Genomic DNA, 111,598 nt, shown 5'->3' with positions numbered 1-111,598 from the left:
TCGTGACGACGAGCGTTGTACCGCAGCGAGTCGATGAATTGTTGCTTATGAATTCGTTCGACTGCAAGCTTACGAGCTGCGTCTGCCAGTCTGATAAATTCGTTCATTTTGACACTAATCTGGTGGCTGTCTGGTAGAAGTATGGCATCCAGCATAGTAGTGAAGCATCCAGCCCTGCCGTGAAGCAACCGGAATGGTGTGAATCCAGTTGTTTCTTGCACAGCAGTGTTGTAAGCGAACGTGACGTAAGGGAGGATGTCATCCCAGTTTTCGTGGTCTTGGTCAACGTACATGGATAGCATGTCGACGATCGCCTTGTTTAGTCGCTCTGTAAGGCCATTGCTTTGCGGGTGGTATGCAGCAGTTTTTCGATGTACTGTGCCGCTAAGCTGCATGACGTCTTGTATCATCCGGGCGGTAAAAGCTGTGCCACGATCAGTTATGACAATCGCTGGTGCTCCATGTCAGAGGACGATGTTCTTCATAAAGAAGTGGGCCATCTCAATCGCGGTGCCACGTTGTAATGCCTTCGTTTCGCAGTAGTGCGTCATGTAATCAGTAGTGACCACGATCCAGCGGTTGCCGTCACGAGACTTGGGAAAAGGTCCGAGCAGATATAATGCCAATATTGACAGACAATAATGCAAAGGAATGTATAGGAGAAGTTATTATAACCACGTTTAAATTCACATATAAACCCAATAAAGTGGCTGGGGGGATAGCCACCGTGATAGCTCAGTGGTAGAGCATCGAACGCGGTATTAGAAGGTCGTAGGTTCGATTCCTGCTCACGGCAAGTTATTTCTTCACCCACTTTTCTGTCTTCTTATTTACATTATATTGGTTCTAATAACTTCCCCTATACATTCCTTGGCATTATTGTCTGTTATATCTCTTTATTATTGTGTCAAAACGCGGAAAAACGAGCCCTTAGGTATGCATTTCTTTCCCTTATTCATTAACGAGGGTCTCGTACTGGCAGAATCGGTGCCATTAGGTTGTATACGAGGGGCTATTGGTCAGCTGCCGGCTCGTAATAAGTTCACGTGCTAAGTGACACCATACAGGCTCATAAAAAGAGTGTGCCAAACTCGCCACCATAGCTACAGGTGGCGCTGACTGACACTCCCACGTTTAAACTCACATATAAGCCCAATAAAGTGGCTGGGGGGATAGCGCCGTGATAGCTCAGTGGTAGAGGATCGAATGCGTTATTCGATGGTCGTAGGTTCAATTCCTGCTCACGGCAAGTTATTTTTTCACCCACTTTTCTTTCTTCGTAATTACATTACATTAGTTCTAATAACTTCCCCTATACATTCCTTGGCATAATTGTCTGTGGAATCACACACACACACACACACATACATACATACATATATATATATATATGTGTGTGTGTGTGTGTGTGTGTGTGTGTGTGTGTGTGTGTGTGTGTGCGTGTGTGTGTGTGTGTGACGCTAGATGCCGGAGACGTGGCCTGGCTAATACGCCATGTTTATTCCATCTCACTTCTTCCTCATCCACCTCTATTACCATGGCTTCATACGTCACATGATTCCCCCTCCCCCGAAAGAAGCATGAGTTACGAACAAGAAAACGTAAACAAGGAGAGGTTGAGAAGTCACAATTGTCAAAATTCACAATTGGTTTCATGGCCCAGTGGTGTTCCGTACACTCACAAAACTTCAAAAAACAGTGTGGCAGTCCGGTAAATGGGGGAGTTTTGGTGGGCGAGACTGGCTGTGGCGTTCTGGAGAAGGTAACCACGTCTTGTAAAACTGCACTGACCATGACACGACTTGAGCAGCTGCGAGGAACGAACAAGGTTAGAAGTCCTTGTAGCAATTGAAGGTCGAATGTCTGTGTAGCGGCTGAGACAGAATTAGTGCTTCCCGCCTGTGTGTACAAGAATTGAAGTTCAACTAACTATGTCTATGTTCGTGCGTTGTACAAATGATAACGTTCAGTCTCTTTCGTAGTTTTCTGTGGCATTGGATCCGTTGATCGGATCGTGGGCGATGTTTGGATATCTGGCTCCGTCTTGATCTCTGCTGGAGAGAAACTTGTGTGATGTTTCTTTTCGGAAAAATGTCTTGAACCTGACGTGTCCTTTCTCTCGAGGGACATATCTTGAATTCGTCGACGCTTCTCTTGAGTCTTTTGCAAATGGCTTTCCTTGGGCTGCGCGCGGTCTTTTGATGACTGTGGTTGTCCATGTCGGATAGTATGTCGCTTAACCTGGTTGATTTTCTTGTGCTGGTCTTGCTGGTGTTGCGAAAAATGCTGAGCTGGCAGCCCTACTGGAAAAGTGGAATGTTTTTGTTTTTTTGGCAACTTGACGTAGTGCTCACTTGGTAGCTGTTGCGATGCTTTTCATGCAGTGAAGTTGGAAGAACAGACTTGACTGTAGGAATATCACTGGCACCTGCGGCACCGTTCATTACGGAGGCTTCTGGCACCCGGCACCCTGTGAGAGAGAGTTGGTGCTTCCGAGCCTTGTGTGTGTGAATTTTCAGGTGGCTGCGCACTGTACGGTGACACCGCAACAGGTGTGATTTGGTCAGATTTCAGTTCTGAATACCCGTCTTTGCATGCAATTAACGAGCTGAGCTGTTCTGATGAATCAATCTACATAGAAGCCGCAGGGCATGGTTGAGTATCCTCTGAGTTCCGCAGCTCTATACCGACCGTAGTGGGCGTGTGAGGCGTGAGGTGAGCGTTGTGCGCTACGAAAGAGCGAAGCGATGGAAAACCAGGAGGTGCACCAAGTGTGCGAGATGGAAAGTAAGCTGATCCAATGTGTGGAGACTTATTTTCACTCTTCGAGTTGTCATGGCGTTGTTCGGCATTTTCCCTATGCGTCAGCTGGTCTACCATGAACAAGGCGTCCTTGTGACACGAATAGTGACCGTTAGGAGCCTTTGAAGAGCTGCGTCACAGAAAACCAGGTGGTAGACCATGCATGCGAGGCGACGCATGAAGGGCATTAGTAGGGTACGTGAGCGAAGTCTCGTGTCATTTGTTGGTGCGACGACTTTGAAAATGCCGACTTTCGTGCAGAAGGGAGGCGCGCTGGATGATTGAGTTTTTCCCGAAAAACGCATGGTCGCCTGTCAGTGAACACACGTTCCACTTTGTGTTGTGACAGTGTTCGATTCATGCTGGGCCTTCGTAAACTTGAAGACTGCTTGTGAAATTGACAACTGAGTGCGATTGCGTATTGATGGCTGGTTATAAGCGAGTCTTCTTCATATAGTCGTCATGATATTCTTGAAATCGGATGGACATTTCTTTAATCTTTTCCCAGGACTCGTCATTTTGCAATATGTGGGTGAGGTAGAATTTGAAAGCTTCACCGGAGACGCAGTCGGTAAAGTTGATGACCATCTCCCATTCCGACCAGGATGCAGCGGTGGCATGGAGCTCGAATAGGTTGAACCAGTCCTGTACGGGTCCGTCGTCCGCTGATCCGGTGCCACCTGGGGATGTCAAAGTCATCTGATGGTGCTGTCATAATGCTTATCATGGTGTATGCACTTGTGTGGTCCACGTTCGGCCACTGCGTCTTGCTGAGGTGTTCGATGATGATGGCCGGTTGATAAAGTGGCTGCCAGGTCTTCGTTGACTCGTGTGACGCTAGATGCGGGAGACGTGATTTGGCTCATACACCATGTTTATTCCATTTCACTTCTTCTTCTTCATCCACCTGTACTACTATGGCTTCATACGTCATATATATATATGTGTGTGTGTGTGTGTGTGTGTGTGTGTGTGTGTGTGTGTGTGTGTGTGTGTGTGTGTGTGTGCGTGCGTGCGTGTGTGTGTGCGTGTGTGTGTGTGTGTGTGTGTGTGTGCGTGCGTGCGTGCGTGCGTGCGTGCGAGCGTGCGTGCGTGCGTGCGTGCGTGTGTGTGTGTGTGTGTGTGTGTGTGTGTGTGTGTGCGTGCGTGCGTGCGTGCGTGTGTGTGTGTGTGTGTGTGTGCGTGTGTGTGTGTGTGTGTGTGTGTGTGTGTGTGTGTGTGTGTGTGTGTGTGTGTGTGTGTGTGCGCGCGCGCGCGATAGCTGTAATGGTGTACTTCACCTTTGCATGCAAAGATCCAAAGAAAGATAAGTGGTGCAAATTAATCTGAATCTCACCTTTTGCAGCATGCCACGATTCTAGTGTGGTGGTTTTCATTCTGATGTGTGCACAACAGAGATGTGTTGTCGCCCTTTGCAATTGCCTATGCCATTGTTAAATGTTCTTCTGTATTTCAATTGGTTTCCTCTTACAGTTGCACAAAACCAGATGTGTTTTTCACATATATATAATATTTGTATTGTGTTTTTGCGGTGACCGCCTTTCAGTGAGCAAAACGAGCTTTGTGTGGCCAATCATGTGTACTACCTCTAATATGGAAGGGTCATCTTTGTACGTTTTGTTAATGGTACAAGTATTCTGCCTTTGTGCCACTCTTAGTAGGCTTCTTAAATTTAGTGCGGAATTTGCTGCTGCTAGCGCCCATTCTCTAGAGCCACATTACTTACTGCCTCTTCACCTTTTGTCAAAGAACATAATTTTGTACATTATATTCTGGAGTTTCACTTTCAAAAACTATAATGAACTATGCACCATAATAAAGGGTTTTATATTAACTTTTACCCCCTGGGTAGTACGATATGTTTCTGGGGCCAGAAGGCCCCAGAAATGTTTCAGGGTGGCGCCGTCAAAGCATTTCCGGTGCGCATGAGCAAATGGCGCCCGTGAAAAAGTCCATTGCATGCATGTAGCGGCAAAATAGCAATTCATAGATGCGTTTGCTTAAAGGAAATCTAATTTAACAGGTGACCTCCAAAGAAACATGAGGACATTGGGGCGCCAGTCGAAGACATGGAATGGGCACGATCCTACTGAATATGACATTCCCTAGGGGCGTGTCATGTACTGTTTTGTTACATCACAGCTTCTTTATCTCTAGTTTGTAGTACCTGCCATACTTGTCGATACATATTTCTTCAATGTTTCATTCCAGTTTAGTCGTAACTTAAACATGTATGTATGCAACGTCTAGTCACGGTGACCAATGTACGTGTTTTTTGTGCTAATTGCATAAATAAAAAGGTGTGTATGCAATACACTTGACTCAGTATTTTTCTAGCACAATCGGAAGTTTAGTATTATATCTTGCCATCTGTAAAATTTCATGTTATTTATTTATCTATTTATTTATTTATGAATACTGCAACCCTAACACGGTGTTTTGGCAGGGTGGATATACATTTGATAGATTTACAAATCGGCAAACAAATAAATATAAAACAGGTAAGGCATTTACACACTTTCAGAACGAAAAAAAAAGAACAGTGGTTTGTAATAAACCTGCATAAGAACATATAGAGAAATGAGCTCTACATTCAAGATGATCACAAGTGGAGAATGGTGACAGTGATTGAAATAAACAACAGGAGCTCATGTCATAGAAATTAGACACTCGCTGCTGGAGCTGCGCAGCAAAAAGGTTCAAGGATGACTGGGAAACAACTTTGTTACTAAGGTTATTCCATTCGGTAATTGTCCTAGGAAAAAACGAATACTTGAATGTGTTATTACGGGTGGAAAATGGGGTTATTGTAAAGGCATGCCTCTGCCTTGTGGTATATCCTAAGGACAAATGAAGTATATGTGATAAGTCTTACTTAAGATAACCTTTAACTAACTGAAAGAAAAATTTCAATCTCAATACTTTATTTCTTTGTGTAGGTGTTGGGAAGTTAGCTTTTGCTAATAAACATGTCATTGAAGTACGGCCAAAACTGTTATAAATAAACTTAACAGCTCTCTTGAATTTTTTTCCATTTCGCTGATATTTTTTCTGGTGTAAGGGTACCAAATTACGGATGCATAATCTAAAGTACGTTGACCAATTGCATTAAATGCAACAAGGCGAACGGCGGGAGTGGAGTGCTCAAGAGCTCGTCTAAGATAAAATAATTTGTAATTGCACGAGCTTATTACAGTGTTAATATGTCTCGTCCAGTTAAGGTACGTCATTCGAAATCCAAAGACCAAGGTACTTGTAGTGTTGTACCTCCTGCAAAAAAACATTATTGGCTGAATATGCAAAATGAAGAGTGTTACGTTTGTGAGGAATTTTTATGAAAACGGTCTTTTTAAAATAACTGACATCTGCCATTTATCGCACCAACGAATGACCTTTTGAAATGCATCGTTTAAATGAATTTGATCAGTATGGTTTTCTATTTCCGAGTACAGGATGCAATCATCCGCATATAACTTAACTTTTACAGGTATATCATCTTATATATCATTTATAAACAATAAAACGAGGAGGGGTCCGAGCACAGAGCCTTGGGGAACACCCAAGTCAACCGGTACTGTACGAGAACAATGGTCATTGAAAAAGACGTACTGTTTTCGATTCGAAAGATAACCGGAAATCCAATTTAGAAGCTGAGTATTCTTAAGAATGAAATCCAATTTGAAGAGTAATTTATTGTGAGAGACCATATTGAAAGCTTTAGCGAAATCCATAAAAATTACATCTACCTGTTTTCCGGAATTTATAGATAGTGCGAAATCATGAACTGTAGTTACCAGCTGAGTACAAGTAGAAAATCCTTTCCTGAATCCGTGTTGTGAACCTGACAAAATATTGTGCTTATCTAGGAATTCTGAAATATGCTTATGTATTATATGCTCAAGTAGTTTACAGGAAGTTGAAATTAATGAGATCGGCCGATAGTTAATAACAGAAAGGAGATTTCCACTTTTATGTAGGGGCTTGACTTTAGCAGTTACCCAGTCATCCAGAACTTGACCATCTTTCAGAGATTTAGAAAGTTCGATTCCCGGCTGCGGCTGCTGCATTTCCGATGGAGGCGGAAATGTTGTAGGCCCGTGTGCTCAGATTTGGGCGCACGTTAAAGAACCCCAGGTGGTCAAAATTTCCGGAGCCCTCCACTACGGCGTCTCTCATAATCATATGGTGGTTTTGGGACGTTAAACCCCACAAATCAATCAATCAGAGATTTAGAAAAAAGAATTGTTAGGTACTTTGAAACCCATTGTGCATAGCGTTTTAAGAACTCATTCGGTACTCCATCAGGACCTAAAGATTTTTTAACATCAAGCTTCAAAAGTAAATTAAAAACTCCCTCTTCACTTATCACAATATCCGATAGGGGTGGGCCTGCCATATCAAGTGTTTCCAGGTCTCCATTATCCTTCGTAAAAACAGACTTAAAATGATCATTGAAAGCATTAGAAATAACAGAGGAATCACTAGTTTCCACACCGTCAATTTTAAAAACATCAGTAGTCACAGGATTAGGCGAAATTAAACTCCAGAACCTCTCGGGAGACGAAGACATGAGACTCGGGAGTTGTTGGCCATAATAGCGTTCCTTGTCAGACAATACATTTGCTTTTAGTTGAGAAGCCAGTTAAGAAATTCTTTGTTGGAGGATACCTACGTCTTTAGAGTACCGTCTCTGATTTTTTATACGTTTGAGCCGTCTTCGCAACTGCAACGTTTCCCGAGAAATCCAGGGGTTCTTTCCTTTCCATTTTTTTACAATGCCTGGAACAACTCTTTCAATACACACATTTATAAGGTCCTTGAAACGCTTCCACATATGATGAATATCAGCAGTGCAACTCGAAAAAGAATCAAATTCAAATGATAGTAAGTCCAATATTGAAGTATCATCTGCACGTGAAAAGTTTGAGAACGAGACCCTCTTGCAATTTTTCTTTAAAACAACATCAGAAAGCGTAAGTATCACAGCCTGATGATCAGATATTCCAGGGAAAACAGAGCAGCTAGCTTGAGCAGAGATTGAGCAGAGATTGAGCCACTAATGAAAAATAGATCTAGAATTGAACAAGAGTTTGCCTGTGTTCGAGTGAATTCATCAACGGCTTGCATCAAGTCAAAAGAAAACGCTATATCGATCATTCTTTCACCAATTTTATAGTTAGATTGTTGCAAAGAGAAACATGGCCAGTTAACATGCGGCAAATTAAAATCTCCAGCTAGAATTATCCGATCCTCAGGCTTCACATGCACGACAAGGTAATTTTGTAATTCATCCAGAACATCCATGGAGGAATTGGGTGGACGATAAGTAGCCCCAATAACATACCTGGTCTTTCCGTAATACGCTTTGCAAAATATGCCCTCGACAATATGTATGTCACGCATTTTTGTAATTTGCAATGACTGTCTAAACAGGATCGCCACCCTACCGCCTCTACTCCGACGGTCATTCCGGTACACACGGTAGCCCCAAGGAACAAATTCACTATCAAGTATGTTATCGTGCAACCATGTTTCGGTTAGGATAGCAGTATGGGGACTTTAGGCCAGGAGGGTTCCTTCTAATTCTGTGGTTTTGCTAATAATACTTCTACAGTTTAAATTTAGTATTTTCAGCGACTGAAGACTGCACATGCTCCGTCATTTTCCATTCTTCCTTAGCTTAACACGTGCATTTTTCGCTACATTCCAACTAAACAAGTTCCCCTCCACACTCAGTCGATTGTAGAGAAGCTTTACTTTAGCACCGTTATCTCTCTCTTTTTCCGAACTTTTCCACAGATTTCTGCGTGCCTCACGAACCCTGTATGAAAAATCCTCAGAAAAGGACAATACCGAGCCTTTTAGCTTGTGCGTAACTTTCAAAACATACATCTTCTCACGATAATCAATAAACTGTAGAATAACTGGTCTGTCTTTGTTTTCAATTATGCGGCCAAGCCTGTGGCATCTTTCAACAGTAATTGCCCTTATACTTAGTTTATTCTCGAGGATTTCATTGACGCTATCCTGGAGTGTCTGAGGTGTTTCCCTAGGAAGTTCTTTTAGGCCATAAATGATTAAGTTATTTCTACGGCTCCGATTTTCAAAATCATCAACTTTGTCTTCAAGGGATGTTGGATTTTGTTGCATTTGAGTCATAGAATCTTCAATTTCTTTCACTTGTTTAGGCAATGAAGAAAATTTATTCATGTGACGCTCAATGGCATCAACTTGTTCTGCCAGCGTGCCAAATTTCTCTGCTAAATCTTTCTGATTGGCCTGTACTTTGTCAATAGCTGCTTTCATTGTTTTTTGGCCAGCGAGTAGCTCAGATAGCATTTCCTTTTCCGTAAGAGGACCAGGATTAGCTTCAACGTCGCCGCAAACCAACAGATCAAGAGGTATAGGTGCAACACAAGCAAAAAGAAGCTTTAGACACAGTGGGCAAGGCAGCAGCAGCAGGAAACGGTTATCATTACGATAACATGGAGCACGAAAGTACCAACTAACCTGTATCGCAAGGCAAAGCAGATTACTGAGCATGCTGCCTTCTCTGCTGCTGACAAGCCCACTGCCGTGGGCTTGTCAGCAGCAGAGAAGGCAGGGCCTGTACACAAAGATTCGAGATACCTTACATCGTCAGAAAGCGTGGAATGAGCCTGCCCGTAGATTTAAAGGCTCCGAAGTGATCACGGGAACCGACGTCACTCGGCGATGATTCCACGTGGATGCTATGATGAAAGGGGGCGTTGCTTCCTCGATCCGGCAGCGGTCGTCCACGGGTGATGAAAACCAGCTCTCGTTAGGCCAGCCAGACGAGATGACGTCATCGTTCCGAGCCAGCCCCGGGAAGACGGTGCACACCGTAGGACATTCACCAAGAAGAAGTACTTGTTGCAATTTCAAAAGTTCAAATCGTGCAGAAGTTTTTCTATGCTTTGAGATTAGTTCTTTTCAAAAATGCACTTTGGTAAAAAATGTGTGTGTGCTTTAGTCTAATGTTAATAATTTCAGCGCATGACCAGACATAGATCACCTACAAATTAAGCCTATTAGATATGTCGGGTTTAACGTCCCAAAACCACTATATGATTATGAGAGACGCCGTAGTGGAGGGCTCCGGAAATTTCGACCACCTCGGGTTCTTTAACGTGCACCCAAATTTGAGCACACGGGCCTACAACATTTCCGCCTCCATCGGAAATGCAGCCGCCGCAGCCGGGATACGAACCCGCGACCTGCGGGTCAGCAGCCGAACAAATTAAGCCTATTAAAGCAGCACTTGATCTTTTGTTACCCGTTACCCATCTGTTTAATACCTGCTTATCTACAAGAGTTTTCCCAGAAAGAATAAAGCATGCGAGAGTTAGTGTCTTATACAAATCTGGTGACCGAAATATCTTTTCTAACTATCGTCCGATCTCTATACTTCCTGTTATATTTAAAGGGCTAGAGAAAATCATATATCAACGTGTCGAGTAGACACTAGGGGGCACCGATTCAAGCGGTCGTGTAAACATCGGCTCCTGCTTGTTCACCTTTTTTTTCTGTGAAAGTTAGCCATGTGTTTGATGCCTTTTGCTCCAGTTGACGCCTGAAGTCTTTAGGACCACGTGGAAACAATTTTGTCACGGTGGGTGGATCTTTTGAAGATTTTTGAAGGACTATCTTGCTCGACCACGCTATGGGTGTCTAGGCCTGGGGTTAGGCTGAGCTAAGCCTAACGCTAGGCTAGTGCGTTTGAGCTATCAAGATGGCTATGCAAGTCACTGTGCAAGGGGAGGACATTTCTCCCGAAGAGTTCCAGTGTTCTGGATGGACAACGGCGCTTTCTAAGCGTAAGTCAACTAAAGCACACGCGGCGGGCGCTGAAGTTCAAGGCCCACCATACGGCAAGAACGCTGGCACCCAATCTCCCGACAACGTGAAGAAACGCCTCGCTAACGCGTCAAGGCTGCCTCATCTACCAAGGGAGCATTTTCGAATCACTGTTAGGCCTCGGGGAGGCCTGAACGTTAAGAATACCAGTAACGCCTGGATTCCTCAAGCCCTCACGACAGCGGCGCGTCTCTCCGCTGCGGATATTACAGAAGACATCATTTGTCCTAACGCTATGCAGAACATTGTTGTGATTAGTACGCCATCGCAAGCCAACGCCAAGGCATATGCAAGTCTAGAGGCCATCACCGTTAATAACGCAAGATACGAGGTTAGCTCTTACATTGCTGCGTCCGACAACACATGCAAGGGCATCATCAGAAACATCGATATGGAAATTGACGACGAAGAACTCAGAAGGCTTCTTATTCAGCCGAGGAATCCCACTGTTCTCGAAGTGGGGCGAATCAAGAGCTCTACCACAGTCATTATCCTCTTCGAAGGACTTCGAGTCCCTAATACGTCATGTGTTGTCCCAGCATAGTCAAGTGCACCCTCTACCGATGGCAGACGGATGTCTGCTATACCTGTGGTAGACTCGGCCACAGAGCCGACGTGTGCCCCACTCCAGGAAATGTTATCTGTCGAGGTTGCGGAATGACCTCCCCTGGCGACCAGCACGTTTGCTCACCGAAGTGCGCCTTCTGTGGAGGGCCTCATCCAACGGCCGACAGAACCTGTACACAAAGATTCGAGATACCTTACATCGTCAGAAAGCGCAGAAGAGAGAGACGTGACTTTGACAAGGACTTCCCACCGATACATCACCTGTCCGAACCAGCCAACAAGTCCAGGTCCCAGTCCAGGAGCTCGAGGGGGCGCTCCAGATACAGGAGCGGTCCCCGATCCACATGCCGTTCCCAGTCCCGGAGCTGTTCCCGATACCGGGGACCGGCCGTCAGCATTCAGGTGCCTGCTGCCACAGCGACCGAGTGGGCTGACCGCGTCGAAGGATCCCAGAAACAGGTAACGGGGGCATACTGCCAGAGCAGAACAATGATAAAATTATTCAGCTGGAAAGGGAGAACACTGCACTAAAGGAGGCGATCGCGCTACTTAGAGTCGAGATAGTTGCACTTAAGAATGCTAATAACGCTAAAAGTGAGGCTCCACAACCTCCTCGGGTCACTAAACTCGAAACGCCTTTTGAAACGCCTATGGAAACGCCCATGGAAACACCTATGGAAACGGCCATTAAAACACCCGTAGAAAAACCCGCTGAGACGCCCGTCGAAACACCCATGAAAGTGCAGTGTACTGTTCGTCCAGCCAAAAAGAGGGCTTTGACGAGGCCCGCGTTTGATGAGGAACTGCTTAGTTTTAAAACAGAGATCCGAGACATGTTCCAGTCGCTTAGCCAAACAGTCGCATTGGTTCATGTTAAGGTCGATACCTTGGCGGACAAGTTCAGCGCACTGGATGCCAAGGTCAGTACGTTGGACGCTAACTTCTGTGCGTTGAATGCTAAAGTCAACGCGCTCGAACGCAGGCACTTATCTTTCGTGTCTAACTATGGCACGTCCGCCTAAAGAGTTCAGGATTTGGCAGTGGAACTGCTGGGGGTTTACCCGCAAGAAGGCCGTTCTTCAGCAGTTCATTCGTTCTCACTCTGAAAAGCCGCACGTCATTTTGCTTCAGGAGACGCTTTCGGATTCTGTCATTCTGCCAGATTAAACATCTCACGCTCTTTATGGAGACGGACGAAGGGGCATTTGCACGCTCGTATCGAAGGGATACACCTATATCTCGCATGATCTTTCTATGAACAGTAGTAAAGTGGAACACTCATTGGTCGAAATTATTCCGGGGGGTCATTTAAAAAGTAGCGTTTTCATCCTGCATATTTATAGTTCACCAAGTTACTCGAAACAAAGGTTTGCGGCGCTCTTAAGTAGGGCGGCCGCCAGGGCCGGTATCTCCCCGCTTGTGGTGGCGGGTGATTTCAACGCTCCTCATCAGGGTTGAGGTTATCTGCGGTCATCCCGTAAAGGCGAGGATTTGGGACAAGCAGCGGCGAACTTGAACCTCACCCTGGCCACGGACCCAGCATTTACGACCAGGATGGGTAACTCCTGCACGAGGGACACCCCGCCGGATCTTACCTTTGTTAAAAATGTTGAATCTGCTACTTGGCACAACTTGCACGTGGATCTGGGTAGTGACCATAATGTCTTAGCTACCCATATCAGTGCAAAGGGCAAACAAGTAAGAGGGTTTAGTTTCACAGATTGGGATTACTTCCGGCATATTAGAAAAGAACGCGCGCAAGCTGAAGACTCAACCCACAGCCTGGATCAATGGGCCAAACAGCTCAAGGGAGACGTTGGTAAGGCGACAAAAAAGATACACACAGATTTGGAAACCGATAGTATGGACAGCCGCCTAGTGCACCTCCTAGAGACCAAGAAATCGTTACTGAATAGGCGGAAGGGGCAGAGGCTCAATCGTCGGCTCCACAAGAAAATTGCAGAACTTAACCGAACCATCGAGGACCATTGCCAGACCCTCTCTAGGCAGCAGGGATGAGGTGTGCGATTCTGTTGGTGGCTAAATGAGAATAGGAGGGAAATGGAATTTGCTAAAGCACCTATTGCACGAGTCGAATTCCAAGAGTAATCAAAGGCAAGCATTTGCTAAACTGATACATGCCGCAAGACAGTCTGATTCTGAGGACGCTATACTGGATGGTTTGGCTCACAGATATTTACCGATTGGCTCCTCGAGCTGTTCAGACTATCCGCCTTACACTGGACCCCCTTGCAATGAGCTCGGAGAGCCCTTTACCACCAGCGACGTTTAGGAAGTTCTTCAAACCCGTAATGGACGATCGGCTGCGGGGCCGGATGGCATCTCGAACAAGGCCCTCAGGAACCTGGAAGACAAATCCATCAATTTCCTTACCGATGAGATAAATCGCATATGGAGAGAAGGTTCTGTCCCAGACTCTTGGAAAATGGCATCGGTTGTCTTCATTTCCAAGCCGGGGCGACCTCCAGGTTTAGGCAATCTAAGGCCCATATCGCTAACGTCCTGTGTCGGCAAGGTGGCGGAGCACGTCATTTACAACCATGTCTCTAAGTACATCGAGAAGAAAGATCTTTTTCCTTACAACATGGTTGGGTTTCGTCCGTCTTTGTCCACACAGGACACAATGAAGCTGCTCAAACATCAAATTATAGACGTGAACATAAGGGACGTAAGAGGCATCCTGGGTCTTGACTTGGAAAAAGCGTTGGACAACATCTCTCACGCGCACATCTTAAGCTCCATTTCAGACCTTGGACTAGGCGAAGCCTTCCACAGATACGTCAGCTCCTTTCTCGAAACCAGGAAGGCCACGCTCAATATCGGAGCCCTCAAGTCCTCTCCCATAGCACAGGGCGCTAAAAGCACGCCGCAAGGAGTTGTGATATCTCCGCTTCCCTTTAACATCGCTATATGCAAGTTGTCTACACTGCTATCCAACGTGAAGGGCACCAACCATACGCTTTACGCTGATGATATCACCATCTGGTGTCCCGGAGGTAGCGAAGGGGAAGTCGAGACTGCACTCCAGGAAGCTATCGATCAGACAGAGCTCTTCCTTGCTGGCACAGGGCTGAGGTGCTCCTCGAGTAAATCGGAGCTGCTTCTATACAGGCCCAATAGAAAAGGAGCCCGTCCAAAAAACTGGAAGCCTTTATTAGAGGTAGACATTGTACTTACCAGAAGTGGCGCCCCCATTCCGAGAGTGGACGCTATTAGAGTGCTGGGCATGATTATAGAGTCGCACGGGTACAACGGACAAACCATCGCTAAGATTTCAACCAAGATCGAGAACATGATCAGGTTGATTAATAGGGTTTCGAACAGAAGGGGGATGGAGGCGGAAATGTTGTAGGCCCGTGTACTCAGATTTGGGTGCACGTTAAAGAACCCCAGGTGGTCAAAATTTCCGGCGCCCTCCACTACGGCGTCTCTCATAATCATATGGTGGTTTTGGGACGTTAAACCCCACAAATCTAATCGAACAGAAGGGGGGGGGGACTCAGAGAAGACAATCTACTGAGGCTCTTTCATTTATTCCTCATGAGCCACATAACATACGTCGCTGCCATGCACTCTTCCTATGGATTCGAAAAGAAGAAGCTGGAAACTCTAATCAGAAAAAGCGTAAAGAGGGTGTTGGGCATCCCCGTGCGAACAAGCACTGAACGGCTTATGCAGCTAGGAGTTCATAACACCTTAGATGAGATCATTGAAGCCCAAGAGACGACACAGCTAATGGGCCTGTCGTCTACGCCGGCTGGTAGGAAAATTCTGTCCGTCCTAGGCCTCAGTCCAGCGCTCGTAGAAGATCACCGTATCCAATTACTAGATTAACAGCGTACTGCCATCCAGGTCTCTCCGTTTCCGCGAAACGTCCATCCTCAGCACAACGTAGGAAGGCACCGGGCTGAATATCAGGAACGATCCTCATTCAGTTTGTTTTATCAATGCCACTCAGTACGGTCGCTCAGCTAGGTTTTATGTTATTTCCGTCAATCATATGGGCTCTATTATCAATATTGCGTCAGTTAGGGACTCTACTCCTTCAAGAGCCGAACAGTTGGCTGTAGCCCTTGCCCTTTTGGATGACAGTAGATCGCAAATCTTCACCGACTCAAGGCCAGCGCTCAAGGCTTTCGCCTCTCGTTCTGTCTGTACTGATGTATTTAAACTACTTGAAAATAAGACACTTTCTCCACATACCATTACCTGGTTTCCTGCACATCTCGAACCCCTACTGGACTCTCAAGTAAACTTGAATGACACTGCTCACTCCCGGGCGCGCGCACTAACCCTCCACGCTGGGGAGGACGTAGGTCCGCAGGTTGGCAGTGAGATGTTCAGGGACGCTTTACCTACATTCAATGAAGTGGCTAAACACTACCAGTTGAGTAGGCGGCCATTTGCTCCACCACACAAGTTGTCTAGACCTCAAGCCATCACGTTTAGAATGCTCCAGACCAGGTCCTATCCAAGCCTATTTTTCCTCAGCATATTCTCCACAGAGGCTTTTGACTCTACCTGTCCTGATTGTGGTGAGGTTAGTGACTTAGCACATATGCTCTGGCAGTGCCCCTCGTTACGGGGCCCAAGTCGGCTCACAGAAGAAGATTGGGACTCTGCCTTACGAAGTTCAGAGTTGCTACCACAACTACGGGCTGTCCAGAGAGCCCACGACGCGGTGGTGAGGCTAGGCCTCCCCGTTCCTACGTGGGAGCGGCCCGCGACGTTGCTCTGAAAGAGCAGCGTTTCTCAGGACCCAATAAAGATCTTTGCCTGTCTGTCTATCAACGTGTCATGTCTTTTTGTGAAAAGTACTCTAAATATTATTATCACCGCACCAATTCGGCTTCCGACGGGGCATGTCCACGGAACTGGCTCTCCTCACATAAAAACAACTAATACTTAACTCATTTGAAAAAAACTTAACACTGGGTGTTTTTATTGACTAATCCAAAGCATTCGACAGAATCAACCAGGAAATACTCTATGCAAAGTTGCGTCATTATGGTTTTCGCGGAACCCAACTTTACTTTCTGAAATCGTGTTTATCACAAAGAAAGCAATCTGTAGATATAAATGACAGCCAATCCTCATACTAACCATAACGTAATGTGTACCTCAGGGCAGCATATTAGGGCCCCTACTGCTTAATATTTATATAAACGACATAACAAGTGTCAACAAATGCGGACTTTATAATTTATGCAGATGACACTAGTATATTTTTTCATGGTATTAATTTGGGTAAGCTTGCAGACACAGCCAACAACATTCTTAACATCTTCATATGGAGTACTGCAAATTATTTAATGATCAACACAAAAAAATCCAAAGCTGTGGTATTCGCACCGGTTCAGAAGGCTGTCTGTCGTGGTTTGGATATACACCTAGGGCCCGAAAAAGTTGGGGTTGTCAAAGACGTTTCATCATTAGGAGTAATTTTAATGAAAATCTTAATTGGGACGAACACATTAATAAAGTAACTAGAAATATAGCTAGGACGTGTGGTACACTCTCTAAACTACAACAGATGCTTTCAGCAAACATTAAACATTTACTACATAGTACGTTGTTTTCATCTCACATAAACTATTGTAGTCTAGTGTGGGCAGATACATCTAAAGAAAATCGGAACAAAATATTTTTACTGCAGAAAAAAGCGATTCGTCATATTGCAAACGAACCATACGACGCACGTACAAGTGATTTATACAGAGAATATAACATTTTACCGATCGATCACATACACAGCTTTAACCTTATTATGAAATACAAACAAAGCTTGCTATCAAACAACGCTTGTTTTCTTAAACTGTGTAACCTCAGGAAAACTACACAATCCCATTATGACATTCGGAAAAGGCCTTTCTGGTTCGTTCTTTATTCGCGAACTAATCATGGTTTGTGAAGACTTGTACACTACTCCTGCTTGTTTTAACACATTTGAAAATAAAAACATCGTCATATTTAATATACATACAAAAACAACTTAAGAAGCTTCTCATCCAGAATGGCGGCGTGTAGTTTAGCTTCTTCTAATTGTCCGGCTAAAATACTATACGTAAAAAAAAACACCCTATAATAGTGCTGGTGTGTAACATGGCATCCCATGATGTTTGCTTTCTTCGCCAGTGTTTCCCTTGTACATCAAAACTCGTGCTTTTCGCATAACCATTGTTGTAAACGTTTTATAATTATATTGTAATTCTTTGTTAGCCATTTAGCAACGTGTACATTGTTTCATGATTGACCGTACGCTGTTTTCTTGTTTTATTTGTGTTTCTCTCTTTGTGGTTTGCTTCCTTTACATAAACCTGAAACTGATGTAATTTGATGCCCTTCCTTCTTTATTTCCTAATATCTTGAAGTATGAAAATCGTCGTCAAATTGCTTTCTCATGTTTGTGCTCTGCAGATTTGTAATGCCAAGTGGAAAGGGGTAGGAGCATCGTCAAGCTGCTAACATAGCAGCTTTTTGCTCTTATCCTTGCGTTTTCTTTCCGCAACTCTGTGAAGAAAATGCTCAATAAAACTGAAACTAATTAATTTAGCATCTGAAAGCGCAGGAAAACTTATTCATGCCTCGAACTTCTTACATTTCAACTTCAGAGAGTAAAGAAAAAGACTACAGAAGACGGCTCTTAGATGACACCCTGAATAAAAGACGCCCCTTAATCTCCCACTCACGTGCACAACGTGTCTTTCGTGACTTGTTTGGGACTTGTAAGGGAATAACCTGGGTTCAGGCTGCAAGAGATGTCCACTGCTGTTCTTTTGGAAATGCAATGGATATCCGATATCCAGTTAGGAGTGTCCTGTGAATGTCCCTAGCATGTCATTGTTGTCACTGGGTAATTTGTAAGCTCTTTCCGATTCAGAAGACAGGCGTCAGAATAGAAAAGGAACTGTTTGATTAAGCAACCTCGCGCGGCGCAACGAGTCTCCCCATAGAGCAAGTACCATGCGCACTGAAGTCACATAGGACAAGATAGGGTTCGGGAAGTTCATCTATCAAGGACTGGAATTCATGCAGTTGGAAATGTGGCGGTGGTGACGAGTTTGTTGAGAACCACCACTCGAAGAGCCACTGCCTCAAGAGACTTGTGGAGTTTTGAACGTTTACACATTATCCCTTGCTAAACTATAACAGCTACACCTCCGAATGATGCCATGGCGTTATTGCGGTCCTTGCGGAAAATAATGTAACTGCATAGAAGGTTGGTATGTTCAGATTTGAAGTGTTTACTGTACACACAGCACTTTCAGTCAGTGTATACAAGTTCTTGCACATCGTCGAGGTTGGTAAGATGGCCTGTGACATTGCATTGTATAATTTGTGTTCATATTGGTAGGACAGTAGTGCTGTGTGTACGAGAATGAAGTGACCGTTTAGTGGCGAATTTCATTGGGAGAGCAGGAGCAATTAAAAGCACGCGTAAAGTGCTTTCTTCAGAGCCGGCGCGTTTCAGTGGTCGTACAGGTACAAGAGCAGTTATCCATCGGTAGAGCGAGAGTGCTTTTACTGCGCCGAGAGCAGCCAGGGGCAGTTTGCAGTGCACTCGCCTGAAAAGCGAAGTAGGCGCAGTAGAAGTCACGTGGTCCTTGAAGGTCACAGCCTCCAAATTTTGCTTCTGCCGACGAGCGCGGCGGCAATGGCAACCACGTGTAATTTGACACCGCGAGGCACCCGAACACCGCTATTTCGTACGGATGGCTACGATGAGAGCTGGACGTTTGCCGAATGAGTCATTGCACAAGCATACTAGGTATTGGGAAAATGTGACCGACACATTTCACGCGTACTTTGCTGCTGCCCCACAAAGAATATGCCGGGGCTTGGAATGTGTCACCTTCTCACCTGCCCTTCGGGAGCGCCGCGCATTCCAGTGGCCCGCCCTGCCATCTACTCTTGTCCTATTGCTGAAATTCGCCAGAAGCGGGAAGTTGTAGCTCAAGTAGCAAGGCCGTCGTTAAGCCCTCATATTTGTTTCTGGTTTTCTTAGAGCCCTCTAGGAAGCCACGCCGCACTTCCGGCACCTGAGGTACCGTGTGGTGTCCGTTGCGCCATGTGAGCAACTGGATGCCCGCGTAAGCAAGCTGCTGCTACATTTTTACAACTTCGCCTGGGTCTGTGGCTTGGTAGGTGCAACAGACTTGGCTGCTTCTATAACGGGGGCAGCCACCACGCCCGATGGCCCGGTTGGAGTCTGCCTAGGTAGCGGCGGAGGGTTATGCCAAACAACCTCCATACCCCGTCAGTATGTGATATGTCGCTACGCACCAAACGCCTGCTTATGTAGAAGCCCCTACGGGTGGTGGTCGGTCCATCCTGATGTCCTTGTGTACTATTAATTACAACTTTCTGTTTCGGTATAACATGATAATATGCAGCTCCTTAAAAGCTTTCTTTACCAGAATATAGATGCTTATGTCAATAAAAGAAGCCTTAAACCTCATTATCGGAGAAGACAAAAAGAAGACCACGTAGACTACACTGCAGATCAGTCCTTTAATTAACACCACATGTATGATGCCAAGCATGAAAATGCCATTGGAAGGCATTTTGCATCCAATGCATGCAGTGTTCAATGAAGAATTGAATGGAGTTTGAAAAAAAAAAAACACGATGGTACCGATGAAAAAAAGACACTAGTCACAGATGTGGTGGGTGCGGTGGTTATGGTGATGTGGTGGTTGTCCTTGATGTCTAATCTTCACCCTAAACAAAGGATTGGAGAAAAGCTGACATTAGTAGCACGCAGTAAGAGTACACTTCAAACAGAACTGCTCATTAAAGGCACAGAGTCACCAGCCAGCCAACATTTGTTTTTAACGAGCAGAATTCTATGAAACTTCCACACTTACAGGCATAAGATCGAGCTCTGAAATTAACTGCAATGAACAGGCACTCAAACATTTCACAATGACTGCACATGCATTCCAGAGCCAATTGTGTGCTAATGCATCACATACCAGTGAACATGCAGCATAACAGACCTTGGCCACATTATATCCCCACCCCAATGGCTACTGAGTTTTTGCTTGGTCACTTGCACTTCAACATGACAGACTGCCATCACAACTCTCATATGAGCTCATTGCACACTGCACTGCCTGTTTACACCACACGATGAGGCAAAAGGACCAAGATTTCCATCAACGACACCATTGAAGGGATGCAGCACTGTGCTCCTTAAAGGCTCAAATCACAGTAAAACTAAGATATCTGAAATGTGTTAAGTTTTTGCCGCTGGTTACTCTGTGCCCCCTATAGACAAACGTGACCACTCGGACACACTACAGAGCGGCAAACACACAGACCTAACCCATAGTTTACTTTCCACACACACACACACACACACACCAGCCACAAGAAAGGAAACCGCAAAGAAAGCTGTGTTAACAAGGAAATCTTACATGCACCTTGCCGTCCAAGCAGCGGAGACTGGGCCCTTCAATAATAAAACTGTAAAGATTAAAGTTATGGAGAGTCAACCATGTCAGGCACAGGCAGGCTTCATTGCACTGGCAGTGTCCACATCAGTTTCACTGTGGATCTACTGCATTCATTGAATGGACTCCAAACAGGACATGATTCCTAAAAAAGTTTCTTCATCAGTCATATTTCATTCAAAGCACTTAGCACTGAACCTGTGACAAGTGGCGAACAGTGCTGAAGTAATGTGCAGGTTGCATTGGCCCACATTTCAATGGAATGGTACTTTACCACTTGCACTGGCCTTTCTCCAAAGAACATTGACTCTCCATAACTTTACTGACAAAGTTATGGAGAGTCAACCATGTCAGGCACAGGCAGGCTTCATTGCACTGGCAGTGTCCACATCAGTTTACTGTGGATCTACTGCATTCATTGAATGGACTCCAAACAGGACATGATTCTTAAAAAAGTTTCTTCATCAGTCATATTTCATTCAAAGCACTTAGCACTGAACCTGTGACAAGTGGCGAACAGTGCTGAAGTAATGTGCAGTTTGCATTGGCCCACATTTCAATGGAATGGTATTTTACCACTTGCACTGGCCTTTCTCCAAAGAACATTGACATCTAGAGTTAACCCATATAGCACAGGTGAAAACGTTTGCTCCGCAGAGCATTAGTCAGCCATGTAAATCCCTAGTGAGAAACTCGAGGTAAAAAAAAAAGTAGAAGCAGGGTACAAATAGAAGGCTGGAGAAGAGTAAGAAGCTGTAGAACCCACATGCTTTCACGTTACACAAGCAGAAAACAAGTACACACACAGTTTGTACACAAACAATCAGTGCGATATAGAGAAGTATGCTAATGCAGGACAAACAGGATGCAAAAAAAAAGCCACAAAAAGACCAATGATACACACAAAAGCATTTAAACAAAGAGCAAAGCCAGAGTAAACCACTTTTCTATACGCTAACCAAAAAAGGAAAACATGGAATACATTATAGCACATGCAATACAAGGGTGTTGCAAAGTCTGTTCAAAACTAACTGAAACAAGAAAGGAAACAAAGGCACTAAACCACAGCTAGAAAGTGTCAAATCAATACCGGCATGCACTTGATAACCTTGTGTGGTCAAGTCACTTGAACAATGCTAAGTGTGTGCAAGTATTGCAAAACAAAACAGGCTAAGCTCAATTTTTACTTTGCTGTCAGCTGATATCGACAGGAAATTCTTCATCCACTTAAATTTCCACAAACTGACAGTTGCATGCAACTGTGGCAGCCGAGAATCTTGTGACACTTTACTAGCAGTGAAAGTGATATTCACACAGGCAATGCAAAGGAGCATACGCATTAAAGGTGCCGGAAGGATGCAGTGAAGCAAAGTTAAAAAAATACATTTCAGGTATGGTTCCTGAACTGAGGCAGCATTAGGTTAAAGTCAGGCTGGCTTTCGCATGTCAAATATCTGCATGCCTTGACACTACGAGGCCAAGGCAAAGGAGCTGGTGCTAAGATGACCTGATCATATGAAAGCCTCTTATATGGCTACAGAAGCATGTTTCATGAAAGATTTTCTTTTCTTTATAACTAATGCAGTGGTGGTCCTACCTGTTCTAACATTTGAAGCGATTTCTGGAGGACATTAAAGCAGACAAAATGCAGTTAGAGATGACTTGGAACAGTTAAATATCAAGTCTAAATGCTCCTCCCTACATTTCCGTTCACTTTGCAAATATGAATGACAAGCTCATTTCTGTACTTTCATCATCATCTTTTCGTTAATCAGTCATCTTTTCGTTAATCTGAAAACAAAAATGCTGCTTTACGTAAATGCTGACTGCACCACTTTTACAGATCCCTCTCCACCCATACCCATTACAATGGCCTCTACAAAGGCAGTATGAGGTCTGTGGGTGCCGAGAACAAATGACATGATCGATAATTTTACATTACAGTTTACAATTTAGGCACACTTTTGCATTATACTCTGGATTTAACTAGGCTACTTCATGTCACACTGCACTTCTACAGTGGGAAGCCTATGCGGTAACAGAACTCCCAACTGCTCTGTCGGGATTGCTGGCACATGTGTCCTCACTGAGCCTGCTAGCAAGTGTAGTGTACCAGCATTACATGCTGGTAAACTACACTTGTTGACTGCTCAAACAAGCATATCTAATAACCTCATGCAGAGCCATGGACATTGAACATTTGCTTTTCCTATACATAAGCGCAAACTTTTGCAAGTTCAAATTTTCATTTGCATGGAGACACTGTTTACAGTATGCAGTGAAGTCAGTATGGCCAGCATGTGCTACATAGCAATACGGATATTGTGGCTTGGAAAAAAAAAATAACTTCTGTAGATACGATTGCCAATGCCTTGCCAAATGCTACAAGCTCCCAGACTAAAAGCAACATGCTACTATTCACTAACAAATACAACATGCAATTTTTTGCGAAGCTGATAATGAGAAGCACACTGGCACACAGAGGAACAAGGAAGGGGGGGGGGGGGGATAAGTTTTGCAGAATACGAAAAAGGTTGAAGCTATGGGTTCGAGTAAGCATATGTTGGACAAAATACTCTGCTACAGCTTAAACAAATGAACACTGCCAAAGTTGGTGCTGACTGTCAAAATACAATTTTTATTAGTACAATGTGTAGTTTTCACATTCCAGGCACCATTTTGGGAGTCATACTTTACCTAGAGAAAGTTGCAAAGTAAATAACATTAGAATGATTTGGAAAGAGCACCGAGTGCAAGAAAACAACATGTTGTAAGCACATTTAAACAAAAGTTGAGGTATGCCGAATATTTGAGACTGAAATCCCAGTTTGACGAAAGCTCATTGGAAAATGTTGAACACCCCACAACTTCCATTCCTGTAGATTTAGAAGATCCATTCTTTTTTTGCATTCTGTACTCATTCCAGGTTAGTTTGATGTACTTTACTACTTTCTCAGTTTTGTCATACAAAGGCTCCCAAAAAGTACATGACATGATTGAAATTTTAAAAACTACATATTGCACACAAAAATAACTGAACACCTGAAATCTGTGCTTGAATATAAATTAACTCTACAAGCTCATCTCAATCGATAAAGACTTTAAAAAAATTTCCAGGACCCATGTACCCCTTAATTTGCTGATCTGTTTGTTGATCTAGCCTAAATGTTAACCAAGCTTGACAAAAGTTTCCATGCCTCATTATAACTGAATTACTCTTGGGGCTTTTCATCGAAAAATCGTGAATGGTTATATTTGTGCAGCAACCAGTGGTGGTCCAGCCAGTTCATAATTTGGAGCAATTTTTGGAGCAGGAGAAAGTACTTTGATGCAGGCTTGAAGCAGCCAGAACAGGATTTATATATCACTTAGAGCAGAACATGCCTAATTTTCTATGTATGTTTTTTTAGTTTGCTTGCTGGAAATGATGTGATGTAAACAAGACTGCAATGGCTAACATCCAGAGTGAAGCCAATCAGGTTCTCAGCACAGAAGAGTCCCATTCTGGCTTCACTGCACAGCACAAACATGCAACAAAGTGAAGCTTTAGTGACTAAGTAAGCATAGCACATATGGTTTCTGTGAATGACAGGTGTCACAAGGCTATCAAAAAAATATCCTGGCTAGAAACAGAGCTGTCTAAAAATTAAAGATGATTTTAAAAAAGCTAGAAAATTAGAATTTTCTGTTGGTAATTGCCTGCATAGCTAGTGCATCCTATAACCTCCACAGCCTACTCTGGATGTTTCATTGTTCTGACAAATACATTTTGGGTGAGCACTTTCAGTTTTCCAAATATTAAAAAAAAAAGTCTTCCAAATAAAACTGGCACCAAGAAAACTGGTATGAAAGCGGCAGGGGCAATAATCAAAGTGGTAAGAGGTCAAGGGGCGCTCTTTTTCAAGGCAGCCTTGAAGAAGTCTGCTTGTCAAAACGGTGGCACACCTCGTGCTACTCACATTATGATGTGTAGCAAACTCCAGATAACAGAGGACAACCCACTTTTCATGTGAAGAGTGCCACTGATAATTTGGGGAGGTCAACGAATGAATGCCTTTCCTCCACTACAATCAACCCTCCCTCCCTCTCACATCAGACGCAGATTTTTAGACTGGGTCCTGCAAAGTAGTTTTAGGCTTTGCTGAGAAAGTGCTGAGAACTAGTACCCCTGTCACACAACCAACATGGAACTCCGTTTAATTAGGTACTTGTCTTTTTGTCAAGGAATATGCAATTGATGTCACACGGCTTCGATTTTACTAAGAAAGGTAACAGCTTTTGGAAAATGGAGTTCGGTAATGACCATTTGGGCTCGACATAGCTACTGCTACGAAGAAAATCGTAACCAACAAAATCACCATGGTAATCTAGATTATAGATACTATAATTATGTTTGGTGTAGCATTATACACCATGTAGTGAAAGTTTCAATTCTATTTTTGAGGGCACCAGCATCTGTACCTTCTACACCCGAAGCTTTACGAAGTCGCCATCAGGAAGTGTTGCATCGTTTGTCTATAGAAGTGTGAGACGCACAGACTTAAGGCTGGTGGACACCGGCGACTAGCAGCGGTCGCACGACCATTTGCGACTGGCGACCAAAAAGCGGCTGATGTTCACACCGGCAGAGGCTGCATGCGAGCGATTGGAAGTTGCAATAGCGCCGAGTCACGTTCGGATCTCGTTATCAGTGAGAACTCTGAAGACCAGCACCGATCAGCTGATCGCCGCCAGCCGAGTGAGCGGAGCAATGCGAGCGTGCCGCATTTCTCGTTTTTATCTGTTTTCGCTAGCGCAATGAAAAAACAAGCAAGAATTGAGCATCGCTGATTGGTTCCAGCAGCTTTGCGACCGCAGTCGCGCGACTGATAAAGCAATCGGGAAGTGACTAGCCAAAGCAGTCGCTTGGCACCAGTCTGGGACCGTTCGCGACCAGTCGCAAATGGTCGCACAACTGCTGCTAGTCGCTGGTGTGCACCAGCCTTTACTTTCACACACTTTTTTGCTTTAGTTTTTTTGTGTGTGAGCAACCAAAAGAAAGACTCATGTACGTTGGCTTAAAGGCCTCCACATTAAGAAACATTAGAAGTTTTGACAAGTGCGGCAGTGTCATTCCTGCCCCATGCTACTTCCGTCAGAAGCTTGAACTAAGCCAGAAAGAATGGCCCCAACTACATTATGGTAAAGCTTCATTAGGGGGTCGAATGCTGAGCAGAGCTAAATGCAGTTCGGTGGTTGTCGTATGACAAGGGTATATGGAGACATGTGGTCTGCCAGTTTTGCATTGCAGTTAGGACTTAACGTCACAATGCAGCACAATTAGGTAGTCCATGAGCAGCAAAAAAATGAGCAGCCGGGGAGCTTTGTTTCTGGTAGACATATAGAAAAATGTTGTGCAGCCCAGTTGAATCTTAGTGTGACGACGTCATTTAAAAAAACGCACGGTGCCGATAGTTGTTGCCGCTCGGTCGTGGTAGCTACATTACTTTATGCGAAGTATCTCTCGAACGTATATATATAGTTTTCAATGTGTTATCGCCAGTTCGCTAACAAATAAGAGACCACTGACGGCATGCCAAACTTTCAACAACACGCACACATTGAGTCACAAAAACTTTGATTGGGCTGAATACAAAAAGCGCATCGCGCAAATGGAGAGTAGAGGGCATCGGCCACATTAATAAAAAGCTGCAGTTGCTTTGTTGCATTAACAGTTGAATGCCGTTTAAATAGGTGGGCCATTGAACTTTGGCGAGAAGTTGTACTCGAATGTGCACAACAAGGGACAGGAATATAGAATTGTAGCAAGATCGCACAAATGACGCAGTTGGACCACCACTGAGCAACACAATACTTACTCTCTTCTACAAAAAAATGCCAAGCATTGTTAAATGCTCATTCTTACTACAGTGAAACCTCATTAATAAGCACATGCTCCGGATGCAGCATAACCAAGCACTAAACAATAATATGCATTAACCACCAAGCACATAATTTCATCTCCTAAGATGTGCATTTGCTGCCAACAATAAACACATGCCAAAGCAAATGTTGCCTGAAGTAGCCACTACAAAGCCGTTTCATTCTTTCTGCCGAGGGGCAGAAAACACCCTTGCATGACTATCCCATAGCACGTGGCAACGATGCAAAGGAGCATTTTGAAGCTAATATGGCGCCTGGGAGGGACAGTGACACAGACAGTAATGCCTTCCCGCAACACGTGTGTCTGTATCGCAATTTGCAGCTAACGTGTGTCTGTATCGCAATCTGCAGCTAAACGAAAACAGACATTTTCATTGATACAAACACAGTACAACTGCGTCGAGCCAATTTTTTTTTTTTTCACAAGTTATGCGAAAGGAGTCACCTATACAGCTCACATGTGGCTGCTGGGTCACTTGCTCTACCACACATGCTCATTAGGCCAGGAAGTACTCTTCGTACAGACTCCGCTCCAGACTATGCACAGATGCGCTTTGTAGCTTGTTCGGTTAAAAGCGATAATCTTGCAAGCAATGGACACTCCATGATGCGGTCCTGGCAGCAGACAGGGGCGTGTTCATGTTGCCTAATAAAGCATGTATAGTAGAACGACGATAATACGACTTCCAGGGACTACGCAAAACTGTCGTATAATCCGGGCGTCTTATTTAAAAACTAAGATTGTAGCCAGTGACACTCAGCCTTGCACGAAAAATGAGTACAGACTGCCTGAAAAAACCCACAGCATGACATTGTGCCTCTGCAAGGAAGATAGACTAATATTCTTGACAGTGGCAGCCTTACATAGTTGAAGGAAGTGGGAGCGAATGTTTATTACCAATCTTAAAAAAATTAATGAATAAAATGCAACGTGCATCTTTCAACCAATAAATAAAGTCCAAAAATTACCTGCTCGTGAAAACGGAACCGGGACGCTAACAGCCTGCTTCAGAAGAGTCAGACACTCATCGCTATCACATAATGGCCACACACCACGAGTTTGCATAGGATGCCTTCGTGTGCATTATAATTTGTTGGCTTGTGAAGTGCATCTGGTAGTGCCCCACTAATATTTCATAATAGGAGCGGGACACCACCAGGGTTGACGTCAAGTGAAAGCAATTTTGGATGGTAAAAAAAGCATATTGTAATATTGACAAGTTAAGTAGAACAGTGAAATTCGTTGACGTCAAGTGAAAGTAATTTTGGATGGTAAAAACAGCATATTGTAATATTGACAAGTTAAGTAGAACAGTGAAATTCTATGGCACAAATGTTATTGTGGTACGTACTAATCGGCAGGCATAGGACAAGTTATTACATCTTACACGGTCAGTGAATCAGTTGACCTTCAAGACTAAGTTTGGGACCAGATGCAACTATATTTTAACTGTTAGTACATTTAAAGTATGTACGTAATAATGAGGTTTGACTGTACACACAGAAAGGGGCAATGAGTGAGTTACTAACTGTATGTTTCGTTTTTTTTTACTAATGTACAGTCACCAGAAAATTAAATTCCTGTTCCTATGCTGATTTAACACACACACCAAGCACACACATGCACATAGAGTAGCACTCATATTGAGGGGAAAAAAAAGGAATCAGAAGGCAGGCAGGCGCTCCAGCCAACTATCACTCACCCCCCCAAAACGTCCCCCGCGGCCTCCCCGGCCCCGGCCGCCGCCGCCTCCACGGCCTCCAAAGCGTCCTCCACCCCCTCGTCCACCACGGCCACCAAAATCTCCTCGGCCTCCGCCAAACTTGCCCCCTCCACGGCCCCCACCCCCACCACGACCCCAACTGCCGCCACTGTTGCCCCAGCCCCCACGGCCACCGCCGCCACCCCAGCTGTTATTGCCCCAGCCGCCGCCTCCGCCGCCGCCGCCTCGTCCACGGTTAAAGGAACTTCCACCTCGTCCTCCCCGGGAGTTGCCACCTCTAGACTGATTTCCACCCCTAAAGCCACCACCTGCAAAATTACAGAATGCAATGAAATCAGAATTTGTGCAAGCACAACAATGAAATACTAGTCACCACTTGGAGAATAATAAATAATTTAAACACTTGACACAGGGATTAGGCATCTCATTCAGTGCGTCTGCTCTACAAAATATTGCATGCAAAGACATGGGGTTCCGATGTAACAAATGTACACTTTTGGCATATGTGCAATTAGACTCAATTGATTTCATTGGCCAAAACTGCACTGGTTGAAAGAAGGAGGAGCCCACCTATGCCATTGCAAAAGGATGAGGAAGAGCATCAATGAAATCGGGATCATGAATTCTGGAGTGAGAGCTTTGAGTCTGCATTAAATACAAGGCAGAATTTTTATATGGATACTGACTTGGCTTGTGTGTATAGTAAATTTTAGGTTTGAAGGGGATAAGATTTCGTTGAATTTCAAATCAAATTCAAATAGTATATATTGCATATTACAAAAAAAAATTAACATTTGTCGTGACCAGACTACCCTGCACAACACTCTTCTAAAATCGAGATGAAGAATGCGGGAAGTTACATACGGCTTATGTCTATTCACTCGTTCAGAATTTATATTCATTTAGAAGTGAATCTCATTACTCTAATATTCATTCAAACATGTGAGGTACTCAAAGATTTGCACAAGCCTGCATTGCAGCAGTATTGGTGCAAAATTTATGTGCTCAATAGCTATGAGAAAGTATAGGGAAAAAATTTACCTTGTCCAAACTTTTTTACAAGGCTGAAGCGAATGGTGCTGCCATCAATGGTGTGGCATGCAGGGTTCTGTACTGCATTGAGCAGGTCCTCTGAGGAGTCAAAATGCAACCGTGCAAACCTAAATGCAATGAAACAAAAGCAGGTGAAAATATCAGAAAATATTGCAAATGGCTCAGGTTTGAGTTTTGACTTCTATAAGGCACAACAAATCTTAATGTGAAAGAAATGCTATACAGTCGATACTGAATATATTGAACTCTAAGGAGATCGCGACATAGTTCAATATACTGATAATTCGTGAAATAGTTAAAATACCGATAATTCGAAATAGAAAAGACTATGCGTACTTATAAAGGGGCAATAATGTCAAATAACAATTTACATCAGAGTGAAAGCTCAATGTGTGGCATCTTAAATGACAAAATTATCAACAGCAGTGCCCTACTTACCGAGAAATTAAGGTAAAAGCACACGAATATATGCACCGCAGTAGGACACTCAAAATGCAACCAATTACGTCAGATGGACTGCCTACAATTTTTAGGCTCAGTGCTAAGGGTCAGCTGAAATTCTCAGAAAGAGGCATCGTAAGCAACATGACCTTTACTGACCGCAGGCCCAAGCTCGACTGCCAAAGTGGCAGTTCCCCGTGCGCATGTCAGCTAATGCGCTCGCGCACCCGAAACCCAGGGAGATACCCACACTACCCCTCCCCCTCGACGAGTGGTGGCTCATTTTTCAAAGTCGAGGAGGTCGTCAACAGGCCACCTCCTCGACACAGACAGGCACAGACAAGCCACCCTGTGCCAAGAGGTCTCTGCGGGCGCAAGTTGGGATTGGCTGCTCTGGCACCGCATTTAGTTTTTTATTCAATCAATTGGTGACTGATGATCCTCGAATAAGCTCGTCGTCATCATGGCTCCTTGACCTAATCTTTGTAAGCAGTACGCTACACGGCCGCCCTGTGTCTACAGAAAGCGGCATTTCAGATCACAAATCGGTCATCTTATTGTGCCCCCTACCAACAGCACGACACTACAAAAAAACTACTGCCCATTTTTGTTAAAGATTATGCGTGCGCAGACGACCCTGTCGTGTTTGGGTTTCTGGAGACAAACTGTGTCGTTCAATAAAATTACAGATGTGAATGAACTATGGTGATGTTTTAAATGCATCGTGTTTTTTTTTCCAAGATGATTGTGTCCCTCAAAAGAATGTATCAGCCGTGAATACCCTCGAGTTACTCGGGAAATAATACACATGAAAAAATAAAGCGTCGACAGGAAGAGGTATAAACGCACAAACATAAAATCTCGATTTTTCAACAGAAGATCGCATTTGCTAGTCGCGCTTTCACGTCACCTCAGCGTCATTCATCAAACACATCCCTCAAAAATTACGGGGCTACTTTGATAACAAACGTGAAACTATTTAAATAACAATTGCATTATTTTTGAACCAGGAGGTATTGCTAATGAACTAGAAAATTTTTCAATCAGTTTTCACGATATATCCATATGCAACATGCCGCTAGAACGACATGTGTTTGAATCTCCCGTTCTGGAATTGGCAATAAGCGAAGAAGGTATCTTTTCTCTTCTAAAAAGACTGGATATGAAGAAATCGCCTGGGCTCGACAATATTAAAAATTCGTTTCTAAACCAATATGCCGTATGGTTAGCTAAATACTTGCATAAAATATTTATGACTTCTCTTGAAACAGCGATGTTACCAGACTACAGACGACTAGCGTAGCGCTAACATAGTTCCAATACACAAATCTGGTTCGAAATTTGAATTAAACTATCGTCCAGTATGATTAAGGAATGCTTGTTGCAAGTTAATGGAACATATAATCTTCGAAGCCATAATACTCAATTAAAAAACAACCAACTACTGTACAGTTGACAACATGAGTTTAGATCAGGCCTTTCGATGGTAACAAAACTCACTGAACTATATAAAAGATGAAATTACTAATGCAATAAACGACTTTTTTTTAGATTTTTCCAAGCGTTCGACGTTCCGCTTCAACATCTGCTTACAAGACTATTAGTATTTGGTATAGACCGTAAAATAATTTCTTGGATCTCCAGTCTTCAGACAAATCAAACACAAAGCGTGTTCTTTGAAAAACATGCTTCCCACTAACTTCAGGTCTACTCAGGTGTCCCGCAGAAGCCAGTTCTTGTCCAATTATACTATGTACAGTCGAGCCCGCTTACAACGAACCTGAGCGTGTCGCGGCATTCGTTCCGTGTATCCCGAAGTTCGTAGTAAATGAAACACAGCTTTTAAAAAAGTTGCGAGTGAAAACACAAACTTTTTTTTGCCCCAAAAAGTCCGCGATGCACGTGTTTCAAAGAGCAGAAGCGATAAGGGCGGTCACGAGTTCATTTAAAACAGCAGGGTGATCGTTCGCCAAGGCCTGCGGCATAAGCTGCATGAGGCACTGGCTGCAAAGTTTCGTCGTTCTCGCAATCCGGTTCTTCCAAATCGCTCTCGCCACGTACTTAATTCACAATGCCCCAATCCGTGCACGGTTCCGCAGTGTCGGCATCATCATCAGCCATAATTAAACCATCGCAACACATGTCCCACCCGCTCTCCCAGGTCGGAGTTGACGCGTGGCCACAAATCGCCGCCGCAGTTCGGAAGCTTCAGGCTCGGCACCGGGCCTGACGTCGACGAAGTCGGCCTCGTGAAAACAGTTACGCGCGCATGTAGTCGTCACCGCCGCCCACGAAATATTCATCTCCACAGCTGAATACAGGGATTCCCGAAACGGCAAGTTGGCTGCCAGGTGGTCAACAGCTATGAGCAAGCGCTCCGCAACGCGGCACCTAACGCGCTGATTACGCTCAAGCCAAGCGGTCACACTTTAGACGTTATGTTGAGCAGCATGAGAAAGCGTGCTAGTCCTCCCGTCGACCATCATGACCACACACGCACAACCAAGAGCGAGCAAGACGTGCAGACACGACACACATCCCAGAGCGCATGGAACAGCTCCAGGCCCGTTTCCAGTCAGAATACGAAACTAATTCGAGGCAGCGTGGCGGGCGCCGCCGAGCGGCGGAGACGGGCGAAGGGGTTGTGATCAATCAAGAGAGGTGAGCAGACTTGCTAGAGAAGAGCAAGGAGCTGCGATGAAGAGGGGGGAGGATGCGGCGGAAGGGCGACCTTGAAACCAAAACACACGGGAAGGAGGCAGGTTGGGTAGCTTGCTTGAAAGGTCCACGAAACTTGCACGTAGAAAAACTTGGAAAGAGTGCAGCCGCCTGAGCCGGTGCGCGCGGCGGTGTTCGAAAAATCGGCGGCCGTTGTCAAAAGATTGTACAATGCGCCGGTGGGTTTGCGTGGCCTCACTAAATTCGATATTTCGCTATTCATTCCGCACAAATCAACAGCCGTTTTCGCACTTCCGCACACGTGCGGATGTAATGCGGATGAAGTGAGCGAGAACAAGTCCTAAGCCCGAAACGAATTGCAAGTTATGAGAGTCTGTGGGGTAGCATACACGTGTGCACTAGACGCAGACTATCGGATACAGTCTGTGGCTGCCGATGTTGGCAAACGGTAATAAAAAATTCCGGAGCCCTCCACGGCATCTCTCATAATCATATGATGGTTTTGGGACATTAAACCCTACAAATCAAATCAATTTTTCCCGAAGGAGAATTGTTTTCAAGCATGAATTCATTATCTTTTGTCTCACAATCAATTGAAAATTTAAAAATCACATTATTTACGCCATTCTTTTCCACACTCATCGACAACAAACCACAATAAAACAACCAGACAATCGCCAAGAAGCTCCCTAGAGGGTCCGAAAATCGGCAGTTGACTGTATCCACATGTATAATGCTCTGTAGTGGGAACGGCCACACATTCATGAACAATATTTTCGTGTCTATGGGACTGTTGTGGCGGGGGCTGCACAATAAAACATCCCAACGGCAATGCTTTTTTTTTTTAACCTGGTTTCCCAAAGTGGCATATCTAGCAACAATATCTCTGGTTCTACTCAACCAGTCTCAATATAATTACTTCTTTTGTCAGAAAGGTGGTGAATTGACAAGTGTAGTAAGACTAGTACATAGTTACATATCATTTAAGAACGTTTATAAAAATACTTCTTGAAGTTATTAATTGGGTTTTACAAATAAAATTTCAGATGCCCCAATTTTATTTGAGCTTGTTGTAAAATATATTTCTTGCCTGATTTAAGCCGTATATCACCCTCGATCGCTGTAGTGTTCAAAAGATTTTCATAATTATTTCTAACTTGTCCTGAAAAGTTTTTTCTCGTTTTCTAAAAACTGTTTTTGATCATGGTGTAGTTTTGAAGTAATGATATCTTTGGTGGTACTTATTCTATTGCAGTGACTCTTGTTTTGTTAGAAAAGGGGACAAATGGGCAGTGCAGTAGGCATAAAAATTGAACAAATAAAATGGGATGTTTTCAATAAGTAATAATTTCTCCAGGGTGTTACTAAAGCATTTTGCTTACATAAGTTTGACATGCTCTAACTTAGCCCAAATCAGTCTATAGCATTCATTCTTGTAGCACTGCAAGCTCTGACCATACAACATTTTTGTATGCCACTGTCTTTTATCCAGGGTTCATGCAGGTTTCCGAAGTGAAAATTCAAGAATATTCAAGGACTTTCCAGGACCTGTTGCAGGTTTTTCAAGGACTCAAAGCGGCATACTAAATTGAAATTTTTCACTTCAAAATTTTCAAAAATGACAAATTCCAGCAATTACAACAAATATATGGATATCACAAGTATAAAAACGGCGTAGTCTAAATAGCTTCTTGCACCATCTCCCACACTCTCCATAGGGAGGAGGCACGATGCCATGTCAGAAAGTTGCGCGCTGATGGGCTTCAAAGTACATGTGTAGTGAGGCCTTAAGGGGGGACGTGGCAAGTAAAACTAATTTTTTTATTAATGTACTGTTTGTGATGAAATTTGGTGTGTGTATGTGGATGATTGTGAGGATTCCAAATATGAAAACCGTTTTCAAATACCTCTTGTACTTTTTGAGTTACAAGCATAATTATACTAATTAATGCTCTTCACACTTAAAGAGATAATTATTGCTAAATGAAATTATTTTTTCATATTATTATGTTCCCAAAGCATCAACTTGTGCAAAGAAGCTATTAGTTGATTTTTCTAGTTCTTGTAACCATAAATAAAATTTCCAAAACATGGATGTTGTTTTGCACACACATCGCAGTAATTATAAAATGTGTTCTAAGAATTTTAAATGATGAGTAAGAAGAGAGATAAAGCTTTATTGCACTGCTAAAGGCCTCCTGAGCCTAGTGCAAAAAACAAAACGACTCTATCAGTCTTTGTTAGAAAATGACAGATGTTCTAGCGAAGGCACATAGGCGAAAATCAAGAGTTGAGAAAACTGACTTTGAAAGTTCACTCTTGTTTGGAAGTTCACAACATGCCTAAAACACTCAGAATCCTCCTGGGCAGTAATCCTGAGATGCTGTGGCCTTGGCCTCTGTAGAGCGCAACCCAGTTTTGCACTTCTTTGTCGTGGAACAATGCACCTTTTGAGCCCTCTTCACCCTTTTGGCATCCTTTTCGGCTGCTCGCCGCAAAGAGCAGTCTCCTGGATTGAAGCCCAGTTGAGCAGTGAGCTCTTGCAGCGCACTCTTGCAGCCACCATTGAAACGGCAGACTGCATCTGCCACTGCACTTTCCACACTTCGAAGGGAGGCGAACTGGCTCTTGGACTGGAGTGACCAAATGAGGCTGTTCATACTCTCCACAGCGTTCTGGGTTTTTCCCTGCGCACACCTTTCAAGGAGCTCTTTGTTCGAGAGGCGCTTGTAGATTGGCAGCAGTGCCACTCGCACGTGAGGGGGCAGTTTATGTTTGTGAGGCGGCAGCGGCTCTCCCTTGGCCAATGCCTGATTGTGCGGGCACCAGGAGTCAGTCCCACTTGGGCACAGGTCGTGGTGTGGATCCTGGTCTGTGGATGTTACATGGTAATAAGTGGCCATGATGGCCCTCTCCATGCCAGGAACATCGTTGGGGTGGCTCTTAATGGCCCAGCCATAATAATTCGTTAACTTCTTTATCAGGCCCTGCGTCAGCCGGCCTTTGCCACCCATGCTCAGTCCTCGGCCTTTGGATTTGTGCTCATCAAGAAGGTTGCGCAAGGAAGTGCCCATTCTTTTATTCACATGGTTCACACACTCCTGTTTCTTAATCACCATGTAGCCATACACCTTGTCTTGCGTGAGGGCAAGGTACGTACGGCTGTCACCGTCGCAGAGCACATTGATGTATCGAAGCTTGTACTTGGTAAACGATCTTTCAAACATGATCCTAGCTGCTTCTACTTCCATTTGGCCTGCATTAGCATCAGTGTTCTTTTGGCACTGTGGCTTGTGTTTCTCAAGCCACTCCTCATAGTTGTCACCAGGCTTGGGGCCAACAGCACAGCCTTGGCAGTAGTTGGACAGGACACAGTGGTCCAAGACCAACCAAGCCTGTGTACAGCTCGATTACACAGCCCACGCCAATATGACTTCTGTGCCCCCTCGTCATCCACGTGCCGTCGTAAATGACGTCAATGTTGCCTGGCACTCCTCCTAGGTCCTTGTAAATGTCATGCACCTTCTGTGCTCTTTCTGGTTCAATGCGGGTGGCAGCTGATGTGGTGGCAGGGTGGCTGTACTTCCTTTGCAGTCTCTGGTAGGACTTGTGGTGCAGTGCTCGATGCGAAATGTCCATCGCAGAAAAAATGTCATTTATGGCAGATTGTTTTCTGCCAACTGACTGCACAGCCCTCAAAGCACGCACGTTTACCTCAAAGGGGTTCGTTTTTTTAATGCCCGGAGCACCTCGGGGACGACCACGCACTGTTCACTATGCCACAATTGTCACAAAAAAGTTCCATCCTCGCCGCGAGTCCAAGGCAGTGCGTAGTCTCGAGGCGTATCGACCCTTCGTCGCACTTGTTGCACTTTACTGACGAAAGCAGACCGTTCAGCATCTTCTTATTTACAATGAAGAATGTGGAGTCCTTACCGCCGTCATTTTCGTCGCAGCCTTCGCTCAGAAGCTCGAGCTTCCGCTTTGAAGCGGACTTCGATGCTACGGCATCCAAAACATCCCGCCTTGTCTGCGCCCGCTGCGCGATTTCTTCACTGCTCGGAATCTGGGCCGAAACTCGCGATAGAATGTTCGACGCGCGCACGCCCGGAGTTGCAACGGCTGCCGACGCGGTGCCACCGCAATCGGGTTCGCGAGAGCGTCCATCACGGTCGACGGCATCCGGCAGTCTGACATACGACGATGTGGCACCTTCCACACTCTCGGCCTCACAACAATCAGCGAAGGGTCTGAGTAGAGGCTCCGTGACGCTTGAAGAGCATGCTCCGTCCGGAACTGCGACTGGGACGGCAGCCGCAGTCGTCTGCCCTTTGTTCCAAGCTTTCCGACGCTTGCCGTACTTGTGGACGCTCCGGAACTTTTTTTGCGGCAACATAGCACCGCCGTATGAGCAAGCACTCAGAAGAGACCACCGATGTAAACAAAGCTTGGTAAAAAAAGCACGCGAACTATCACAAAAACAGCAAACTGGCAAAAAACGAAGCGCACGCCGGATGATTCTCGGCACGGCGGCCGCAGATGCGCTCGCGCTTCCAAGGTTGCCAAGGTGCGCGGCGCAGCTTTGACCAGTAAGAGGTCGCGCCTGCTACCACGTGACCCGCGCAGCCAATTGCCGTTCTTCGTTTTCGTTTTTTTACTTGCTCCTCGCGCTTTTATTTTCACTCGGCGAAATACGAGACCGCGACCATCGGGAAGCCGGCTTTCTCCTCTTTCCAAAGCTACCAAAATGGCGGCCCACAGTCAACAACTTGGCGCGTTTGTGCGGCGTGAACAACACCGTTTCAGGGGCTTTTTTTTCGCACTTTTCGGCGACTAGCCTCGGCAAAAACACTATTTGCGGGATTTGTAGCGCACGTTTCGCTGTAATATTTTAGAACAAGAAAGTTGAAGGTCTGAAGATTACGAAAAAAAATAAATCAGAAAATCGCATATTTTGACCAAAATCGGCACTTTACTTGCCGCGCCCCCCCTTAAGGGGGGAGGTGGCATTGAAAAAAAAACTTTTTTATTGGTTGACCTACAGCAATGAAATTTGGCATGCATACTCGCAAGTGTTTAGAATAGGGAAATATGCAGTTTTATCATGATAACTTCAGTAGTTCTCAAGTTACCTAATGCTACACGATCCAATTACATGGTCTGCTCGTGGAAAGCCTAGCACTGCAACAAAACATGCCAGGAAGCTGCGAATGGTGTTGATCTTTACTCAAAAGAAAGCTACAGGGTATGGCACTCTCAAAATTTTTTAATAAGTTCTCTTTTTTTTTTTAGAGATCATCATGGCTGCCGACACACATTGTGAGAAACAATGGCACGGACAAATCATCGTCTAGAAAAATAACAGGGCCACAAAACAGAAATTGAAGATTGCTGTACCCACAAGCAGTGTTCAGAAATTCAGGGAAAAAAAACAGAATCAAAATCGGTCCAGTCATTCTCGTGCTACTCTTTCCACGAGCAATGCACAATGTCCAAAACACACTTGTGAGAAAAAGCCTGTCGAAGTTTTCGCCAGGCTTTTTTCAATGAACTTTTTTGTTTCTTGTTGGATATTGCTGAAAATTGGCACAGACACTAAGAATAACCTCACAGTGCTTCCATAAATATTTTGAAGCGATACCACAAATACTTTACGAGAAACAAATTATCTCTTCATTGAACCATGTGGAGGGGCTGAGCATAATGTCAAAAAAAAAACAGTAAAGGCGCGGCCGCGTGGACAGTGCAGCCGGCGCGTAATGCACTTGCCGGCGGCGTTCGATGACGATGCGCGTAATGTGTCACTGCGAAGACATAATATCGGCACGCACTGCACTTGGCATCGCATTTTCGAATGACGACGCGCGAAACTGCTAGCCGCTGTTCCAAGCGATCCTTGGCAGAGAAGGGGGGGGGGGGGGGGGGACGAGCTTGACTGTGTTGTCCGCTGCCGATGCGTAAAATACCCGTACGAGATTCAGAGGAGCTAGCGAGTAATGTGGTACATTCCTTGCGAAGAAGCACGTCGCAAAAAGTGCGCTTGCGCGTCGTTCATGCTTGCAGTCTCGCTGTCAGCGGAGTTAGGCCTAAAGCCGACTCCGTTGACGCGCCGCACTCGTAGACCGCCGCGCGCCCGCTCGTAATCTGATCGTGCATCCGGTGCGGCCACTCGTAGTAATCAGATCGTGCCGCCGCTTACAGCTTCGTTGCTTGCGAAGAAGCACGTAACCACGAATGCGCTAGCGCGTCGTTCCTGCCCGCAGTCTCGCTGTCGGCGGAGTTAGGGCTAAAGATGACTCCGATGACGCGCGGGGCACGTCATCCGCTTACTGCTCGTAACTAAAGCGTAGTTATATCTTAAGTGATTATCAAGCCGTGAACACGTCACGAAGTGGCGATTTTCGAGAGCCACGTCCTCGCGACGCACAAGCAGCAGACGACGATCTCCCGGAGCGAGCATCGGGCCAATGGCAAGGCGAGCTGAGGCAACATGGCGGCCACGGCCAATCAAGGGCCTCAAAACGACCTTCAAACATTTGCTTTTTGCTCGCTTGTTGTTGAAGGGAAGAGCCAGCTGAGTGGGAAAATTAAACACGGAGAAATGCTCTCTCCGATGAGCCCAAGAAGCCGGCTCCCGGGCCAAGCATCGCGAAGCTATATTTTTTTGAAAATCGCCATTTTCAGAAAAAGTTTTGCTACCTAGGTCGGTGAAACGAATTTTCCGAAGCACTTCTGCGCGGTTTTCAGTGTAGATATTTTGGAACCAGATATAAAAAGGGTTCCAGAAACTGAAAACTTGAGTTTCAAAAAATCGATTTTTTTGCCATTTTTCGCTATCCCAAAGCCGCGTCCCCCCTTAACGTAACTTGTGGCTTGCGCGCATCTTTGCTGCAAGCTTTAATTGTAGCTCCAACAACCATGATACACGCACAAAGATTCTCGCTTTATAATTTGTCTCCTTTTTGATATAGATTATTTTGAGTTCCTATTTGTGGGGACAGAGTTGGGCACGTCGCAGTGTAGCCGACTTAGTCACGTGATCACAAAGCTTTCCACGCATCATGGCGAGTATGGTCAGCTCTCGCACACATGTGGCACACAAGCACCTGCAAAACAAACTCTTTGCTATCTGCAGCAGCCGCGATGCTTTGCCGGTATGTATGGGGCAGAAGTCCGAAAGTCACTCCCTTGACTACAGATTTGGTGTGACACCACAAAACTTTCGTTGCCCTCACTATAGACCTGCGTCAGTGTTGCACGCGCTCGCGATGGGCCTCGATTAGGAGAACAAGCATTTAGGCACACTTGGGAAGTGATTTAAAATATATTCGTAAACGCACACGGTGCTTGCTATAGCCTTGAAATTTGATGGCACCACCCCATCAAGTGTGTCAGCTTGTGCACAGTTGACACTCAGCACGTTGCTCAACAATCAAAAAGAAACAGCTGTGACAGTGGTTAATTTACACTCATCCTGTGGATCCATGTGTGTTCTTTTCTAGCACACTTCTTGGTTTGTTTAAACACGCTTCCAGTGTCGAGCTGTGACAGTCGTTCACTAGCACTGGTCCTGTGCTTTTTTTTTTTTTTTTTTTTCATGCATCCATGCTTGAGCGGCGCATTGCATGTATGGGGTTCTTTGCCCTTCTTCGTACGACATAATTTCTTGCTATCACATTCACTGCTTAACCCTCACCGCACACTTGACTTTTTTTTTACATGCACTTTTGCAAAATGAGATCATGTGCACCCACTATGCATTACTGCTTCAGCAATGAGTGACAGGTTGACACACCGATGTACCACATTTAAGAGGTCACGATGTCAGTGTGTCAGGAAATTGAAGGATTTTCAAGAATGCCAAAAAATTCCAAGACTTTCAAGGGACTTGATTATGCATTTTTCAAAGTCAAGGGTTTTCAAGGATATCAAGGCCCTGTACGAACCCTGTTATCAGCAGCAGAAAACGTGCCTCCAAATTAGTCAAGGCAAGAAACAATTTCTCAATATTTTGAAAAGTACTTGTACAGAAAAAGTAATTGCATCATTGAAATCAGCATGTCGAAATAAAGGGTGGATTTTGATCAAAATTCATCCATAAATAAAAAAGTTTCAAGTGGGGTGTCCCCCTTTAATGCAAGTTGCTCACCACATTGATTGATTGATATTTGGGGTTTAAGGTCCCAGAACCACTATATGATTATGACAGACGCCGTAGTGGAGGGCTCCGGAAATTTCAACCACCTGGGGTTCTTCAACGTGCGCCCAAATCTGAGAACACAAGCTTACAACATTCCGCCTCCATCGGAAATGCAGCCGCCGCAGCCGGGATTCGATCCCGCGACCTGCGGGTCAGCAGCTGAGTACCTTAGTTACTAGACCACCATGGCGGGGCCCCACCACATTCACCCCTTCATGTTACAAGAGAAGTCAGTTTCTTTCATTCTTTAGCACTGCAGTTTCCTGGTTGCCACATCGTTTTTCCCTGGTCTTGGCACAGCTATCAAATCACCGCTTGAAACTGACTCATTATCTAATATTCAAAGCACCATAACTTGTTTTAATGGGTTATAAATTCATTCTTGTTTTATTTAACAGTTCCCATCCCAGATTATTGTAACATGTTAGCTTACTTGGTAAATTCGTTAAGCTAAACTTTTCCTCCCGTAAACCTCACATTCATTATTTTAAAAACTACACATTATAATGGAGAAATACTTGAATACTTTATATCTCATTAATATACATAAAATTGGCAAAACTCAAATTCAGCCAAAAAATAAAAATTTTGTGACCTACATCCATACCTGCCAAGCTGGAAATAAATATTCTAAAAACCTCCGAGCAGGGAAAGGGGACGGGGTTACAGACTTTTTTCAAAATTTGTAGCTGTGATGGATGTGCTTCTAGCGACAAGCATAATCATCTTTCAAGCAAATTGACGCACTGAATTATTTTCCACATTTTCGGCATTAAAATAAAAATTAAAACCATCATGAAAAAACAAGAGAGTTGGGAGGTGCCGAGTGCAAGTGCAAACATTGGGGTTGCGGTCTCATAATCGCTCCAGAAATTTCGCGCCATGAAAAGAACTAGCAATAAAAATTGATTTCCATCAAAACTCGGGTATGTCTTCACCCCTGAATGGACGGAACCGCGCAGCTGGCTGCTGCGAAAGCGCGGGTCAAAGCTTTTGGTTTTGCTCGCTACAAGGAACGGCAAAAGGCTTCTAGCCTTTTTACCACTGGGTCATCCACGTGCCATCTGAGCTCGTAGATCAATCGCTATAGCATCGCCACGACAGCGGTTTTGTGCAAGGCGGTTGCAGCATGGTAATATTTAGTTTTGAATCCACGTGCCATACAAACCAAGTCGCTTTATGCTATCTATGATTGCAATTGCCGCGGTTTTGTCTCCAGAGTTCGCAAAAAGCAGCGTTGCTTTGACTGGTCGACCGTTGGATGCCTGCACACTTTCACAGTTCTGTCAGAAACATTGTCGACCTACGTGATCGTGTCAAACGCCCCCGGCTTCGTCCACAGCGGTTGACGCAACTACAACCACATGCACTGTAGAAGAATGTGCGTGCGTTGGTCGCACGCATACTTTTGAAGCTTCGAGCATGCTGCTCTCGATCAGCCTTCGTTGACGATTTCGGTATTAGATTTCATATCACACGCCGCGATTAGAAAAAGTGTTCAGAACATTCGAATTTTGGCCAAATAAACACACATGAATTTGGCTGGGGAATTTCACTAATACGTATCTGCAGTGTTTTCACGTCACTGAGACTACTGTATGTTTAGATGAACGCCTCTCAAAATCATTCACAGTCGCCGAGAGATTTTTCGGATATGGTGGGGACAAATAAAAAAAGTCCAAAAAAAATTCCTTTTCATCAGAAATATGAACTTTATTTGCATCATGCAGGCTTAAAAAAGTCCACGAGTCTGCCTTGCCTCATACTACACTTGGAAGCAATTTTGTTTGCCCATATTTGCGCCAAGGTGACATCGTCACTGTAAATGCGACAAAAGCAATCGTCATCATTCGAACCACTCTGCGGCTGCGGCACGACCTGGCTAAGAATTTCTTCGTCTGTGGGCTCCACGCACCAAATTGTGATCATGCGCATGAGTGAAGTCTTTAAATAGGGAGTTTTAGAATAATGTTTGCAGGCACTGCGGATATAGCGGACCACTACGAGTTTTAGAATAATGTTTGCAGACGCTGCGGATATAGCGGACGCATTACTAGTTCTAGAATAGCGCTTGCTCCCCCTAGGGAAAGGTCTAGGGACATTCACCCTGACCCCAAACTCAAATGCACAGAAGCTACACAAAACACTTCGCGGGCCACGATCACCGCATGCTACCTTTGATTTTTTTACGAGCAGGCCGCGAACGGCGACTCGTTGCCACACATGCGCAGTGGCAGCGATCGCACCGCAAAGGCTCGCGATGCACGATATATCGAACAGCGCGGCAATCGCGAAATAGTTCGATGTATCCAGAATTCGATATAAAGAAATCACAAAAAAATGCGTCAACAGCTTGCTGAAAACAACCAACGAACCGTTTAAGCGTGACGCAGTAAATACTCGCTTGAAGATTCAAACATAGTATTTATTGTGTTGGTTTAAAATATTGAAAAAGAGTAGCCTGCTTTTTGTTGGCCATGGCGTGTTTGACGACTGCGTCCTCAATATAGTCAAGGCGATCCATAAGTGATAGGCCGGTGCCTTTAATCACTGCAGCGCACAAGGGCCAAGGCAGCTACGACCTCAGCTGATGTCGGGAGCGGGGCACCATCAGCGCTTGCGGGATCCACCTCGGCAGAGTCTTCATTTGGCTGCTGAGCAGTAGCTTCGGCGACAATCTCCACCTCCGTGAGCTCCGAGTTAAGCCTGTGGCGCACCACAGCGCACGTCAGGCCTAACTCCGAACACACGAACACTCGTGTGTGCATCATTGCATCATTGCTGAACACTCGTGAGTGCAACATCGATGTGTGCAGCATTCGTAAACGCCCGCCGCTCTACCACTACTTTCGAGAGTTGCGGGAAAGCTCGCCGCCTGTCAATGGAGCGCGGGCGGTTTGGGGTGGCTGAGTTCGATATATCCATTATATGTCAAACTTTGTTCGAAATAAAAAATCAGTAATGCATGCGATTTCCCGCATTATACAGGAACCGTTCGATATAGGCAATAATTCGATATATCCGTGTTCGATATATTGAGGTTTGACTGTATTCTAAAACTCCCTAAAGTCATTGTGGCAGACACATTCACTCCACTACTGCGCAGCTCCGCCTCCTCCCAGTACGGTGCGATGACGACAGTGATGACCACTACGGCTGACCAAAGACGAAAAAATGGCCCCGTGCCGCGTTTTCTAAAGCGCGGCACGGCCTCCGAAACTTGAAATATAACGTTTGTTTTCCAATTTTGGAGGCAGGAAAGCCATTTTAAAATTAAGCCACTAAGCTTAGTCAAGCCAGCAGAAAATCCAACACGGCGGCGTCCATACAGGTTCGTGACATGACTCAAAACAAGCGATTTAGTCCGAAAAATCTAACTTGAGGGGGCGAATTCATCCGAAAAATCTGTCGAAAAAATGAATTAGCTATATGGGAACCCTGACCGTGCACTTTTGAAGTGCAAAATATCGAACAAGACCGAATTTTTGGAGTCCGGAAAATCAGTCCGCGACTATAATAAAATGCCGTGGGCTCACAAAAAGCCAGGAACAGACTGACCTGCATTATTGTCAATGCGACCAGATCTTGCACACAAATTTTGATTTCAGGAACATTTTCAGGCAACCGTACAAACGGAAGAAATGGTCAAAATCCGGGATATCGGGAGTCTCCCAGACAATGCGGAAGACTTAGCAGGTATGTGATGATAACAACACGAATACATATGTTCTCTCTCTTGGTGCGGAATATAGCACAACGCCATTTATGTGGCCTCCGGGACTAACTACAGCAATGCGCCATAGCCAATTGCGGAAGCCACACTATTGGACTGTTTATTTTTTGATCGGAAATGAAATATTTTGGGTGAAGCTTCTGGCAAAATTCATAAAATCGGAAGCACGGTTGAAATTCATACATTTTACGGGAAAATCTGAAGAGTTGGCAGGTATGCCTACATCCCACTCATCTCCCTTTCAGCAGCTAAAGGCCAAAAGAGCACATTCATTAGTGAGCACTACCAAAAAATGTAACTAAAGAAGAAGCTCACCCATCGTTGAGCACATAGACCTTGGCACCAGGAAAGAGTTCCTTGAGCCGGCTCACAGTGCACTCAAAGGGCACCCGGAAAACATCCAGCAGGTTGTCTTGCGTCTCTGTTTCGTGTGATGTGCATTTCTCAACACGTGTCAGTTTGCCGTTTCCAACCTCCTTCTCCAACAACTTCAGGTTTGCTGCTGCAGTGTCTGCATCCACGTACCGTGCAAATGCTTTCCTGCGAGTACCGCATATACCGAAATGAAAAATTTGGAAACATTTTCATAGTCCTTAACTCTTTGCGATCCAGAACTTTTACCCACTGTCCGGCTCTACCGGTCCGAAACTAATTTGCCAGTTTCTGGTGCCGCGAAGAACACAAACTGTGGAGGAAAAACACGCAGGAAATCTATTCTTGCTCCTGCATTCTGCAGGCAACTCCTTAACCAATGTTTGGACAGCGTATGATACTGCTTGAAGCATTCTCTGGGGTGCAGGCCAGGGTTCTTACTGCAGACTTTGCAGAAAAAAATGCCAGGCCTGCACGGAAGGCACAGCAGAGTCACAGCGAAAGCTAGAAGAGCTGCCTTTCAAAGCCTTTTCTAAACACTCAATGGGTAACTGCTACAAGCACACTTGTTAGATGCCCACTACGGCATTAATGATAAAAATTTTTAGGACAGTTAGCCAGCATTTGCTATGCTATTTTTTGTCATTCTTCTGAGAAGCGTAGTATCCGCTGAACTATTGCGACGAATTTTGTGCCAATTGTTCATGTAGTGGCTGACGGCGATGAGGAATTATGTCTGAAGTGGGTATACGCAACAGTTAATAGGTGATCAAGAACAAGCTTTTGTAATGGATGGGTCAAATTTCAAGATGAACGCTGCTCTCCCTTCCTTTCACGGGCGCGGGCCTAAAGAATGAGGGCATGACGTACATGTATAAATTGCCCTACGTACACAGCAGTGCTTTGATGTTGGTTCTCTACGTAGACGACTGCGCTCTGGCGTTTACAACAGTAGCACGCGACATGGCAAAAACAATTTAACACTACATGTGTAGTTTATGTAATTTGTTGCTTGAATAATGAATAAATAAGGAGATAAATAATGAGACTCAATAGGGGAATGTGTGAGTTTTCTATTTCCGCCGTGAATCGCAACGAGATGCGGGGCAATTCACGGGAGAAATAGAAAATACTAGCACATTACCTGCATTTCTTATGCGTCCATGTCTCCGCAGTTGGCGCATTAAGCAGACGCTTGTCCTGGGAAAAAAATTAATGGTCTGCACGTTTGAGCACTCAATATGCTCATCTATTCTCTACTGTGTCTAAGCCAGCATTTCTAAACCATCCCGCAAGAACAGGCAGTACACTACAAAATAACGCTGGTCAACAAAACGCCACTCGCGTCCTTGGGGGCTGGGCTTGTTTGGGTACATCATGCGCACATGACCTTTTAGTCGTATGCCAGAGATGGTAGGGAAGAAATTTGGCCTGTGAAAGCTATGCTGGGGAACAGCAACAGTTTCGAGCTCACCTCCTCTCATCCTTGCTTTGTGCCACTTTAAAAAAAGTTTTCTCAGCTCATAATGAACCAATTGAAAACATTGTTCTGGCATAATGCTCCTTATCGGACACACAACACCTTCCACGGTTTAACTAAAATTTATTATGAGGCCTGTTGAGTGGCCCTTTAAAGGGCCACTCACCAGGTTTGACAGTTTTCAGCTGACAAGCGCAATGCGTAGACGAGGCGTTCATGATCACGTCTGCCAAAATTTGCAACGCTATGCACCGTGAAAATGGGTCAAATTTAGATGAACGCTGCTCCCCCTCTCCTCTGCCGGGCGCACGCCTTGAGAGTGAGAGCACGACGTGGGCGTATGAATGGCCCTACGTACACGGCGATGCCATGACGTTGGTCCTCTACGTAGACGACTCTGCTCCGACGTCAACAGCATACCATGTGACATAGCAAAAATTCTTTAACACAACATGCGCAGTTTATGTGTTTCTTGCTTTGAGAGATTAATAAAACTTTAAATAGATGATGAGACGCAATAAAAAATTGTGCACGTTTTTTCTTTAATTTTTTTTACCGTGAAATGCTACGAGATGCGGGGCTAATGTGCCAGCGTTTCGCATGCATTCGTGTCCCTAAGGTCAGCGCATCGAGCAGACGACCGCAGTGAAACGCTCCTACGCGTTCGCGCACTCATTGTGCTCATCTACTCTACCGCGTCTAAGCGGTAGCGTTTCCAAACCATCCCGCAGAAACAGGCAGAAGACTACAAAATAACGCTGGTCAACAAAGCAATGCTGCTCGCGTGCTCGGGGGTTGGACTTGTTTGGGCACGTCATGCGCACGTCACCTCATGGTCAGATGCAGGAGAGGGTGGGGAACAGATTAGGCTTGCGCAGGCTACGCGGAGGAGCGGCAAGGGTTTCGAGCTCGCCTCCTCTCATCCTCGTTTCGCACCGCTTCAAAAAACTTGTTTTCTCCACTTGTGATGAACCGATTCAAAAAATTTTTTGTGGCAAAATGTTCCTCATCGGACACCCAAGAACTTCCACTGTAACTAAAATTCGGTATGGGGCCTGGTGAGTGGCCCTTTAAGGTCGGTTTCTCTTCTGCTGTCTTATTACACTAGCATTAAAACAATGTCACTCATTGCTCTTGATTACAGCAGAATTGTGATAACTCAAACATCCTCTCCCCTAAAAAAACTGCTTCATTTAACCTGCATCATTAGGTTAATCCAAACATTTAGCTTGCCTGTAGCAGAAATACTAGCTGCTCTCACTCCTATACAAACATTTGAAGCAGAAAACGAAGCCGTTCAGGAATACACAAGACAATCTGCCACCACTGCTCTTCCTAATACTTTGTCCAGTCGTATCTATGCTTGCATTTGATGATACAAACCTCAAATACCTTGAGTAATACCAGCGTCGCCTTCCACCTGCCTCAAGCCAAGGAATACAATAAAGTACAGCACAACATGAATAGTTCACGGCAAGCTGATCACTCAAAATTTTAATGTGTGGGTACATGCTCGGCGATATGAAATGTGAACTTATTGAGAAACGGCTTCTACGCTAGAAGGGAAATTGAAAAGAAACTCACTCTCCCTTTATGACAAGATTGATGATGTCGCCAGACAGTTCTGTGATGTCACCTGGCCGAGCTCCCCGTGCCATGGTGATGACGAGGCTACAGCTGTCTCTTTTTTCTGTTTAGGAAAGTGTTACAGAATTTAAAACAAAACAAAAACAATAAATTATCATAAAAAGCAGTAACATATTGGTCTTTGTAAAATAGCATACATAACACAACTGCTACATTTCAACTATGAATGTGTAGCTAAAACTGGCAGTGTTCACTACCAATTCAGACAATGAATACATAAATTCAATAACATGCCATAGAATCAAACTCAGGTATATTGAATTACTGGCTATGTCAAAGAGTTGAGAAATCCCCTTGAATTTCTCAAGCAAAAGTATCAGACAGGTGCACCCATATATAGAACTCCCACACAGCGGAACATCAGCTATATCCAACACTGCGCCGCGCCGGAGCCCAAAGAGTATTTTTCCTAGCAAATATTGATCAATTCTCCGCTGCGTTCTAACAAGTTTGGATCCTTTTTCGCGTACAGGCAACAAAAAAAAAGTGTTATTCCAATGCACTGATCTGGTTCGTTGTGCAGCACTTGCGAATACGTTTGATGCAAGATGTGCAGGTCTTGGTGCCTGGGCATAGCGTTTTCCAAAAGACAGATTGCCAAGGGCACAGAAATAAAAATTCGAATTGACTCCGCAATCTCATTGCAATGTTCGCATTCCCGTCCTTGTTTGTTAGCGCACAATGGCATGCGAGCCTGTAAAGCATGGCCTTTGAGATGTGCAACCTTGCGACATATTTTTAGTGTTTTCGGTTTTAAAACGTGTGTCTCCGAAGCTACGCTTTATCTTCTCACATCAAAGCTGCTGAAAGCAGCGGCTACCAGCTACAAAGCCACAAGTCCAACATGTCGACTCCAACATGTCGACTCCAACATGTCGACATTGGGAACTCTGATGAACTCATCATTGCGTTTTTTGGGGCTTGTGATCTTGTGTACTTCTCGTTCCGTTCCTGATAAATCCACGTTCGAGAGTTGAACTGAACGTCGACGCTCACGCAGCGATAAAAATTATGACTTGCCTTTGGAGCCACAGCAAGTAAAACACCATCAATGTTTCTTGCGGGCCAGATGATTTCGGGTGCGTCATGACCACTGGCAACGGTGTACAGTGCCTCAAGGAGTTCTCCGACATCAGCGTTTCCGGACACCATTTCAGACAGTGAGCAACTTCATCCGTACAGACGACGACGTAGCTGTTTCTAACTGCATCGATGCAGAGATTTTGGCTGCTGTTGCTGGTGCCATGGTAATGTAGCTAAGCGGTTATGAATATGCCAACCTTTTCGCTGCCGCCGCTAACCAACCTTTCGTCACGTTACGAAGCTTGCATCGGTGTTCTGCATCAACGCTGTTGTGGCCGAAGAAGCTGAATTCGCTTATTTGAAAACCTTCAATGATATTGAGGATGACTGGAGCTTGACGGCATGCAAGAAGCAAGACAAGTTTACGGGCTATTTTCATGCAAAATAATGTGCAGTAACTAGCAGTTTGCACCTTGTTTTTCATTATACTGAGAGAGAATCGTTATGTTAGCTCTTGTAACTATTTCTGAGGCCTCAAATATTCAATTTAGGCCTTAAATATGCATATTTTGCATTTGGAATTCTCAATATATCAAACTATTTCGCGATCACCGTGGAATTCGATATATCCGGGATGGACTGTATATTGTTCAAGTGCCATACGAATTCCTTTATAACTGGGCTGCACAGAAAGAGGAGGCTAAGGAGCGGGTAGAGCCACTGTTACCATAATCCCAATGTGACTGGTCTGCTGATCATTTTGTAACTGCCACAAAGCTAGAAACGGGAAAAAGAGGGGAGTAAAACGCCGTCTGTCTTTTTGCTCTACTTTCCATGTTTCTAGCTTTGCACCAGTTATGAAATTATCAGCGAACTAAAGCACCTAATCGGCCAAAAACAAGTTCCTTTAGAGTACAATGCGATCGGGTTCAATTGATTGATATGGCGGGTTAACGTCCCAGAACCACCATATGATTATGAGACGCCGTAGTGGAGGGCTCTGGAAATTTTGACCACCTGGGGTTCTTCAATGTGATTGGTTCAGTACCCCCCCCACCCTTTTATATAGGATAAGAACGCACAGCATTGCCCACTATGCTTCAATGACTAGCAACCAACCTATTTTGCTAAAAATCGCGTTTGCCTTCACAGATTACCAACAAGACTGAGCACAGCCACACTACCTTCCACAACCCACCATTTTCCCTTTCTCTAGACACATCCAGGAGCCAAAACTTATGAGCGATAATGCCTCACAGCAACCTTGTAGCAAGCTGCTTGCAGTTCTAGCCAATGTATTGCTTTGACTGGTACTAGTAGTGGCTTAGACTGCAAGCCTACCGAGCAAACAAGAGATGGCAACTTTTAACATCTATGGCCCTTTTTTTGGGTGCAAGATGAACAAGGCAGAAACAGTGCACATAAGTCCTGCAGCATTTGCAAACTTTTGCTCCCCCAGATCTGAATGCTGTAAAATACTGCTCCACAAATTCTGAATGCTGAGATACTGCATATCTGAATGCAGAGATACTGCTCGACAAATTCCTACAGTAAATAACAGTTTCATCCTGCCACAAAATTCAATATTATAAAATGCTTTATTATTCGTAGTAAATGAAAACAACACTGAGTCTTTAAACAATAAAACATCACCCTTAACACATTAGCCAAAGGTGCTAAAATGAATTCTCTAACAATTCAGTCAAATAGCACCACAGCAAAATCTGCTTTCAATTAACCTCCGTCTGAATACTTGATTGGGAATGTTAGCTTACAAGCCTACAGACAAATAGACAGCGTGCATTTTTGAATTTCCTGCTTCAGGAGGTCCTATTTTCACAATGCTCTGTAAGATGGACCTTAGTACACATGCGGCCTGCAGACCACAGGTTGCTGACCCCTAGTTAAAATTTAGTAGCTATTACTGTTGCACTGTGCACAGTTCTTATTGCACATTGGTGTGACATGCAATCATGCATTCGAAATTGCCACATAAATATAGTTATTAAGTTCCATAGACATCGATTAGGAAACGAAATCTCTTAAAAGTGCTGTACCTCCTACTGCTTTGTAGGAAAGCGGTGCAAATGTGTACCACTTCTTCAAACATGCCTATAAAAAGTCCGAATTGGCACCGCTCTTACTGGTGGTAGTATCTAAGTATTCAAGGAAGGCCATTACAAGGTTTTACTATGCTATCACAAGTGAGACGGACAGCAAACTTGATCTAGAGCGTGTTTTGATCACTGCTCGCCATCTGCTTACTTGGCTGAAACGATTGCCTCGAAAAAAATTGGGTCAACATATTCGGGAAGTGTCCCTTTTAACCCATGTTTAAAAAAGAGCCAAGTGGCTCACTTGGAACACCTTATTGCTGCACTTACTGAGTTTTGTTCAACGAACCATTCTGAGGCATGGTTATGGCGGGTGGTGTTAGCCCGGATAGTACGGTTATCGCACCAATACAGTGTCCATACGAAGTATTTTCATTTTTATTGAAGCGCATATTCTATTTCCAATTTCCAAGAGCTGTGTAAATCACTGTCCAAATTAGCTGCAGCTAATTACATACCCACCACGCTTTGTCGACAACGATCACGCGGTGCGACGCTAAGGATGTGAAGCTCTTGTCACTGACAATGAGCACTAGCGCCTCACCATCATGCTGGCTTGCACCAGACTGCAGAAAGCAGTCTCCATTTGTCATTTTCAAATTAAAAACAATGCCAAAGGAAGCATCCCTGCTGGCGATGAACAAAGAGAATACACGGAGGAGGTCATGATGCTTGAATGGATATGAGTAGACTGGAACCGTTGGCCAGGTGCACTGCTGCAGCCTCACAGCATGCTTGTGTTGGATGCATTGTGTGGTCACCTGACCAATGCTGTGAAATGCACGCTCAGCAATCCAAAACGGACCTAGTGATACCAGGTTCTTTGACGCCCACCCTTCAGCCACTCGACAATGTGCTGAACAAGCCGTTCGAAGACAGTGTGTGGCTGGAGTACCAGGAGTGGATGTATAATGACAACCCGAAGACGACAATGGGCCACCTACAGAGGCCTCGGCTTGAGACTGTCTGCAACTGGGTGCTTTCCACCTGGCGCTCCTTGCCGGATTCTATGGTAGAAAGTCTGTTAAGAAATGTTGCATGAGCAACTTGTTCGGTGCCAAAGAAGATGGACTGTGGGAGACAGCCAGCGATAAATCCTAGTCTTCGGAAGAGTGATGCTTCGACTGACGAATAGAAACAGCTGCAACGATGTTTGAGGAGAGCTCCGCAAAGGGTGGGCAGTGTGCAAGATTTGCAAACGTGTTTCAGCAATTGTAAGTTTTTTTTTGCTCACCTACCTTGAGGGTCGATCATAATTCCCACTAGAAGTTTATTCTGGCTTATACGGTGCTGCCGCCGCAAGGTCACTTATGCTTGTGTATACATGTCACAGTTTGCTTTTATGTGCACTACACATAATTGCACAACAGCAAGGACCAAGCTTAGCTGTGCTTGAAACAATGCTACAAATAAACAGCCTCCATAAAAGGAGGAATGTGGGTCTTGGAATAGTACAAAATGGCCAAAAAACAGTTTTGAGAAAAACATGTTTTAGGCATGTTTGTACCTCCAAGTCCAAGCAGCTGCCTTAAAAATATCGTCAATTTCGCTCAGAAAATGGCTTAAACTTATTTTCAAGCCACCGTGGGAGCTGCAAAATTCACCGTAAGAGGCAAGATTTGTTCAAACCGCTGCGTGCGAACCGCTGGCTGATCACCGCCTCTTGGGCTTGCTTTCAAGCAGTTTACATTGTGCGCATTTCGCAGAATGTCCATTGTGGTTCCTTTTCTGTGGGGTAGTTTCTGAACGCTCACTGACCAGAGCTCCAAAGCCCCTATACTTTGTAAAATTACCGCCATCTGCTCTAGCCCTCGCGGTATTCTCCCCAGCGCGTTGCTTTTTTTCTTTCTCTTGCCACAGTGGCGCCCCCTGTAACGCACCACAAGCTTGAAGTTTGCTTTCAAGGAGGTGGCACGACGCCGCTGCTGCATTAGTTATTAGTGCAGTTGTCATTAGTGACAAAGAACAGGCTCTCAAATCGACATACATTAGCAAGGAACCCCTTGTACAGCTTCCATGCTGGTGAGCCAAGTGTTATTGCTAGACAATGATCGATTTTTTTAAAATAAATAAGCCATGTGCCTCAGACTCATTCATGAGTATTTTATTTGGCTAGAGGAAGGCCATATTTTTAGAAAAATTTTGTATTTCTTTAGCTTGCGGGGAGTTGGTAAAGGCCTATCAACTGATAAAGACACTATATGGTGAGTGCACTACATGGCTTTATAACAAGATTTAGCCAACACATTGGCAAGTAATGGTCATATGTTTTGAATGGTTATTCTTGTAAAGAACAACCCTATCGAATGATATAAAGTGTAGTGCTGTGGATATTGTCTAAAAATAACTACAGTTGGTTGACACTTCAAATGATGTTTTTGCTCAACGCACTCAGTCTTATGGGGGTTTTGCCATGTTCAGTAAAAATGACATTTGGTAGCATAGGTAAATCATAAGTGCACTGAAATGTAGTTATTATAATAGATAGATATATACACATGGGATTATTATGAAAATTATATATTATGGAGATTGAATAAGAATGAATTAATTAACTTTAATAAAAGTTCCCTTGGCCGAGACGTGGGGAAGAGGGAATAAGAAAAAAATGATCGAACAGTGAGTGTTCATCTGTTTTCTTACCTATGCAGTGCTCACAAGTGAACAGAAATGGCATCAACCCTATAGCATAGCCTGGACCAACGCCTCCTCTAGATAGATGCCTGAGGAATGGCTCCCGCTCCCAGCAGAGTTGGCCTGCCTTCAGTTTTAAACAAGCTCCGCGCGGTGGCGCTCGCGGCCGACACTATCATCACGGCGACGGGCGGTACCAGCTAAGCGTTTTTCATCTGCGGCCCATAGGGGCGCGTCAGTCGAGAGTTGTTCAAGACCTGCAACTGTGCATTACTGTTTCGGAGGCTATGCAAAGTGTTGCGTTGTTGCACCGTCCGCCACAGGTGACGCTAGCGACCAAGAACATCTTAAAATGAAGGAGGGAAAGGGTGTGGCAGCTGTTTTTCTGCTCATGCGGCAGGCATCTTCCTAGAGGAGGCATTGCCTGGGCAGTGGGGCCATGCACTTGAATATTAGTTTCGGTCCACCAAAATTGCAAAGAAGGCCCAGAAGAAGCAGGCACTAATTACATTTTTCAACCATGTTTTTTGAACTAGTATAGATATCAAAACACTAATTAGAGATTTGAAATCAGCAGAAAAAGCTAGTCAAGGCAGTGACGTTTCATTGATAGTGACTCAAACAAAGAAGCACTGTTTAGGAACCATGGAGAGACATGGCAATGAAAATTGTTATTTATAGAAATGAGCGATAAAATTTGTCATGCAGATGTGATTTGTTGTGCTGATACGATGACCAAAAATGGTTTTAAGCTATTTATGCAGTTTTTTAGTAACACTTAACAGAATCTTATTGTCATCCCAAAATTAATAAATTCCACAAATTTACCAAAATTTTGCATAACAATATTCACAAGAGCCCATTCTATGCCGAAATACTATTGGCTTATTTTTCAATATTTAAATAGGCACACAAAAAGTTTTCTTGAAAAGTCCGTCACATTTGTCTTGCTAACAACTTTTACGAAAAGCAAATAAAAATCTGATGTGCACTTCTATTCTGTCGTTGCCTTTTTTTGTCATACATTTTCACCTTTTTTTTATCTATTGTTATCAATTTTGTCTGAAATATTTTTTAGTGTTATTCCTAGCGATTGCTTTGTTTGCACTGTATTAGCTTTACTTTTTAAATTCCCTTTTCTGTGTACTTCAATGTCAAATATACTCTATGTTATTGCATACCATAATGCCTCATTTATTATTTTGTACGCATATTCATGCTTCTACGCGATCCTGGTATGGTATATTGTTTGTTGTGAAATGCCACAGGGATAACTCAGAGCAACTGCTCAAAAAATGAAAGCTGAGAAGATGAAACCAAAAGAAAATGGAACTAGGAAGGAAGCTGGCTTTATTTTTCATTGGAGAAATGCAGCACTGAAGCTATCTTGAGTTCCGATATGTCATCTTTACACCAATGCCAATATGATGGCACTGTGCTATGAAAAAGATGTAGATTTGTATTGCATAAAGCTCAATTTCGTCATAGTTTTTCATGACAGCACACTAAAATACTTCTTTCTCGTCTTCTACTACTTATTTGGTCTATTGTTTCACCAAGGTGTAAAATGCGGTCCCAGGATTGCAGAAAAAATCAATTGAAAAAATTGAACACTGACAAAATTTGCTATTCTCATTGCCATGCCCCCCCTTAAATTTGTATATAAAATTCTTGACATTTTATAGTCCGATGACAGCGGTACACACCTATACCACTTTTTTTTTTTGAAATCTAATCTGCGAGAGTACAAAACATTTTTTTAGTCATTCTAAATGTTCTGCAAAAAACAAAAAATTTTATCTTGAAGGTAGAGCCTCACAAAGGCTTGAGTGGTTTTACAATCGTCAGCATCTACTTAGTTTTCTATTGGGCAAAAGAAGAGGCACCCCAATAGGCACACCTTAAGTTTCCAAGTACTCACCTTGGCTGTCGATGCAAGACTCTGGAACGTAGTCTGAAAACGTGAGAAGCACAAAAGATTTAGAAAAACATAAAGGCAAAAATTTTTTCAAATGTAGCTGAAAACAACAGTTAAATTTGAAGACACACAGTGGTGATCCAACCAGTTTACGATTTGGAGCAATTTTGGGAGCAATAGAAAATTTTTTGGAGCAGATTTAGAGCAGACAAAAACAGAATTCATGATAATTTGACACGTATAAATTACGGGTGAATATTGCTAGTGTGCAAACTAGAAATGCTACTGCAACGTAAACAAGGAGACAAAACAGACATCCAGTGAGCAGCCATTACCGTATTTACTCGATTCTACCCCGCCCTCGATTGTAATGCGCACCCGGTTTCCACGACGAAAAAAAAAGTAACACATCGATTGCAACGCGCACCCATTTCCGTCCATTTCGGCACACGCGATGATTTTTCCTTTAAAAGCGGCATCGTGGTGCACTCGTCGAGTTATTGAAGTCTGCCCTTCCATGCCGTCGATGCTAATGCACTACAAGATGACGAACTCCTCAGCACATGTACGAAGTGCCGCACATGGGAAACACATATAGGCAGAAATGGCCGACGCGCCATGCCATGCCGACGCATGTAGGGGGCGGCCATTTTGGAAATACCGATGGCAATAGAATGATCGTATTCATTTTTTTCGTACTGGATTCTAACGCGCATGCGATTTATGAACTCGCTTAACCAGAAAAAAGGTGCACGTTAGAATCGAGTAATTACGGTAATCAGGTTTTTAGCAGTAATGTGTCACAGGCTGCTTTCACTTTACAAGATGTGCGTGATGTACAAAGGAAACATTAGTGACAAGCATGGTTATATGTGTTAGTGACAAGGTAAGCATGGCGTATAATGTTTGATATGACAGGTGTCATAGGTTCATGAAAAAAGAACCAAATTACAAAACCAGCAATCTAACAAAGGATGAAGGCAAAGAAAAATCGATCGCTGCAAGTGAGAATATGCTGTTTGAAATTTTTTACGTAGATAGTGCATTAAGGGGGGAGGTGGCTTTGAAAAAAAACTTTTTTATTTGTTGACCTACAGCAATGAAATTTGGCATGCATACTCATAAGTGTCTAGAATAGGGAAATATGCAGTTTCATCATGATAGCTTCAGTAGTTCTCAAGTTACATAATGCTACACGATCCAATTACATGGTCTGCTCGTGGAAAGCCTAGCGCTGCAACAAAACATGCCAGGAAGCTGCGAATGATGTTGATCTTTACTCAAAAGAAAGCTACAGGGTATGACACTCTCGGAATTTTTTAATAAGTTCTCGTTTTTTTTAGAGATCATCATGGCTGCCGACACACATTGTCAGAAACAATGGCACGGACAAATCATCGTCTAGAAAAATAACAGGGCCACAAAACAGAAATTGAAGATTGCTGTACCCACAAGCAGTGTTCAGGGATTCAGGAAAAAAAAAAACAGAATCAAAATCGGTCCAGTCATTCTCGTGCTACTCTTTCCACGAGCAATGCACAATGTCCAAAACAAACTTGTGAGAAAAAGCCTGTCGAAGTTTTCGACAGGCTTTTTCTCAATGAACTTTTTTGTTTCTCGTTGGATATTGATGAAAATTGGCACAGACACTAAGAATAACCTCACAGTGCTTTTATAAAAATTTTGAAGCGATACCACAAATACTTTACGAGAAACAAATTATTTCTTCACTGAACCATGTGGAGGGGCTGAGCATAATGTCAAAAAAAAAAAAACAGTATTGAGAAAGCTGCGTTTAAAGTTTCAACTTTTCTTTACGTCTCTAAGACACCTAAAAATTGTGATCTCAGGTTTCTCTTGCGATATTTGACTTCGTTTCATGATTTACTCCTTTTCATGAGTTACAAAGAACAAGTATGAATTTCAAACCAAGTTCTTTGTATGAAGGAGTGGTGTGATAAGTATGACAGAAAAGATTGTAATTGAATAAAACCATATACTGAAATTATTAAACATACTTTTTTGTGCTGAAGTTGTAATTAGCGTAATTAAGTACTTGATTAGAAATATTCACTGAACTTTTTTTTATTTGGAGAGAAGTTTATTGCATCAGAAAAATGGATCACACCATGACGGCCTATGCCTTCTTTCCAAATAACAAAGTTATGGGCAGAAGACTGGCGGCACGGGAATTTCTAGCAGTATAATTAATGACACGAAACGGGCATATAAAAATTCGTGCCCCTGATTCACACATGCTCTTTCGCCGCTCTAGCCGTGAAACGCATTATCATACAGCCGGTCGCGGAAATTCTAATCTACAGCAATTCGTTAACCTCGGAACATTCATAGACGTTCGTGGAGATATCAAGCACGGCTCCAAGCACGTCTGAATCGCATCACAAAAGCTTACTGACGGCACTCCATATGACCGTGGGGTGCGCGGCCGCGTGGACAGTGCAGCCGGCGCGTAATGCACTTGCCGGCGGCGTTCGATGACGATCCGCGAAATGAGTAACTACGAAGACAAAAAATCGGCACGCACTGCACTTGGCATCGCATTTTCGAATGACGACGCGCGAAACTGCTAGCCGCTGTTCCGAGCGATCCTTGGCAGTGAAGGGGGGGGGTGACGAGCTTGACTGTGTTGTCCGCTGCCGATGCGTAAAATGCCCGTACAATATTCGGAGGAGCTAGCGAGTGATGTGGTACATTCCTTGCGAAGAAGCACGTCACCAAGAGTTCGCTTGCGCGTCGTTCCTGCCCGCAGTCTCGCTGTCAGCGGAGTTGAGCCTAAAGCCGACTCCGATGACGCGCCGCACTCGTAGACCGCCGCGCGCCCGCTCGTAGTAATCTGATCGTGCATCCGGTGCGGCCACTCGTAGTAATCAGATCGTGCCGCCGCTTACAGCTTCGTTGCTTGCGAAGAAACACGTCACCACGAATGCGCTAGCGGGTCGTTCCTGCCCGCAGTCGGCGGAGTTAGGGCTAAAGACTTCAATGACGCGCGGCGTTCGTAGACCGCGCTGACGCTCGTAGTAACCTGATCGCGCATCCGCTTACTGCTCGTAACTAAAGCGTAGTTATATCTTAAGTGATTATCAAGCCGTGAACACGTCACGAAGTGGCGATTTTCGAGGGCCATGTCCTCGCGACGCACAAGCAGCAGACGACGATCTCCCGGAGCGAGCATCGGGCCAATGGCGAGGCGAGCTGAGGCAACATGGCGGCCACGGCCAATCAAGGGCCTCAAACGACCTTCAAACATTTGCTTTTTGCTCGCTTGTTGTTAAAGGGAGGAGCCAGCTGAGGCGGGAAAGTTAAACACGGAAAAATGCTCTTTCCGATGAGCCCAAGAAGCTGGCCCAAGCATAGCGAAGCTATTATTTTTTGAAAATCGCCGTTTTCTCGCCATTTTCAGAAATATTTTTGCTACCTAGGTGGGTGAAACGAATTTTCCGAAGCACTTCTGCGCGGTTTTCAGTGTACATATATTGGAACCAGATAGAAAAAGGTTCCAGAAACTGAAAACTTGAGTTTCAAAAAATCGATTTTTTTGCCATTTTTCGCGATCCCAAAGCCGCGTCCCCCCTTAAATAAAAATCACCACAACTCTAATAACTAGAAGGTTGAGCAACAAGTGACATTTTCTTTTAGAGGACATTGGACTCGGCTCTTCCTGTTTTCCAGATTAAAAAAACAAAAGCATTTTAAAAATGAAACTGGCATGATGTAAAGAGCTGGTACGAAGGGGGTAGGGTCAGTGATCAATGTAAACACAAAAGGGGGTGGGAGTGCTCTTATTCAAAGCAGCCATGTAGTAGTAGTGTTCGCTAGTCGAAATGTTGGCTTTTGCAACACCAAGTGTTCACGAATTTTGCACCTAAATATGCTGCCAAGGTGCGCTGGGTGGGTATGAACCCCATGCTACTGTCAGTTGGGGAATACCTATTGCGATCTGCGAACAGGCAAGATGATGAGTGGCAAGTGACTGGTTAAGTAGGAAGACTGGTACCATTTTATCCTATCATTTTGGGGGAGGGGGAGGAGGAAGTCAATGTGCGATTTCAAAACAGCGGCTGCGCTGAGCTAGCTTGCAAGTCATCTCCAGTGTGAGGGAAACACTTAGGAATAATTACAGGCTAGGGACACTTATTTTCCTTTTCATTGCAATAGAAATATCGATCGGGTTTCTACCTTCAAGGTTATGTTGCTCCATAACTCCGAGGAACATGAGATTATCTATCGCCACCACCCCCCTCCCAGTTTTTTACACAGGCCCTCAAATGCTCAACAGAGAGAAACGCGCCACACATCATACGCGGGGGGAGGGGGGGTCCTTCCAGCAGCAACTGCTATCTTTGATTTATCGAGCGGGGTCTTGGCACGTGCAAAAATAATGGAAGAATGTGCGAAGAGTGTACCTAGAGCACCAGTACTTTGTTAAACCAGCGCTTTGTAGATTTGCGTGAGATCAGATCTAACAGTGAGCTGCCACCCTCACTTCGTCTAACATAGCAATTTGTTTCTATCGCGTTCATCACTTCACCCTTGCGGTAAAACTGACTTCTTTTTTGGGGGTTGGAGGGGGTTCAGCTGACCACAACATCGATTGTTCTAATGGCGTTAAGGACATGTGAGAGCACTTGTTTATTTTTGGCTGAATTCGCGGCTATTATTTCTATGTGCACTGGTTTGCATCCGCCAGTTTGGAAATCGAGACGAGCGATGAGCCCTTGGACATTCGCGAGCAGGGTTGCACAGGATTGTGCCAGACGTGCTCTACTTATACAGTCAACAGCCGATTTTTCGGACTCTCTAGGGAGCGAAAAACCGTCCGAAAATTCAGGCAGTGCGAAAAAATGAATGCAAGAAAAAAATGCACTATTTTAATGATAATTTTCAATGCAAGCAAAAAAACGCACAATTTTGCTAATATTTCTCAATGCAAGCAAAAAATGCACCATTTCATTGATATTTCTCGGATCAAGAGGGTCAAGGTATCTCTGAAACTGTTTGCTTTGCTGTTTGCTAAATCAGAAACTGTTTGCTTGGAGATGCCAAACTCTTTGCTCGCTTAGAAGTGTGGCAGCTTGGGCTAGTTGGTATGGCATGACGAAAGAGCACGAGAACAAAACGACGACACAGAGACAAGAAGGTCCTTGTCTCTGTGTCGTTTTCTTCTCGCACTATAACTATCGTCCTTGCTCACGTCAGCCTGCGATCGGCCACTCTTCACTAACTTAATAATGGTGGATTTCCTTTCCATCGTTAACCGACAGTACTGTTTTCCGCGCTTCGATGCTATCAGCGAGGACGACGAAGGCGGAGCGAGGGCCATCTGAGGCAAGCGAAATCCTCACGATGTGAACAAAGGAGTTTGCTGATGAGCATCGAAGCACCTAGGCTTAGCGTTGCAGAGCACACTTCACACGATCGCACAACCACGCACTAGACTAGCCAAACACCATGTGGGCTACATAAACAAAACAGCGGGATGGCAGGCGACAATGCCTCGGGTCAACGCCTCCTAGATTTCCCGTGCCTGCCGGATGAGCACGAAACGCCGGTCATCTATGGCGGCACTGCCTACGCAGGGTAAGAGTTTTTGTACTTGGCCTTTGAGATCGGCAATTTTGGCCTTGCTACTAATTTCAGAGGATGCCTTGTATTAAAAAGGTGCTTCCTGAATGACGGTGTCACTTACCCAGGGTTAATTATAATTACGTTTACGCCTTTTCAAAACTTTTTAAATTATTTTTGTTGCATATAAGCGCCAAAAACATAAAAACCTATTTGAAGACACCCCTACTTGAGTGGCGCCACCACCGTAGTTCCGACGACCCCCGCTTCCCAAGTGACCGCCGATAATCCGGCAGGCACGGGACATCTAGGAGGCGTTGCTCGGGTACTCCGGAGGTGGCGTTGGTAAACATTCAAGATAGCCAGCGTGGCCAGGCCAAATTGGTGTGTGACGGTTAGTTCTAGTTCGAAGTGGTGAAACGCTTTGCGAAAGCGCTGCGTGGGAAGCCAGAGTGGCACGCACGAGCACAAGCGCTAAAGCGAAGGGAACCTTATTGGCACCAAAAAATTTCCAAGTGGATAGTTTCAATTGTCAGCGAAGCACCCTTGCACGATAAACACGGCCAGTGTTAGGAATCTCTGAGGCCGTGTGTGTTTCTCCGCTAACGATCAACGAGTCCAAGCAACAGATGCCGCCGCAGTAGACTGGCACGCTCATTCATGCGATCGTAATCGCGCGTGACGCAGTTGTGGTGGTTTCCACTGGAGGTCAGTGGCGGTTTCCGACCTTCCGTCGCGTCAAACAGTCCGGAAAATTGGACTCCGGGGGGGGTTCGAGTGTCCGAAATTTCAGACTACCTTATACATTGATTCTATGGTGCTCGTGGCGGTGCCGCGAAGATGTCCGAATTATCGGGCATGTGAGAAAATTCGGGTGTCCAAAAAAATCGGCAGTTGACTGTATATTTAGGCTTTACGATATGCATACCAAAGAGTGTTGCGCAGTGCGATCAAGAGGCACCTACTTTTTTGCAAAGTATCAAACAATGTTTCACAGCTGAATCTTAATTTGCGTGAATAGGAAGCTTCTAGCTTGCAGTGCCAATACCTGTTGCCCATTGGCTACGGCGACTACATTACAGTACTTAGTGACTCTCGAACAAAAAAATCCTTTCTATGCATTATAGCCAGCTCCATAACAGCATGCTAAACTTTTAGCAATGAAGCCACATGCAGCGGTGCCGATACTTGGGTTAGCAACGGCATTATGAAGAAAACCTTAGTGTTTGTTGCAATCAGAAATAGTTTTGGGCTGCATTGTGTTGCAGTGTGAGGAGTACTTTTAGCTTCCAAATAATTTTGTTGATATTGAAGAAGCAGATCGGTCAATTGTTTTGAAGCACCCCAATAAAAAAATAAACAAGTCTTTCCAAAGCACAACAGCACAAGGCATGCATAGATCTCCCCAGTATCGGGTGCATCATGACATCATAGAAGGCTGCTTCATGATTTGAGCAACACCAATTTTGTCGTTTCTTACGACAAGATCAGTAAAAATTATAAATTCTCTGAATAGGATGTTCTTCCTAAAAGTGGGTGAATTTTAAACCAGCAATATCAGAAATTGACAGAGCAAGAATATAAAAGATTAAGAAAAAGGCTGATACTTCAGACATTGATGAAGTTAATGAAAATAACATCAAAGTAGAAATGCAACTGCACAATTCAATACACTTAGTGAAAAATACATGTTACTTGCCCCAATTCATTGCCACAGTTCGATATACAGTGTAGACCACTTGTAACGTAACCGCTTATAGTCCAGGACCGGTTACAATAGAATTCCATGTATATGCATACCGATTATTGTGCAGTCCCCCAAGATGAAAGACCGGTTATAATGCAGTTGCCGAGAAATGTAACACACGCGGCAGAGAATTCGAGTCTGAAAGAAGGCGCATTGGAAAGAGAGCGACAAGGTCCTTACAGAGGGGAGGCAAAGCGAGCGCTCGGCGAAGGGAAGAAAAGAAAAGAACACCCCAACATGCTGCGGGGGCTCGCCGCCTTCGCACCAGCGTGGCTCCGGACGCGCGCGGCTCTACAGGGCACATGCAATTCCGTCGGTATCGTCATCAATTGTGCTTAACTTTTTACGGCCTTGCGGTGCGAGCTTTCGCCTTTGCTGCCAGCGAGCGATCTAACATAGCGTATTTACTCGATTCTACTGCGCCTTCGATTGTAACGCGCACCAGATTTCCACGACGAAAAAAATAAAGTAAGACATCAATTGCAACGCGCACCCATTTTTCTCGCTGGCCCGCACGATTACACCACTCGAAAAAACAGCTCCTTTCGGGAGCGTCTTCCATTTAAATATTAGGTACGGGGGAAGCTTGTGCCCATCTGACGCGTAAGAGAGCATTGCCGTCACTGTAGTTTTACCGTGGACCGATGTCAGCACGCGAACTTCCTTTGCCCCCTTCTTCTCGACTGTTGTGGTGCCAGGCATGTCGAAGTAAAGAGGCGTCTGATCGGCATTCCCGATTTGCCCAAGCAGGTAATCGTCGTTGTGCCGCAAGTTTAGGACGAACCTCTGAAAAGTGTGAAGTTTTTTATCATACTCCTCCGCAAAACTTTTCCCATATGCCCGTTCACCTTCAGAGGGTAAAGCCTTCCCTCTTCATAAAGTTAGTTAGCCAGCAACTGCTCGCTTTAAACTGGCTCCGCGTTAGACATTTTTCAAAGGCTAATTGCATAGCCCGCACTTGGAGCAGTTCTGTCGTCACGGGCCGCTGTGCCGCTCAAGCACATACCGTATTTACTCGAATAATCCTCGCACTTTTGTTGCCGGAAAACCGATAAAAAGTTGGGGGGTGCGAGAATTGCGCGGGAAAAACTTTCCAAGAAAACGTACAGAGCGGAAAAAAAAAACGAAGTGGTCGTGAATCTGGATTCTCACACCAATATCTAACAGCAAGCTTTAAGCAGTACTAATTAAAACTCACCTCAACAATAAAAGCAGAGGTTCAACACAAGACAAGATTGCATTGAGACACAAAAAGCGGAAGCAAATAGTCGAGAATTAGAATACCATATGCAAAGCTTGCGGACGTTGCAGGCGTAGCGGTAGCGTTCGTCGCTCAACAGGAGCCCTCAAAAGGTAAGCGTGGAACGTCAGTATTGGGCTGATGGCTATTCAACAGAATTTTCCGCAGTTTCCTTCGTAAGAAATGAAGTTTACCATCAATCCCAAGGGCCTACCGGCGGCCCTGTTGCCGTTCTTTAGTGCATTATCTATCACTTGCAACTTGAAAGCAGCCGTACAGTTTCAGTATCGCCTCATAACTTGACAAGGTTACCGACGCAACATACGAAACACGCCGCAACGCGCACTGGCCACTTCGGCTTCGCTTGAGTTGGATTGAATCTCTGTGCAATAGGACGCTTGATGATGAAGAGATGGCGCCAGATGACGTGCGCTATCACCATCAGTAGCTGGAAAGAGCAGACGACATTATTGCAGCAGTTTTTGGGAGTGCGATAATCACTCGAGGAAAAAAAGAAATCTTATGTTTGTTGGGCGATGTGGGGGGTGCGAGAATTGTGCGAGTGCGAGGATTACGCGAGTAAATGCGGTACTCGCCGAGCAGCTCTTCAATTTGCGAAAACCGACCCTGCTGTGGTCCACTGAAGCCTTTGCGTGAATCTTTGCTGTCGACAATCTTCTGCATTTGTTTCCGCCAGTCCTGCACCCGCGTTTCGAAAACTCCGAACGACCGCGATGCGGCCCTATTTCCGTCCATTTCGGCACACGCGATGATTTTTCCTTTAAAAGCGGCATCGTGGTGCACTCGAGTTATTGGAGTCTGCCCTTCCAAGCCGTCGATGCTAATGCACTACAAGATAACGAACTCCTCAGCACACGTACGAAGTGCCGCACATGGGAAACACATAGGCAGAAATGGCCGACGCGCCTGCTGACAGACGTAGGGGGCGGCCATTTTGGAAATGCCGATGGCAATAGAATGACCGTATTAATTTTTGTTTTCGTACTCTATTCTAACGCACATGCGATTTATGAACTCGCTTAACTGGAAAAAAGGTGGGCGTTAGATTCGAGTAATTACGATAAGGTTGGAGAGTTTTTTTTTTTTTTTTTTTTTGAACTTTGTATCACGCTCGCTTGGTTCAGTGCTCGAGTGTGTGTGAACTTTTTGACCTCGGATCTTCATGTCTTGACAAATTTCTTTATCGCGACATCATACCGAACTAACGTTGTACCAAACAGTAGGCTAGGCCTAATTTGCGTCGGATGAACTTCAGTAGTGGTCGCTTGTATTTTATAGGTTGCGATTGGGCCCGGAATCAACTAAACTCTTTGCGGTAGCTGCACTTGATGGGAAGAGATAAATATCGTTAATTAAAACTAGTGTAACACACGTAGCGCTTACATGGGGGTTCGCATTTCGACTGCAATCTCTTGAAATCGAATGCGTGCCCGTGAAATCGAACAATTGGAGTCTTTCAGTGGGTGAAATTCCGAACGTGATGCGACATCATGATGCCCCCCTTTACATTCATTTCGTTGGCAACGTGTATCTTTGGATGTTAATTTTGTTTTGGCATATGGAACTGTATATGCTTGTAAGCACCATGCATTGCATGCTTCGATTCTCAGACACACGAGGGTGCATTCTAAACACGTCTTGCCCAAGTCGAACCCTTGAAGAAAGCTGTTTTGGCTATAGTAGTGCGGTACTGCTTAGTGCGGATATTCGAGACTCTCTTGACTGATGTTATAAGCGGTCTATACTGTATAAGCACAAATTCAGCCATAGCTAAGGTGTTTTAGTTATCTGCCACAAAATAACCGAAAGAAAGAATGCTTGAGCTTTGTCTTCAAGAGTAAAACATAAGAGCATATCAAGCCTCATGTGCATCGCCGTTTTCAACTGCTAGCCTGGCTATAGTTCTCGGTGCCTGTGTGAACAGTGCGGTAAGAAAACCAATGATTGTGCACAATAAACTAGTCATTTCAAGCTATCGTAGAATGTATACAGGATGTACAGTTGTGAATTATTCACTACGCCATAATTTTTCTTTTTACAAATCAGCAAAGGCCCCACTCCACACCCATAAGGCAACACACGAACCCATGCACTGCTCACTTGATTGATGCTTTCAAAGCAGAAAAGTAAACATGTCTGAGTGCTTTTTGTAATGTTTGTACGCCGGAGCACTTGTACCACCCCCTTGTGCAATTCACATATTTGATTCCTGGTGCAATTCTACGCTTCTGCCATGCTATATCACGTGCTTTATGAATTTCTTTCCACTACATGGCATTCATAGTTTTTTTTCTTTTTTCTTTGCAGCAGCAGCAGTTTCACGCAATAGCTAGCTCTGTGGTAGAATTTACCCGTTTGCCACGCTGCCGACCAGAGTTCAATTCTCGCTCAAACTTAAAATTTTTAATATTTTATTGACATCTTTCTCAATTTCTCAGTCACAAACAAGATTTTTTTGCTCATAACCAATGCCTCCAATGTTGAAGACCGAATTTCTGCAAACAAGCTTTTCATGCTATCACACTAAATTGGTTGATTGATATGTGGGGTTTAACGTCCGATTGATTGATTGATTTGTGGGGTTTAACGTCCCAAAACCACCATTTGATTATGAGAGACGCCGTAGTGGAGGGCTCTGGAAATTTTGACCACCTGGGGTTCTTTAACGTGCACCCAAATCTGAGTACACGGGCCTCCAACATTGCCGCCTCCATCGGAAATGCAGCCGCCGCAGCCGGGAATCGAACCCGCGACCTGCGAGTCAGCAGCCGAGTACCTTAGCCACTAGACCACCGCGGCGGGGCGGGGTTTAACGTCTCAAAACCACCATACGATTACACTAAATTGGTTGGCATGAGCGAAGAGGTCAGATTGGGAGAAACTGGGTGCAGCCCTACAGGTGCAGACTGCATTCTCAAGTTGAAAAAGAATCAGCCAAAAGCTTTTCTGCACAGGTTGTGTATACCTTTTGCTTTGGGCCACTTCATGTGAGAAACTTGAAGAAACAAATACAGCCCAGATGTCTCCCTTTTTTCATAATTAATGGCTGTGTTTTGGTGAAAATTGTTCCATACTATCAGTGCACGTTATTTCATTACCGCAGGATTATTTCCCGTTATGCAAATAAAATCCACAAAGGCTGCAATAAAATTTTCTTGAACTATACCTTCTAGCTTCAGTTTCTTGGCGTCGCTGCCTCCAGCACTTTCCTCGTCATTGGCCGCCTTGCGTTTTCCGCTTTTTGCAGCCTTCTTGTCTGCAAAACCAAGTAAAAAAGGACAAACATTTGTGCCATACAAATACGAAACTGATGCTGGCAAATCGCTCAACTCAAACCTTGCTTATAACGACTGTTATAATAAGGTTTGAATGTACATATACAAGTGTAAAGTTAGGGAACAATACATAAGAGACTCATTTGTAGTAACAATACATAAGAGACTCATTTGTAGTAACAAGTTAACACAAAGGCAACAGAGCACCCCTTGAATACACATGTCACACAGTCTACACCTCTAACATCTGCTTGTTGCCTGACGCTATTAGTAAGCAAAACTGTAGTACCTCTTCCTACGACTGCAACTGCTTTTCACCATTCACATACCGATTACCCCACTCGAGCAAGCACAATTCATTTCATTCTTACTTGTTTAACAAGCACCATACCATAACTGAACCATGCAGAGAGGTACAAAAAAAATGTTAGCCTCACCACACTCTGCCATGCAAATACAGTGAAACCTCGTTAAACCGTAGTTGGCCGGAGCTCGGAAAAATTACGTACTAAACGGTAGTACTGCTTAACCGAAATAGCGTCGGGTCGCTCACTTACCTGTCAAAAAAAGAAACCTTCAGGGAGTGCAATGAAAGATAAAAAAACGTGCAGTAATTTATCAACTTCGCATGACAAAGTCTGTAATCATTTGACGACGCGGCGGCCTAGCAGCAACGACAGCGGCCTCAAACTCACTTATGCTGTGAGCCAGCTTTTCCACCAGCCCCCTCTTCTCTGCTAATACCCGCATGAATGACGCTGACACAATGCACAGCTTCGGCCACTGTCGAACCTGGATCACCCGTGTTGTCGCTTTCCATGTCGTCCTCATCACTATCATTTGGCGACACTTCGACAACCGAGGCAACAATGGCTTCGTCAGACATTTCCGGAGATGTGTGCACATTGCTGTCTGCATCTCTGAAGTCGGGGAAGGAAATGCCTTTTGTAACGCCCTGAAGCTCTAGCACTTCAGCTAGCAGAGCTTTGCAAGCTTCGTCTACGATGTCCGAAGTCTAGTCGATAGTGTCACTGGCATCATCTGCGTCGCCCACACACACACTGAAGCCAGCACGCTTGAAGCAATTTTGAACTGTGGTTGCTTCAACCTGCCGCCACGAGTATTTGAGCAGGTGAATCGCGCCAATCAGGTCGATGGAGAATAATTTGCCACATTTAATGGCGAGAAGAAATCTGCGCAGCAGATTCTTTTGTAGAGCTGTTTTACAGCTCGAATGATGCCTTGGTCCAAGGGCTGGGCAATCGCTGTTGTGTTTGGAGGCAGAAACGCCAACTTCATAGTCGTCAGATTGTCCAGGGCGACGTGCACCGAAGCGTTGTCTAAAATAATAACAACTCTTCTGTTCTTAGCCGCAAAACTACGATCGATGACGCGCGCGTACTCCTCAAAGAGTTTTGCAGTCATCCATGCTTTAGTGTTGCTGCGATAGATGACCCCTGATGGCAACCAGGCACCTTTGAAACATCTAGGCTTCGCCGACTTTCCAATCACGAGGAGCAGAGTTTTGTCGGTTCCAGTCATGTTTACGCAAAACGCCACTGATATTCTGTCTTTTGCATGCTTGCCGGCGGTGCACGTCTCGACTTTTAACGCGAGCGTTTTGCCTGGTAGCAGCTTAAAGAATAGCGCCGATTCATTCATATTAAAGATGTCATCAGGTGCGTAGTCTTCCAAGATGTTCTTCAGCTGACCATTTTGCCACTGCTCCGTGCCATCCACGTCAGCAGCAGCACCTTCTCCCGAAACAATCCTCGTGGTAATGCCGTGCCTCGCCTTAAATCTGGCCAGCCAGCCATTGCTGCACACGAAGTTGTCATGGTTGAGCTGAGAGGCAAAAACCAGGGCCTTCTCCACGAGCAGAGGTCCACCGATAGGCAGCTTTTTTGACCATGCAGCTTTTAGCCACTTCACCAGCGCCTGCTCTACATCCAAAAACGCCGAACCGCGTAGCCGGCACCTTTTCACAGTTTTAGCAGCACTGCCGATCAACTTCTCTCTGGAATTCCAATTTCCACACACCGTGCTTAACGGCAGGTCCTTTTCGCGTGCCAGTGCCGATTTTTTCGTGCCACTTTCAATAGCACGAATTATGTCCAATTTCTCCTGTATTTTCAGCACTCGATGCTTTTGTCCCAGCTTCCGCATGATGCAAGTACGAAGCAGCACAAGCACACATACACAACACGCAAAAAACAACGCGAGAGCTGCACGGCACGGATCAACCAGAGAACACCTATGCACGGAGCCAAAGTAACAAAGAAAGCAAAGCAAGCGCACACCACAGAACACCTACCAGTTTGCGCACACCGTGTTTACGTGTTTGTGCAAAGCGCCATCGCGTGGACAACACCAGAAGCCCAGCCGGTTGAGTGCTTTTTGTTCATCATCATCATCACCACAAACAAGCGAGGTGTGTTTTGATCTCTGGGGCTTGCTGTTCTGTCGGGACGCCCAGTGGGGGAGGACATGCCGCGGCGAGTGCACAACGAAAATTGAAAAAACTACTGATTAACCGATACATACGCAATAAGCTGGTACGGCTTATGCGGATACTAAATGCATCATGTTCAATGGCCACCAAGTCGGGGATCTGACTTCACTACTTTTTAAAACGAAACTACTGTTTGCACGGGTATGGTTTAACGAGGTTTTACTGTATAGCTGAAGTATGAATTTAGCTATTTACCCTGAAACTATCTCGCTTTGAGCAAATAAATAGGCTTCACATATCAAAAGTTGTATTGTTGAATTGTCACATTTATTCACGGGATAACAAAGACTAGCATCACTGTAAATACAGTACGAGCTCCTGGCATTAACAAAATGCCCCGAGCTTTAACATGTCACACTGATACAGTAATTGGAGGTTGATCTGATAATCACCTTTAGAAGCAGCAGCCTTCTTGGCCGGCTTTTTTGGAGAATCACCTATGAAAAAAAGCAATAAGAAAACAATCTTATTTAGAGCAAATACACACAAGACCCAGATATTTTTATGTATTGAACAAGCATTGTCAGGGAGCAAACTGAATATCGGGTACTGAGGGCTCTGCTTTTAGTGTATTGGTTCTATGAAAAGCAACACACTTTTCGTACACAGTCAAACCTCGTTAGTAGGTACCCACTTAAAGTGTACTAACCGTTAAAACGTAGTTGTGACGAACCCCCGACAGAGTCTCGTAGAGACTAATGCATTCGCGGACCGCTTAAGCTGTAGTGTTCGAACTATGCTTTCCGGAAAGTGTGTACTAACTGCATACCGCGATAACATTGTGCGCGACAAAATTTTACTTTGCTGAACTTGCAGACGCCTCAATGTGCAACGACCGGTTTTCCGTCATGTTGATCGGTGCGGAGATCAGCCAATAAGCTATTACGAGTTCCGCGCGATTGCGGCGCTGATGCTGCGAGTAATCATTGGTGAAAATTGGAAGGCAAGGTGGCGACCACTTTATCGCCTTATCACAGTAAGCATCCGCAGTTATCTCCTCAAGCCATGCCGCAGGCACATCTGTGGCATATTGTCACTTTAGGCCTACTACACACTTTTAGTGGGCGGCTACCTGAACACGCTGGGCTGCCGATCGCTACCACTTCGTTTTGCGGGACCATGTTCAAGCGCGCACTGCTTTACAGGCTACACTTCGTTTTGCGGGACCATGTTCAAGTGCGCACTGCTTTACAGAAAGCAAGCAGCTCACTGTCATGGATTTTAGCGTTGTGAATCGCGGGCACCGAGAAACATTGCTTTATTAGGGCAACACTCACACCGTACAGCAGGCGTAGCACTGTTGTTACCATGCTGCACACTTATTTAGTGACAGCCAAAATACGCCTCAGTCCGCTGCCAGGACTGCTAGAGCATCGCGGAGAACACATTGGTTGCGAAAAGCTCCTCGGCGCCGCGTTAACCCAGCAGGCTACTCTCAAAATTTGTGCAGCAAGCGGATCGGCAGTCGCAGTGTGCGCAGAGTCAGCGAAACACTGCACGCAACTAGCTATGCAGTAAACGATTTGGCTCTCTGCGACTGTACAGTTTTAAAAAAGAAAACTGCGTCAGTGTTTGCTTACAAGCATACCGCGAAATAACTGTATCCCGGACAGCAGACTGAGTCCGTTCTGTACACGCAGAAAGGAAAGTTGTTTCCTTCCTTCATGGTTCTGTCGCTGTGCCACGCTGCCTACCCCAGATCCTGCGGTGGTTTCAAAATGCTCATCGATGTCTCGATCGCATGCTATCGGGCGGCGCTTCGAGAGTCTGAAACTTTTCTGTACCCAGGCAAAAAGAAAGAAATGGCTTTGCGGTAGACACCTTAAGCAATATTTCCCGCGGCACTGCGTTTCTACTTTTGTTGGCGGCGATGGTGCATGTCAGGAGATGCAAATTTGTAGTTGGTAGTTAATAAGCAGTACGTTTAGCGCATAGTTATGCCACCATCCCCGGCAGGTATGCGTTAACGGGGTTTCACTATACCGCATCTACTCGTACAATTTGTGCACCCCTAATATTCAGTGAGCTTTTATGTATGTGTGTGTGTGTGTGTGTTTTTCACCCACTTTTCTTTCTCCACATGCACATTACAATTCAGTCTAATAACTTCCAATATACTTTCCTAGGTATTATTGTGTTAGATCTCATTATTATTGTGTCAAAATACTAAAAACAAGCCTTTAAGTATACACTTCTTTCCTTCATTAACAAGGATCTCATACTGGCAGATTTGGTGCCTTTAGGTTGTATACAAGGGACTATTGCTCAGCTGCCAGCTCATAATAAGTTCACGTGCTACATGACGCCAAACAGGCTCATAAAGAGTGTGCCACACTCGCCGCCATGGCTACTAGTGGCGCTGACTGACACTCCCACGTTTAAATTGACATAGATACCCAATAAAGCGGCTGGGGGGATAGCCACCGTTATAGCTCAATTGGTAGAGCATCGAACGCGTTATTTGAAGGTCGCAGCTTCGGTTCCTGCCCATGACAAGTTATCTTTTCACCCAGTTTTCTTTCTTCACATATACGTTACAATTAGGTCTATTAACTTCCTATAATTAATTCCCTTGGCATTATTGTCTATTAGATCTCATAATATTGTGACTGAAGACAAGCCCTTGTATCCACTTCTCTCCTTATATATATATATATATATATATATATATATACACACACACACACACACATATCTTCTTGAAGTACCAACGAGCTGGCTCATATGGGTCAGGGAGCAAAAGGTGTGTGTGTGTGCATGTGTGTGCGTGCGTGTGCGTGCGCGCGTGCTTGTGTGTGTGCATGTGTGTGTTCACTCCCACATCTTTTGCTCCCTGACCCATATGAGCCAGCTTGTTGGTATACAAGACTTCGGCCCTTTGGATGCTTTAGATAGGAGTGCTCTCGCTGACCAGGCGAGCACAGTCGCACATAAAACGAACTGCTGTGAATGCAAAGTCCCGTCTTTCAGGCATTCCGGGGGCTTGCACTGAACTAAATACCATACCTAAACATCCAAACATGTTGACGGGTAGTTAAAATTGCTCGAGCGTTGGCTTAGAAGGCCAAAATCTTAGAAGGCCAAAAATCGCAAAAAAAATCTACTTTTTGAAGCCGACATTTTCGGAATCTGTACCTATTTTTGCACCTACCTGAGAAGTTTCTAGCTTATTGTATCATTATTTTTGGCGCAAAATCAATTTAAAACATCCCTGTGAGATGAATGTGAGCGCAAATTGACGCTTAAATCTCGCTTTTTCCGCGCCAAACTGTTGCCATTACACACGAGCTATCGTGTTCATCTTGGTCTCGTTTGGAAGGGTCGTTCTTTATCTTCCATTTCCCGCCACCGCTGGCTCACCTTGCTCATTGGTTTTTCAGCAAAAACGCGACATTGAGAAGCACTAGCGCGCGATTCTATTGGCTGCTTGGGGCACGTGACAAAACCTAGGCATCCGATTGGCCAAGTGGCATTTCCGGCGTCTGCTTCGCCATCGTGACGCGCACGGACATGCGCCATTTTGTCATGGTGCTACTGACTGTCTGTGGCAGTAAAGAAGTTCCGTGCTACAGTAATTTGTGAAGCAGGTGTGGCGATTGTTCGTTCGCTGTGAACTTTAGAATGAGCCCCGCTATGGCTCAGAACAATGCGGATAACAAACTTGACGCGGTCAACGGCAACTGCAGAGTCAGCGGTATAGGCCTAACTCACATACGAGCCTGTTGGTTGCCGACGTTACCGTTTTGCAGCCTCATCAGTTAGAGGACAGCAAGTAAAAAAGCAGAAGTGAAGCTACAAGAGATATCAATCTTTGTTGTGACGGAATGGAAATGTAGTCTTATCGCTAAATGCGCAGATGCGGTTCCCCCCCGCCTGACAAAAGGACCTTGAACTGCACGACGGGTCAATGATACATTTTTATTTATGAAAAAAAAAAAGGGGAGAGGGGAGAATGTCAAGGGTGGTTTCCCCATTCCAGGACACCACTGGCCGTTGCAGCTCAACTGGCTTGATCTAGGAGACCCCTTCGGGTCTTCAGGTCAGGTCGGGCGAGGACAGCTTCCCAAGGCTCCCCCAGTATCGCGATGAACAAAAGCGACTGAACCTCCACAGGCTTGTTCCGGCAGTCCCATGTGACATGTTGCAACAACAGTCGTGACTCGCACCACGGACATTGGTTTACATATGCATTGGGGTTTATGTGATGCCACCTTTCCAAATGTGAATAGGTGTTAATCTGAATTTGTCTTAGCTGGCGAGCTTTGTGCGGTGGCGCATACCGCTGTCTTGTCTTCCGTTGATGCTAGAGTATATCGCGTGCAGTGCATGGTTTGTACTGATTATCGGTGTCATTGCTCACTCAGTTGCGCAAATCACGAGCGAAACTGCGCCAGCACATTTGCCGAGATACCCTCGTGGCCTGAGCACCAAATTTAGCATGGCCCTGTATCAGCCTGTCACCTAGTATTTTCAAGGCCACATTCGGTAGTGCACCACGGAGAAACATTCTGCAGGCTTCCTGGGAATCGGGCAAGACTAATGCGGAGGCGTTCTCTGCCTCTTTAGTTCGAATAGCTAGCGCAATCGCCGCCGCCTCTGCCGTCGCTGTACAGGTTGTTTTAATTGACACTGCAACGATTTTAGTGGTGTGTGGCATTGGTTGAACTGCTACTATAATGCAGCTCTCGTTTGATTTAGCGGCATCGGTGTATACTACTTCGTGGCTTAGCCAAACTGTCTGAAGCTGGCGAGCTCTAGCTTGTCTTCTCGCCCCATGGTATAACTTACTCATGTTTTGCGGAATGGGGCAGACTGTGATGTGTTGGCGTGTTTCCCTAGCCATGGTAGTAATGTTCTCCCAGCAGTATTGTGGTCTAACAGGGTATCCCATGCCAGTGAGGGTTTCTCTGCCTACATTTGTGAGGCATAGTCATTCCTTCTGCGAGAGGAGTGTTGCTGCCGCAAGCTCTTTGAAAGTGTTGTACACACCAAGCGCTTCCACTTTGTCATTGGGTGCATTAAGTGGCATACCTAATTGATTGATTGATATGTGGGGTTTGACATCTCAAAACCACCATATGATTATGAAAGACCCCGTAGTGGATGCCTTCGGAAATTTCGACCACCTGGGGTTCTTAACGTGCACCCGAATCTGAGCACACGTGCCTACAACATTTCCACCTCCATCGGAAATGCAGCCGCCGCAGCCAGGATTAGAACCCGCGACCCTGCAGGTCAGCAGCGAGTACCTTAGCCACTAGACCACCATGGCGGGGCAAGTGGTATACCTAAGGCAGCTTTTTATGCTCCCCATATGATCAAGTCAATCCGTTTAATTTCCGTTGGTGTGAGCTTCTGATATGGTAGTCCATATGTGACTACTAAGGATGAAGGCTTGTACCAAACAGTTTGTCCTTCATTTAGACCTTTGCCCTTTTTTGTTATTCTGTGAATCATTCGAGCTATGTTTTTCAGTGTACATTTCAGCATTTTGATTGTATAGCTTGCTCTTTTGTTGCTTTGCATCCATAAACCTAATATTCTCATCGTCTGTCTCTCCGGACGCGTTTGATCTCCTATGCTTAGTTGTATGGCTGATTTGTTTCTATAACTTCTGCCATGAACGCGGATAAATTCTGATTCATCTGGTGCACATGTCATGCCACTATCTTCAGCAAACACCTGGACAATGTCGATCGCTTCTTATAAAGTTTGCTCCTTCTTTCCCAGTGAGCCTTTGTTGACCCACAGAGTGATATCATCAGCGTAGAGGGCGAATTGGAGGTCAGGGATTCGCTACAGCTGCTTTGCTAGTCTATTCATCGCTATATTAAAGAGGAGTAGAGAAAGGACTGCACCTTGTGGTGTGCCTCTATTTGGCATTGAAAATTTTCGGGAGCGCATGTTCTCCTTGCCAATGGTTGCTGTGCGGTTGGAAAGAAATGATTTGATATAGCCGAATGTTGGAGCACCACTATTCAATGATTGAAGTTGTTCCAGTATAAGCCTATGAGAGATTGTACCGAATGCCTGCCTCAAAAATGGAGAACAAAATGAGTGAGCACGCCAACTTTTGTCACATTTGGGTCAAATATAGAAGAGAGCCCTAGGACCCATGTGGCCCCTTAACCTGAAAAGAGAAGGCTCCTACAAAAACACCTTCGGGAAATAGTTTAAAACACCTTTGCACAAAAACACAACTATCAAAACTTGCAATTGATTGATTTGTGGGGTTTAACGTCCCAAAACCACCATATGATTATGAGAGACGCCGTAGTGGAGGGCTCCGGAAATTTCGACCACCTGGGGTTCTTTAACGTGCACCCAAATCTGAGCACACGGGCCTACAACATTTCCGCCTCCATCGGAAATGCAGCCGCCGCAGCCGGGATTCGAACCCGCGACCTGCGGGTCAGCAGCCGAGTACCTTAGCCACTAGACCACCGCAGCGGGGCATCAAAACTTGCAAAATTCCAGTTGTTCACAGGAAGCCTAAACAAAGTGCAGAAGCGGTAGGTTTTCAAAAGATTGGTGGCAACTATGCTGACTGGCTACAAAGAAGGACAGCTTTACATCTCCCTAGTCAGCCCACGGCACAGCGAGGTCAATTCATGGTGCTTTCAAATGTATGCCTTGACACCAACACTCATCTCACAGCTGCAGATAACATGAAGCATCTTACACACGATGGCACTGGTTGCCCGCTAGAAATTTCAGGATGTGGCAAATGTAGTGGTAAATGGTAGTTGAGTACTTTTTTTTTGCTTTAGTATGTATGCTCATTGTATAAAGGGCCTGCCCTAAAATCGTATTGGGATTTTACAAATCAGAACTTTTTTGGGTCCTTTTCAGTATCCCCAGTTTTTGCTGAACTTTTTCCCCCAGCACAGTCCACATACTATTGCTTTCACACCCATGTTAAAGCAAGCATACATTATATTGACCCTGGTTATCACCTGTAGCGTGGTCAGCCCATGAACTGCAGGTTTGGTCAAGTTGCAAGGATCAGCAAGCCAACATTAATGGCAAGCATGACATTGGGACAACCCAATGCTATACAGTTGAACCCCTTTATAAGACACGCATCAGGGAGAGATTCATGTCTTCTATATGAGGTTTCTTACATGCACTCACAACACATACATTTCTTATTAACCACTCTCTCAATGTAGGCACACTGATGTCATTTATACCCATTTGTCTCTTTCTCAGATCACTCTCTTATAAAGGGGTTCAACTGTAGTCTTCGTTTCACATATCTCAGCCCACATGCAAAAATGACTGCCCCTCCAAGAGATGAAAATTATATTATAATCTCGGACAACTTTTTTCTGCAATGAAGGGAAAGGTACGGAGGCTGAGCTTTTGCACATGTGCTTATATGCTGTAATTAAGTTTGGCGAGCATATTTTAACTCTTTGAAAAGTGATGGCTGCAACAGTGTGGCATACCAATGCATATGCCACACAGCATTTCAAGTACACTTAAAGGCAGAATTTTCTCAAGCATGCAAAAACATGAAGTGTTAACCTATGAAGTGAAATGAATGCACATATCTCACTGGTGCAAAGTGTGTCCATAGAGCTGCACGTGAAAAGTAAAGAACTGATTTTTACATATCGTATAGAAAGTACAGACGCAGTTGTGGAACTACATTCATTGGCAGTAGGATACACGCGAGTCACCTTTGTAGGCTTCACTCCATAGCAAAAAAAAAAAAAAAGTTGTCCACGAGTATAGCAAGCAATGCTGCAGATGCTGGCGCTTACCTTCAGCTTCCTCGTCTTCTTCCTGATCCTCCTGTTCTTCCTCCTGTTCTTCTTGTTCTTCCTCTTCTTGCTCCTCCTCTTCCTCCTCCTCCTCAGCATCTACTTCTTCAACCTCATCCTCTTCGTCCTCCTCTTCCTGGGCTTCATTAGCCTTGACCTGGAGGCCGTTTTTCGCCTTTGACTTAGCTGGAGCAGGGGCTGCCTCCTCCTCCTCCTCTTCTTCCTCTTCCTCCTCATCTTCCTTTTCCTCTTCCTCATTGGCAACAACCTCCTCTTCCTCCTCATTACCAGCATCATCCATGCCTAAAGAAAGAAAATGTGTAACATAAGACAGTGTCTCTCATGCCCTCTAACAACATGCAAGCCTCAATGTAAACTATCACTCAAGAACATATAACTTCTGCATCAATTATGCAGCAAGATGCTTTTAAGTGTGAATACACTTAATAAGCGACCCTAAACCATCCACCGCCGTCGGCGGCGTCCGCAGTCTTCTCTCTATCTTTAAAAGAAAGAGGATTTGGCGGGCCGCAGCGCGACGATCTACCGAATAAGCCACAGACGCGACGCTGATATCGGTCTCAGTAACGGGCCTTATACCCCTCCCCCTTCGCTCGCTCCTCCGCTCTCTTCGCTCGCTGCAGCTGCGCGCGCACCCCTCTCTCTCGCGCGCCCGCCTTCTCTCTCAGTCTCCCGTCGAGAGCGGGTCATGAGGGGGAGTAAAGTTAAAATCCGTTGGCATTCACCAGTGAGTTAACATAAACTCCCCCGTGTGATCAAATTGCGATTCCCAGGAACCATCACACCATAAATGCACCATAGTGTGATTAATAAATATAATAGTGCAAATTGATAAATACCCCTCATAGCATCACCCCGTGTATTCGCACTTAACCATGTTCACCCTCGGGGAAATGCTTGGGAGTTTTTTTTTTTCTTTTTTCTGTACAAGGTTTAAGAGTAACTGAATGCCCTCATACCAGCTGCTACTAGCCTAGCCTGCTGTAAGCCTACTCCTGCCGCCTAAAACAGTCGGTAAAACTACTGTGTGCCCAAGAATGAATGTACCACAGTATAAGTGATTTAAATCCTTGGCCGAATTTCTTTACCAAATTATCTTTACACCAAATTTATGCAAACTATTTAACTACTTATTCGGCTGTGACCACTTTGCTTACAAAGGACACCAACTATATTTTGTAATGTACTTGAAATGAAAAGTGACAACTAACGTTATCATACTGTTCCATACAACCTCACACTACACACTCTACACATTCACCAACAGATGCAAGTACTTCATGCACATTCACCATACATAAAGCGTCTGCTGTCATAAAAATAGCAGTAATGGGAATGCCTTGCCGCATTTTAGAGCAGCTACCGCAATGTTTAGGGTACGCATGGGCTCCCAATAACGAAACATGATACACACAGAAAAAGCAAATTTACTTTAAATTCAGTTTAACATTCCCTCAGTTTACGTTATTTATATGGAGGCAACAAACCCACAAAATAAAGCACAAACATTTTCCATAACTAGGACTAAGCACAGAAACAGTGGCACAAAATCGTGAAGGATATTACACAAACAAATTTGCTCCCGCATGAAGTTCATAGCAACACACATGCATGCACAAAGATCATAACCGTAAAACCTCATACATGCATGCCGAGAACCTACCGGGAGGGAACGCGACAACACTATGCATTAAATGTATGCTATGCCTCCCATCGATTGTTACTCAAGCAGAGAGGAATGCACAGCTTTTGTCTAAGGAACAAGAAGGAATATAGCTAGAAACACAAGGGGGGAAAAGCATTATTGTGAACTCTTACTTTAAGGGCGTAATCGCTGGCGCATGCGGCTGGTATACCCTTTTACCTTGTACTCTCAACGCGAACAGACTGTGCAAAAAGTGCTTCGCTTTCCAGACCGGCCATATAAGGGTATGCATTGAGCCTTGATCATAAGGCAGCCACACCATCATCGCGACATTTTGGAGCTCCATTCGTATGTGCCGTTTGTGCTGTAGATAGAATCACACTAGTCTAGAGCAGCGGAGCGCGTGCCTGTCGACACTGTTGTTGGCCGGAGCTTCTATCTCACGTTAGCTACAAGCTTCCATTGATGCTTACATTACAGCACAAGGGCTTAACACGCAGTATGACCATGTTTGGTAGCATTACGGCATCTCTTTTTATATATTTCTGAAAGAAAAAAAACGCCAGCTGGAGCGGCCGGCTGGGCGCTCTAGACAAGCATGATGCCATCTGTACATGCATCGGCGTGCAAGAAACGTTTCGGGAGTCTAGTCACTCAAGTCGCAGATATTGAACACCACGCATGCAGCAAGTTTTTGAGAATGCACAGACCTCAAAAAATAGCAACCCCGCTGCTAGCGCTTCTCATGGATGAGGTCAAGCCTTATTATTTGGTGTAACAACAGAATTTGTTGGTATTGCATTCATTGCTAAGAGCGTAAGTGAAGCTAACAAAATGTATCTTTTAGATCCGATATGGCGTAACTGGTAAGAACGCTGAGGGACAAAGAAACAATGATCACACTAGTTGCCAAAGCTTTCGTGCTGTCAGTTATCTAAACATGAGGTAGATGTTAGTTGCACAGAAAGTTCGAGAGCAGTCTCATTATGCCTTGAGATAGCGCGCACCAGCTACTACAACCATCAAGCGGCGCAACAGCTTCACCTCCCCCCCAACCCCTCCCTTCAAAAAGAAGCAATGAATGCAATGCCTACCATCAGCTATTGACTCTGGAAAGTGAGGTGGACGTGTAAAAAGATGTAGCCGCTTCCCAAGCCTTCCGACACCAGCGTATTAAAACCTAATAGTGACTGCTCTGACCAGGAGGCATGCTTTTTTTAATGATACATTTTAAAAGGAAGCACGCGAGAATTTTCAATTCGGACCCTAGCAAACTTGAGTTCGAAAAGCCGTCACGAGCCCTGCGGAGAGGGCATTTCGCCATTAAGCGGAATTGCACAACAGTTTCGTCGGCATCAAACAGGTGGATTTTAGGACAAGCCAACCGCTGTTTATTTAGCATAATAAAATTGGTGCCAACAGTGACTGGTGGCCCCGAAAACAAGGTGTCAAATCAGACTTTGGTGCAATTTCCGTTGATATTATGAGGATGGCGCAGTAAATCTGATTTGGCACTGGAGTGGAATCACAGGACATGTTGAACAGTTCCCAAGTGCGTTTTTCGGTGCGAGGTCATTGCTTTTTTGGCATATGAATAATTCGCGGCATACATATAAGTATGCATTAAAGTTGCCTTTTAAATTTTCTAAGTGCGAAATAATTTAAAGGTTGTTGAAACTTGGAAAATGAAAACAATTTTCATTTTCTTTGGCAGTTTCATAACTCAGGCATTAAAGGGTTCAAAAGTGGTGGCCTAACATAAAATGCATGGAACTTGTCTCGCCGCGGTGGTCTAGTAACTAAGGTACTTGACTGCTGACCTGCAGGTCGCGGGATAAAATCTCTGTTGCGGTGGCTGCACTTTCGATGGAGGCAAAAATGCTGTAGGCTTGTGTGCTTAGATTTGGAAGCATGATAAAGAACCCCAGGTGGTCGAAATTCTCGGAGCCCTCCCCTACGCCGTCTCTCATACTCATGTGGTGGTTTTAGAACGTTAAACCCCACATATCAATCAAATGCATTTGTGTCAAAAGTACTTTTCCTTCAGAATTTACTGGTTTCAACTAGCTACCAGAAGACACGATCTAAAACAGCCCTGGATTTTTTTTTTTACACGACCATCAGTACATGTTAACTATTTCGTGAGGTGGGGGGGGGGGGGGCAAACAACCTACCTCACTCGTTAGGTGATATATCAGCTTTTCGGTCGAGCTTTACGATGGAGGCGAAAATGCTCTAGGCCCGTGTGCTCAAATTTGGGTGCACGTTAAAGAACCTCGTCAAAATTCGGAAGCCTTCCACCATGGCGCCTTTCATAATTATGGTTTTAGGACGTTAAACCCCACATATCAATTGATCAACTCACGACCACTCAGCATGCACGTATACTAACAACTACACAACATTACGCCACCGAACAGTCTGAAATGAAACAGGCTTGTGTAGACACCGATGGGTCATTTGCAGATGGCGAGAACATTCCTGCAGTTACTCCAAAAAACGGGGGCTTTACTACACAAAGAGGAAAGTTCCCCTCTTTGCTGTGCCGTGCGCAATCATTTGTGCACATTTCGTCTTTTGGAGGAACAAAGAGCCCTTTTCGTGGTAACTGCGCAGTTACTCAGGAAAACATTTTATAGTGTATGTGCGCATGTACATTTCTGAGCTCATCCTTGCTAAGAGACAAGTTGAATGAAAACCCAACTAGGCCAACTTCTAATTAGGCCTTCATAGTGCAAAAAACCAGTCTTTCACCTTCTCGCTGGTCCGGTGGGTCAAGCTGCTTAGAATCTGAGCTTGCCACTGTACTCGAGTCTTCTGCTTTATTTCTCGCCACTTTGAAAACTGCTGCCATTGCTCCTAGTTACCGCAAGGTAGGCTAATTAAATTTATCAGAGACTAAAGTGCAAACCTTTTTGTGGTGCTTCTAGTATGGCAGAACTAAAGCATTTAAAAACGACTAGTCACAATCATAGACTCACAGCAGCTTCGATAAAGCAGCGATGACTATTCATTTTTGATGAAAAAATTTTCCTGAAGCTGAAAAGGCTCCGACTGGTCCATAAAAGGATTACTTGTTACCATCCATAACGAAGCAAGTACAAAATGCTTTCACGCCTTGTACTGTAACCAGCTTTTCAATGCTACTGTACAAGGCGCGAAAGAGTCACATAGGCCGCCCGCACCGCAAGGAACATTCAAGGACAATCGTCGGAGCAGAAATTTAGGAAAAATTTCACTTTATTAAAACAATCCTTGGTAACATTTTTCGTTTCCTCGTAACAATATAATTGAGTGATTACTGTGCTCAAGGAAAACTTCGCTTTAGTGGTCGGTTTCCCCAGCATGCAGCTGACAGTGACCACTGTCAAAAAGTGGGGGGGGGGGGGGCAACTTTTTTCGCTGAGGGGCTTCGGCTGATACGCCTATGACGAGCATGCAAATCCAAGTCGATTATTTGTCTATAGTAGCTAGGTACACTAAAGTAACAGCCATGTTCCTAACAAGGGAGATTAAAAAAAACTGAACGCTTAACCTACGCTGTTCTTGTAGACTACGCTTAACCTACGCTGTTCTTGTAGACTAAGAGACGAATTTACAACCAACGAACACGTTCAGCGAACCACAGCTACCGGCTCACATAGGTTGTGGCGAAAAGCTACGCTAGTTATTTCGGCTACCGGCGACCAATGAGGAATGCGCTTCGCCATGGATCCGCAACTCCCCGCAATAAACATTTTGCAAGCCACTGGGCACGTGAGCGCAAATCAAATGAAGCCTAGCCGCGCGACCACTGCCCCTCGAGCTAAGGCCGTCCTGCACATCGGCGCGAGCGCCCACGTGACTGCCTGCCTCGAGAGTCGACACCCGAGTCGGCGCATCTACAACCGAAAGCTCCAATATTCGCATACGTCTACAAAACAGCGGCATACGCGATCTCATCGCAAAACAATTAAATATTAAATCGACCAGCTGCGCAGCAATCCAACGCACGAAAAGCGCGCGCACGCTCCACTAATAGCTTAATTCTGCGGCGATGCCACGGATTCCCCCTCCCCACTAAGAAGAACGAATAACAATAAAAAATAAGACTACCGCTCCGCCGTAAGTTAGCCGCGTTCACGTACATTCGCGCGAGCCTTGTTTCTCACCAGAACGATGCTGCGCACAGTCAGCAAAAGCACCCAGCAAGCTTTACTGTCGGGATTTCACAGCAGATACACTCTTCTCTACAGGAATGGGAGAATACTGCGCACAATTACCTACAAGACAGTGACGGTGTTCCGAGATAGCAACCTCCCTTTTCGAGCAGCAGTTGAGCGGCTGTAGTCCCGCTAATTACCCACTTGTCCATACGTACACGGCAATTTGCCTAACAAAATACGGTCCCACAAAGGCTACAAATCGAAATCCCTCAGCACAAGAAAGAGTTCTGGCGCAACACTCCTCGTCAAAACAATTGTAATTGAAAAAAAAAAAAAGACCAGAGCAAGCCTGATCAGTAATATTCACAGGAGAGCATTTCCAGAGCTACATTCTGGAAATGCTCTCTTTACGAGACAGCAGCAAAATCAAGCATTTAGTTTCTTTTTTTTTTTCATTCCAACAAGGGCAAAACAACTCGGATGTTAAAAAAAAAACTGCGCGCACCGATTTGTGGCATACAAATTATTCAGTGCCACGCTTTCGACGAAAAAAAAACAGCTCAACACAAGATGGATGCAGAAAACCACAAACGCGGAGCACAAAACGTGCTACCCAATCACGAGGAAATTATATCCTTTTCTATTACATTGTAACGAACTTCAGCCGCCACGTGTGCGCGGTCAGCAACAAAGAGGCGAGTGCCATACAGCAGCATCGTTGCCGTCGAAGCGGCCACAACTCGATAAATGGCATTCCCGTTAGCCACCGGCGTCGCAGCAGCTACAGAACACGGCTGCCGCCTTTTTCGATGCACCACACACTAACACCATAGCGTTTTCTTTGTTTCTTCTCGCACGTGCTCTAACGCTAGAAATCCCGATATTTAGAGAATAAAAATGCATTCGCGGACCTCTACGAGCCAATTCTCCATTGTGATTTCCAGCCGAGAAATCGTATGCGAGAAGCGCGAAAGGCTTATTTTTTTAGTCGAATTCCGCACGCACAGGAGGTTACGTCACAAAGCCCACGATGCCTAACCTTGTCCGATCGACAAATTTACGATCGACGAAACGGTTACCGTAAAATCAAAAGCACAGCGCGAAAACACTCAACCAGCAGAGCTGAAACGAGAAGACACACGAATCCAGTCAGCGCATTGGCTACCCCTGGGGCGCCATTTCGCACCAGTGGGGATCGGCTAGTGTTAAGTGAAAAAAAAAATTCTTATGTGTAAGCTATATTTATTAGGCGCACGAAAATTCAGAGCCCCCCAAAGTACCTGTACAGCAAATCGCGATCGAGGTACGGTCAAAGGGGGCGAGTAACAGCGAGGTAACTTTGCGCCAAAAGTAGTCCTAAAAGCCACGCCAAGAGCGTGGTGCCGCGACGGCTGCCGGCCGGCCCGCCGATCGCGCTATGCAACCGCCACGTTTGCTTACCGGTATCCGCGTCTTCTGCCTCTTCGTCGTCCTCCATTTTATCGTCCTCTTCCTCAACTTCTTCGACAGGTACCACCTTCTTCACAGCTTTCTTGACCTGCGCGGAACGAACAGGTGTGTTAAGAAAAATTATACCGGCTATCCCGGCACGCTTGGTCGACACACGTGTACCGACACGAAGCTCCGAGAGCGGCGGAGAAAAAAATGTATCCGGCAAGCATATCAACTTACAGTGGCCTTCTTCGGCGCAGGCTGTGCCTTGGCCGCCGTCTTCTTCGGAGGCATAGTTCAAGCTTTCTGAAAAGTCTCGAAAGGATCCAAACCAGGACGTCAACTGCAGCACCCACCGACAGCAACAGCACGTGGGAACAAAAAGAAATTCTTCGCCCCTAGCAGCAGCACGCGAGAGAGTGAGAGAGCTTCGTTTGTCCCAGTGTTGCTAGAAGGACTCACGAATGTGGGCTTCACACAAAGTATTTGTTGTTTGAGATATTAAAATACTTATCAATAAATAATGCACATTTTCGGTCAACGAGAACTGTAATTATCGCATTTTAAAAAGGAACTGTTTTAAGTGAATATAAGTTGCAAGACCCTAGTGGCACTGCGAGCGTTTCTGATGATGCCGTCTGCTACTGGGAAACTCTATAGCATAGAGTTTTTTATTTTGGGAAACTCTATGCTCTATAGTACACTGTACCGCTACTACTGTTACTGTATCGCTACTATGGCTACAGCCCTGTAAACTCTCAAGCTCTAGCGATGGTCGTAGATAGCGAAAAAATCGAGCATGCCGAGTACTTTCGAGATGCGTTTATAGTGGAGCTACTCACTCCTTTTTGAGCGGTCGGATAACTTAGTTAATAGTTGGTACTTTCCCTGCTAGGAGTGCTCAACGCGGCTAAAATTTATATTTCAGGACGTATCAGAAGATTGTTATGAACATAGGAACTGGGGAAGTTTTTTATAAATATAATGAAAAGCTTTTTCACATTACTTCTACTAATAATATCAGAGCAGTGACAGTTTGAATTTAAGTATTGGGGTTATCCTGACTAGAGTGACCTAGAATAGGGGAAGTACCCAAAGCACAGAGTTTCATACAATAATATTTGTATGAAAATTTATGGCCCAAAGTATCGTCCCTAAAATATACTGGCTAGTCTGCCGTCTCCGCTCTTCGCCGCCTCTGCTATGTTAGAGTGTACTAGAAGTAAAGGATGGATAAATGGACGGATTGATAAAGATGTACTCTTTAGATCGGGCGGCGGCTAACGCTACCTAGCCGTAATACTTAGTGAACCAACAACTTGATTTATCTCTTTTTTTCCCTGTAAATAGTGAAATTGAGGACTAGTACTTCGCAGTAAAGCATTTAATTTTCACTCGTGCCTTGATTTTAGCCACTAATTAGATAACCTCCTTCTAGATAACCTAACCTCCTTTGCCCTCGCGGTCCCTAAACCCCAGTGCTTTGAAAAACTCTGCGTCATCGTCAGAAATATAAGGTGAAGCCCTTCACAGAACATTATCTGGTGTTCGGCAGTTTCCTCCTCCTCTTCACACGCACTGCATACCGTGTCTACCTCTTCGTATTTGGCCGATAAGTCTTAGTTTGCAATATTTCCGTCCTGGCCTCAAACAGTAGAGAACTACCCCGAATATTATTATACATCATTTCCTTGACATTGTTGCTCGGTGCAGCGCCTTTTCATTTTCTTTTTTTTTTTTTTCAGTGCCCGGGCGAACGGTCTCTTCAGACCACTGCTTCAGGCTATCGAGCTCGCGCTCCGCTGCCGCTTGGTGGCGCTGCGCAAGTAGGCTACGTAGGGAGCCTGCACGAACGGACACGGCCGTTCATGTAGGCTCCCTAAGGCTACGTAGAGTTAAGACTACGGGATGCTGGCTCGAGGTGTGCACCGGGGGGTCGGCGCGCTGCCACCGACAGTTTTTGCTGCGCCACCGCCGCTGACGCCAACCAATCGGCACGCCGCCGCCAACGTGTTTAGTCAGCGCGTCATTTAAATAAGTTTTTTTTTTTTTTTTCAGTTTGCCTACGTTTATTTTGCACCTTCTGTCACAAGTCTGGCCTTGATTCTGTCCACTTCGCAAATGCATCAAAACTGGTTCACCTGCCATTTCAAGTTAAACAGGTGGACTATAAAAAAAAACCTCGTCGAGTGCTCTTAATAATGTTGGATTATATTTAAACGTGAATTTAAAGATACTTTTGAGTTCACTATATTTCAGCGAATCCAGTTCAGGGACATCGCCAATGGTGGTGTTTGGCGATGACTGTCGACATATTCTAGCTGACAAGAATATGTAATATGTGAGGTGGGCTTTGAACAATGATGAAGGGTGGGAAAGTCGGTACTGGAATATTCATAATTATGACTGTGCAAGCGAGTCGAAGAACAAAGGCAGTTCAAATGCGAGGGGTGGGGGCCAGAACTGCGGACGCGCAAGGTAGAAGCGCGATGTGTATTGAAGATATTGTTATAACTGAGGAAGGACTAGCTGTTTAGGGCATATTTACGGGGGAAGAAATCAGTTAAGAAACTGGACTACATGATTGGCCTTTAATGAACAAGGAGGGGAGAATGAAAAGTACTATACGAAATGCTCCATCAGACAGAAACGATCCCACTGTATCGGCAGGTTGAGCAAGATCAACAATATTGAATGAAATGGTGATCACCATAAATTAAGTTTGTGTAAACTGTGAAGTGACCCACAGAAGATGAATGCGGACAAAACACTGAAGCGTGGGCTTGTATTTTCGACGTGCTCTGTCTTGCACACCGTGCGGTGCTCCACACCGCGCTATCAAATCAAGTAATCTGCGTTTCCTTCAGTTATTATCTCGGACCTAAATCAACTAACCATAGATTTCGATTGGTCACAACCTTGTTACAAAAAGGACACCACAAACGTAGCTTGCTCGGCGAGTGTGTTTATAATATTTTTGGAAGAACAAGCTAAGGAGCTCCAGCTGACAGGGCATCAAGCGAAATGTTTATGGCGGAAAGTCTACAAGGCCAAGTACCATAAGCGCATTCAAGAAAAATAGGCTGAGGCGTTCCACAGCGGCACACCTAACACTACAAAAACAAGAAGCATGTCAAAATGGCACAAACAGCACATTTCCATGATCAACGCCACGTGCACCCGCTATCTAGAAACGCGGATCCCTTATCTAGCCGTAAGGACAACTGAAGGATCACTTATACATGCGTTGCACTCTGCCCCTTTTTTTTTTTTTAAGGTTTCAAAATCTTCGCGTTCAATCTATTTCTTCCTTTGCCAATGACACTGATATATTGGGGACGCAGAGACTAGCGGAAAGGTCAGTTTTGTGCCTGAAGGATGTTCACACTAGGCGTCGACCTGTCTGACCTCTGTAGACACGGCCGCATGACAAAAGAATTTCTTTCGAATCATTGTATGTCATTGGCAAAGGAAAAAAAAAAAGATTGAACGCGAAACTCGTGAAGCCTAGCTTCGAAATAAAAACAGAGAGAAGTGTCATATGTGATTGATCCCACAGCTTTCCTCAAAGATAAACTTGGTGTTGATATTTTGGTGTTCCATGGATATCGGCTGCTTTATACCACCACCTTGAGACATTTGTTGTGCAACTGTGGTTAAGATAGCCTTCTTAAGTATGTGCGTCGGGTTAATTTTTGTAGGTGCTTTCTGTATTGAAATTTAGTTTTAAGTCCAGCACTTGTCTTTTCTGGTTCATGTGCTGAATTCATGTCTTTCGTTGATTTATTCTTGCGTAGATCGGTAAATATCATCCCTATTATTGTCATGTGGGCATAGCAACCACCCTTCCACTCTTTCTCATTCTCCCATATTTCACCATCGTGAACTCACACAAAAGGTCTTCATCAACGAGAACGAGAGATGTGTTCCCATTATAAGTCGACAAACTCACCGATGCGTCTATCAGATGAGTTGAAAGACTCAGATTGAGGCGTGAGTCGGAGTCTGAGTGAGTCAGCCTGAGTTATACTTAGGTAAACTTCAATCCGAGTGAGCCAGGCTGGGTTTTACCACGGTGAGTCTGAGTTAGAGCGAGTTCCTAGTTCGATTCAGCAAATTTGGGTTAGTCTGGGTCCTTGCGAGTCCTATGCGAAAAAAAAAAACTTATTTAATGAGGGCGGCGTTTTATTTTACTGATCTATGGTTACAAGTATTTATAGTCTCTCTTTATGGCGTGCCCGGTTGTAATTGTGTATGTGCCGGCTTGTAAAGCCACATAATTATTTTCCAAATTGTAAATCTGTCTCATTCCCCACACCCTTGAAACTCGTTCCAGTGAAGGTCCTCGATAAAAGCCACTTGCTCATATCTTCGAATAAAAATGTTAACCTCAACTTAAATGTACGAATGAAATGGCGACACAAAATGCACCACTGAGATGAGATTTGAACATTATAAAATGCTAACGTGACTAAGAAGCTAATGTATACTGCCTATTTCTAAGGTGAACAGCTATTTGTAAATTTGTTTGCAGTGTATTTAGTCACGGAGCCATTGCCGTTCGCGCCAGCGTGATTTCACAATTTGAAGTTAGAATTTCCAACAAGACGTTAGGAGTATCTCCTAAAAAACTCATAATTTTGGTGATGTAATACTGATTTTATGCATCGCACTGGCTTCAACTTTATTGCCAATAGGTAATCCGTTTATAGAGTACACCGTTCACAGACTCTGACAAAGTATAATGAGCAATTTATGCTCAGGCATGCTACGATACTCGTATGACCTTTTCTCAGAGTAGAACGCATATCGGATTGCGATAATAACGAGAGGGAAAACTGAATATTTATCCGTAACTTAATTATTGTGTATCTAGTGCAATTCACAACTGTTCGGAATAAATAAACATGACTTTAAGAGGGCATGAAAGTGGGTTGTGCAGCATGTTCTGGCTCATGTGCAACTCCCGGGAATTTCATTACGCGACATCGTGACTTACATTGAGGTTGATCTACAATTATGTCCCCAAACCAAAGGAGAATGAGCACTGTATTCCACCTTCACAAATCATGGGGCTTCCAAGGCGACGGAGCAGCACGATTCGCGAGCATCGAGTACCCCTACGCTCTCTCCTGCATTGAACTGTTTGTCCTCAGACGCCGCTTCCGTTTTTGTATTAATAAATGTGGCGATTCAAAAATCACTTAGCGCAAAACAAAATATTCACAAGAACGAGAGACGGGACGGGCGCTTGTGAATGCCATTTCGATGTGTTGTTTTGCGCTAAAGTTTACATCTCGACGAATTTCAAGTTTTCTTTAATGTAGTGACAACACATGCTGTCTGCTTTTATATTATTTCCTGCCATGTGCTACGTTGAAAGCTTTCCGAGAGGATTCCAATGAGGAAGGGGGCAGGAATTAACACACTGCTCCTGTCGTGCGCGACGCTCAGTCACTGGAGAAAACAAATTCCTTCAAACTGTAACGGTGTGAAAGATTTTGTGACCCCCCGAGGAATTCTGGAGCTTTTAAACATTTTGCCAGAACGCCTGCAGTTCTGGACTCCGTATTGACACAGCATAGCAGGGCTGTTTTTTTTTTCTTTTGTATTTTTTTCTTACTCAAACTCTCTTCCATTCACAGTCAGGTTTGACACGTGAAAGCAATTTCGGCGGTTCCTCACCTGCTATTGTTGTTCGCCCAGTCTATTCTGAGAAAAGCTTGACCACACGGGCTTTTCCAAGGCTCAAGTTACTCATACCCGAGCTTTTGTGTTCTTTGTACAGCCCGAGGAATGCAGACAGGCTACACAACGCAGCAACGAGCTGTGCTCTCTGGGTTTAGTGGCTGCAGCATAGATATCTGTATTATTTCAAAATTGGGCATTCGGCAGAAGCCTCTACTTGATTGCGATAAAAAAGATATAAAAAAACAGAAAACTTTCACCAATATTCATATTAAGAAACCCGATGTTTCGAAGCCTGATCGGCTTTTCTCTTCGGGGGTGAGAAGGCCCGAGATGTTTGCCACCACTCATTGCAAGCCCTCCCTAGTGAAAATCTGTAACTGGGAATCTAACTGGTTTCAACTGGTATTAACTGGTATCAACTGGTCCCAGTTGGGAACTAACTGGTCCCAGTTGATGCCAGTTGCAACTGGTTCCAGTTAGCAACTGGTCCCAGTTGGGAACTAACTGGTCCCAGTTGATGCCAGTTGCAACTGGTTCCAGTTAGCAACTGGTCCCAGTTGGGAACTAACTGGTACCAGTTGATTCCAGTTGCAAGTGGTCCCAGTTAGCAACTGGTCCCAGTTGGGAACTAATTGGTCCCAGTTGAAACTGGTTCCAGTTAGCAACTGGTCCCAGTTGATTCCAGTTACCAACATGTCCCAACTCAACTGGCCACCCACAGGGACCACAGGAATTTCATGAGCATGCCCTTGAACTGGAAGCAGTGCCCAGCTGAAAACCATAAGCAATTCAATTGGAAGAAAATGGTCCAAGTTGTGCCCTAAATAGAAATGCTGCCAGTTTTTTTTGGTTTTATGAATCGTTACAGTGAAAGAACAGAAAAAAATTGAACTAGATGTATGTGACACACTGCTGCACTTGAAGGAATTGGTTTTATCCATAGGTTTTTTGTCCTACTCATTGTAGGGTACTGTATTACCAGCCTAGTAGTACTTTAAAGGACCAGTATTAGAATAGATTACAATGAGTAACTGTCATCTTGCAAATGGTGAGTTGTGGTTTATAAATGAATTATTTTTTCTTCTTTAGATGTCAGCCTCTTTACATTGTTTACCTCGATATTAGAATAATCTGAACAGTTTTACTTAATCTCGTATTTTTGAAAATCCTATTATTGTGAAATATTTCATATCGAAATTGAGCAACACAGTGCACTCAGTCGTACGCTTTAGCATAATTACATTGAACTAATATCAAACAGCTGTTGTCAATCTTTTTACATCCATCACGGCCTGATTGACGCCCGAGTATTAATATTATCATCTTGTTGGAGCATAATAGTCTTGTGTGCAGTACAGCGGTTACTTCCGTGCAACAACTAAATGTGGGGTAGTGCCGACAGTTATCCCAACTGAGACTACTGCCGACATGCTGCAGACACAACTATATTAGAAGCAAATGGCTTGTGACTTATTCCATGTGGCTGAACAGCACGAAAGGTTTATTCATACAAGTACATTCATCCAAAGGAACATAACCAAAGGTTACACGATTAAACCCATATAATAATACAAGCAAAAGGGATTGCTTGAGTACTATTTTGAGAACAGTAGTAGTGAATTTAATCATTGGGTTCGCCTGGAAAATGTGCAAGTGCCTTTGAAATGGTCCCCATAAGAACCGAGTTGAGCCCACATTCTTATAAGAACAACCTAAAATAATAGGGAATGTTGGACATGCTGGCATGGCATGAGCAAGGCAGTAGTTAAATGTGTAGCATGTCAGTTACATGCAACTCCGAGTGCGTTCACACTTATCATAAAAAGTATAACATGACACCTTTAAAATTTTCCAAAAAGCTAAATGCAAACAAAAATCAGGTAATCTTTTTATGGGAAACGATTGGCAAGATTACAAAAAAATTGCCTTTCGTTCCAGTCAATCCACAGGCATGGAGCTGCCTGCCTGTCCACTTCGACGACATTCTGTGCCACCCACTTCTGAACACATGAAATGTGTGTTGTGCCGAAACACAGAGAACTAACATAGCTGTTAGACACAAAATAAATCCTTTTTCTGTCACTGCAGCTAACTGACACAATATGCTGGATCTTAGCATGCATATTGTCTCGCAGTCGTACAGCTGTGCAGTTAGTTTTTTGAGGCCTTTGATATTGTTCGCTGTGGAACATGCGTCCAGAGATGCGAACTCTATCATATTCCTCAACAGGCCCTGTGATTTGGTGTGGGACTTGCGCTTCAATAATTCTATGAATGGACTCACTGACAGCTCTTGGTTTTCCCAAAAGGGCCAGCGACTCTTCTTTGTTGCACAAATCAGAGCACAAGAAATTCTTAACTTGCTCACTAGCGGCTGCATTGTGTGCGCCAACTTTGCTGGCCATAAGCACTCTGCTCATCACTTGGTGAGGCACTCCTTTAGCGGAAGTGACGAGCTTTTTAATCTTTCCTAAGCCCGCCTCAAAGACAAAGCAAGAGTGTGCCCAGAGTGGCCCTTGCATTGTAACACTTTTTGCAAGGTGCAACAACAAGTGTACATTCGAAGTCATTTCCTTCTTAGAGTAGAGAACTTGGACTTGAATAACAAATTGCACAAGACACTCAGTACTATCCCTGATGTCTTTGGCTGAGACAGTATCTCCAAGTAGGAGGTATACAGCTTTCACCAGCAAGCTAAAGTGTTTGTGGTACTTGCCAGGCAAGATTCTGTGAACACAAACAAGGCTGTAATACAACAGCCACTGTTGCCACTCGCTTGCCTTCCAAAACTTTCTCAGTTCAACAGATCTTGGCAGGCGCGTGATGCATTGAGGAGGCTTAATGGCACAAAGCCTTTCGTCAACCATCCTAATCAACTGTGGCGACCCTATATAATATGGAGCGCCTACACCAGACATCCACAGCTCCATAAACTGGCGTGTGACACCAAGTAAAACCCCATGCATATAATCAGGCGTGAAGCCCCACACAATGTCAAACCCCACCAAATTAATTAATGGGGAAGGCCCTTTAACTCCTCGCACATTAACACCAGTCCTGTGCACTTCAGCCATGTCTTGCATCATCCCTTCTTTAGTCCTGTCGGGTGGAGCTTCAGCGCTTATAGGGTACTTGACTGTTCCTGCAAAATAAAAATGATAGAAACAAATTAAATACAAAACTCGGGAGGGTGGGCAAAAAAACCTTTGCAGCAATGAATACTAGATTTTTCTAACTGGTAATAATATTCCTGCAAATGTCAGGTACTCCTAACTGCTGTAATAATGCATACAGATGTGAAGGCCACATGAAGCTTTCTAGAAGTTTGTAAAGTAAAGAAGAAGGCTAGCATGTCTTGAATGCACGTTAACTTTTAGTGTGACAAAAATACTTTAAGAAAAGAATGCGTGAAAATAAAATTAAGTAGGATGTAATAATAATGCACAAACCAAATTTCAGTAACAAAATAGTGATTGTGAAGCTGATATCCAGGATGTAGTCTGTCAGATATTTTTGTACACAAGTCAGTTTGCTTACCTTCAATGCATTTGCCAGGGTGCAAACACCAGCCACACCCAAAGTATCCATTATACTGGACTGTGTTCTGCATCAGAGCCCTGGCTGGAGCATCGGCTACAGCAGCGAAACAATAGACCTGTAATGTAACAAAAAGAATATAGTTTTAATGAAGAAATGGGACAGTGCTATATTGGTTTTCAAATTCAATCATACTCAAGTCTGGTCGGGATAAGATTTCTCGGTCCCGATTGCCTACTTTGTGCAAGCAGTAGAATGAGGCTAATCGTGGTGTAGAATGTCAATCTGAATCTGGCACAATTGTGAGTTCAAGTGGCTGTGCGACAGTGGTATTAAACTTGGCTCAAATGCTTGTGTGTTGACAATATGTATTTTTAAAGCAGTACCATTATTTGTTGTAACATAATTTTAAAAGAATTATAGTTAAATCAGGCACTTCACCAAAAGTCAAGAATATTTCGTGCATTGCTCAGTTTTTAAAGCGTTATATAGCAGTTAAATTAGACTAAAATGAAAGCTTTTTCATGAAGCCAAAAAAAACTAGTATCACTACAGTAGTAAGTTTTCATTTGCCTTCTCTTTTGCTGTTTCTTTTTTTAGTTTTTGGTTAAGGAATATTGCGGAAGGACACAATATGCAACTAAGTTTGCTAGGAGGAGACTACGCAATGAAATAGAAGTGGCTCACTTTTGATTGAAAGGTCTCTCCATCACATGTCCACTCGATACCACTCCTGGTAAGCGAGTCCATTTGCTTCGTGAATGCCTCCAACACCAATGTCATGTCTGGGTGGCACTGTCCATACCACAGTGTAGCAACAGTAACATTTTTCAAACGCAATCCGGGCGGCAACTCATTAATTGTCGTCTGCACGGGCCATATCGAAAACTTGGATGAGTTGAACACAGGACTACCATCCGAGTTTATGGTCAATGTGATGTCCATAGCGCCAAGACCCAGTTCTTTTCTTTGGTGCAGATACAAACTTCCGTCTGTAAAGTCTGTCATAGAGGCGGCGTGTGAACGATGTGCAAGTGCATTTAAAGAGTTTTTAAGTGACCTGGAAGTATCTTGAGACGAAAGAATTGAAGAAATCTGTTGCCCCATGGGAAGGGTCACAAAAAAACTTCCTTGCGCAGTAAGGGTATCTCCACTGTACAACTGTTGGCATTGTGTACATGTTGCATTGAATTCTTTTCTTTTCTTAAGGTCCCCGTCACATTCGCCGAGAAGGCAAATGCAGTTGGGACAATAGAAATGAAAGCCCATGCTATCAGTGGAGACTCCCGCAAATTTCTTAAACAGAAACTTCGTGTCAGGGAGATCCTTTCTTTTCATTAAAAAACTGACTAGTTTCATCAGGTGTTCTACCTGTGTCCACGCCAGGCCAAAGTTAACAGCAAAGTCCATGACTAGGGTCACGATGTCTTCAGCAGATAAATCGGAGTCAAAGGAGCCATCAGTTTCACGATCATCCTCCTTTGCGTTCTCTGCCAGGGCTTCCTCATCGTCGCTCGGTCCCGACTCTTCGCACTCGTCGACTTCATCGTTTGCCCAGACGCGAACTGGCGAATTATCAGCAGGTTCATCTGCAGCAGCATTACCATCAGACATCACGTTTTCCACTTGGCTAGTGTCAGTCGCGAGGCGAGACGCCCTGTACCGCGTTGATCTGGGCAGCTCTTTCCCATCGAAGGATGGCTCTAGATATAACTTCCGTCGTTTAGGCGTCCGGGACATGTTAGCGGTACAGAATGTACACTTCGAACTGTGGTAAAATGCCTTCAGTCTAATAAAAAAAATACAAATCGATATGTATTAGCGTGCGCTTGAGTGGAAATCTTTCGATCCACGAAAGCGCAAACGCCATGCAAACGACTTGAGATCTGGATTCAGTCGGCTTTGTAACGGCTTAGCAATGAAGTGAATAATAGGTAATATATTTTTATTTGCATTTCTAGCACCGAACGTTACAGGTTTTTTATTTATATATAGGCCGTTTCTTTAACAACGTTATTTATGAATTTGTACGCGTTTAAATTCAGGCCAGGCCAAGCAGTTTTGGCTTGGTTGGTTGAGCTGAGCGAAGCCGGGCCAAGCTGAGTACAATCCACTTTGTGTCAGGCCCGCGTTACCCACGTGCGCGCTGAGCCCGTTGACTGTCATATTTGGTTCGATATAATGTTCGCGCTAGTTCGCTTTCTAGATAGTGACCATGCACATGACACTCGTAGATATGTTGTGCGAGTGGAGGATATCCATGATTTTCATCCGAAGCACGAGACGGATTTCGATGGCAAGGCAGTGTATGTCGTTCACTGGGAGGATGAAGCAAACGGTGACGACACGGGTGAATATAAAGCCCAGATACTTCGACTTGGCGGTAAGTGCATCCATCTACCCTGATCTACGCGTTAGTCTAATATCCACACTTGCACTTTCAGCCACAGAGAAAGAAGCTCGGGAATCGCCAAAAAGAATTCCGATCCCTAAAATTGCAGTTGAGGAAGGCTCGGACGTTGAAGGAGCTGTGACCAAGAAGGCCACTGTAAGTGCGCACTTGTTCATTCGCAAATCTTTTTTTTTTTAGGTGTTTCTCTTTTTTTTCGAATCTATTAAGGAAGTGCGAATTATTTTAAGATATTGGGAGTATGTCTAATCCAAAATTTGCAGGCTGCAAGAATGAAAAAAACAGCTGTCAACCGAACTGCAGCAAAAAAAGACCGGTACGAGCAGATCTTGAAAAAGCAGATGAGCCACGCTCTCCGACAGAACTCGGAACAAACTGTGAGCGTGTATTAACTATATAATACCCGATTTCCTTAAACTTCTTTTCTTCTTTTCACTGTGAATAAGCTTCAGTGAAGCAAAAAAAAAAAAAATGTTTACGCAGCGAAAAACGCGACTGAGTTCATCATCAAGCTCGGATGACTCTCTCGTGTCCAGCTCAGAAGTAACAGAAGAGAAGAAAAAAACCAAATTTTGGAAAAAGAGATGCAAGGAGCTGCGGCAAGACAACATCTTCTTGCAAGAACAAGTTAGCTCACAGCAGGTGCTGTTAAACTCAAAATTTCTGAGGTGTAAGTACAATAATTATATATTGATTTTAGTTCTTAAAATGAGAAAGTTTTTTTATATGTTGATGACAACCTGTTAATTTCATAGCTAGTGAGCATTTCTTGAATATTTTGACAGTTGAAGACCTGCAGCACAGCAAAGAGGCTGACGTTGAGAGCTGCACTGTACAAGCTAGAAAGGAGACAGCAAAGGCCACAAGCAACCTAGGTGCATATTCATTTTTGTTATTAAATTTAGTGTTATTAGTTTCATACTACATAGAATTGACAATCATCTGTAGCATATAGCATAAGAGCACTTCTTGAGCTAGAGTACTTAAAGCAGTATTCCCTTCTCATGTAATGGATCAAGATGCATAATCGGTTACTTCATAATCACTAATTATTTTTCAGATTTACTTAAAGCACTTTGCAGTATACTATTTGCAGTCCAGTGAGTCAACAAAGCTTGTTCCTGCTGGGAAAGAATTCAAAGGATCATGCATGTTTGATGACTTTTGCCTTGAGACTTGCTAGGAAATGCAATGTTGCACTTCCTTAGCAAATGACATTTGACACAATGAAACACACAAGTAACCAGGATGTTCATGTATTGCTTCCATCACTGCATGAATTGTATGTGCAATAGTATTAAATATAAAATTAGCAAGTTTTGTAAATTGGTGTACTATGCACACAGATCTGATTTTTTTGCATGCATAAATGAAGTAAAATGATGCATGCCAAAAATTGCAAGAGGCTAGATTATTTTCTCAATACAGCCTTTGTAACTGATTTTAAAATTGCAAAAAAATGCAGTAAAGTCCATTCAAGAGACTGTGCCTGGGTCACCGAGTAAGTTGGAGGATGTTTGTCTATTCCTGTGAGATCTAAATTTTGGCTTTTTCACACCAGATGCTGGCAGTCTACACTCACGAAGTGCCATTGATGGTAAGGCTTTAGGTTTATTTCTATTGTATTGCTTACGTGTAATTATAACAATGCAAAATATTTATGCAGACTTCATAGAGGAACCTCCCACTTCGATGACTGGTGAGTTACAGGCTTATGTGTAGTATTTGTGTAAACATTTAGCTTTGCTCCTTGTGTTTCCAGCATGTGCAGCAAAAGAATCTGATGACCTGCCTAGTCCAAGTAGGCTTTTTTACTTGTGTGCTTCTATTGTAGGAAACTACTGAATTTCCATGTTTCACAAATTTGCAACATCTTTTTTCAGGGAAATGTTTTTCATATTTAGAAGATGGCTCTGTGAGTATATATTTTGCACTTTACCTGTGAAGTTCAAGCACACAATGAAATTAGCATAATGTTGCATTCTTTGAACATGATTGATGCAAATGGTCAAAAAGTAAATAATTTCAAATCTATACTGTAGATGCCAACATAAATTGTAGCATGTTATATGTTCACACCAGCAACTATGGTAGCTTGAATTAAATGTGTTTACATTCAGTAAATTGAGTGATTGCATCCCAACTAATTGTCACTTCATTACATTATACTTACATCTAGCTTCACAGCACTGATTTAGTTACAGCACTCATTTGTAATCTTAGTGACCATGATTTACTATTATCTTTGTGCACACAGCCTCTTTTCTAATATAATACTCCTATTGAGGACAGAACACACTATATTCAAAATTTGCAGATCCCTTCACATTGACATCCCGTATAATCATGTGATTTTGGGACATGAAACCCATGATATTATTATAAGCCGTGTGAAACAAACTGCCTGCCGAACAGCTCAGAGGTGCCTCCACAATAACGATGTGCAGCTACTTGGCATGTTGCCAATGACAGTGGTGCAAAACAGCAGCAGTTGTTGGTAAGTTTGTGAAATCTTCTGCAGTACATGTTACATTTTAGCTTCTAGAAAGTACAGGTGGCTTGTATACTTGCCCTTGTCAATTTCGGTAGCTAGATATATTACCAATACCACAGATAATTTGGACATTTAGAAACACTATATGAGGTGGCAAAAGCATGTGCATATCCGAATACAAATCGAATAGTGGCCCTGCGAATATTTTAATTCGTGAATTGAATATGTGCTCTTCAAATTCTCAAATACTGAAAGTCGGCAACACCTACATTATGGAACATGTAATAATTACATATGCCCTAAATTGTAGTATGCATTAATCATCATATATAGGTTGACATCTGGTGTGTATGTCTGCTAACAAAAAATTAAATACAGGGCTACCAAAAATATTGTTTAAAGTACCTGTATCTAGACCGCTGCTGTCTTTTTGCCAAAGTGGCGCGAAAATGCCTCCTCTCTCACGTGAATATCCGATAGCGTGCGGTGGCAAAGCCAAGGAGCATTTCAAATCTCTTACATAGTCCGGTGCTCACCAGCTGGTAAGCATACAATAAACTGCAGTGATGCAAGGCTGCCCCCCCCCCTTCCCCACACAACCTGTTTCACAAGTCAAGTAAACAAAAAAAGAAACCATGCTCATTACCACATTCAGAAAAAAATTATATTGCACAAAAACTTGTAATAATAAAATTTTTGCTATTCAATATTTGTACGCCTGCTAAGTTGAACTTCTTTGTCAGCCAATAATAATTACAGGAACAAGATGTTGCATCGCTCTCTTCCTTGATATTTACAGTTTCATCTTCAAAAGGGCATCTGCCTGACGCCTATTCAGGCAAAAAGAATTCTGTCTCACAAGAAGGCAAGGCTGGTGGTGAAGGAAACGGCACAAGCCATATGGTCCCAGAAAGGGCTAGCGTCACGCAGTGTTAAAGGTGGCGTAGCTCCAGGAAGAAGGAACCTCGGCGAGGTTGCAAAGCCTGCGCTGACACCTGAAAAGGTCGCGGTTCTGGAAGGTTGGTCTGCTGTGTATATGTGCTAAATCTATCCTGAGAAGTGCACGTAACATGTCACCTGTTCTTTTACAGAAACACTCAACCATTGGTCGCATGTGACAGGCGCCGACTCGTCCATTGCAGCCCGAAACTTGACCAGCATACTAACTGAAAAAATTCAGGATTGCATCAAGGCAGAGCGACGAAAACCTCCACAGTAAATGTACTGCGAAATGCATTCAATCCATAGATAACCCAACGAAGACCAAAGACTAGGGCTGTGCAATGTTTTTTCTGCATTAATAAATAGAATCGTCTCATATACACTCAACATAAGTCCTTTGGAGTCTTTCATGTGCTTAGAATGCTCATTTGCACGTTCAAAGTTAAGAACATCTCAACTGGGAATGCGTTCTAACTGGTCCCAGTTGTCAACTGGGAATGCATTCTCAACTGGTCCCAGTTGCCAACTGGGAATAGGTTCCCAACTGGTCCCAGTTGCCAACTGGGAATAGATTCCCAACTGGGAATAGATTCCCAACTGGGAAAAATTCCCAACTGGAAAAGTGTTCCTTAAACCAGTTCAACTGGGACCAGTTGAAACCAGTTAGATTCCCAGTTACAGATTTTCACCTGGGCTGGAAGTAGAGAAGGGCAGTGTCCCCGGTGATAGAGTTGTTATCTGCTGACTGTGCCAGGATTCAAAGGGGAGCCGCCGGCGAAGGTTTCTTTCCATTTAGATCACCGCGGTGTCGGGACTGGTATGGTGGCCAACCCGTTTACAAGTTCTGCCTCTGCGCTCGGTCCACTGTTCATTTGACCGAAGTCATTCCTGCGCTGCCACATTTTTTCAAGCTGTAGGACCACTTGATGTCTCCTGCAGCCCCACACTTCCAAGCCTTACGACTCGGGTCGCCCTTCCATCGGCCGCTATCCGCTTTCTCTCTACCAGACATGGCCGTCAGATTCTTCCAAACCATCTCCTTCTACCTACTTCAACTCAACCCCCCCCCCCCTCCCAACGCGCTGAGCTGAGCTTCAACCACACACATACATTCAAATTTTTTCATGGAAGTTCTTGGTTTAGTTGGCGCACGCGATCCCGCATACGACGCCTTGCGCTTTTCCCGTAGGTCTATGTAGGTCTTTGGACCAGCGGATGAAACTGCCGATGGTGGTGGAAAGCTTGTGGGAACGTCAACTTCTGCCTTTTTAACTTCTCTGGCGCCCAAGATGTAGAGGATTCACACGTGGCGTTAATGCGGCGTGGTGGTGTCACATTTTCCCCTTTTCTCTTACGGAGGGCTCTGCGAATAAACGCCTTTCGAAATAACCGTTGGTGCGGAGGTCACGGATTATTTTCTCCCTTCCTCCGCTGTGGTGACGAGTGGTGATTGGATGATTGGTTATTTTGATTGGAGTTTTCACGTTTGTTCAAATTTTTATTCTTGGCCGAGAAAGGTTATTTCGAACATTTTTGTACGGGTATGGTTGCTTTTCACGGGAAGCCAGCAGTAACTGGTCTGTGAGGCTGGTGGGATTAGCCAAAACTCGCCTCAGCCACAGCTGGCAAGCACAGAACAAAGCTGAGCGGCGGGTTATGAGAAGGCATGGAGATAGCATAGGAAGATGAAAAGACAGGATCGTTTGCGCAATGAAGCGTTGTTAAAGCGTTTGCGGCAGACATTTAATTTATTTACAACCATCCCCACTTTCAGCTGTACATTACGCCCATTCCCCACCCCCCGTCCCCAACACTTGTTGGTAAATACGACCCAGTTCAAGTACCTTGGGGTAACAATTACGCAAAAACTAACATGGAATGAGCATAGACAACGTTTGCACGATAGCCTATCAAAATATAAATCTGTTGAGGAAAAAGCTGCAGGATGCATCGGGCAATGTAAAACATATTGCATACACCATCTTCATTAGGACAGTACTAGAATATTCATCCGTTGTTTGGAGTCCCCATCAAGTTACTCTTAAGAAGAAGCTAGAAAGAATACAGAGACTAGCGGTGCGCTTTATTTGTTCAACGTAACGAAGGAAGGAATCAGGCACACTGATGTCACGTAGATGCAACCTAGATTCTCTTCAACTACGAGAAATAAATATAGGCTGAAGGTATTGTTCCAAATAATACAGGATCAACTGAAGGTAGATAAGCTCAAATATTTACATTCTCCAGGCATAAGAAATCTCCGAACTAACCACAATTGCGTCATAAAACCATACCGAGCAAATACTGACACATTTCGATATTCTTTTTTTCCAGATGTCATAGAAATGTGGAACAAATGGCGGAACCAAATTGTTCTTTTAAAAGATGTCACTGACTTTGAAAATGCTGTAGAAGCGCATTTATGTGATTGCTAAATCAAATTTTTTTAAGTGCCAAATGATGTAAGCGTCTTCATGTTCATAACAAATATTTTGCAAAAATACTGTGTTTTCTGATTTGATATTGAATTGTTATGCTTGATTGATATGTGGGGTTTAACGTCCCAGAACCACCATATGATTATAAGACACGCTGTAGTGGCGGGCTCCGCAAATTTTGACCACCTGGGGTTCTTTAACGTGCACCCACATCTGAGCACACGGGCCTACAACATTTCCGCCTCCATCGGAAATGCAGCCGCCGCAGCCGGGATATGAACCCGCGACCTGCGGGTCAGCAGCGGAGTACCTTAGCCACTAGACTACCGCGCCGAGGCTTGAATTGTTATTTTGAATGTTGAGTTGTTAATTAAGAGAATACCAGTTTTCATTGTGAGTTGTCAAGGTATTAAGAAACCTTATGAACATTGTACATTATTTATGTATGTCCTCTCTGTTATGACCCTCTATGAGGGTTGACAGTATTTCCAAATAAATAAATAACTAGCTGCAGTTAAGTTGCGTGTAGTGTTCAAAAATGCACCCTCCTCGGCATTCCTTTTTATAGACAATGCATGTTCGTGTAAGGCAAAGAAATTATGGTAGTGTGCCGAGTGCACGTGACAGGAATGCTACACTAGCTGTATGAACAGTTTACGAACAATTTATAATCCGTTTGCTGCACCTTGCTAAAAAGTTACATGGACCCCTTGCAACACTGCTAGTCCTGGCTCCATCAAAAAAAAATAGAAATACATCATTACACCTCAGGTTGACAGGTAATGTTTGATTTATGCAGATTATGCTAACATTATTACCATTATTATGCTCAAAGGTGTAACAAACAAAATGGTACAATGCTACGCTGTTGACACATATTTGTTATGCATTGTTTAAAAAAACATACTGAAATTTCGGTGATCTTGCAAAAGTTAGTTCATATTTTTCTTTCAATGCAGACTAACCTTGCCCTATCATACAAGTTGCTAACAGGTGGTATGTAAAGGGATTGCACATAATACAGAGACACAGCACTCTTCTTGTTGTGATTTCTAACTTTTTTTTATTTTAATACCTCAGTCCTCCCAGTTCTCTATGCAAGAAATCATTTGTCTTTTGCAACTGCTTAAGCTTGCTTCACTTTCGGAGCACTTGTTTTCAAACCTCCGAGATGATAAAGGGGTACTGACTGCAAAACTTTCAGTTTTTTGCGTCAAATTAAAGACCCAGCCTTCAAGGATCTAGAAAATGTATTGCAAAGTGCAAGTCTACTCTGCAAAAGTAGTTACAGTATTATTTTAAAAGCTAGTTTCGATTTCTACAGTGCCCTCACATCATAACACAATACGAGCTTCTCGTCATGTGCTTGTGCGAGAAATCGTAAAAATCACTCGGCTGCTACGCACTGTGGCTGCATTGCCAACCCACAAGCAGTCATTTTGATAGTTTTTGTGATGCTGAGTGACCATTTCGGTACCTGATGTCATCAAAACTAGCCAGATTGCAGCATGAAGTCTCTAGAATTGCCCGATGTGCCACAGGAAACCTGACTTTAATATAACAAATATCTTATCACGATTTTATTTGCTTCTCACTTGCTCAGAGTCAGCTTTGTATTCATAGGATTCGCATGGCTGAGTAAACTCGCCTTTGAATCGTGGTGTCGTACTCCTTAAGTATGTTGGCTGTGGAGGCCGATTCGATGGTGCTGTTGAGGCCTTTGTACTGGGCAGTCTTTAAATGTTCCTGCTGGCTTGCCATTTCGACAAAAGAAAATGGCCCCCTGTGACTCGCTGCTGAGTTTCGCAATTCTTTCAACACTAGCATCAAGTTCCGAAACTCAATTCTTGGTACAGCTGTATCCTTTTTTTTTCCGTTGAAGTTCCTTTTCACTCTCTTTCTGTACTTAGTTTCACCCTCTTTAGTTCTCGCTACTGGCAGGCTGATCATCACTTCAACTCACAGTCACGTTGGCTGGTATATACTATGTTGCTTTACAGGAGCAGTGAAAAGTCTGTTCATGATTGTTGATTTCTTGTTTTTTTCCCCACTCCTGCAATAGCCTCATTGAGGCTTCAGTACATAAAAATGAATAAGAAGTGGTGTTCACCCCAGAGACGTTTTTAGTGCTGCGCATGATGAGCTACGTCACTTAAAGGCAGCTCTTTCATCTTTCCCGGAAGTCTGGACACATGCTTAATAACTGACTTATGTCTCAATTAGCTTGCTTAACTAGTCCATTAACTGCGGAATGACTTGGAGCAGTAAACCCGAGCGCGATTCGCTGTTGGTTTACTGTTTATTGGTTCACGACTCTGTAAATCTAGTTCATTGTCTCTCAGTAATACTGACTTTTTGTCAGACATCTTTTAGTTTAGAAGATCAGACTGTTGGTATCCCCTTTTCTGCTTTTGCTGCCATTGTCCTTTTACAAGCCATAACCTTTGGATTTTTTACAATATTCTCCGAAGTTCATGTGAATGAGCTCCAACGGTGCAGAAAAGTATTTTAATTGTACCATTTGTTGAGTCAGCTGCCTAAACTTTACCTTATTAATCTGGCTCTTGTAATATGATTGTACTTATCTTGTTGTGTATTCTTTTATGCCAGATCATGTGAACTGCTTGGTAAGCTTGGTCCACCGGATGCCATCATGACCACTCAAATGACAGTGGTTATGATAAACATTGAATATTTTTTAATTAGCGTGCCACTGCAATCAATTCTGCTGGTATCAGCTTTAGAGCTGCAGTTTCTTCTCAAAGCTTGACTGTTTTACACATCAGCAAGTGGGATCCCCAATATGGATACTGCACCAATGTCTTTTTGTGAAGCTTCTGGGTGCCTTTAAGATGGCCGGTGCTTCTTTCTCTGTTGTCATACAATTCACTTGCGCTTCGTTAAATGTGTAGCTGCGGTCACCAACCACACAAGGTTGGCAACTACTTGGCAGTCTTTCATCTCACTATTAGAGTATCGCTCTTATTCACTATTGTGATTCATCTGTGTTCAGCTTGAACGGTAGAGCATTCTAGTACGGGATCATGTGACATAATTTTTTAACAATGCAAACCTCCCTGTACTTCCATTCCTTGAGTTCAGTCTTAGATTTAGCCGCTTGTGCTGCTGTCTGTTCTTGTACTCGATGTTATGCCATCTCTGTGATGTTGACACACCTAAAAGCGCAGACTTCTTCACATGCAACTGTCCAGAAACAAGTAAAAATGTTGCTAGACAGCAGGTTGCTGAACTCTGAATTTTAAACCATTTGGTTCTCTCCTCCCCCACATAGTGTCTGGTACCTGAAGCAATGTGGATCATTGACCGGAGCTGGAATGCTGCCGGGTACTGCTGCTCGGCTCAGAGTGGACAAGTGCTGCAGTGAGAACAGCATCTGCCTTTGTGGACTTTTTTCGAAGGCGTTTAATACGCATCTCCCATTCTGTTTGAGAAAAACTGTTGTGCAACATAACCTCTGCTAATATTTGAAAATGTAAAATGAACCCATGAATTGCCAGGGCAAACCTGCTTCTATTGAGACTTCATATTTGCTTTGAATAATAAAAATTCTAAATGGAGTTTGCAGAGCTGGATGTTCTCGCTTTCACTTATCCTAATACAAGCAAAATCTGCCCTGTTAAGTCATTTGCAAGCACAGTTTACACTACAGTACAGTCTGTCATCAGAGGTGAAAGCACAGTCGGACCCACCTGAACGTTTCAAGTGCTGGGTGTACTTTTCACTGTGCAATGACTTTAATTTCTGGTACGTTTATAATCCTTGAATTGAAATGCTTTTTATAGGAATAAAAACAAGGCATACTTGTAATATAAGTTCCAGTAAAAATGGTAATAAAACAATGTTCAATATTATATATAGCTATGAAAAAAAATGGCCGCAGAATCTTGAAGAAAAGGGACTTTAATTAGTGATACACCAGACAACTCAAATCTACATGAGTGATAAATGTAAAAATAACTCGTACAGTAATAGCTCTAAATGTAAGAGAATACCAATATATAAATAAAGGTTACTTATGATTGTAAAATGAAAGGATGTTATTTTTTAAAAGGGTTGAATGACAATTATTTAGTGTATAGTGGTATTGAATTCCAAAAATGTATAGCAGCAAATATGGTAGTGTGTTTGCCGTAGTTAGTGCATGTATGTGATAGTAAAAAATTGTTAGAGGTGAAACTGGTAGGATTAGCATTTACCAATTTAAATTTTTGCAAGACATTGGCTATTATGGGACTGTTAGAACACTTTAGTAGAAGAATCCTCAGTTTATATTTGAATAAATTGCAAATTGTTAGTACACTAGAGTACTGGATGTTAGGATGCAAATGGCTTGGTTTTGGAGACGAAGTGGGAGGATATGAGGTGGATAGGTATTTGCCGATGACGTGATGCAGTACGTAATATGACTGTGGATAAAGGCGTAGTATAGTTTAAGAAAAGTTGAAGAATGGTCATGCTTTAATTAATGTCCCGAGACCCGGAGCTATTCTCTTTTAAGTTAAATGTCATGATGGTACTTTAGATGAGCATCTAGGAGTACTCCCAAGAATGTGAACATAGTGGTACAAAGATGTCTGTGGTCGTTGATAGTAGTAGCGGAGATAGGTGAAAGAGTGTTATGACTAGAACGGAATACAATGAACTGTGTTTTATTTGTGTTAATTGCTAAGCCGATAGTTGTACACTAGTAATGCTGTCCAAGGACTTCTGCAGTGCAGTTATAAGAGCTCCATCCCATTGTTAATCCGAGGAAATGGGGAACCAAAAGCAGGCCACTGTGAGCAGCAGTTCATTGCTTCATTTTGACATTTGTTTCGAAACCTTCACTCTTACACCATGCTAGAGAGCCAGGGGATGTAAACTGCTCTAAGGATCAATGGGCTTTGTCACACAGTCTCCATTAACAGTGGCAATGTATACTGCTCCGCTTCACCAAAGGGATTCACATTAAAAAAAAAAAGATTGCTGTTAGTATCACATTTTACAATTTCAACTATATCTGGATTTATAGATGTAAACATCTCTTGGACAGACATAAAAACTATTATTGTCATGTGGTCACAATGTTGAAGACTGCAGCAGTCGACGAGATTGAGACCAAACTTTTTATTTCAGTGAATCTTTGCCTGAGGAAGAGAAAGTCAAACTACAAGCAATACATAGTCTGCCCTAATAGCGGTAAACAGTGCATTGGCCATCAATAATCTCACAAGCAGTACAGTGCATCTGCTTTTATATGAATGCTATTGAAAATTCCGGGGTAATTGTTGGTGGCTGTGTAAGCACTAGAATATTCGCGTCCTGTCCACAAACTCAACAGTGTGATCTCAAGTTATCACAGAGCTTCTTAAACACTGCTGCGCCGCCTGTGCCGAGTGTTGCTTAAAATCTTTGTGAGTGAAACCTGACTTTATCTAAATAAAACACACATGGCAATATACATGTACTTTGTTGTCAGGCTTGTCATTTATATGCTAAATTTATTCCAAGCAAAAAGATATTTTTATCCCCAAAGGCCAAAAAAAATCTGAATGTGGTGTGTTGTGTTGTATGTGTTATTGTCGTGACAAATATATATAGTAATTTACATAGCTGTAGTAGCAATATATGTGGACTTCATATTCCCCAAGCAGTTTGCAATGGCAAGTAATTTTTTTTTTCATTTTCAGCACATCTTGTGACAGTCATCCCATATCCAGAATTCTCTGGCAGAAACAATCAACATATTACATTTTTCTTAGGGGCAAAGCTCCTAAAGGCGTGGGTCTGTCCATCCCTTGTATGTATGTATGTATGTATGTATGTATGTATGTATGTATGTATGTATGTATGTACATGACCGCCCATAGTTCCACCTTTGCCAACTGCCCACTACTTCGTCCTTGCAAACATCCCACTACACTTTATTACCGATCCACCACTTCACTGATCATAAAGCAAATACCGTTGAGAAGTAGCCTATATGAAATGACCGCCCATAGTTCCACCTTTGCCAACTGCCCACTACTTCGTCCTTGCAAACATCCCACTACACTTTATTACTGATCCACCACTTCACTGATCATAAAGCAAATACCGTTGAGAAGTAGCCTATATGAAATGCAATATGGTCATGCACTTGTATCTAGGTGCGCGTTAAAGAACCATAGATTGTCCCACTGTTTCCATCTCTTGTTTGTACGTGAGCAGCCATAGTTCCACTTCTGCAAACTGCCCACTACTTCGTCCTTGCAAACATCCCACTACGCTCCATGAACGGAGAAGGGAAGCAACGTGTGGCTACCACTTACGAATAATAAAACTTCTTATATAAATATATACAGTGTTTGTCACGTGTTTGATGATGTAGTGAGCGATATTCGTGGATGGTTCACGGTTTGGCAATGAAACGCTCCAGTGCTTCGCCCCACTCATCATTCACTCCAAAGATATGCTGTGATTTTTTTTTCATAACTACACTAAAATGTTGATGTGAGATTTCGCATTTATTTATTTATTTGCAACAAAGCACCCAGAGTATGCAGGCATTTGACTCAACTTGAGCCAGAAAATCGATGCTTCCAAAGCGCCTCAAAAAATAGATTTTATTTATACTAAAGATTATAGTTTAGCCAGGTAGCCACTCATGATTTAGGCAAGAATTGCCCCAGTGTATTGGCACTCACTAAATTTTCTGTTTGGCATGTGCTGAATTGTAAAAGGTACATTTTTTGTAATTTGCTGGGTTAATTTCATTCCTATCTCAGCAGAGTTAATTGTGCTGTCTGACCTTGCGTTTTATATGTATGTTGCATAAATACTGCGATAATAAACAAGCAAGTGCTTATAAACAGGCTCATGTTTAGCTTACTGGTGTAAGCTAAGAGTAGAAAAGACGTGCTATAAACTGATCCTTCTTGCTAATGAACGACAAGATTCAGAACAATTTCCACCAAATACACTTATGTATTTACTCCCATTTTATGTCACGAATTGGCATCACTTGTAGCCAGGTACATTTTCTTTCTTTCATTTATGTACCTTGAGGCATGTGTAAGGGTGTGTTCAATGAGGGATGGGATGAAGCACAAAAAAAAGCACCCGTGTTGTTTACAGGTGTGCAATCACATTCAGTGTCATTGGTGGTGACAACATTACTAGGGGCATCCAAATATTTAAATAACGAATCAAATAGCATCCGCTAGCCAAATTGAACCATACATATATGAAATACTGAATATTTAAAAAATAATCTGCCCTTACGGGACAACCCTGAAGCAACAAAACGTGGGATCAGCTGAAGGTTCATTTTCTTCTTGTAATCCTTGAATTACAATAAATGCAGCCCAAGTATTGTCAGCACTATTAATGCTGTAACCATTACCAGATCAAGCATTTTTGCTGCTAATTTCACTTTCATTCTGTTTTTACTATGGTGGAGCTGCATTGCATAAATCATTTCTTTTGTAACTTATTTTTAGCGCACACTGACACACGAACAAAGAGAGGGAACAACATTGGTGCTGGTGTTGCTCCCTCTGTTTGTCTGTGTGGGCTAAAAATAAGTTATGATGCACTCATACCAACTGGCTCGTCTTGCATTATTACTCTAATCATTTCCTGTCTTCATCATTGAAGTGAGGGACTATGGCTGCATTCAGCTTCACGAATAAAAACACATGCACGTAAATTGTTCTTACATATACAGCTTTCAAAACTTGATTTTTACATGCTCTCTGTGCCAGGGTATATGTTGTGATAATGTCGCCTGTTCCAATAAATCTTTAGCTGAATTCAAGGTGTTCCGTTCAAAATCATTTAGATTTTATACCACAATTTTACTTAAAAGCTGGAAACAGAGTTTCAACTTGAATAATGTAGTTGCTGCGGTATTTTGACATACAGTTAAAAAGTATTTCAAAGACTCTGGTGACTGCTGTATACAAGCTTATCACAGTTTTTATAGTTGTAGTATATTTGGTGACAGATCGTAAATACTTATGTCAAATAAACTGTTGTGCAGTTCAAGGATTATTTTTAAAAAGCTTCACTCCCTATTCGAAAACAATCAAAAAGTATTAGGTTCGTTAAAGCGTTAAATTTGGTTACACCGATATTAGATTCGTATTGAATTCGCTTATGAAATTCACTACTCGCAAACCCCTTGCAGCGCGCTTTTTGTAGTATGACAGTGCTCGTGCTGTCAACGCTCTGCAGGCATGACGCGGTGAAGTGAGCGAGGAAAAAAAAAAAAAAAAAGCGCCGGTTTGAGGGGGGCTCTTTATATGTACAACATACAGTGGATTTCGAAGCATATTTGGCCTAGAAGGAATACGCTGGCACCCGCGTCCTTCTCTTCTAATGACAGCGCGGCCTCTCGCTCCTTATGTGAACGGAATCGCTTCGCGTGTTTATAGAGTGACAGTACGTAGGAACCTATTCATTTGCAAATCTATCGAGGTGCTGATAAGGTAATCTTGCTTCTCATTTCGCATCGCTGTCATAATCGGTAGTGGTGGCATTCACTACGAGTTGCCTAAGATATGACAGAGTGAGTGCAAGCTGAGCCTATATTGTGTGGCCGACCGAGTGACGTGCCCGACGTAGGCACTTGGTGCTCCGACAACGGCACTTCGAGCTGCAACAAAGGCTTACCGAGTTGCAATTTTTGTTATATAGTCCGCACATGAACTCTTTACAATGTCAGCTTCCATTTTTACTGCATATCTGCGCCGACTTAGGTGCTTTCAGCGATCGTTTCAAATGGAGCTACGAATCTTTCGGCAGCGTCGACACAGGCGTGCACTACTTGATAGTGCCGTCTTCCCATTCATAGTAGGCGGTTTGCCAGTACGCGTGCGAGCATCAACTTTGTGCCGTTGTCAGATAGGAAGGAGACGCGGCGCGCAAGCGCTTTGTCCCAAAGTCACACTTAACTCATCAACCCATCATCATCCTACGTCTGTCCCGGCACTGCCTCTCGCCAGGGTCGTGTGGGGGGGTCGTTTTGTTTCGAGCAGACGGCCATGCCTTG

At 44.0% G+C, this 111,598-nt stretch overlaps 3 protein-coding genes and 1 non-coding gene across 13 annotated transcripts; 2 read left to right on the top strand and 2 right to left on the bottom strand.

The window, feature by feature from the left end:
• Positions 1-724: 724 nt before the first annotated feature.
• TRNAP-CGG (transfer RNA proline (anticodon CGG)) lies at positions 725-796 on the top strand. Its single transcript has one exon. It is a non-coding gene; the product is annotated as a tRNA-Pro (tRNA).
• Positions 797-19,760: 18,964 nt separating this feature from the next.
• Positions 19,761-85,461, bottom strand: LOC119161511 (uncharacterized). Of its 3 annotated transcripts, none has more exons than XM_037414031.2 (12): positions 85,293-85,461; positions 85,062-85,158; positions 77,811-78,113; positions 70,434-70,478; positions 67,421-67,510; positions 55,667-55,699; positions 47,912-48,017; positions 44,791-45,015; positions 29,411-29,529; positions 28,349-28,677; positions 20,688-20,736; positions 19,761-19,989 (listed from the first exon to the last, which is right to left on the bottom strand). In XM_037414031.2, exons 1-11 carry the CDS (start codon positions 85,344-85,346, stop codon positions 20,725-20,727), a joined length of 1,413 nt encoding a protein of 470 aa, XP_037269928.2. In that variant the 5' UTR covers positions 85,347-85,461; the 3' UTR covers positions 19,761-19,989; positions 20,688-20,724. The 3 variants fall into 3 exon arrangements, with proteins under 3 accessions (XP_037269928.2, XP_075735235.1, XP_037269929.2); XM_075879120.1 differs by having other exon boundaries at positions 20,692-20,736; XM_037414032.2 differs by lacking the exon at positions 20,688-20,736.
• A 7,158-nt stretch (positions 85,462-92,619) lies between these two features.
• LOC119187393 (uncharacterized) lies at positions 92,620-96,270 on the bottom strand. The gene is made up of 3 exons (XM_075879111.1): positions 94,968-96,270; positions 94,281-94,398; positions 92,620-93,885 (listed from the first exon to the last, which is right to left on the bottom strand). The coding sequence occupies exons 1-3, from the start codon at positions 96,018-96,020 to the stop codon at positions 92,633-92,635; spliced, it is 2,424 nt and encodes an 807-aa protein (XP_075735226.1). The 5' UTR covers positions 96,021-96,270; the 3' UTR covers positions 92,620-92,632.
• A 56-nt stretch (positions 96,271-96,326) lies between these two features.
• Positions 96,327-100,518, top strand: LOC142776113 (uncharacterized). Of its 8 annotated transcripts, XR_012887315.1 has the most exons (13): positions 96,327-96,663; positions 96,725-96,828; positions 96,954-97,067; positions 97,174-97,360; positions 97,476-97,565; positions 98,156-98,191; positions 98,252-98,287; positions 98,357-98,389; positions 98,453-98,491; positions 98,574-98,605; positions 99,008-99,187; positions 99,984-100,203; positions 100,276-100,390. XR_012887315.1 is itself a non-coding variant. In XM_075879115.1 (12 exons), exons 1-12 carry the CDS (start codon positions 96,462-96,464, stop codon positions 100,401-100,403), a joined length of 1,221 nt encoding a protein of 406 aa, XP_075735230.1. In that variant the 5' UTR covers positions 96,335-96,461; the 3' UTR covers positions 100,404-100,518. The 8 variants fall into 8 exon arrangements, 7 of the variants coding, with proteins under 7 accessions (XP_075735227.1, XP_075735228.1, XP_075735229.1 ...); XM_075879115.1 differs by lacking the exon at positions 99,008-99,187 and having other exon boundaries at positions 96,335-96,663; positions 100,276-100,518; XM_075879112.1 differs by lacking the exon at positions 99,008-99,187 and having other exon boundaries at positions 96,334-96,663; positions 98,252-98,389; positions 100,276-100,518.
• The last annotated feature ends 11,080 nt before the right edge of the window (positions 100,519-111,598 follow it).

This window comes from Rhipicephalus microplus, chromosome X (genome assembly GCF_043290135.1).
Source record: "Rhipicephalus microplus isolate Deutch F79 chromosome X, USDA_Rmic, whole genome shotgun sequence".
In the NCBI taxonomy this organism is placed as follows: Eukaryota; Metazoa; Arthropoda; class Arachnida; order Ixodida; family Ixodidae; genus Rhipicephalus; species Rhipicephalus microplus.
This window is presented reverse-complemented; position numbering and strand designations above follow the sequence as displayed.

What these genes read in the sequence shown, in the direction of transcription:
- LOC119161511 (XM_037414031.2), bottom strand. Translation starts at nt 85,346, where the DNA reads ATGCCTCCGAAGAAGACGGCGGCCAAGGCACAGCCTGCGCCGAAGAAG. An exon ending in AGAAGACGAGGAAGCTGAAG is followed by an intron (nt 70,479 to 77,810) that starts GTAAGCGCCAGC and finishes TTTTTTTCATAG; the next exon opens with GTGATTCTCCAAAAAAGCCG. An exon ending in GAAGGCTGCTGCTTCTAAAG is followed by an intron (nt 67,511 to 70,433) that starts GTGATTATCAGA and finishes TTGGTTTTGCAG; the next exon opens with ACAAGAAGGCTGCAAAAAGC.
- LOC119187393 (XM_075879111.1), bottom strand. Translation starts at nt 96,020, where the DNA reads ATGTCCCGGACGCCTAAACGACGGAAGTTATATCTAGAGCCATCCTTC. An exon ending in GAGAGACCTTTCAATCAAAA is followed by an intron (nt 94,399 to 94,967) that starts GTGAGCCACTTC and finishes GTTACATTACAG; the next exon opens with GTCTATTGTTTCGCTGCTGT. An exon ending in CCCTGGCAAATGCATTGAAG is followed by an intron (nt 93,886 to 94,280) that starts GTAAGCAAACTG and finishes TTTATTTTGCAG; the next exon opens with GAACAGTCAAGTACCCTATA.
- LOC142776113 (XM_075879112.1), top strand. Translation starts at nt 96,462, where the DNA reads ATGTTCGCGCTAGTTCGCTTTCTAGATAGTGACCATGCACATGACACT. An exon ending in CCAGATACTTCGACTTGGCG is followed by an intron (nt 96,664 to 96,724) that starts GTAAGTGCATCC and finishes TTGCACTTTCAG; the next exon opens with CCACAGAGAAAGAAGCTCGG. An exon ending in CATATTTAGAAGATGGCTCT is followed by an intron (nt 98,606 to 99,983) that starts GTGAGTATATAT and finishes TGATATTTACAG; the next exon opens with TTTCATCTTCAAAAGGGCAT.